Genomic DNA, 144,179 nt, shown 5'->3' on the forward strand with positions numbered 1-144,179 from the left:
AAGTCAGGCAAAAGGAGTAAGACCTGCAGAACGAGTAGAGAAGGAAGTGTATGTGAAAACCCTAGGATTTTACAATGAATGTGTTTAGAAGAACTAGATCTTCAAGGTCCAGACAACCAGATGACGAGCTCATAAATGATTTAAATATTAATACTGATAATACTAAAACTATATTATCAAGAGAAAGTAATTGGAATAATCAACAATTAACAAATTGGAAACCACCTAAAACACCAATATCTAGTATATATAAGAAAGGAATAATAGATTTTAAAGCAGCTAGAGCTATTAAAACCAAAGAAAAAGTAGTACCATTATACTCTGAAAATCAATCAATGAGTCTATTAAGTAAGAAGACAATATTAAAATACATCAATCAAGGATATAGATTTATGCATATAGGATTAGTACAAATTGCTATTAAACCATTAACTGTAGAAGGATTAAATACAAGTATGCATGTAGCTTTACGAGATTGTAGACATATTAAATATAAAGACTCTTTATTAGGGTTATTTGAAACTAGTTTAACGAATGGACCAATTTATTCAAACTGTTTTCCTAATTTTACAATTTCATTAACTGATCCCCATATAATGAAAATATTGACATTAGACATTTTAACTCATAATTACAATATGCTCAAGGGATCACATATTTATGAAGTATTTTATAGACTGAATTATAAAATAATGAACACAGGATTATGTCCAAATGCTATTGATCATAATAGACAAATAGGAGAAACAATTTTCTGGGAAATTGACCAAACTAAAGCAAACATAAATATACCAAAAACTATACAATGGAAAGATATTAGTTTACCAGACAGCTGGAAATACCCAGTTAATACAATACCAAAATTACCTGCAAAAGAAAACAAGGAACTAGATTATATTATACAAAATGATGATGGTTCAATAGAATTGAAAATATAAAAGATCAAACTCTTTTAGACAAACCAGTTCAACCATTTATCAACCATCTAGACATTCATTAGGATCTTCCCAAAGAAGACCCAATATTGAGATCAATACAGATACTAGTATTTCTGACGAAACTACTATCCCACCATATACAGGACCTTTTGTTGGAGAAACCTCTGGAACCAAACCTGTAGAAGAAACATTTAATCACCAAACTATCCCACAACCTACTACCAAAGGTATCAAAATACAAGAAGGTGTCTTTAGACAAGGCCAATTTAGTCAACCATATGAAGATAGTGATTTTTCTATTAATACCTTAACCCAGACTTTTACACTAGACAGAGACCAAATTCAAGCTGACTATATGTCAGATAAAAACCGGGGGAAAAGAGACATATTTTTACAAACCTATTCCAGAAAAGAACAAAGTTTAATTAAAAGACAATTTTTTTCATTTTGTGAACAAGTAGAAAAAACTATTCCATTTTTTACATACTTAAAATATTTTCATGAAAATAAGTTAAATGTATTAGAAAAGAAAATACATAAATGGCACAAAGTTAATGATATTGGTGAACCAAGTGATATATGTCATGAATGTGAAAAACCACCAATGGACATAGTATTCTTCAAAAAGAACCAAATTGCTTATGGTATGCAACCAATTGTAAATACTAAAAATATCCAGAATAATGACATCAGAGAAATAAATTTACAAAATAATTGGACAAATGTATCATTACATATCTTAGGAACTCAATTAGATAGAATAGAAGAAAAAATAGATAGAAACCATGAAGATATAATAAATATAGAACATATAGAAACACCTCAGGCACCATCCCCCATAAAGCCCAAACCAAACACAACATATTTATCTCAAAAATATAGCAATCCAAAACCATATGATATAGATCCAGCTCGAAAACAAGTAAATAAACCATTTAAAAAAATGATACCACCATCTCAGAATCCAATAAATACAGTAACAATAAATCCAAAGACAGAATTGAGTGATATGTCAAAATTATTCACAAAATAATAAATGAACAGAATATGTCTCCAAAAACTAGCACCTCAGGAGGAATAAAGATAGAAGAACCAAGTACTAATAAAGATAAAGGAAAAATAACCATTCTAACTGAATATAATGAAACTTCTTCTTCTTCAGATGATGAAACCATATACAATCCCTTAGACATATCAGACTTTGACCAAGAAATTAATGTTCCTATAAATACTATAGAAAGGCAAAATAATAGACCAGATGATTTAAAAATCTTAGATAGAAAACAAAAACAATATAATGCGAAGAATATTTATGAATGGAATATAGATGAGTTATCAGAAATAGAAATAATACAAATAACTAAAGAAATGGTCATCGTAGGAAATATTTATAAACAAAGGGTTGGTATTACTGAAAGAGATGCAGCCGAAAATATAATATTAGGATTTACCGGAGAACTAAGAACTTGGTGGGACAAATTACTAAGTAATGAAATAAAAACCAATATACTAACAGCAAGAAGAATTAATAGTACTACAGGAGAACCCGTTATTGACCCAACAACAGGACAACCACAATCTTTTACTTTAGCATACTTAGTTTATAATATTATATCACATTTTATAGGAGACTTAGATTTATACACAGAAAGGAATAGCGAAATATTGCAAAATCTTAAATGTAGAAAACTAGAAAATTTCAGATGGTATAAGGACAATTTTTTAAAACGTGTTTATGCTTTAGCAGACCCTAATGCATACCATTGGAAAAAAAAATTTTTAACAGGATTACCTAGATTATTTTCAGCTAAAGTCAAAGAAACAATTGAACAAAAATTTGGACACATTTCTTATGATGATTTAACATATGGAGATTTAATAACATGTGTAAATCTAACAGGATTCAGATTATGTAGAGATATGAAATTACAACAAAAATTAAAAATGAAAAATTAAATTTAACCATAGTAACATTAAAATATTAAATTTTATATTTCAATCTAAATTTATCTTTAAATTATTATTAAAAGACTAAGATTCATCACTTTTTTTTTTCTCAATTTATTTAATTTTATTTGATTTTGTAATAATAGTTTATAGATAAATTTAGACTGAAAAATAAAATTTGATATTTTTAACTCGCTATAAGGACAAATTTGACTTTTTTACCCTATAAAATTACCAATTAAACTTTTATTAATTTTAATAATTATTTCATAAATATAAATATTATATACCTATAAATATCTCACAGTTTAGTATAATTAAAAAAAATATTTAAAAATGTATGATTAAATTAGTTATTTTTAAAATTTAAAGTAAAATTAAAAGAAATTATAATATATATATTTTATAATTATTTTATTTTATATTAGGATGATGCGATGACAATATGATAAGGGTGTTTTAATTGGCACTTGACTTGAACCGCTTGCCATATCTAAACTAGCTACAGGCAAACAGAGAATTGATTCAAGAATTAAGTTTTAATGGTTAGGTGTAAATTTTGAAAAGTTAAAAGTATAGATTTAAATTAATTATTTTTTAATAAAATTATAAAAAAATTATAAAATATATATCATTTTTAATACTTTAATATTTTAAAACATTTATTAATTAATTATTTTATTAATTTTAATTATTATATATTTTGTTATTTAATTTATGCAATATAAAAATATGTATTAATTGATCTTTAATTTTATAAAAATATTTCTCATGAAATAAAAATTCTCATATTTAATTTATATTTTCAAATTAATTTTTTTAAAAATATGATATTTTATTTCTCTCGTCTGCAGAACATAATTCATCTAAGTAGAATTTAATAAGTTACTCTCTGTCAATTAACTTTCATTAATTTTATCAATTTATTCTTTAATTTATTATACTTTAAATTATAGCATTATTATTCATAAATAATTTTATTTTTTATTAATAATTTATATATTAAATATATTTAAATCATATTTTTTTATAACTAAACTTTTTAAAAATATACGGACATTTTGGATAAAATAAAATGTTTGTTACTTCTTAACTTATTTTTTTAAAATCGAAACACTTTTCTCATAAGTTTTTTTTTTTAATAAAAATGTAACTTTTTAGAAAATGAAAAAACTCCATAAATTATTTTTGTCGACAAGTATTTTATCGCCACGTACAGCAGATATTATACTTGATAACTGTACCTAAATTTATCCGACTGATACTAAAAATAAAAGAAAATAAGGATAATGAGAGTGATCGCAGCGAATCCGAGTTTTGGTCCCACCAGAGAAAAACGAGAGGCAACGAGCAGCCGAGTATCTTAAGCTAACGCCATCGGCAAGCCACACGATTCCCCTCTTACATATCTTATATGGATTCCTCTAATTGGACAGATGCCCATACACCTGTGATTTTTTACCCTCTCGTAAGAAACGGATTCACAGCCATTATATGTTATCTTTGTTATGTTTATGATTCTTCGGTTGCAGTAGTGATTGAATTTCAAGAATTATCCACATGAAGGATTGGTTTTTAGCTTACGAGCTTGAACTGGGTTTCCTTTAGTTTGGCTCAGTTTTTAATGTTGTTCTGCAGTTAGATCAGTGCTACTTGCTTTCTCACATTTTTGTTTTTTGAAAAACCAATTGGATCACTGACTTCATCATCTTTAATTCCCTCGGTCTGGTTTAATTTAGATTGTGTTGTTCTATATGCATTAATTTCTTTCAGTTTTCCATTTAACACTGGTCGTAGAGTTCCAAATTTTCAGAACAAACTAATGAATTTTTAGTGGCTTTGGTTGAGTTGTGCTTATTGTGATCATTCTTTTCTTTCAAGTTTTTGAACTGACCCACAATGACCTAAAAGGAGCAATGACTTAGGGGGCGGTAATTTTTCTTTTTTTTTAAAAAATTGATTTCTTTGGTTGAAATCCATATATATATTTTTTTCTTCTTTTTTGAGTAGTTTTATCACATCCTTTCGTCTTTCGGGCTGTAAAATTGTATCTCATGAAGTCCATTTGTGAATTGATTATATTGTTGTAAATTCAGATAGTTCCTTTTCGGTATAGCTTAGCTTTTTCCAAATCGATTTTCCTTTTCCCTTTCCTTTTTAGCTATTTGTTAGATTTCACTTTGTTAAACTTTGGTTACTTGACTTGTTTTCCAGCAGAAAATGGGAGTTTGGTGAGGTATTCATTTGGGTTTCATATTGAGTTGCACAAAGATGATGCCTGTTTGCTCTGCCACCCCATGTTCTTCTTCTCATCCTCAGGTAAGATTTCACTTTCTATATAGCTACCTATGTAATTATTATGTTAACTGTCACTGTTACTTGGTTTATGGTTTTTTTATATTACGTTTACTTGAATTGCTGCTTCTAAATAAGCTAAGCATTTGTGGGTACTTGACCTAAAGCTGAGTAAATCGTCAAAATGTTGTTAGTCTAATATTTTCAGAAAGTGTAACTGGGTGCTTTCTTTATGGGAATCTAGATAAAGTAATAGTGCTTATAGTTCACTGTTGTTCTTCAAATTCTGTTCAACAACCACTGGGGAAATTCTCTAAATGTATGTTGTAACATATCGATTTGTGTTCTATGAACATGAAAATTTATTGGCACCTTTCTTTGGTCTTGATTTTTTTTTTTTGTTTATGCACATCATCTTTATTAAGACTCATTCACTAAGGGTTTATCTTGAGTAATACACCGTGATGATTACTAGTCTTTCCAAACTGTGCTCCAGTTTCACGTGTATTATTGACATTTTATTCACACAATTTGAATTAAATGCTGCAGATTTCATTCCATGGAGGACCGCGGCTCTTTTGTCCACACCGGAATGATTCTGAATCCAGATGTATTATAGATGACAGAACTGTTTTAGGCTTTCTTAATGGAACTCATCAACAAAGAATTTCCTTTAAAACTCAAGCTGCAAAATCATCTTCCCTCATTTTCCTTGAAAGAAATGAACATTCAATACCCATGGAAGTCACTGAGAATCCTTCCTGCATAAATGACTTGAATGACATTAAATGCAAGTTATACAATGAACTGGACCTTCTGGGAGGGGAGAAAGTGGCATATGTAGAAAGTTATAGCACGTATGATGTAGAAGGACTAACGGACTTCACTGGCCAGTCAACAGAAAATGCAAATGGTTTAACAGGACCAATGGAACCTGATATCACATCAACTAGTACTATAACGCCAGATAATCCCAGCATAGAACCTGACTCCTTGAATATGGATAATGACTCGTTATCTAGTGTGAAGACTAGTTTTGATGACCTTCTTGATGGGGTCAGGGGCTCCATCAATACTTCTGTAAATAAGGGTGAAAATGTTATGAAAATCTCACTAGATACGATTACTTCACCAATAACATCCATTACAAAAAGTGCTTCTGAAGCAGTGGATAATGCCTTGAGTGGGGTGGTTTCCGCTGTAGATCAAACAAGGGGATTGGCTGGAAATAGATTGGATAACTTTTCAAGTGACTTGAAGGAAGCCACAAGTAAAGCAACAGCCAATTCTGTTGATTTGTTGAGAGGCACAGTTGTTGCAGTGGAGGACTTGATAGTGAAAGGGGCTTCTTTTGTTGTTTATTCTTATGGATCTGCCAAGGGACTACTTCCTCCGGAGATCAGGGATGCACTAATTTTATCTGAAGACAAAGCAGTACAAATATTGAAGCCTGTTGGTACATCTTTTCAGCAGGTATTCTTAGCACACATATTTCTTTAATAGGAAGATTTTGCCAGATGATTCAATGGCAGCTGTCCGCAATGATTTCCTTTTTCTCTTTGGCACATTCATCCAATGGCAGTTTTCCATCATGATATGCTTGTGCCATCTGTCACATTGAATGAAGATAAAACAATCTTTCTGTTTCTCCCTAGGATACTCTTGGTAGATTTGGCCATCAGTCAAATGTTTTAGCTATGCAGAAAATATTAGTTGAAAAATCATTGAAAAAAAAAACAGTATTATTGTCTGTAATACTATATTTACTAATTTGTGAACATGCTGAACTTGTCTTCCACTAATGGTACTAAATTTCATACACCACAAGCAGGTTTACGTTGCTATTGTGGAATTGGAGAAAATTCTTGGCTTGGATCCTCATGATCCAATTGTTCCTTTCTTTCTTCTTGTTGGAACCTCAGCCACCCTTTGGTATGGACGTCCTTTTGTGTATGAAATAATCTCTTCATTTAATCTGTATTAAAATGAAACTTCAATTATTATGAGATTTGTGCAGGGTTTTTTACAGGGTATGGGTATATGGTGGTTACTCTGGAGATTTATCTCCTCAATTAACTTTAGAGCTTTTGAATGGGAAGGAGAATTCCGTACTCGTTGATGTTCGGCCCGAGGCAAGAGATTGTAAAATTTTCTGGCCATTTATTATGTTCAGTTGTTCACATAGAAGTTTGAATTCTCCATGATAGAACATTCTCCTACTGTTTTAATTTGGTTCTACTTAAGGGTTTTTCCTTTTTTCAAACTCTGTCCTATAGTAGCTTATGTTTAAGGTTATGGCTGATATCATATTTTATTTTAGTTTTTTACTTGCCCTGAAAATTTGGTTCTGGGCATTCCCTTTGTCCAGCTTCTGAGAGAAAAAGATGGTGTTCCTGATATTCGACGAGCAGCTCGGTTTCGCTATGCAAGTGTAACTCTACCAAAGGTTTGTTTACGTTTACAATCCTGTATGAGGAAGGATGAAGTTATAGAAAAATAATTTACTTCTCAGTTTCAAATAAATTTTGGACTAAATAAGGCAACAAAGATGCATTGGATTTTGGTGTTTTCTTTTTGTAAACCTTACATTTGATCCAGGTTGATGAACCCCTGCGGAAATTGTTAAAGGGTGGCAATGACATTGACAACACCTTAATCGCTGCAGTTATTCGAAACTTGAAAGCTGTTCAGGTACATAGCTTTGGGGTTCGCACTTCACTGTTCTTTTTACATATCTTATTGTTTTGAAGCTTCTGCCAAAAGCATTTTCCCTCCCTTCTCTTGGGTTTGTGGTTCGGGGGTAAGGGTGTGTATGGAAGTGGAAGCCTTAGGGCTTCATCTCACCAACCTGTGTGCTGTGACGAAGGGCATGGGAAAATATTTTCAATAACTCTCATCTTATGGTCTTGTCTGAAGAGAAGGGATAACTAGACACTTACTGCAACAGTCAAAATGAAATATGATGATAACTTTCCTTTTTTATTTTGAATGATGGTTAAAAATTATGCAGCTAGTACCCTAGTGAACTAGAAGATTTTGATAGGTAAAATATTTGGGACAACTCAACAATCTTAGAAAATGAATACAGTAGGGTCCTGCTTTTTGCTTTGTTTTTCCATGTTTGAATGTGGCTCTTAGAATGTTTTCTCAGATTTTTTTCGTAAAACTTGTAGGACAGGTCCAAGGTCATAGTTATGGATGCTGATGGTACATCTTCCAAAGGCATTGCAAGGTCCTTGAGAAAACTTGGAGTCAAGGCAAGTATTTCCAAATCTCTACTTTCTTTTTATAAGCATTTGGGGAGTCTCAAACAAGAAAAGGAGAAATGAATTACAGTCATTCTGTATGTTTTCTGATCTGGACATGATTGAAACTTTGTTGAAGTAGTTAAAATGGTTAAGCTAGATGTTTATTAGACCTGGGAATGAATGACATAAAAAATTCTAACATACCTTATTTTTCTAGCAGGTATTTCTTTTTGGCCAAATCTAGTGCACACGACGCATACAAGGGTCACTCAAAATAATTACACTAGAAATATGAAGCAACTGAAATACAAAGAAAGGAAAACATAACATTGAATGCTAGGGAAAGCCATAGATTTTATTCTCAGTTGCAGATAACTGAAATTGGCTTGTGACTGTTGTAATATAGAGGTGGCTTATTGCCACAAATTTTCCAGAAAAAAAATTTCAAAGTTCAGGAAATAAATAGATATTTAAAGATATGGATAAAATTAAAATATACAACCAAATAATGAGCATAAATACATAAACAGAAAAGACATCAAATCCATCTTTTAGATATCATTAGCACTAATTAATTTAAAATTCAAATGACTATATAGTATATAGATGGTAAAGACATTACTATAAATTATACAAAAAAAAAATCTAGTATCAAATATAATTTTCTTTAGCAAATAAAAACAAAACAATAAAAAAAAGGAAATAAACAACTCAAATTTTGCAAGATATAAAATGTATAAGACTAGAAAGATAATTGATGATCTTAGCTCAAGAGAGAATTGAAAAATTTACCAAAAAACAATAAACTTCATAAAAAAATTGATTTATACTTACAAATAATAATGCATTTTAAAAAAATAAGTTTATTGTTTTTAATATATTAATTACTTAATTTAAGAGTTAATGACAAAAAAAACCTGTATTTTTTATTTTATTGCAATTACACCCTATAAATTTTTTTTGTCAATTAAAATATGACATTTTAAAGATGGTTTAGTTGTACCTATCATTATTTATGCTGTTAAAATCTAACAGAATTGCCACGTCAATACCACGTTAGCAAATTTCAAGATAAAATTGATAATAATTTAAAAATTTAGGATAGAATTACAACAAAACTAAAAATATAGTGTTTTTTTGGTAATTATTTATTTTATTAATATTTTTTTAGGAGATGGAGGAATGGAAATTAAATTTATAATTTTAGATAAATTACATATTTTTTTAGCCACTTAACCAAGTTAGACTAGAAAATCAATTACTTAATCTATACATTATTAATTTTTTTTATATTAACTCTAAATATTAGTATAATTTAGAAAAAAAAATGGTGGATTAGTATTATATTTGAGAGGTAAAAAATAATTAAAAAGTATATCCCAAAAAATTATTTTATTATTTTTAATATTTTCAAACTGAATGATGCTAAATATTATTTTAAATTATTTTTTAATAATTTATATTTAATAAAATTATTTTTTTAACGATAGTTTTAAAAGTAATACTAAATAGTAAATAGTAAATATATTAAACAGGTTCAAGAAAAATCGATTGATAATTATTTTAGTTATAGTAATATCAAGATAAATTTTTATTATTATAAAATTATTAATAAAAATTAAAAAATTGAATAATAATAATAATAGTAATTTTTAAATATATTTAATAGTAAAAAATAGTAAGTGGATAATTTTATAAGTTTTCAACTATATAAGTAACAGTAGGGTGTATTTGGTCAGTAGAGTTTAATTGGCAAAAAATAAAAGTATAGGGTGGAATTGCAACAAAAATAAAGTACGGATTTTTTGTAATTAATTTTAAACTTTGATGATGTAGCGTGGTGGTATGGTGTTGATGTGGACGTGATAATTTTGTTATTTTTTTAATAGTAACGATTGATATAATTAAAACAATTTTAAAAGGTTAGATTTTAATTAAAAAAAAGTGTAAATACAACAAAATAAAAAATACAGTTTTTTTTCTATTAACTCTTAATTTAACTAAAATAAAAATATTTTTATTCTCACTCTGGTATCAATGAGCTAATTTTCTTGATTAATATATAAATTAAATTTTTATTTTTTTTTCTTGATTAATATGTAAATTAATTTTTTATTTTTATTTATATAAAAGAAATTTTAATATACATTAATCATAAATTTGAAATAATATAAAACTTCAAATCACAAAATAAAATTTATTGAATATTTTGACCATAAGTATTTTAATTTAAATCAATAATATATTAAAAATATCAAAAGCAGTATGTATAATGTAATTTATATAGAATTTAACACATTAAAACAAATAAAAACAAGAAAGTAATAATAAATATATAAGTAAAAAAAAAGAGTGAGAAAATAATTCGTGTCCCAGTTGTATAAGTTAAGCGAATGAATTTAGGATAAAATTAGTATACAAAAGCACTAAAAGGATATTTCAATCATATATGGAAACTACTTATTATAGGATAATGATTAAATTAATAAAAAAAAATCAAATTTAATGGTTAATTGAGGTTTTTACTTAAGAAAAACCATAAAAATTATTATAAATCAAACTACTTATTTTCTAATTATTATTAATAAAACTAAAAAGAAACCATAAAAATTTTAAAGGGAAAACTTTGGGGCCACGACCCCTTTTTGATCCTCTTAGCATTCCCTCTTTCATTTAAATAGCAGGTGTCGTGATAATGGGAGGACTAGAAAAACCTCTGAATAATGATCATTAGATTATTTAAACCCATGGAAACACCCTTTTTTTTTTTTAACTTCTTAGATAGGTTCAGCATGGTGCTGTATTCAGGATCTACAGAGGAATACTTCACAAAATATATTATTAGTTCATCTAGCTTACGTCTTGGCCTGCTTGGGTAAATAGCAATAAATTAATGTTAAATATCTTGTATTTCAGATCACTGATCTCAGTTGCCTTGTTGGGTGAACATGGGGTGATAATGCAGCTCTGGATGGTTGTATGTGTTGTGTGGCCTATGGCCTATAAAGGGAAACTCCACATACTTTAATACAAGATATAACAGTAGAATGATATTCTGGCTAGAGAAGTTGGTATTTTGAAAACTGAATACCCTAGAAAATTGCACGCTTACTGTTGTTAAGCAGGGTCTGCAGGAAAAAGAAGCACATCACTAATTCTTTGGTTAATATTGTCCATGACAGAGACCTTACTTGGTCGAAGGTGGCTTCCAGTCTTGGGTGAATCAGGGTCTCCGTGTCAAGGAACTTAAAGCTGAGACAGCACTAACTGTACTAAATGAGGTATTTATTGCGTTGCTACCGGATATCCTATTTGTGTACACTTCCTTTTACCGATCATTTGTCTATTTTCAAAGGATTATTATACATGTTATATATGACATCACATGCACACTTCATCAGACTGGATAGCTGATCTCATGTTGACATGGATAATGTGTAAATATTGAACAGAATGCAAGTATTGTGCTCATTCAGAATGCTCAATGAATTTGAAATTTGTTCAAGCATATCGAAAACAGGCTTACTTCTTGGATCAGGAAGTAATCTGGGAGAAAAGGGTTGTTTTCTTGGAAATAGAATGGGATGGCTATAGGGTTAAACTTACTCGTGATCAAAAACTCCGTCACACAACTTGACAAAAAACAGGGTAAAAATATCTTTCAGAAGGTTGTTCTACGATACCCCTAACCAACGAATGTGATTAGAAACATAGATAATGGAGCGAAGGTTACTCTACTACAGCCCTTACCAACCAATGTGATTAGAAATATAGATAATTAAGCAAAGGTTGGTCTACTATACTCTTAACCAACCAATGCGATTATAAACATAGATAATCAAACGATTCCAATTTCGAGAACGCCACAAGAAATTCTTGATAAGTTAAGAGGAGATCTATATTAGAACGCCATAAAATTAAACCTTGATAAGTTGTTAAATAACGGAGAAAAACTAAATATTGTTTATAAAATCATCTTTATTAATTGGTTTCTTGTGGTTGCCACCTTAAGGGTGTTTTTATAACTTCTAAACCCTAATTTTATTGTAGAAAGGTGTAATTACGATATAAAAAAGGTATCTAGTCAAATAGTCAAACCTAGATTACATTAAATATCATTTTCCTAAATTGTCTTGGAGTAATCTCCTTTCTAAATGGACTACACGAATTTAGCTTCTAATATAAACAAAATTAATTTAAAATAAATCTCACGAAATATTAAAATACTAAAAAAACAAAATTGGCTTTAATGCAGTTTGGCCATACATGCATTACGCGATTTGAAATTGTGTTGCACGTCCACTGTGTTGAAGAGTATGTTGCTTATTTCCTTATTCTCCCATACTTCTCAAATATAGTTCTCATCTCGTAAGTTTTGAATTAAGCGATAATAGTTTGATTTGTCGTGATTTGGAGCTTCCTATATTAAATTCGTGTCATTCTCTCCTTGAAAATCTTTATCCTCAAATCTTCAATCATAATGACAAGAAAATGATCAACATACATGGAATTCTCTTTGAATTCAATTTGAAATTTCGCGATTGAAGCACTAAACTTTGACATCTCTCCTTTTTTTTTTTAAAACAAATAATTGATACGATTTTTAATCACTTTTTCTTTTTCCTTTTTTTTAAATCTCACAACTAAAATGAAAATCCGTTTTCTTTTTTTTTTTTCCCCTCTTTTTCTTTTTTTTTTTCTTTTGTAAGAGAAACTGTAAAATAAACTGAAATGATAAAATAATAAGATAATTACAAAAAATTATAAAATAAATAAAAATAGATAAATAAGAATTTATCTATCACCGTGTTCTGATACCAACTAATGCAGAATTCAAGATCAACTCGTAATTAAAAATTTCGTCACACAATTTGACAAAGAATAAGGTAAAAATATCTTCAGAAGGCTGCTTTACGACACTCCTACCCTACAAATGTGATTAGAAACATAGATAATGGAGCGAAAGTTGCTCTACTACACCTGACGCGGAACCTTATGGTACAAGCCTCAAACCCACACGCACAAGTAGATATGGAATCCAAAGATTTGATAAACCCACCTCCTATGGCACCCCAAACTTAGAGAAACTGAAACACCAATGATCGAAGGATTTAGATGAGAATCTAACAAACGCCACAACGAATAGTTGATAAGTAAGCCAAGATTCCTGGTGCAATTGATGAAAGCAAATCCTCACTCTCACTCAAAGCAATACACGCCAAAGGCATGAGAAGAATTCTGAAATTTTGATTAAAAGCTGCCTCTTACAATTGTTTCTTATCCTTATATAGTAAGGAGAAAAACAAATAAAACCCTAAGACACTCTTCTTGGACCTGACTTAAACACATAAGAACCAACACATCCGAATCATCACAGTCATTATTGCAATTAAGAGTTCTTTGAGGTATTCTTGTAGAAGTGGAGTCTTGTGAGACATTCAAACTCTCCATAGTTTCAGTTAACCTCTCAAGAGTCTTATTGAGCCTTTGTAACTCACCACTGACTGACTTTTTAAAGAGCTTGGAATCGTTACCCATATTCGATTCACTTCCATCAGTACGATCCACCACATTCTTGTCTTTACTCATCCTACCTTAAATCAACAAAGAACAAAAAGGACTAGCAAATATTGTGTTAAAAAAGAAAGTACTCAAGTGTTTGCACTCTTACCATTCTTTTGCTGATTCTTCAATTGCACTTCAGAAACTAAGGTCAACCAACTAACCACAAGGTGCGTTTAATGAAACAAAGAAGAAATCCTAAAGAAAGAAGGAAGCGCGCAAAAACTAGAAAGAAGACACTGACAATTTAGAAAGTAACACATGAACTAGGTTTTGTGCTACTTGAAAAATATCACCTAGAGTATAGACACAAGCAAACAATACTCCAGCAATGTAAAGGAAGTAAAAGCAAGTTTAAACCAAAAAAGAAACTTAGAAATCAAATAAAAACGAACCTGGACAAAAAAGTATTGCATTTAATTCACTTCAACGCAAATTAAATATGGATCTACTTAAATCTTCCCAAAAAGGAAAGTATCAAAACCCCACAAATAGAATCAGAAAAGAAAAATGTAAATTTCTCTCAGATCAGAAACATGGACGAAAATTCTGGTGTTAAAAGAAGGATTTGACATCAAATCAATTTAGATGCAATTGCCCTAAATGTGCACTTTAGGAAATAGGCAGAATTTCTTTTATCTCCTAATCTGGATTCGACCAAATTCAAAATTCAAAATTCAAATTGATTCCCATAAATTACTGCAATTAATTGAGATAGGTAAGGCAATATAGATGAAAAAGGAAGCATATCACAATTTCGGCCAGATCAAGATTAATATGGCAAAGGCGATTTTTTTTTTCGTTTTTTTTTTTTTTTTTTGGATGTCGAATTTTCTTCCAAAAGAGATTATGTGATAATTTATCAAGAAGGTGCAGCCATGAATACAAAAGCTTTCACCGAAATCAATAACGAAGAAAAGAAAACTCAAAAAAATAACTCTAGATCTTGAGATAAATAAGAATTTACCTCACTTTGGCTCTGATACCAACTGACGCGGAACCCTATGGCACAAGCCTCAAACCCACACGCACAAGTAGATATGGAATCCAAAGATTTGATAAACCCACCTCCTATGGCACCCCACACTTAGAGAAGCTGAAACACCAATGATCGAAGGATTTAGATGAGAATCTGACAAACGCCACAACGAATAGTTGATAAGTAAGCCAAGATTCCTGGTGCAATTAATGAAAGCAAATCATCACTCTCACTCAAAGCAATACACGCTAAAGGCATGAGAAGAATTCTGAAATTTTGATTAAAAGCTGTCTCTTACAATTGTTTCTTATCCTTATATAGTAAGGAGAAAAACAAATAAAACCCTAAAACACTCTTCTTGGACCTGACTTAAACACATAAGGCCCAAGCCCAATCACACACTAAAATAACACATAAGTATTAAAACATAAGCCCAAAACATGGCCCAACACTCTAAAACTTAAAAGATAAAGTATGGCCAAAATACAAGCCCAAACAATGCTAAAATAAAACAAGTGTTAAATAATAAAAATATAGCAAGCCCATCATAACAAAGCTGAATCTTCACAAAAGCCTTACTTGATCTTCACTTTAGGCTTCCCTTTGTGTAGTTTTAGCCCATAGATTTGATTAGGCTCCCTAAGCCTATGATTGCAAGTGTTGCACCAAATCTGTCCCATATGAGTTGAAGCACGCCCCAAATATATATGGATCATATGAATATGATTTTGAACTCCTTTTAGATCCATTTGAATGATATAAGTTTGCTCCACACCATTGTTAAAAATTTGCCCAATTGGATCCGTATCACATATTAGAATGGCACAAGGTTAAACCTTGATAAGTTGCTAAATAAGAGAAAAAAACTAAATATTCTTTATAACGTCATCTTTATTCATTGGCTTCTTGTGGCTGCCACCTTGATGTGGAACCCATGATCAACATATGATTAAAAACTCCGTCACACAACTTGATAAAGAACGAGACAAAGATATCTTCCAGAAGGTTACTCTACCTCGCTCCTAACCAATCAATGTGATAAGAAACATAGATAATGGAGCGACGGTTGCTCTACCACACCCCTAACCAACCAATATGATTAGAAACATAGATAATCAAGCAAAGGTTGCTCTACCACACTCCTAACCAACCAATTTGATTAGAAACATAGATAATCAAGCTATTCTAGTTTCGAGAACGCCACAAGAAATTCTCGATAAGTTAACTAAGCATGGAGGAGATCCATATTAGAACGCCACAATGTTAAACTTTAATAAGTTGCTAAATAATGCAGAAGAATCAAATATTATTCATAGTATCATCTTTATTCCTTGGCTCCTTATGGCTGCCACCTTAAGGGTGTTGTTATAGCTTTCAAACCCTAATTCTATTGTAGGAAGGTGTAATTACAATATAAGAAGGGTATCTAATCAAATAGTCAAACTTGGATTACATTAAAGATCATTTTCCTAAATTATCTTGGAGAAATCTCCTTCCTAAATAGGTTTTAAAACAAATCCCACAAAATACCAAAATAACAAAATTAGCCTAAATGTAATTTGGCCATACATGTATAATTGTGTTGCATGTTCACATGTATTGAAGAGACTGTGATTTGTTTTTTTATTCTCCCATACTTTCCAAATATAGTTCTCATCTCGTAAGCCTTGAATTGAACGATTGTAACTTGATTTGTCATGATTTGGAGTTTGTAGAAGGATAATATTTGTTGTTGTATTTCACAACTGATATTACAATCTATTTATACATGAGAGACGGTATCTAAATAAAAAGAAAAATCAAGTATATGATTATACAATCCTAAGATTAAGTAACTGATCCATCTATCAATATTTACTTCCTATAACCTATAACACTCCCCCTAAAGTTGGAGCATAAATGTTAATCATGCCCAACTTGTTACATATATAATCAACTCGAGTTCCATTTAGAGCTTTAGTGAAGATATTTCCTAATTGTTCTCCAGTTCAGATATGTCCTGTTGATATTATCTTTTGTTGGACCTTTTCACGAACAAAATGACAATCAATCTCAATGTGTTCAGTCCTCTCGTGAAATACTGGATTGGAGGCAATGTGGATAGCTGCTTGATTATCACACAACAACTTAGCAGGCACCGAATTTGTGAACCCAACTTCTTCTAATAGTTGACGTACCCACAAGACTTCACAGACAGCTTGTGCCATGGCTTGATATTCAGATTTAGCACTAGAACGCGAGATCACATTTTGCTTCTTACTTTTCCATGAAACCAAGTTACCTCCCATAAAAACACAATACCCAGTAGTTGACCTCCTATCAATCTTCGAGCCTACCCAATCAGCATCAGAAAAGCATTCAATATGTGAGTGCCTATGGTTATCATAGAATAGGCCTCGCCCTGGGGCCCCTTTAAGGTAACAAAGAATCTGTCCCAAAGCATCCCACTGGGCAACAGTAGGAGAGGACATAAACTGACTTACCATACTCACTGAATATGCAATATCAAGACGAGTCACCGTCAAATAATTTAGCTTCCCAACTAATCTTCTATACCTTTCAGGATCTGCAAATGGCTCACTATCTTCTGTGGTACGTTGAAGGTTAGGGATCATTGGGGCACTACAAGGCTTAGCACCCAATTTTTCTGTTTCTGCTAACAAATCAAGAACATATTTTCTTTGAGACAAGAAGACGCCTTTTTTACACCGCATAACTTTGATTCCTAAGAAATATTTCAATGAACCCAAATCCTTTGTATGAAACTGTGTTTTAAGAAATTCTTTTAGGGATGTGATACCAGCAATGTCACTTCCTGTGATAACGATATCATCCACATATACTACAAGCAGAATTACTCCACTATCAGAATTTCTATAAAACACTAAGTGATCACACTTACTCATCTTCATTCCAAACTGTTGGACCACCTCACTAAACTTGCCAAACCATGCCCGAGGACTCTGTTTCAAGCCATAAAGGGATTTTCGAAGTCTACAAGCCTTGTCTAACTCCCCCTGAGCAACAAAACCAGGTGGTTGCTCAATATAAACATCCTCCTGAAGATCACCATGAAGAAAAGTATTTTTAATATCCAGTTGATGCAAAGGCCAATTATGTGTAGCTGCCAAGGAAATAAACAATCGAACAGATGTGAGCTTGGCAACTGGGGAAAATGTATTAGAATAGTCAACTCCATAAGTTTGTGCAAAACCTTTGGCCACTAAACGGGTCTTGAGGCGAGCAACAGATCCATCAGAATTTAATTTTACTGCAAATACCCATTTGCACCCAATAGCCCGCTTTCCTGGGGGCAAGGACATCAACTCTCAAGTACCATTAGTGTCAAAGGCCATCATTTCCTCTTCCATTGCAGCATACCAACCAAAATGGGACAAAGCCTCAATAACAGTTTTGGAAACTGAAATAGAATCTAAAGCAGTGGAAAAACAACGAGAAGAAGAGGATAATTGATCATAAGAGACACAAGCTGAAATAGGACAAGTGCAAGTACATTTACCTTTGCGAAGAGCAATGGGCAAATCCAAATCAGACAGTGAAGGATCAGTGGGAGCAAGATCTGTCGACGAAGAAGTGGGTAGTGGAGCGGAGTCAGAGTCCTCTAAGCATCTGGAATACACATAAAAGATGGGAGGGCGACCTGGCACATGAGCGAAAGGTCACAGAGAGCAAACAGTGTATAACAAGAGGTCATCTTCCTCCCCTTGGGTGTTATAAATAGATGATGGCGGAAAAAATATAGTGGACTCAAAGAATGTTACATCTGCAGACACAAGATACCAATTCAGATCAGGAGAAAACAATGATACCCTTTCTGACGTCGAGAGTAACCAAGGAAGACACATTTGAGTGATTTGGGATCCAATTTAATAACCCGTGAACGAACATCACAAACAAAACAAGTACACCCAAAGATACGTGACTAAATAGGAAACAAAGATTTAGTGGGAAATAAAATATTATAAGGGATATCACCATGAAGGATGGAGGAAGGTATGCGATTGATCAAAAAACAAGTCGTGGATACAGCATCAGCCCAAAAACATTTAGGTACTTTCATTTGGAATAAGAGAGCTCTGGCTACTTTAAGAAGATGTCGATTTTTTCTTTCGGCAACTCTATTTTGTGAAGGAGTGTCAACACAAGAGGACTGATGAAGAATCCCTTTTTGTAACAAATAAGATTGAAATTCCCCAGAGAAATACTCTTTAGTATTATCACTTTGCAATATACGAATGGGAATATTGAATTGGGTTTGGATTTCAGCATAAAACGCACAAAAGATATAAAATAATTATGAACAACTCTTCATTAAAAATAACCAAGCAGTACGAGAGAAGTCATCAACAAAAGTGACAAAGTATTTAAAGCCAGACTTAGACACAGTAGGACAAGGATCCCAAACATCTGAATGTACTAACTCAAAGGGGGACGAAGCCCGTTTATTGACTCGAGACACTGAAGGTAAATGATGATATTTGGCAAATTGACAAGACTCAGTCTAAAACAGTCAAAGAATGAAACTGTGGATATAACTTTTTCAAAGCCAAGAGAGAAGGATGCCCCAAACGACAATGAATATCAAAAGGCGTTAAACGCGTGGAACATGCAAGAGATCTAGGTAGTTGCTAATCCAAGACGTAGAGACCCTTGACTCACGCCCTCTACCAATAATCTGCTTCGTTGAAAGATCCTGAAGAATACAGTGATCAGGAAAGAATGAGACACAACAATTCAATGTACGAGTGAGTTTACTAACAGAAAGCAAATTAAATGCGAACTTAGGGAGACATAACACAGAGGATACAGAAAGAGAAGGGGTTAAGTTGACATGACCAGAACCCATGACAAAAGATTTAGTACCATCAGCAAGAGTAACATAAGAAGGCGATGCATGAGACTCAAGATTGGACAAAAGGGTAGAATTACCTGACATATGCGCCATTTGTGTACGCTGATTCTCATTCTGTAGAATAGTGCCGTGAACAGTACCGATGAACAGCTCCTGAACAGTGCTGATGAACAGTACCCGAATATGAATGGTACCAAAAAAACACCACCCAACACCCGAACGGCAAACAAACCTCAGATTTGATAAAGGGGCGGTGTGGCGACTCCAATGACGATGAGATCCAAATGTTACCCTTTATGGGTAACCCAAATAAACAGAGACCTAAGCCTCCAAAAAAAAAATTTTAAACTTGACGAGAGAAAAAATTAAATCTCTACAAGAATAGCTCTGATACTATGTAGAAGGATAATATTTGTTGTTGTATTTCACAACAGATATTACAATCTATTTATACATGAGAGACGGTATCTAAATAGGAAGAAAAATCAAGTATATGATTATACAATCCTAAGATTAAGCAACTGATCCATCTATCAATATTTACTTCCTATATTAATATATTTACTTCCTATAACTTATAAAAGAGTTTTCCATTCTAAATTTTTGAAGTATTGTATAATTTTTTTTGCTCGTATCACACCTTAAAGGATGTTTTTATAGCCTCCAAAGCCTAATTCCATTGTAGGTGTTGAATCCCACATCGGTTGTGGAAAGGGATAATGTGCCCCTTATATGGGCCATAGGCACTCCCCCCTCTTGAGCTAGCTTTTGGGGTGAGTTAGGTCTAACCCAAATTTAACATGGTATCAAAGCTTCCTCATCCGATGTTGGGCTTTGTATAAATATATCACACACCAGTAAAATTCTGGGCGTAAGGGGGGTGTGTTGAATCCCATATCGATTGTGGAAAGGGGTAATGTGCCCCTTATATGGGCTATAGGCACTCCTCCCTCTTCAGCTAGCTTTTGGGGTGAGTTAGGCCTGACTCAAATTTAACAGTAGGAATGTGTAATTATAATATAGGAAGGGTATCTAGTCAAATAGGCAAATCTAGATTATATTAAATATCATTTTCTTAAATTATCTTGGTAATCTCTTTGCTAAATGGGCTGCACGAATTTGGTTTCTAATAGAGGCAAAATTAATTTTAAATAAATCTCACAAAATACTAAAATACCAAAATAACAAAATTGGCCTAAATGCAATTTGGCCATACATGCATTACGCGATCTGAAATTGTGTTGCGCGTCCACATGTATTGAAGAGTGTGTTGCTTATTTTTTTATTCTCTCATGCTTCCCAAATATAGTTCTCATCTCATAAGTCTTGAATTAAGAGTGATGGTAGCTTGATTTATCATGATTTGGTACTTTCCATATTAAATTCGTATCATTTTCTCCTTCCTTGAAAAGATTCGTTCTCGAATTTTCAACCATAATGACAAGAAAATGACATATATGGGATCCTCTTTGAATTCAATTTGAAATTTCGCGAATGAAGCATTAAATTTTGATATCTCTTCATTTTTTTAAAAAAAGCAAACAACCGAAACGATTTTTTTTTCACTCTTCTTTGTCTTTTTTACTTTTTTTTTTTTTAAATCTCACACAACTAAAATGAAACTCCATTTTCTTTTTTTTTTTCCTCTTTTTCTTTTTTTTTTTATGAAAAACTGAAAAATTAACTGAAATGACAAAATAATAAGATAATTTAAAAAAATAAAAAAATTATGAAATAAATAAAAATAGATAAATAAGAATTTATCTATCACCGTATTCTGATACTAACTGATGCAAAATCCAGGATCAACTCGTGATCAAAAATTCCGTCACACAACTTGACACAGAATAAGGTAAAAATATCTTCATAAGGCTACTCTAAACACTCCTAACCAACGAATGCGATTAGAAACTTAGATAATGGAGCAAAGGTTGTTCTACTACACCCCTAACCAATCAATGTGATTAGAAACATAGATAATCAAACAAAGATTGCTCTACTACACTCCTAACCAACTATTGTGATTAGAAACATAAATAATCAAGCGATTCCAGTTTCGAGAACGCCACAAGAAATTCTTGATAAGTTAACTATGCATGGAAGTGATCCATATTAGAATGCCCCAAGGTTAAACCTTGATAAGTTGCTAAATAAGGAAAAAAAAACCTAATATTCTTTATAAAGTCATCTTTATTCATTGGCTTCTTGTGGCCGCTACCTTACGGATGTTTTTATAGCTTCCAAACCCTAATTCTATTATAATAGGAAGGGTATCTAGTCAAATAGTCAAATCTAAATTGTATTAAAGATCATTTTCTTAAATTGTCTTGGAAACCTCCTTTCTAAATGAACTGCACCAATTTGGTTTCTAATATAGATAAAATTAATTTAAAACAAATTCCACAAAATACTAAAATACCAAAATAATAAAATTGTCCTAAATGCAATTTGGCCATACATACATTACGCGATCTGATATTGTGTTGCGCGTCTACATGTGTTAAATGCAATTTGGCCATACATGCATTATGCGATCTGATATTGTGTTGCGCGTCCACATGTGTTGAAGAGTGTGTTGCTTATTTTCTTATTTTTCCATGCTTCCCAAATATAATTTTCATCTCGTAAGCTTTGAATTAAAAGTGATAGTAGCTTGATTTATCATGATTTGGTACTTTCCATATTAAATCCGTATCATTCTCTCCTTCCTCGCAAAGATTCGTCTTCGAATCTTCAACTATAATGACAAGAAAATGATCAACATACATGAGATTCTATTTGAATTCAATTTGAACATTCGCGAATGAAGTGCGAAATGAAATTATTTTTACTTTTTCTTTTTGTTTTAAATCTCACAACAAAAATGAAACTCCATTTTCATTTTTTTTTCCTCTTTTTCTTTGTTTTTTGTAAGAGACACTGTAAAATAAATTGAAATGATAAAATAATAAGATAATTTTAAAAAAAATTAAAAAATATGAAATAAATAAAAATAGATAAATAAGAATTTACCTATTACCGTGCTCACGTGTTCTGATACCAACTGATACGGAATCCAGGATAAAAAAATCTTATCACACAACTTGACAAAGAAATTACAAAAATATCTTGAGAAGTTCCAATTCTATTTCTTCATCTATTTGATTTGTGTTGATTCCAATTAATCTAAAAGAGTATCTTGTCACACGACACTCTTAACCAATGAATGTGATTAGAAGTATAGATAATGAAGCGAAGGTTACTCTACTACACCTCTAACCAACCAATATGATTAGAAATATAGATAATTAAATAAATGTTGCTCTACTACACCCCTAACCAACCAATGTGATTAGAAACATAGATAATCAAGTGATTCCAGCATCGAGAAAGCCACAAGAAATTTTTGATAAGTTAACTATTCATGGAAGAGATCCATATTAGAATGCCACAAAGTTAAACCTTGATAAGTTGCTAAATAAAGAGAAAAAACCAAATATTATTTATAACGTCATCTTTATTCATTGGCTTTTTGTGGCTGCCACCTTACAGGTGTTTTTATAGCCTTCAAACCCTAATTCTATTATAGGAATGTGTAATTATAATATAAGAAGGGTATCTAATCAAATAGTCAAATCTAGATTATATTAAAGATCATTTTCTTAAATTGTCTTAGAAATCTCCTTTCTAAATGGGCTGCACGAATTTGGCTTCTAATATAAGCAAAATTAATTTAAAACAAATCCCACAAAATACTAAAATACCATAATAACAAAATTGGTCTAAATGCAATTTGGTCATACATGCATTATGCGATCTGAAATTGTGTTGCGCGTCCACATGTGTTGAACATTGTATTGCTTATTTTTTTATTCTCCCATGCTTTCCAAATATAGTTCTAATTTCATAAGCCTTGAATTAAGAGCAATGGTAGCTTGATTTGTCATGATTTGGTACTTTTCATATTAAATCTGTATCATTCTCTCCTTCCTTAAAAAGATTCGTCCTTGAAAAGATTCGTCCTTGAAAAGATTCGTCCTCGAACCTTCAATAATGACAAAAAAATGATCGATATATATGAGATCCTATTTGAATTCAATTTGAAATTTCGAGAATGAAGTGCGAAATGAAACGATTTTTTCTTTTTTTAAATCTCACACAATAAAAATGAAACTCTATTTTCTTTTTTTTTTCCCTCTTTTTCTTTTTGTAAGAGAAACTGTAAAATAAATTGAAATGACAAAATAATAAGACAATTTTAAAAAGATAAAAAAATTATGAAATAAATAAAAATAGATAAATAAGAATTTATCTATCACCGTGCTCTGATACTAACTGATACAGAATCCAGAATTAACTCGTGATCAAAAATCTTGTCACACAACTTAGACAAAAAACAAAGCAAAAATATCTTCAAAAGGTTGTTTTACGACACTCCTAACCAACGAATGTGGTTAGAAACACAGATAGTGAAGTGAAGGTTGCTCTACTATGCCCCCTAACCAACCAATGTGATTAGAAATATAGATAATTAAGTAAATGTTATTCTACTACACCCCTAACCAACCAATGTGATTAGAAACATAAATAATCAAGTGATTTCAGCTTCGAGAACGTCACATGAAATTCTTGATAAGTTAACTAAGCATAGAGGAGATCCATATTATAATACCACAAGATTAAATCTCGATAAGTAGCTAAATAATGGAGAATTTATTAGTTTCTTGTGGCTGCAACTTTAAGGGTGTTTTTATAGTCTCCAAATCCTAATTCTATTGCATGAAGGTGTAATTACAATATAAGAAGGGTATATAGTCAGATAGTCAAATCTAAATTATATTAAAAATTATTTTCCTAAATTGTCTTAGAGATCTTCTTCTTAAATGGACTGTACGAATTTGTCTTCTAATATAAGCAAAATTAATTTAAAACAAATCTCACAAAATACTAAAATACCAAAATAACAAAATTGGTCTAAATATAATTTGTTCATACATGCATTACACGATTGTGTTGCGTGTCCACATGTGTTGAATAGTGTGTTGCTTATTTCCTTGTTCTCCTATACTTCCTAAATATAGTTCTCATTTCGTAAGTTTTTAATCAAGCGATGGTAGTTTTTATTTGTCATGATTTGAGGATTTCCATATTAAATCTGTATCACAGAGGCTACTCTTTATTCAATACAACATCATTACCGAAGCAAAAATTTTGAAGGATAAAAATTTAATTATAAATGCACTGTTAAAGATTTCGCAGACTAAAATTGTAAGTGCAATATCAATGTAGGAAAAGGCCAAAAGACCTCAAAAGGCTCAGACTTTGATGCAACTGAAGGGCAAACTGTAGAAAAAACATCAATTGGGATTGTACTGTTGGAAGGGAACTGAGCGTTATATTATAGATGCTTAAATTCTTTGCTATGCCATTCTTTTCATGCTTTTGATACAGTTTGGTTCTTGCCTTTTTTAGAGCTGAATCTGAATTTTGCTCTATACTTACAAGAACTTGTGATAATTTTCAGGAAGCTGAGGCAATTCTAGAAGATCTTAGTCCTTCTCCAGTTCAAGTCTTTGGGTACGGTGTGGTAAGACAGGATTAACTTTAGCACTATAATTAGTAATCTTCTGTGATGCATACAAGCTTGCAAGAAGTTCTATTCATGTGATAGAGAAAAAAGAAGGATATGGGAAGTTCTTGTTATTTGCAATTAATTCTTCTGTATGGTCTAGATATGTGCTTGTATCAATTTTATATTTTTCTCCTGGTAGACCTGCTCTTTAAGTAACTAAAAGCAGACCTGATGTACATATTGTTTATTTCATTAATCCATATTTCGGAACAGTTACTTGTTCATCATGCAAATCTCTAGTGCAAGCGTCACTAATAAATGTACTTATTTTATGGACAGGGTTTTGTTGCAGCACTGTATGCATTACTAGGTGTGTATTTTCTTCCTTCATATATTCCAAATTATAATTGGAATTAAAAAGAGGAATAAGCGGCCAAATTGCACTTTGATATCTAAAATCTAACTGCATGCCAAACTTCCTTGCTAACTTTGGTGCAGTAATATGTTTAGTAATTGATGATCATTTACATACAGTTCGTATTAGTCACTAAGCTTGGCTTATGTTTATGGGATATATATATATATATATATATATGTCTTCTTGGTGAGGCTAAAAAATTATATGTTATGGAGATATATGTCTTCTTGGTGAGGCTAAAAAATTATAAAAAGTATTAATATTATCGTGTGTCTTTTGACTTTCCCTCTCTCTACAAAATAATTTCCCAAAATCAAACTTTTCAAATAGACTTGTTCCTCCAAATATTTTTTGGCTCTTGCACAGCCTACTTGTCAACTAAGTGTTTATTTTATTTCAGAGTGGGAGAAGACACTGCAACTCATTGGTGTTGTTGGCGTCGCTCAGGTATTTATTCTTCTCCTGTTGTAGTTGTCTGTTCAAAGTTTAAAATGTTCTTTTATATTGGTTTGATCTCTCTCTGGTGGGCTTGATATCTCTAAATTATTAAATATTAAGGATCATGAGTTTTCATGTGATGAACAATTGGGCTTAGATGCTCTGTCTAATTTCCTCCCCTTCTTTCTAAATGAAAGCTCTAATTTTCATGCATAACATGTTGGGAGAAATAATCTGTGATATACTTAATTTCTTTTTAGTGATCCCTATGTTTCCTAATTCTATGCTCTTCACACGCCACCAGAGTATTTATCGACGAGCTGCTTCATACGAGGGCCCTGAGGATATTAGAAGAGATGTGAGGTAAAACCTACTCTACAAGTCTTTTGTATTCATGTTACAATAAGTAAACCAAGTTATTGGGTTGCTCAAATATCAATTAAGATATCTATTTTATGCTTATTGATTTATTCGTTTATTGTTGGAAGGTTGTTACTTGCTCCAGTAAGAATTGGAGCTCAGGCATTTTCATGGGTAACTGGAAAACTAGAAACCAACAGCATTGGACTCCCCACGTCACCTTCATCGTTAGATGTTCAAACCCGGGTGTTGCAAGCTGCTGCAAAGCATGAATCTCAACCATCAGAAACTGAAGAAGTTCAGAACTCATCCTCTGAATCAGTGGCTCCCATAAGTGACAATGTAGATTTTTCTGAAGCATAAGCATTTTGAATTTACCTTGAATGATCTTTACAATGTATAAAGAGAAATAACCATCTCACAGTTTGAGGACTTCTTTGAGACAATGAGTTCTGTACATTAAAGTTCTATGTGATATCTATCACTTGTGAGATTACCAGTTAGCACCATCCTGACTTGCCAACTTATTTATACAAAATGACACTAATATTTTAGTCTTCGGTTGGCCTTAAATGACATGATCAATCTTCACCTCAGGTTTGCCAAGGGCATTGATGCCACACATCCAGAAACTTGCTGAGTTTATTTCAATCCTCAAGTATACTCACCATTCCTTTTTGAAAGAGACAACAAAATCACTTCCAGAGTGTGATGCATGGCAGAATGTAGGCATAAAAGAAAACTTTAGATTGTCCTTGAAATAATACATAGCCCTTAACAAGAACTCCGAAATCAAGCATAACAATGCACGCAAATATGAACAAAAGCAAGATAACTCTTAATTTCATTCATAGCATTCAGCTAACTTCGTGAGCAATTCATCACAGGAGCTCAGGTCCATATGTTCATCTTCTGGTAAACAACCCTAACCCTAAAAGTCCAAACACTAAGAGAAATGCCCACATAGGAGAAAACCAAGAGTGTTGTTCTCTGAATTCTACGCATCACCTGTCATTGGATCAATAGGACCTGTTTTACGTGGTCCACTTTTGTGTCCCATTACCACCATCGGTGGTGGGGATAGTAGTCCTGCTTGGAAAAGAATGTTCCGTACAGGGTCTGAAGGCTGAGCACCAACAGATAGCCAATACCTACAGTGCAAAGAAGAAAGAAAAGAATAACTAATAGAACTAGTACATACTGTCCATTTGATCAATTAGAGTATTGGCAGTCATCAAAAAACTTTGCACAAAGAGAAAAATGGATTTGTCAATTTCTTGCCTCTTTAATCTAAAACTTGCAACTAGTTTATTTAAATTTTCTACCAAGCTAGCAATGGTAAACCATTACAATTCCATTTAGCCGCTCAACTATACATGTCAGCAAAAGCAAATCTATTGAATCTCACATCGGTTTGGAATAGAAGTAATGTGCCTCATATAAATAAGTGCCTTAGTCTTAGGCAAACCTCCCCTTGAGCTAACTATTGGGTAAGTTAAGCCAGCTCCAAATTTAACATGGTATCAAAATCTTTTCACCGATATTGGGCCACCCATAAATATTTTACATTTCAGGGCCACCCATTAATGTTTTACATTTCAGGTGTGAGAGGGTGTTTTGAATCTCACATCGGTTTGAGACAGAGGCAATGTGCACCTTATAAGTGCCTTAGACACTCCTCTTCCTTAAACTAGCTTTTGGAGAGTGAAACTTGACCCAAATTTAACAAAATCAAAAGAATTTTGGTAAATAATCAAATTGGTAATCTATTATTAACTAGACCTGAGTAGTATTGAATTGATCCATTTTTAAACAATAACAACTGGAGCATCACAAGCCAGGTGGATGAGATTATGCCAAAAAGATTTAAAAAAGAGAAGGACCTAAATTATAGCATTCATAAGGCTCAAGAAATAGAAGACAAATTACATTTTGAAATGAGAAAACCACCAAGGTATCATTTATCCTTATTTCACCAAATTACATTAGGATAATCAGTTAAAAAATAAATAAATAAAAGGGTTATTGTAAAAGCACTTCATTTTGCTTCCAATATTTATAAAGGAGAGGTAGAAAAACCTCTCCTCAAGTCAGAAATATAATTAGCAAGTAAACCACTGAATTGAGAAGAAAACTAAAGGGAAATGAAAGCTTACTTCACACTGTCAAATTTGAGGCGCACTTTCTTATTGTCCTCTTTACCTGTTAAAAGATGAAGAAAAAAAAAATCAAAGATCAATTCTCTAGGTTTAAGCACCCACCTCTTATTTGGGATCGAGAATTCTGCAAGAATACAATTCAATGAATTTCTTTCCTATTAATTTTTTTTATCAAGATTTCAATTCTTTTTAATTAAAAACATTCATTTGAAAAGTAACACCTGGAAGGGTAGCCAACAAATGTTATAAATAAAAGAAAAATCTTGCACAACCAATTAGAACATTTCCAGCTTTTCCGTTTCTTCGCTTGTAATTTTTGAGATGGGAATTGAGCATAATTTTGTTATCGATTTCGATTACTTGATTCTATAAAAATGAAATACTTAATTCTTAACAAATTCAAAGTATCACATAAATCTTAAAAGGAGGGGAAATTTCTCTAGCATCATAAAGAATTCAAAGAAACAAAATCAAAATTAAGATTCAAAAGCTTGTTTCATAGCAAGCAACCAATCACTTCACTCCTTATCTAATAAAACTGAAAATGAAGAACGGCGAGAGAATACTATCATCTGTGGAAGAAACAAAACACAGCTTCATGATCAACATCCCCATCAATAATAAGGTGAACCCATGAACCTTAAAATCTCATAATTTTCCATTTTCATTTTATTGGAAACAGAAAGGAAGGATAATGGGCAAAACAGAGTGTACCAGCCAAGGGATCATAGAAACCAAGAACTTGAAGAAGCTTGCCATCTCTTGGGGATTTGCTGTCAGCAGCAATGATCCTGTAAAATGGCCTGTTTCTGCATCCGCACCTCTCTAATCGGATCTTCACCGCCATTTGCTAGGTTGATTGAAGTAAGAAACTTTGGAAGGTAGAGCAGAAAACGAAATTGGTCGAGGCTTTTAGCGTCATGGGTTTTTGTATTAGAGCCCTTTGCCTCCTTTTATTAAAAACTACATCGTTTTGTGCTGGACAAAAACAAAATAACGGGCAAATTAAAACTAAAGAATAGTGAATATCAGAGGCTTATCATGGAAAACTGACTCAGTTTTGCCGAAAAATTACAAAAAGAACATTAAAAAAGTTCTGTATTTTGTCAGCTTTTGAAATTTTAATTAACAGGTTTTAATTTTTTTTACTATTTTTATAATAAAAATTATATTTTCAAATGAAAGTCATTGATTTTTCTATAAACAAAATTATAACTTATTATAATTAAAATTAAATAATAATTTATAAATTTTTATTTACGATAATAAAAAAAAAAGTGAATCATGTTATTATAAAATAAAAAATTATTAAAAATAAATAAATTCGTTCAAAAAAACTAATGAGTTATCACTGTAAAATAAGGGTCACACGATAGAGATCTGATAAGTGGGCGTTCCACTATGGAAAATGAGACCCAAACACTTTAAAACTCAAACTATTATCAAGACTCACCCTCCCTTGATAGGTTAAGTCTTGGCATAGGATGATATAGATCCTATTAAATTTCTAATAATAGTGTGGAGTAAATTTATATCATTCAAATGAATCTAAAAGGAGTTCAAAATCATATTTATATGATCCATATACATTTGGGGCATACTTCAACTCATATGGAGCAGATTTGGTGCAACACTTGCAATCATAGGCTTAGAGAGTCTAATCAAACCTATGGGCCAAAATTACATAAAGAGAAGCCTAAAGTCAAGATCAAGAAAGGTTTTTGTGAAGATTCAGCTTTGTCATGATGGGTTTGCTATGTTTTATTATTTAAACACTTGCTTTATTTTGGTTTTGTTTGGCCTTATATTCTGACCATATTTTATCTTGTAAGTTTTAAAGTGTTAGGTCATATCTTGGACTTATATTTTAATACTTATGAGTTTGATATGTTATTTTAATATGTGTTTACGCTTGGGCCTTATGTGTGGTTCGGTCAGGTCTAATAAAAGTATCTTACATTTTTGTTTGTTTTGTCCTTACTATATAAGTATAAGAAACAATTGTAAGAGGCAGTTTTAAATCTAAATTTTTAGAATTCATTTCATGCCTTTGGTGTGTATTACTTTGAGTAAGAGTGAGTATTTGGTTTCATTAATTGCACCAAGAATCTTCTAATTCATAAACTATTCATTATGGCATTTGTTAGATTCTCATTTAAAATTTTCAATCATTGATGTTTGAGCTTGTCTAAATATAGGGTATCATAGGAGGTGGGTTTATCAAATCTTTAGATTTCATATCTACTTGTGCGTGTGGGTTTGAGACTTGTGCTATAGGTATTTAAATCTATCCAAAAAGACAAGTATCAAAACCCCATAAATAAATTCAGAAAAAAAAATAAAAATTTCACTCAATTTAGCATCATGGATGAAAATTCTAGTGTTTTAAAGAAGTATTTTGACATCAAATCAATTTAGATGCAATTGCCTTAAATGTGCATTTTAGGAAATAGGCAGAATTTCTTTTGTCTCCTAATCTGGATTCAACCCAATTCAAAATTTAAAATTGATTTTCATAAATTACAGCCATCAATTGAGATAATTAAGACAATATAGATGAAATAGAAAACATATCATAATATTCGCCAGATCAAGATAAATAAGGCAAAGGCGATTTTTTTTTATGGATTTCAAATTTTTCTTCCAAAAGAGATTATGTGATGATTAATAATCAAGAAGGTGCAGTCATGGACATACAAGCTTTCACTGAAATCAACAAGAAAGAAAAGAAAAACTCAAAAACTCTATAACCTAAGATAAGTCAGAATTTACCTAAATTTGGCTCTGATACCAACTGATGCGGAACCCAGAATCAACATGTGATCAAAAATCCCGTCACACAACTTGATAAAAAATAAAGCAAAGATATCTTACAGAATATTACTCTATCTTACAGAATATTACTCTACTACACCTCTAACCAACCAATGTAATTAGAAATATAGATAATCAAGCGAATGTTGCTCTACTACACCCCCAACCAACCAATGTGATTAGAAACATAGATAATCAAGCGATTCCGGCTTTGAGAACACCACAAGAAATTCTTGATAAACTAGTTAACTAAGCATGGAGGAGATCCATATTAGAATGCCACAGGGTTAAACCTTAATAAGTTGCTAAATAATGGAGAAGAACCAAATATTGTACATAATAATCTGTTATTCATTGGCTTGAGCCAAATTCGTGCAGCCCATTTTGGAAGGAGATTTCTCCAAGATAATTTAGGAAAATGATATTTAATGTGATTCAAGTTTGACTATTTGACTAGATAACCTTTTTATATTGTAATTACACCTTCCTACAATAGAATTAGGGTTTAAAGGTTATAAAAATACCTTTAAGGTTGCAGCCACAAGAAGCCAAGAAATAAAAGATAATGTCATGAACAATATTTAGTTTTTCTCCATTATTTAAACTTTTCAAGATTTAACCTTATGACATTCTAATATGGATCTCCTTCATACTTAGTTAACTTATCAAGAATTTCTTGTAGTGTTCTCGAAGCTGGAATCGCTCCATTATCTATATTTCTAATCACATTGGTTGGTTAGGGGTGTGGTATAGCAACCTTCGCTCCATTATCTATGTTTGCAATCACATTCGTTAGTTAGGGGAATAGTTGAGCACATATTTTGGGTGTATGTTTTGTTAGTTATAAGTTTGATGTGTTATTTTAGCGTGCGATTGGACTTAAGTGATGCGGAATCCAGGATCAACATGTGATCAAAAACTCCATCACACAATTTGATAAATAACAAAGCAAAGATATCTTCCAGAAGGTTGCTCTACTATACCCCTAACCGACCAATGTGATTAGAAACGAAGATTATGGAGCAAAGGTTGTTCTACCACACCCCTAACCAACCAATGTAATTAGAAACAAAGATTCAATTTTTTTTCTTGTAATTATAGTTGAAGATTCAAGGATGAATCTTTTCAAAGAATGAGAGAATGATATGAGTAAGAAAATGACACGATACTTCAAAGATTTAAAATGAGAACTCCAAATCATGACAAATCAAGTTATCATCGCTTAATTCAAGGTTTACGAGATGAGAGAATAAGGAAATAAGAAACACACTCTTCAACACATGTGGACGCAAACACAATTTCAGATCGCGTAATGCATATATAGCCAAATTGTAGTTAGGCCAATTTTATTATTTTAGTATTTTAGTATTTTGTGGGATTTATTTTAAATTAATTTGGCGTATATTGAAAGCTAAATTTGTGCAGCTCATTTAGAAAGGAGATTTCTCCACGATAATTTAGGAAAATAATCTTTAATATAATCTAAGTTTGACTATTTGACTAGAATACCCTTCTTATATTGTAATTACACTTTTCTGCAATAGAATTAGGATTTGGAGGCTATAAAAACACCCTTAAGGTGACAACCACAATTAGCCAATGAATAAAGATGATGTTTTGAACAATATTTTCTTCTCCATTTTTAACAACTTATCAAGTTTCAACCTTGTGGCATTCTAATATGGATCTCCTTCATACTTAGTTAACTTATCAAGAATTAATTTTGACATTATCGAGGCTGGAATCACTTGATTATATATATTTCTAATCACATTGATTGGTTAAGGGTGTAGTAGAGCAAACTTTACTCTATAATTTTCATTTCTAAGCACAATGGTTGGTTAGAGGTGTGATAGAGCAGCATTCTGGAAGATATTTTTGTCTCGTTCTTTATCAAGAGTATGTTCGATCACATATTAATCTTAGATTCTGCATCATTAGGCCTTGTGTGTGGTTCGGCCAAGCCTAAGAAGAGTGTCTTAGGGTTTTTTTTTTTTACTCCTTACTATATAAGGATAAGAAATGCTTGTAAGAGGAAACTTTCTAATCAAAATTTTCAGAATTCTTCTTCATACCTTTGACGTGTATTATTTTGAGTGAGAGTGAGGATTTAATTTCATCAATTACATCAACAATCTTGGCTAACTTATCAACTATTTATTGTGGCATTTGTCGGATTCTCATCTAAATTCTTCGATCATTGGTGTTTCAGCTTCTCTAAGTGTGGAGTGCCATAGGAGGTGGGTTTATCAAATCTTTGGATTTCATATCTACTTGTGTGTGTGGGTTTGAGACTTGTGCCATATAGTTCTACGTCAGAATGTGTAATTACAATATAGGAAGAGTATCTAGTCAAACCTAGATTAAATTAAAGCTCATTTTCCTAAACTGTTTTGGAAAAATCTCATTCCTAAATGGGTTGCACGAATTTGGCTTATAATGTAGGATAAATTAATTTAAAACATATCTCATAAAATACTAAAATACCAAAATAACAAAATTGGCCTAAGTGCAATTTAGCCATACATGTATTACACGATCTGAAATTATATTGCGCGTCCATATGTATTGAAGAGAGTATGACTTGTTTTCTCATTTTTCATATTTCCCCTATTGAATTTTTTGAAGAGTGTAAAGATTTTAATGCACAACTTATTGAAGAATCGTGTCATTTTCATGCTCGTATCAAAACCTCCATAATAGTTTAAGTTTTAGTGGTTGGTTTTATGTTATATGATAATTTATTCTACTACTATTGATTAAGTACACCCACTTAATTTGACAAGCTAGTACTCTTGGAGCATAAAATAATTTTCCTAAATCTCTTGTCTTGCACAGCATGAGGCAACACCAGCTTATATTGCATGCAGGTGCTTGTGTTGTAAAAATGTGTAGTTTAGCCCTACATCTGGAAACTATAAGATTGTTATTCTATATCACCGGATTATAAGTCTATAAGAAATTAACATGTAATGAAATATAGTTATTAAGAAAGAAAACTACTTAGTTTTTTTTTACAAGTTCAATATTTTTTTTCTATTTTTAGAGTATATTTTTGTATAGTCATTTAAATCTTACTGGATCGTCATTTTACATAGGACTTTTATATGGAATTACAAAAATACTGTAAACTTTCTCCTACATTTGAATTGAAAATCATAACACATACTATATCTCAATTTTTACACCTTGATATTTGGCCGATATCAACTGATGGAGCTACTGAAATGCAAAACAATTAGGATTATAAAAAAATAAAAATATAACTATAATATTTTAACATAAATAATTGATAAACGATTGATAATTTTATTTTAGCGATTATTTTTTAGCTATTATTTTTTTTTGTAATTTAATCAATAAATTTCATTATAATTTTATTTTTTGGTTGTGAAGATTTATTGATTCAAGCTAGAAATATTAGTGAAATTGTTATCTTCATTATTGGGGTTCGAAGAAATTATAGATCACTTTGCTTTTACCATCCAAATTGAGCAATTAACAATAATTGTGCTCTAATTATTAATTTAACATCTACCAACTGAATGTGGGATAATTATATCTCAGAGAGACTAAATCTGAATGATATCTCTCTTTCTAATTTTATATTTACTGCATAGTCACTCTTTTGTCATGATATTCTTGAAGAATTTGCATACCAGGTGGCACACCTTCTGGGGTTGGTGCAGCTGCTGTGATGAAGATTGGAAGGAGATCAGAAAATGCAGCAAAGCTAATTGCAGTAAGTACTTCCAACTATGTTCAATCCAACCGCGAATTATTAGCGTTTATATTTCTTTGCTTTACAAGCGGTAACTTAATTGCCAAGTTTTCCTCTGTGATCCCTCTATGGCTCACATTTTCCTTTTCCATAAACCTAACTTTTTCTTTTCTCTTCCCCATGGAAGACAATCTGTGTCAATTAAATATCGAAACGGCTCATCCCATCAAAGATCAGGATAGCCGAAAGCAATGATCGTCCTGTATTGGAACTATCCAGGACTCAGCAATCCTCGGACAGTTAATGCATTGAAGGATTTGGTTACTAGTTACAAGCTGGATATTTTATTTTTGATGGAAACAAATGCTCTTAATTCTCGTATGAAATTTTTTCGTAATATTTTACATTTTGATGGTTGCTTCTCAGTCAATAGATAAGGATAGGGAGGAGATCTTTCGTTAATGTGGAAGAGTCACGTGTCTATTTTTAGGGTTGGCTTTTCTTCAAATTTTATTAATTCGGTTGTTTCGGAAAGTAATGTTCAATGGAGGTTTGCTGATTATTATGGGTTTCCGGAATTGCAACGATGACGTCAGTCTTGAAACCTTATTCGAGTTTTATCTCGTAGAAGCTCTCTTCCGTGGTTTTGTTCGGGAGATTTTAATGATTTATACTCGAGAGATGAGAAAGAAGGAGTGATACGGAACCCAGGATCAACATGTGATCAAAAACCCCGTCACACAACTTGATAAAGAACAAGACAAAGATATCTTCCAGAAGGTTGCTCTACCACACCCCTAACCAACGAATGTGATTAGAAACATGGATAATCAAGCGAAGGTTGCTCTACCACACCCCTAACCAACCATGTGATTAGAAACATAGATAATCAAGCGATTCCAGCTTCGAGAACGCCACAAGAAATTCTTGATAAGTTAACTAAGTGTGGAGGAAATCCATATCAGAACGCCACAAGGTTAAACCTTGATAAGTTACCAAATAATGGAGAAGAACCAAATATTGTTCATAAAATCATTTTTATTCACTGCCTTCTCGTGGCTGCCACCTTAAGGGTGTTTTTATAGCCTTCAAACCCTAATTCTATTGTAGGATGGTGTAATTACAATATAGGAAGGGTATCTAGTCAAATAGTCAAATCTGGATTACATTAAAGATCATTTTCCTAAATTATCTTGGAGAAATCTCCTTCCTAAATGGGCTGCACGAATTTGGCTTCTAATATAGGCCAAATTAATTTAAAACAAATCCCACAAAATACTAAAATACCAAAATAATAAAACTGGCCTAAATGCAATTTGGCCATACATGCATTACGCGATCTGAAATTGTGTTGTGCGTCCACATGTGTTGAAGAGAGTCTGATTTGTTTCCTTATTCTCCCATACTTCCCAAATATAGTTCTCATCTCGTAAGCAATTAAGCGATGGTAACTTGATTTTTCATGATTTGGAGTTTTCCTTTTTAAATCTTTGAAGTATCGTATTATTTCCTTATCCGTATCAAGGAGGAGCATTTTTACCAAATTATCTTATGCAGGGGTTTCGATGAGAAGTATATTTGCCAAATTATCTTATACTGGGGTTTAATTTTGAATAATTATAAATTTTTATTAAACTCTAAAACTGATATTTCTGTTAGATAGGTTCATCGTAATACTACTCTAACTGCTCATACTTTGACTAGAGAATTTATCTGATATAATCATCTCTATTTGAAATGATATTTCTCTTTATTTGATAAAATTTTATTAATATAATAAGTAGTTTTGCTTTCAAAAAAAATATTTCTTTACTTTTAACAATAATTACTTTTATCGATTCATTAATTTTAACAGTTAAATATTATTAAAAAATTTAAATATTAAAAAAATAATTATTAAATTTTTTATAAAATTAAAAAAAATTAATTAATAATTTTTTTAAATTACATAAAATATTTAATAACTAAAATTAACATAAATACTAATTAATATATTTTTTTAAAACATCAAAATATTTTATTTTATATTTTAAAATAAATTATTAAATTTTTTCATAATATAAAAAACTAAATAATAAAATTCTCGGTGTATATTTTATTTCTTATTCTTTCCCGAGCTTGTGAAAGATGATGGTACATTGAGAATATTCTTTCTATTTCTTGGATTCATATTTTCCAAAAAAGTGGACCCCAGTTCTTTAATAGCTTTGAATAAATCAAACACACTAGAGATTCCTCTTTTCAACTCTTTCAAATACTAGAGATTCCATTTGTAAGCAGATGTGGTCCACAGGCTCAATATTTCATATATTTGATGTGGTAGGTAAAACTTGTGTAAGTACATCCTCTCATGGGTTTTTGGCCTTCTTCATTGTGAGCGACTGTTTTCAGCCTTTTGATCAAACGAGTAATTAAGGAGCGAATACGTAGCTTATAGGCTATTGTATATAAATTAAATAACCCTTATATTTTATAATGTGTTAAAATTAAAATATGCATTTACACTCTTTTTAAATTTATCCGAACACTACAATCCCACGTTAAAATAACACATTAAATTTATAAGTATTAAAATATATCAAACACTTTAAAATAAAATATGACTAACATACAAATTGATATAAATCTTCACTTTAATTTTTTTTTATATAGTTTTAATCTATATGTTTAATTAATCTTTCCAATCTCATAATTATAAGTGTTGCATTAAAATTGTTTTATATATTTAAATTATATGAATATAATTTTAAATTTTCATTTGAATGATATAAAGTTATTCACACTAATATTAAAAATTTATCTTATTGAATCCGTACAAAAAATTCTGTTACGGTTCTATATATTTTTTTTCCCTATTATATAAGATTTATATTCTCAATTTTGCAAGCCATGAAATAATTTGGCTAGCCGATATCATTTAAAATCCATTGATCTAAATTCAACAATATTCCTGCTTTAATTAATACAGCATCGTACTATAGATTAAAATCAAAAGCTGTTGATTTCGAAAAAAATATATATTATTATTATTTAAAATATTTGTTTTATGGATTGTTGTGTAGAAATATAGTTTAAAATTATATGAAAAAAAAATGATCAAAACAATAGCAGTGACAATTTTGCAAAGTAATACTAAACAATCACTATAAAGATAAGCTTTTGCAAAGCAAATATTTTATTAATTACTGCTATCTGTAAAGTTTCTGACGTTAAACAATTGAGAATGTAGTTTGTCCAAAGCAAAAAAGCTGCTCCTTTTTTTTTATTGCAATCTTTCGTATGCATTTAGGGATATTCATTAATATTTGATGCAACCTAGTATGAAATTTAAGTAATATATAATTGAATTTAGATTTAGTCATTAATAAGTTTGAATTTCGACTTATTATTTAGACTTCTATGAATAATTTTGTTTAATTAATTTTTCAATATTTTTTAATTTTTATGTTAATTAAAATATTAAATTTTGATATTTTAAATTAAAAAAATAATATTTTATTATTAAAAAAAATATAATAATACTACATCAGAACTTATTTAATTATTAAATAAAAATATAAGAGTTTAATTAATAAAAAAAATAAATTAAATTTATTTGACCTTGAATAAAAATATATATACTTAATTTGAGTTGTTTCTATTAAATAATAACAATAATCCTTCCTTAACCTAGAAATTCAATCATTTAACCAAAATCCAGAATACTGCAACGAACGTAGGTTCATATTGTTTATTATTATTATTATTATTATTATTATTTTATTTTCTTGTTTTAATAACGATTTTAAATAATTTTTTAATTTTATCCATAAAAAAATATTTCTTAATTCAAGACTAACATAAATTAAAGAAAATGTTGGAAGTTAATTGGGTCCAAAAAGTCAAAATCAACTACTTATTTAGACACCATGGAAATTTGAGGGTTGATTTGAGCTTGTTTTCAAATATAATTATGAATATATTGAGAAAGAAGTTAATTTTGGTTCACATAAATTGATTGGAAGATACTTTTTATATATATTAAGATCCAAATTATTAGAATTTTATAACATCCAAATTTCAATTAAATTGTAGACTTGTTTTATTAGGTTGAAAATGGAGAGGTAAGATATATGGAAATTTTGAATTTAAACTTTAAAATGAATATTTTGCCCTTTTAATAAACTTTCTCAACATAAATTACAGTGAAGAATTTCAGATATTGAAATGATATAAATAAAAAAATTATACCAGCATTTAATAATTAGATTATATAAATTCCTTTACTATTTTCTTTTCAATCGGTGTGGAATATAATATCAAATTTATCTCTGTGGGCACAAATATAATAACATAATAATGCATATGTATTTTATAATATCAAATTCTAAACTTATGGCCAAGGCGTACTTTGCCTTTAACAATATTTTAAATATCTAATTTTTTTAAATAAATTAATTATCTCCATTTCAAAATCAATTAATTAAAATCTCCACAATTCAGCTCTTTAATTCTTTTATTAAAAAAATTATTCTCTATAATTTTAATTATATGTATTATCACTACTTATATTTTAATTATTTTATCAGCTTATATACTTAAATAATAATTATAACTCAATAATAACAGTTTGAAATCTACTATATTTCTGCTATTATAAACTAAAGCTGTAATTAAAATTATAATTTTATTAAATATAAATAAATTATTTATTAAAATATATTATTCTATATATAGTGAAAATTTTAATTGTCTTAACAATAGTAATATAATAATTTTATAACAAATATTACAATATTATTGTAAAAATCTTAAAATATAGTAGTGTATTTAATTTTAGTAATTTAAAATATTTATACTATTTAGTCCATTTAATCAAGAGTAAAATAGATTGTTTAACAATATCTTTAATAAAAATATTAGAAAGTTAAAGATTTTTTTTAGTGTATATTATCCTATTCAAATGGAATCACACTAGACAGATCCATTAAGGAGATAAAGAGTTGTTTTTTAGGATTTGAAAGTATTTTATATTTAAAGTTTGAATATGATATTTCTAATTAAAATATAAGAGACATGCAAGTAAAAAAATTAAGATGTTTTAATTGAGTGATTAAAATAGTAAATTTTATAATAATAAAAAAAACTGCTAATAATTATTCCTTTTAAATACAGCATGCATGGTAAAAAAAAAAAAAAAAAAAAAAAATCTAAAGCAAAGGTTTGATAGCAGAATGTTCAGAGAAGGAAATGATAAAGAAACACAAAGTGAGGTAGAGGTCCCCCTATGCTATGGTGAAGGAGGCATATGAAGCCTGAAAAGAGTGGACAACAACAAGGTAACCTTAGTTTTAAGTAATAAATTATTGAACAATTGATAAATGTTTTGGTTCAAAAACTGACTACCTCATCTTTTGAAGCATGACACTTTACTGTATTGTGGATTCCAAGCATGCAAACTTGAAATTTTTTAGTAGGGGTAGAAATTAAAGTGTCAAACTTGAAAATTTTTTAAATTCAATTATGGCCAATGCCTTCTTTTTCAAAGTTTTTATATTTCCTTCAAATAAAAATTGATGTGACTAGCTATTTGGATGGATTCGAATATGAAAATCAGTGGTGTGGATAATGAGATAGATGTGTATAACATAACTGTTGAAAGTTCAATCCTAATAAGGTTTTGATATTGTAATATCTTATTAATAGTATTTGTTTTAAATGGTGAAAAATAAGTAATTTTTTTTAAAAAATATTTTTTTACATATAAATTATTTAAAGAAAAATAAAATTTTCCACTCTTTTTGCTAACAAACAAAACATAACATATATGTTTACTTATATTGAAACAAAAAGTAAGGACAAGGAATGTTAAGTTCAATTAATTATCATCAATTTGATATTATAATACTCTCATGTTAAAAAAATTTCGGTTACACAAACTTTTTTTAATTAGACGATTTTTCATTCATTTTTGAACAAAATTGATATGTACTAAAATCATCCACTTGACAAGAAAGAAATTTAAATAAAATTTTCAAAATTAAGCATAATTTTTATTTCTTTTTTAAAATTGTTTCTTTTAAATTAAAAAAATGCATGATAAATAATTACACGATAAGATTTTTTTAAATTATTAACAAATTTTTTTATTGATAATCTAATAAATCTATTGATAAATAAATTATGATCCACTAATAAAAAGTTTATTATTAATAAATTGAGAGAAATTTTTTCTTTTTAAAAAAACATATATTAATATTCATTAGAAAATTTATTAATAAAAGTAAAATCTATTGATAAATTTATTAGTAACTTATTAATCTATTGTAATCCGTTATTAAATGGTAATTTAGAAAATGTAAAAAATATTATTTTAATTAAAATAATAAATTTTTTGTTATTAATATTTTTATTAATTCAGTAATATTTAAAATTATATTATTATTATTATTATTATTATTATTATTATTATTATTATTATTGAAGATAAATTTTTAATTTATGTCCATTATTTATTAAAAGTATAATTTTTTTGAATTGAAATATATACATATATATATATTTATATGATAAAATAAAGTGAAGAAAATAGAAAACAAGAAAAAATGGAAATGAGAGAGAATATGATATAAGTAAGGAAATAATACGATATTTTAAAATTTTGAAATGGGAAATACTAAATCATGACAAATCAAATTATTATCGTTTAATTCAAAACTTACGAGATGAGAACTATATTTGAAAAGTATGGGAGAATAAGAAAACAAGACACATTTTTTTCAATATATGTGAAAGTGCAACACAATTTCAGAATGCATTGTGTTCGCATAATGCATGCATGTCAATTGTATTTAGGCCAATTTTATTATTTTGATATTTTAGTATTTTATGAGATTTGTTTTAAATTAATTTAGTTTATATTAGAAACCAAATTCGTGCAGCCCATTTAGGAAATAGATTTGTTCAAGAAAAATAATTTCTAGATTTGATTATTTGACTAAATATATTTTCTATATTGTAATTACACCATCTTACAATAGAATTAGGGTTTGAAGGCAAACATTTTTAAGGTGGTAGTCACAAGAAGCCAATGAATAAATATGATGTTATGAACAATATTTGGTTTTTCTCCATTATTTAGCAACTTATCAAGATTTAATCTTGTGGCGTTCTAATATGTATATTCTTCATACTTAGTTAACTTATCAGAAATTTCTTATGACGTTTTCGAAACTGAAATCGCTTGATTATCTATATTTCTAATCATATTGGTTGATTAGGGGTATGGTAACTTAATTATCTATGTTTCTAATCATATTGGTTGGTTAGGAGTGTAGTAGAGTAACATTTTAGAAGATATTTTTATCTTGTTTTTTGTCAAGGTGTGTGACGGGATTTTTTATCACATGTTAATCCTGCTTCTGTATTAGTTTGTGGTTTTTGATCATAGGTTGATCCTGCTTCCACATCAGTTAGTATCAGAGTATGGTGATATTAAATTCCTATTTATCTATATTTATTTGTTTTGTAACTTTTTTTATTTTTTTTATCTTATTAATTTTTTATTTCGCTTTATACTATAGTTTCTCTTTAAAAAAAGGAAATAGAGAATTTTTTTTATTTTAATCGTGTGAGATTTTTTTTTTTTAAAAATGAGAGATAAAAAAATTAAAGAAAAAAATCATTTTAATTGTTTAATTAAAAAAAGGGGAGAGATGTATTTACAATGAATATAATAAGAAAATTAATAAAAAAATTATATTTTTTAATATATGTGAAAAAATAAAATAAATAAAATTATTGGACGAGAGAATAATAAAAAAAAAGAGAAAAATATTTTTATTAGAGTGATTAATAATTAGTTTTGTGGTTTGAAAGAATTTATTAATTAGTTTTTTAATTTTATAAAAATTTTATTAATTTGTTTTTCTACATCTAAAATATTTTAAATATTTTATAATATTTAATAATTAAAATTAATATAATGACTAATCAATAAATTTTTTAAAATCAATTAATAAATTTTTTCACAAACCAAATAGTAATTTTTTCTTAATTATACCCTTTCCTCTTACTGGCTCCAAGAATTTGGTGATTAAATATTCCCTTTCCTCTTTTCTTTCCACATTGAAAAGTGTTTGCCAATTTATAAACCAATGATCGTTATTTAACTGTTGCACAAGGATTTCAATGAACATAAACTAAACACTATTTTTTTTTAACTATAAGTCTGAACAAAAATTCAAATTTAAAAGCGATTTCAGTATTAATAAATTAAAATTTATTTATTTATATTTTCATTATTTAAATTAAATAAAATTTGTAAGAAAAAAAAACTTGGTAAAGAAATATATTATAATTAGTAAGGTAAAATATGAAAGATAATGAATTAAAACCTCTCAAATTTATTAGGTTAAAAAAATGACATTTCATATATTTTTTAAAATTGGTAAGGAAATAAAAAAATGAAAACTTTATCATACCTGAATCTACAAGGTACTAAATCAAGTTAGAAAAATAAATTTTAAAGTTTTTAAAACATTAAAAACTTGCATCCTTTTAAAAAAATTCGTTTCCTTAAACAAATCCGATACTTTATTTTCATAATTTACCTCCAAAAATCCATTTCAAAAATTAACCCAATAAATATTCACCTCAGCATATATTATAATAATAATAATATATAATAGAGTATACAGGACGGCTGTGCTTTGTCAAGATCTCAACTTTGAAAATTTACCACTAAATCAACCTTTGATCGAAGACAAGTTTCAACAATTGTTAAATGGAAAATTCAAATCAACCCAATGCCAACAGAAAAAGAAGGAAGTTTCATTGTTTGAACAGGAATTGGGAAGAGTAGGCCAATTTTGCCAATAGCCATCCTTTTCCGTTTCACACAGCCCACTCTGCGTCTGGTGGCCTTAATTTAGTCCAAAATATTGACACCTCGCGTTCCTTATTCCATCTCATCATTGCTTTATATATACCCACACTAACACCTTCCTTCTCATTCCTTGCATACCCAAAAAGAAAAACAACCGCCATTGCTCTCTTCTCCTCAATTCTCATCACCTTCTGCGACAATGGAAGTTAAAGAATATGACCCTTTTCTCCCTTGTCCCCTCTCCTCCGCCAGGTTTCAAAATTCTGAACTTGTCTCATTTTTTCTTCTTTTTATTTTCTTGGGTGTAACAATTTTTCAAACAGATGGTGGACGAAGGATACTGTAGCGGTAGTAACCGGAGGAAACAAGGGGATTGGGTTCTCGTTGGTGAGACAACTAGCAGAGAAGGGAGTCACTGTGATCTTAACTGCTAGAGATGTAGAGAGAGGGTACAATGCCATTAAAGAGCTAAGAAATAGCCCAGGCGATGTTCGTGTACATTTCTATCGGCTTGACGTTTCGGATCCTGCTTCCATTAAAAGCTTCGCGTCACAGTTTGAAAAGGATTTTGGAGTCTTGGATATTCTTGTAAGTTTCCTTGGCTTGCTATTCTAGGATTATTCTACTGCGTCATCCAACCGCAAAGTCAATTCTTTGACCCGTATCCACGTATATGATAATGTGTATAATACTCACACACACACATATATATATATATATTAGTAAATCAAATATTAGATGTAATAATAAGAGTAATTACACGAAAAGTCTATCTTACGTTTTTTACTTTTTTTTTTTTAAATTAAAAAGTCATCGCACGCATAATGTTTAAATTTATAATAATAGTAAAACAAATATTATTGGAAGGATAAGACATAAATTTAAATAATTAATTATTTTTTTATAAACTGTAAACATCCAATTAATGGTAAGCTGGAAAATATATTATTAATATAAGTCTCACATGCGATGGATGTGTTGATCATTTTCTTTAATCATTTGAAATTTTGAATTCATTATAATTATTTTTATATATTAAAAATTAATAACAGTAATATTAATAATGCATGACATTTCAGTCAATACGTAGGACATCCATGACCATTTGAACAAGCTAAGTCAAAATGAAAGGACTTGAATGATGGCCACCTAATAAATAAAAATTTAGAAGAATTCTTTACGGGCGGTGCCTATTTATAGTGAGTAGAGTTTATATTTAACTTAAAAATTTTTTAAACAAACTTTTTAATTTTTAATAAATAATTAAGTTTAATCTTTTTATTATTTAATTTATTTAGATTAACAAGCTAGTTTCTTAAAAAGCTTGAAAAATTAATTTATATAATTATAAATCATGAGCCTAACTCATTTAATATGTCTTTTATTATTATTATTATTATTATTCCTTTTATTTTATAATTTTTTATATATTTTTTTAAAAGTTATTGTTCAGTTTAATTTTTTTTACATTATATTAATATATAAATTAATTATTATAATTTTATTTTATTTTTAAAATAATTTTTCATGTTAATCGTTATTTTTTAAAATAGGTATGTAAAATATTTTTTAATATTTAATAAAATTTAATATTTTTAATTTATATATAATTAGAAAGGTGATAAAAAATTATTTTTAATTAATATATATGTGAAAAAGTAAAATGAAGAAAATTATAAGGTAGAGAGAGTATAAAATAATATAATTATATAATCGTAATAATTTAATTAATATTGTGATAATTATTAACTTAATTATTATTAAGTAGTCTAACCACATTAAATGAATTTTAAATAATAATTGATAAAATATATTTTTTTTTATAATTTAATCGATTAAATTTGATGAGTCAAGCTTAAGTTCATGAAATTAATAAAAAAAATTAGATAAACTTGAATCTAATAAATCCAAACAAGTCAAAATTCAAACTCTGAATATGAACTCAAATGCAAAATCTTCATCTCATGATCCACTGTCCACACCTAAAGAATCAGTTAGTTATGTAATTTATATATTTCATATCCATGACGCTGAATGTATATTATTTTCAATTATTGTTGAAAATAGACGTACCACTTGTTAGAAAGCAACGATTTTGATTTTTTTTTTTTTTTTAAATTTTGATTTTAGTTGCAAATTGTTTAATTATTTTTTTTAAGAGAAAAATTATCAGGTGAACAATGCTGCAGTATCATTCAATGAGATCAATGAGAACTCTGTGGAGCATGCAGAGACTGTAATAAAAACCAATTACTATGGTCCCAAGTTGCTGATACAGGCACTCTTGCCAATGTTTCGTCGATCAAATTCTGCCAGCCGCATCCTTAACGTTAGCTCTAGACTCGGCTCCATTAATGTAAGTCTCCATTATTTATTTACTACTCTCCCGTAATATATGGCTTAAAATTTAAAAAATACTAATGATAATCACTTTTTAATTAAATAATTATTTAACATTTTTCATCCTATTAATTTAATAAATATTTTTTATTTAATAGAATGTAGAATGTTAAATAATCACTTAAAAAACAACTATTACTAACATTTCTTTTCAGGTTTATTTACCTAAATTAGTAACAACAATTAATGATTTTAATTTTTTTAAAAAATTATAATAGTTTATTTAAAATATTCTTCAGATAACTATACTTTTTTATATATTATTATTAAATAATTTAAAAATTAATAATATTATATATGAAAAATAAAATTAATATTACTTTGAAATTATAAAAGTGACAGAAATAGAGAGAAAAAAAAAATCTTTAGAATGAAAGTTATCGTGGGACGGATACGCTATTATATACCTTTAATTAATTTTACATATTTATTAATGCAGAAGATGAAAAACCCTAGAATTAAAAAGATGTTGCTAAGCGAAAACTTATCTGAAGAGCATATTGAAGAGATGGTAAATATGTTTCTTGAAAGTGTGAAGAAAGGGACGTGGAAGAGCCAGGGCTGGCCGGAGATATGGACGGATTACGCAGTGTCAAAGCTGGCAATCAATGCATACTCTAGGGTTTTGGCTAGACGATATAAAGATCGTGGACTATGTGTAAATTGTTTCTGCCCTGGCTTCACTCAGACGTCTATGACTCGAGGTAAAGGCACCCACACCGCCGCTGAAGCAGCAGAAGTTGGTGCTAGGCTAGCCTTGCTTCCGCCGCATGAGCTACCGACTGGCAAATTTTATATGGGGTTTAGGCCTGGCATTGTTTCTAAATTGTAAGAATTAATAAGACTAGTTATTTATTTTAAATGAGATAGGTATGTAATATATTATTGCCATGATTCGTTAATGGTAATTAATTTTAATAAGCACTTACGGTTTTATCTCATTTAATATTTTAAATTTATTAACTCGATTAAAATTCAAATTTGCATTGAACAAGCTCATTAGCGAATTAAAGGGTTCTCTCAATTTCTAAAATTACTTAATACTTTTAGTTTAAATTCAAAATTTCTAAATAAAGGAGAAAAGACTTGATTTTCTATTTAACTTTTTTAAAATTTTTTTTAAAAAAATTTAATTGCTTTTTGTTTTGACATGTGAGTGCTGGGAATGAATATCAATTTTACAAGTCATTAGCGACCCAGTGAGGGAGATACCTTTCACATTGGTTGCATCTTTTCAAAAAATATCGGATTTTGACAACACACATCACAGTAATTAGAGGAAATTGCCCTTCGTTGATAAAAATATTTCGGAGCTCTGTGATCCATTTTTATAAACGTAAATATTTATTGTCATTTCGGATACTTTCACAAATGATTTATATGTAAAAACTTGCGTGTGATCATTTTAGGTTAGGAAACATCGATATTATTCTTAGTTGACAAATTTATTTTGGAACTCTAAAACCCACTTTTGTAAAGGTAGATATTTATTATCACTTCAGACACTTTCACAAATCAGCGCGTAAAAACTTATAAGTAACTATTTTGGAGTTGAAAAATATCAAATTTGTCATTCATTGGCAAATTTGTTTTGAAATATTAGAACCCACTTTTGTAAATGTAAACATTTATTGTCATTTCAAACACTTTGATAAATATTTTACGTGTATAATCTTGTGAGTGACTATTTTGAGGTTGAGGATATCAAATGTCCTTAGTTGGCAAACTTTTTTTGGAGATCCGGAACCCACTTTTATAAAAACAAATATTTATGTCATTTCAAGTACTTAAACAAATTATTTGCACATAGAAAGTAGCGAGAAACCATTTTTGAGTTGGGAAATAGTAAATATATCCTTAGTTAGTTAACTTGTTCGAAGCTCGGAACCCACATTTGTATAAATAAATATTTATCGGTCATTTTGAAGCAATTTCATAAAATATTTGCGCGTAAAATCTTTCAAATGACCACTTTAGGGTTAAGAAAAATCAAATATGTCCTTAGTCGACAAAGTTCTTCCCAAGGCTGCACAATCTACTTTTATAAAAGTAAATAATTATCGTCATTTTGCACACTTAAACAAATGATTTACGCGTAAAAACTTGCAATTTTGAAATTGAAAAATATCAAATATGTCCTTAATTGATAAACTTGTTCCAAAGCTCCGTGACCGACTTTTATAAAGGTAAACATTTATTGTCATTTTACGCACTTGCACAAATGTTTTGCGTGTAAAACTTACGAGTAACCATTTTGGGTTGAAAAATATTAAATATGTCCTTAGTAGACAAACTTATTGACATAAAACCTTATGAGACAAGTTGCAAACCCACACATACGAGTAGATATGGAATCCAAAGATTTGATAAGGAATCCAAAGATTTGATAAATGCGGAACCCAGGACTAACATATGATAAAAAATCCCGTCACACAACTTGATAAAAAAACAAAGCAAAGATATCTTCCAAAGGTTGTTCTACTACACCCCTAACCAACCAATATGATTAAAAACATAGATAATCAAGCGAAAGTTGCTCTACTACACCCCTAACTAACCAATGTGATTAGAAACATAGATACTCAAATTATTCCAGTTTCGAGAATGCCACAAGAAATTCTTGATAAATTAACTAAGTATGAAGGAGATCCATATTAGAACATCACAAGGTTAAACCTTGATAAGTTGCAAAATAATGTAGAAGAATCAAAACATTATCTTTATTCATTGGCTTCTGTGGCTGTCACCTTAAGGGTATTTTTATAGCCTTCAAAACCATAATTCTATTGTAGGAAGGTGTAATTATAATATAGGAAGAGTATCTAGTCAAATCTAGATTACATTAAAGATTATTTTCCTAAATTATCTTGGAGAAATCTCCTTCCTAAATGGGATGCACGAATTTGGCTTCTAATATAGGTTAAATTAATTTAAAACAAATTTCACAAAATACTAAAATACCAAAATAATAAAACTGGCCTAAATGCAATTTGGCCATATATGCATTACGCGATCTGAAATTGTGTTTAAAATAAATCCCACAAAATACTAAAATACCAAATTAATAAAACTGACCTAAATGCAATTTGGCCATACACGCATTACACGATCTGAAATTGTGTTGTGCGTCCACATGTGTTGAAGAAAGTAACTTATTTCTTTATTCTCCTATACTTCCCAAATATAATTCTCATCTCGTAACCCTTACATTAGCGATGGTAACTTGATTTGTCATGATTTAGAGTTTCACATTTTAAATCTTTGAAGTATTGTATTATTTCCTTGCTCATATCATTACTGATGCAGAACCTAAGAGTAACATGTGATAAAAAATCTCATCACACAACTTGATAAAAAAAACAAAGTAAAGATATCTTCCAAAAGGTTGCTCTACTATACCCCTAACCAGCGAATGTGATTAGAAGCATAGATAATGGAGCGAAAGTTGCTCTACCACACCCCTAACCAACCAATGTGATTAGAAACATAGATAATCAAGTAAATGTTGCGTAAATGTTGCTCTACTACACCCCTAACCAACCAATATGATTAGAAATATAGATAATTAAGTAAATGTTGCTCTACTACACTCCTAACAAACTAATGTGATTCGAAACATAGGTAATCAAGCTATTCTAGCTTCAAGAATGCCACAAAAAATTCTTAATAAGTTAATTAAGCATGAAGGAGATCCATATGAGAACGTCACAAGGTTAAACCTTGATTATTTGATAAATAATAGAGAAGAACCAAAATATTATTCAAAATATCATATTTATTCATTGGCTTTTGTGGCTGCCACCTTAAGGGTGTTTTTATAGCCTTCAAAACCCTAATTCTATTATAGGAAGATGTAATTACAATATAGGAAAAGTATCTAGTGAAATAATCAAACCTGAAATATATTAAAGATTATTTTCTTAAATTTTCTTGGAGAAATCTGCTTTTTAAATGGGCTGCACGAATTTGGCTTTTAATATAGGCCAAATTAATTTAAAATAAATTTCACAAAATACTAAAATACCAAAGTAATAAAACTGGCCTAAATGCAATTTGGCCATACATGCATTACGCAATCTGAAATTGTGTTGTGCGTCCACATGTGGTGAAGAGAGTGACTTGTTTTCTTAGTCTCCTATGCTTCCCAAATATAATTCTCATCTCGTAACCCTTGAATTAAGTGATGGTAACTTGATTTGTCATGATTTGGAATTTCCCATTTTAAATCTTTGAACCATCGTATTATTTCCTTGCTCATATCACCACCTGCTATGGTACTCTACACTTAGAGAAGCTGAAACACCAATGATCGAAGGATTTGAATGAGAATCTAATAAATGCCACAACAAATAGTTGATAAGTTAGTCAAGATTCTTGATGTAATTGATGAAAGCAAATCCTCAGCCTCACTCAAAGCAGTACATGCCAAAGGCATGAAGATGATTCTGAAAATTTTGATTCAAAAGTTTACTCTTACAAGTGTTCCTTATCCTTATATAGTAAGGAGAAAATTAAAACCCTAATACACTTTTCTTAACCTTGGCCAAACTACACATAAGGTTTAAACCCAATTACACACCAAAATAACACATTAAACTCATAAGTATTAAAACATAAGCCTAAAACATGGTCCAACACTCTAAAACTTAAAAATAAAATATGGACATAATACAAGCCTAAACAAAGTCAAAATAAAACAAGTGTTTAAATAATAAAATATAGCAAGTCAATCAAGATAATTGCAAGTGTTGCACCAAATCTGTCCCATACCCTTAATTAACATGCAGTTAAAAACACTTATAACTGATTGATTTTAAGAGCAGCAAGAATAAGAATTATAGAAGTTAGTATCAAACCTTATTCATGATGCAATGTCAAGAACCAAAATCTCTTCTAAACTCTCAAAAAAGAATTGCGTAAAGCAATTGTATTGAATAATTAATAAATCTATCTAAAATATGGAAAAAGTAATGTTTTATATACCCTAGGGCAGCCTCGCCTAATTAAAAATAAATAAATAAATAAGTAAAAAATTAAATAAAGACCCATGATCTAATAAAAACCCATGATTTTTGCCACTTCCCACTACTATGTATGAACCCATGATCTATACCACTATCCACTACTATGCATGGATCCATGATCTATGCCACTATCCATTACTGGATAACTACCCACTACTGAATTAGTGATAGAGAATCTGTTAATGCTAATACAAAATTTAAACCATCAATAAGGACACATTCAGTATAATTGACTTCAAATGGTCAGATTGTTCTTCAACTTCGAAATAAACTTGCAAAGCTTCAACATATCCCTTCATGAATCCTTGAAGTGCTTCCTTCAACCTCTTGGATCTCAACCTTGTAATTAGTCCTTAAGGCAATGCTAGCTCATCATTTTTGGTGTTTTTGGTTGTACTTATATCATCCCCTCCCTCTTGAAAAAGATTCATCCTCGAATCTGTACAAAAATAAAATAGGAGAAATAAAAAACATTAAAGGTAGCACTTACACCAAATTCACCAGGCATATCAATTATGTATATATTATCATTGATCCGTTTCAGCACTTGATATAGTCCATCCTCTCGTGCATTAAGTTTTAATTTTCTTTGATTCAGAAACCTTTCCATTCGCATATGGATCCAAACCTAATCACCTGATCTGAATACAACTTTCTTGTGACCCTTATTGGCCTGTTTCTCATACATCCTGTTACGCTTCTCAATATGCTCACGTGCTTTCACGTGTATTAATTTAACCATTTCAGCCTTCGTTTTTCCATCTAAATTGGACAACTCGTTCAAAGGTAAAGGCATTAAATTTAATACAGTTAATTGATTAAAACCATACACAATCTCAAAAGGTGAATAACTAGTAGAAGAATGGACAGCGCGATTATAAGCAAATTCAACATATGGCAAATATTCTTTCCAAGTTTTCAAGTTCCTACCCACAATAGCACGAAGCATAGTTCCTAAAGTCCTATTAACAACTTCAATTTGGCCATCTGTTTGTGGTTGACAAGTAATAAAAAATAAAAATTTAGTACCCAATTTCCTCTACAAATCACGTCAGAAATGACTAAGGAACTTAGAATCTCTATCAGAAACAATAGGCAAAGGTATACCATGCAAACGTACTACTTCCCTGAAAAACAAATCAGCTATGTTTGTTGCATCATCAGTTTTATGACATGGAATAAAATCTGTCATCTTACTAAAGCAATCTACAACAACAAACACTAAATCTCTACCTCTTTTTGATCTATGTAAACCTATCACAAAATCCATAGATATTTCAGTCCAAGGTTCAGTAGGTACAGGCAAAGGAGTATACAATCCATGTGGCAAGGACTTAGAATTAGCCTGTTTACATGCAAAGCATTGAGCACAAATTGTCTCTACATATTTTCGCATATTAGGCCAATAAAAGTATTCATTCAACATGTCTAAAGTCTTTTGGACACCAAAATGTCCCATTAACTCTCTTGAATGTGATTCTCTAACAAGCAACTCATGCAATGAACAGTCGGGTATGCATATTTGTTTCCCCCTAAAAAGAAAACCATCATACAAATAAAACTTGTTAAATGCCCCATGTTTATATGCTTTAAATACATCAGAAAAATCAGTATCATTCTCATACATATCTTTCAAATGCTCAAACCCTAACAACTTATAATTAAGTACGGAAGTCAATGCATAATGTCTAGACTATGCATCAGCAACCATATTCTCTTTACCTTGCTTGTATTTAATCACATAAGAAAAGATTTCGAGATACTCAACCCACGTACCATGCCGCTTGTTCAACTTATCTTGTCGCTTCAGGTGTTTGAGAGACTGATTGTCGGTATGAATCACGAACTCATTAGGCAACAAGTAGTGTTCCCAAACTTCAAGAGCCCTAATCAGTGCATAGAACTCTTTGTCATAGGTGGAATAGTTCAAATGTGCGCCACCTAGCTTCTCACTGAAATATGCTATGGATATAAGAACAACACCAATACCAATCTTAAAAACATCACATTCGATTTCAAAAGTTTTAGAAAAATCAGGTAACCTTAAAACAGGAGCAGCAATAAGTTTTTCTTTTAATGTGTTAAATGCAAGTTCCTGTTCTTTACCTCATTTAAACCCAACAGTCTTTTTAATAATCTCATTTAGAGGTGCAACAATAGTGCAAAAATCTCTAACAAACCTCCTATAGAAGCTTGCTAATCCATAAAAGGATCTCACCTCATTACCATTCCTAGGTGTAGGGCATTCTTGGATAGCCTTAACCTTTTCAGTATCTATCTCAACTCCACGTGAACTAACAACAAATGCTAGGAATATGACACTATCAGTATAAAATGTGCATTTTCTAAGATTAGCATACAATTCGTGTTCACGCAACTTTTGTAGAACAAGTTCAACATGCCTAATATGATCATCTAAGTTTTAGCTATAAATCAATATATTATCAAAATACACAACCACAAACTTACCTAGGTAATCACGCAAACACATGGTTCATTAATCTCATAAATGTGCTAGGTGCATTAGTTAAGCTAAAAAGCATCACTAACCATTCATATAAACCATACTTAGTCTTAAAGGCAGTTTTCCACTCATCTCCTAGCTTCATCCTAATTTGATGATAACCGCTTTTCAAATCAATTTTGGTAAAGAAAATAGTACCACATAATTCTTTAAGCATATCATCTAATCTAGGAATAGGATGTCGATACTTTACAGTGATTTTGTTGATTGCACGACAATCAACACACATGCGCATTGTTCCATCTTTTTTTGGAACCAACAAATTAGGTACAACACATGGACTGAAGCTCTCCCTGATATGTCTTTTAGCTATCAACTCATCAACTTGCTTTTGCGATTCCTTCGTCTCCTCAGGATTACTTCGATAAGCTGGACGGTTTGGAATCTGAGCTCTAGGAACAAAATCGATATGATGTTCTATTCCCCTCATGGGCGGCAACCCAGATGGCACCTCCTCAGGAAATATCTCCGCAAAATCCTGCAACAATTTAGAAAAAGAACTAGGCAATTCATCAGTACGGTTAGTCTCAATCATAACATTGGAACCAAAACGTAACATAATCACAGCTCTTTTTCCTAAGTATACTTTCTTGAACTCTCTCTCTCTTTATAATAAAAGGAAGACTTATTGAAATTTTCACTCTTCTCACTCAGCTCTCCTTTTACCACTACTATGCATGGATCCATGATCTATGTCACTATCAATTACTGGATAACTACCCACTACTAAATAACTATCCACTACTGAATTAGTGATAAGGAATCTGTTAATGCAAATACAAAATTTGAACCGTCAATAAGGACATATTCGGCCTAATTGACTTCGAATGGTCAGATTGTTCTTCAACTTTAAAATAAACTTGCAAAGCTTCAACATATCTCTTTATGAATCCTTGAAGTGCTTCCTTCAACCTCTTGGATCTCAACCTTGTAATTGATCCTTGAGGTAATGCTAGTTCATCATTTTTGGTGTTGTTGGTTGTGCTTATATCATCCCCTCCCTCTAGGAAATGATTCGTCCTCGAATCTGTACCAAAATCAAAAAGAGAATAATCAGAAACATTAAAGGTAACACTTACACAAAAATCACCGGGCAGATCAATTAGGTATGCATTGTCATTGATTCGTTCCAGCAATTGATATGGTCCATCCCCTCGTGCATCAAGTTTTGAATTCCTTTGATTCGAAAACCTTTCTATTCGCATATGGATCCAAATCCAATCACCTGGTCTGAATATAACTTTCTTGCGACCCTTATTGGCCTGTTTCTCATACATCCTGTATATGCGCATGCGCTGATACGGATCTAATAGGGCAAATTTCTAATAATGGTGTGTAGCAAACTTATGTCATTCAAATGGATCTAAAAGGAGTTCAAAATCATATTCATATGATCCATATATATTTGGGGCGTGCTTCAACTCATATGGGACAGATTTGGTGCAACACTTGCAATCATAGGCTTAGGGAGCCTAATCAAACCTATGGGTTAAAACTACACTAAGGGAAGCCTAAGGTGAAGATCAAGTAAGGCTTTTGAGAAGATTCAGCTTTGTTATGATGGGCTTGCTATATTTTTATTATTTAACACTTGTTTTATTTTAGCTTTGTTTGGGCTTGTATTCTGGCCATACTTTATCTTTTATGTTTTAGAGTGTTGGGCCATATTTTGGGCTTATATTTTAATACTTATGTGTTATTTTAGTGTGTGATTGGGCTTGGGCCTTATGTGTTTAAGTCAGGTCCAAGAACAGTGTCTTAGGGTTTTATTTATTTTTCTCCTTACTATATAAGGATAAGAAACAATTGTAAGAGGTAGCTTTTAATCAAAATTTCAGAATTCTTTTCATGCCTTTGGCGTGTATTGCTTTGAGTGAGAGTGAGGATTTGCTTTCATGAATTGCACCAGGAATCTTGGCTAACTTATAAACTATTCGTTGTGGTGTTTGTCAGATTCTCATCTAAATACTTCGATCATTGGTGTTTCAGCTTCTCTAAGTTTGGGGTGCCATAGGAGGTGGCCTAATCAAACCTATCAGCTTTGTTATGATGGGCTTGCTAGTTTTATTATTTAAACACTTGTTTTATTTTAGTTTTGTTTGGGCTTGTATTCTGGCCATATTTTATCTTTTAAGTTTTAGAGTGTTGGGCCATGTTGTGGGCTTATATTTTAATACCTATGTGTTATTTTAGTGTGTGATTAAACTTGGGTCTTATGTGTTTAAGTCAGGCCCAAGAAGAGTGTCTTAGGGTTTTATTTGTTTTTCTCCTTACTATATAAGGATAAGAAACAATTGTAAGAGGGAGCTTTTAATCAAACTTTTCAGAATTTCTTTCATGCCTTTGGCGTGTATTGCTTTGAGTGAGAGTGAGGATTTGCTTTCATCAATTGCACCAGGAATCTTGGATAACTTATCAACTATTCGTTGTGGCGTTTGTCGGATTCTCATCTAAATCCTTCGATCATTGGTGTTTCAGCTTCTCTAAGTTTGGGGTGCCATAGGAGGTGGGTTTATCAGATCTTTGGATTCCGTATCTACTTGTGCGTGTGGGTTTGAGGCTTGTGCCATAGGGTTCCGCGTCAGTTGCTATCAGAGCCAAAAGTGAGGTAAATTCTTATTTATCTTAGGATCTAGGGTTTTTGAGTTTTCCTTTGTCTTTCTTGTTGATTTCGGTGAAAGCTTTTGTATCCATGGCTGCACCTTCTTGATTATTAATCTAAAAAAAAAAAATGAAATCCAAAAAAAAAAAAAAAAAATCGCCTTTGCCTTATTTATCTTGATCTGGCCGAAATTGTGATATACTTCTTTTTTCGTCCATATTGCCTTACCTATTTCAATTGATTGCAGTAAATTATAGGAATTAATTTTGAATTTTGAATTTTGAATTGGGTTGAATCCAGATTATCAGATAAAAGAAATTCTGCCTATTGCCTAAAGTGCACATTTAAGGCAATTGCATCTACATTGATTTGATGTCAATCCCTTCTTTTAACACCAGAATTTTCGTCCATGTCTCTGATCTGACAGAAATTTACATTTGTTTTTTTCTGATTCTATTTGCAGTGTTTTGATACTTTCCTTTTTGGGTAGATTTAATTAGATCCATATTTAATTTGCTTTGAAGTGAATTAAATTCAAAATTTTCCAGATTCGTTTTTATTTGAATTCTAAGTTTCCTTTTTTGGTTTAAGCTTGCTTTTATTTCCTTGACATTGCTGGAGTATTATTTGCTTGTGTCTATACTCTAGGTGATATTTTCAAGTAGCACACCACCTAGTTCTGGTGTTACTTTCCAAATTGTCAGTGTCTTCTTTCTAGTTTTTGTGCGCTTCCTTCTTTCCTTAGGTTTTTTTCTTTGTTTCATTAAACGCACCTTGTGGTTAGTTTGTTGACCTTATTTCTGAAGTGCAATTGAAGAATCAGCAAAAGAGTGGTAAGTGTGCAGACACTTGAGTGCTTTCTTTTCTAACACAACATTTGCTAGTTTCTTTGTTCTTTGTTGATTTAAGGTAGGATGAGTAAAGACAAAAATGTGGTGGATAGTACTGGTGAAAGTGAATCGGACATGGGTAACGATTATGAGATCTTTAAGAAGTCAGTCAGTGGTGAGTTACAAAGGCTCAGTAGGGCTCTTGAGAGGATGACCGTAAGTATGGAGAGTTTGAAAGTCTCACAGGCTTCTACTTCTACGAGAATGGCTCATCGAATTCTTAACCCCGATAGACCACAAGTCCGAGAACCTCAAGTTCGAGGTGAAGTTGATGATACAGAAGATAATGTCGGACAAGGGAGGGGGAGAGGAGAAGTTCATGGAGGTAATAGAACAGGCGTAGGGTGGAATAGAGGTGGAGATGCTAGGCTTGGCAGAAATGATGATGACACTGAGACATACCAAACCAACACAATTGACGGTGACTTGAGCTCCATAAAGATGAAAGTTCCTGAATTTAAAGGGAATAACAATGCTGAAGAATACATTGAATGGGAGAGAAAAACTGAGCAAATCTTTGAGTGTCATAACTATACCGAGGAGAAGAAGTCTCATATTGCCGCCGTTGAGTTCACGGGTTATGCCTCTTTCTGGTGGGATCAATTGAAATCCACTAGGAGGAATAAGGGCTTAAGGGCAGTTCCACCATGGGACTACTTGAAGGAGTTGATGCGCCAAAGATTTATTCCTTCGCACTATTATAGGGATTTGTACAACAGGTTGGCAAGACTGGTGCAAGGAGGAAAGAGTGTGGAAGAATACCACAAGGAGATGGAGATGATGATGGCTAGGGCTCATATTGAGGAGGATGAGCAAATGTTGATGTCCAGGTTTCTAGGTGGCCTTAACCACTACATTGCTGAAGAACTTGACATGTACCAATACAATACCATGGAGGATATGGTTGATAAAGCAATGAAAATAGAAAGGCGACACAAGGGCAGAAATAATCTTAAACTCACATACAAGTCCTCAAACAGTGGTGGTGGATTTCCAGGCTATAGAAGTGGAGAAAAGAAAGATTATAAAAGCCCAATCCAAGGGGGCAAAGATTCGGTGGCCACTAACAAAGGACCTTCTCAAGGGAATAACAAGGAACAGTCAGGTACTTCTAACTCTTCTAACCCTACTAGAGAGATAAAATGTTTTAAATGTTTGGGAAAAGGACATATTGCATCTCAATGTCCTAATAAAAGAGTTATGATAGCAACTGCTGATGGGGGTGTAGTGTCTGATTCTGATCATAGTGATGATGAGATAGATGCTAATATGACTGAATTGATTGATGCTCATAATGACTGTGATGATTCGGATGTGTTTGTTGATAATGTGTTGCTTGCTGAACGTGGTGAGATGCTTGTTGCTAGGCGTGCTTTGAATATCCAGGTTAAGGAAGAAAGTCTAGAACAACGGGAAAACATATTTCACACTAGGTGTTTGGTTAATGGGAAAGTGTGTACTCTCATTATTGATGGGGGTAGTTGCACACATGTGGCTAGTGTATATATGGTGGAGAAATTGGGCTTGGCTTCTATTAAACATCCTAAGCCATACAGATTGCAATGGTTGAATGATTGTGGTGAGGTTAAGGTTACACGCCAGGTGGTTATACCATTTTCCATTGGTAGGTACAAGGATGAGATTTTGTGTGATGTGGTACCTATGCAGGCAAGCCATATGTTGTTAGGTAGACCGTGGCAATATAATAGAAAGGTGCAACATGATGGGTTCAATAACAAATACTCCTTCACTCATGAAGGACAGAAGGTTATACTCGCTCCTTTATCACCTCAAGAGGTATATGCTGATCAAATAAAGATGCTGGAGAGGGCGAGGGAGGCTTCGGCCTTGGCTACAAAGGTGAGTGAGAGCTTGAGTTCTGTGGAAAAAATGAGAGAAAAGAGTGAGTTTGAGGGTAACGAGGCTGGAAAAGAATCAAGACTAGTTCAAGGAGGGAAGATGGAGAAAGAAAAGGAGAAAGAAGAGGCTAAAGTTCCAATGCCAACTTCCATAGAGATTCAAATTGAAGAGGAAGTTGTAATGCATGCATCTAATGTAGTTGTTCTTGAAGATTCCATTAATGAGCTTATAGAAGAGGTTGTGAATGATGGTGGACATGGGGAGCACATGATTGATGAGGTGGAGGAGATGAATAAGACTGTTTTGGAAGTTGTAGAGGAGAATGGGTCACATCCACATGATCTTTCTATGACTAATATTTTTATGTCTAGTTCATTTGTTCTTGATGTGCAGGTTGTTGATGAAAACATCCATGATGAAAGTTTTATACTATTTCCACCTATTCAAAAGGAGGTCTTTGAAGATACATGGGTGCCTAAAGCTTTCCTTCTTGACATAAATATCAGCAAGATTCGAGGACGAATCTTTTCTAAAGAAAGAGGGAATGATACGGATCCAATAGGACAAATTTCTAACAATGGTGTGGAGCAAACTTATATCATTCCAATGGATCCAAGAGTAGTTCAAAATCATATTCATATAATCCATATATATTTGGGGCGTGCTTTAATTCATATGGGTCAGATTTGGTGCAACACTTGCAATCATAGGCTGAGGGAGCCTAATCAAACCTATGGGCTAAAACTACATAAAGGAAAGCCTAAAGTGAAGATCAAGTAAGGCTTTTGTGAAGATTCAACTTTGTTATGATGGGCTTGCTAGTTTTATTATTTAAACACTTGTTTTATTTTAGTTTTGTTTGGACTTGTATTCTGGCCATATTTTATCTTTTAAGTTTTAGAGTGTTGGGCCATGTTGTGGGCTTATATTTTAATACCTATGTGTTATTTTAGTGTGTGATTAAACTTGGGTCTTATGTGTTTAAGTCAGGCCCAAGAAGAGTGTCTTAGGGTTTTATTTGTTTTTCTCCTTACTATATAAGGATAAGAAACAATTGTAAGAGGGAGCTTTTAATCAAACTTTTCAGAATTTCTTTCATGCCTTTGGCGTGTATTGCTTTGAGTGAGAGTGAGGATTTGCTTTCATCAATTGCACCAGGAATCTTGGATAACTTATCAACTATTCGTTGTGGCGTTTGTCGGATTCTCATCTAAATCCTTCGATCATTGGTGTTTCAGCTTCTCTAAGTTTGGGGTGCCATAGGAGGTGGGTTTATCAGATCTTTGGATTCCGTATCTACTTGTGCGTGTGGGTTTGAGGCTTGTGCCATAGGGTTCCGCGTCAGTGGGTTTATCAAATCTTTGGATTTCATATCTACTTGTGCGTGTGGGTTTGAGGCTTGTGCCATAGGGTTCCGCGTCATGCGCTTTCATGTGTATTGATTTAACCATTTCAACCTTCGCTTTTCCATCTAAATTAGACAACTCGTTCGAAGGCAAAGGCATTAAATCTAATACAATTAATGGATTAAAACCATACACAATCTCAAAAGGTGAATAACTAGTAGAAGAATGGACAGCGCGATTATAAGCAAATTCAACATATGGCAAATATTCTTTCCAAGTTTTCAAATTCCTACCCATAATAGCACGAAACATAGTTCCTAAAATCCTATTAACAACTTCAGTTTGGCCATCTGTTTATGGATGACAAGTAATAAAAAATAAAAGCTTAGTACCCAATTTCCCCCACAAAACATGTCAAAAATGACTAAGGAACTTAGAATATCTATCAGAAACAATAGTCATAGGTATACCATGCAAACGTACTACTTGCCTGAAAAACAAATCAGCTATTTTCATTGGATCATCAGTTTTATGACATTGAATAAAATGTGCCATCTTACTAAAGCGATCTACAACAACAAACACTGAATCTCTACCTCTTTTTGTCCTATGTAAACCTATCACAAAATCCATAGATATTTCAGTTCAAGGTTCAGTAGGTACAGGCAAAGGAGTATACAATTCATGTGGCAAGGACTTAGAATTAGCCTGTTTACATGCAAAGCATTGAGCACAAATTTTATGTACATATTTTCGCATATTAGGCCAACAAAAGTGTTCATTCAACATGTCTATAAGTCTTTTGCACACCAAAATGTCCCATTAACTCTCCTGAATGCGATTCTCTAACAAGCAACTCACGCAATGAACAATTGGATATGCATATTTGTTTTCCTCTAAAAAGAAACCCATCATGCAAATAAAACTTTTTAAACGCCCTATGTTCACATGCTTTAAATACATCAGAAAAATCAATATCATTCTTATACATATCTTTCAAATGCTCAAACCCTAGCAATTTAGAACTAAGCATGAAAGTCAATGCATAACGTCTAGATAATGCTTTAGCAACCACATTCTCGTTACCTTGCTTGTATTTAATCACATAAGAAAAGATTTCGAGATACTCAACACACTTACCATGCCGCTTGTTCAACTTACCTTGTCCTTTCAGGTGTTTGAGAGACTGATGGTCAGTATGAATTCATGAACTCATTAGGCAGCAATTAGTATTCTCAAACTTCAAGAGCCCTATATAGTGCATAGATATCTTTGTTATAGGTGGAATAGTTTAAATGTGTGCCACCTAGCTTCTCACTGAAATATGCTATGGGTCGGCCTTTCTGCAAAAGAACAGCACCAATGTCAATCCCAAAAGCATCAAATTCGATTCCAAAGGTTTTAGAAAAATCAGGTAACCTTAAAACAGGAGCAACAGTAAATTTTTCTTTTAACATGTTAAATGCAAGTTCATATTCTTTACGCCATTTAAACCCAGCAACCTTTTTAATAATCTCATTTGGAGGTGCAACAATAGTGCAAAAATCTCTAACAAACCTCCTATAGAAGCTTGTTAATCCATGAAAGGATCTTAGATGTAGGCCATTCTTGGATAGCCTTAACCTTTTCAGTATCTATCTCAACTCCACGAGAACTAACATCAAATCCTAGGAAAATGACATTATCAGTACAAAATGTGCATTTTCTAAGATTAGCATACAATTCATGTTCATGCAACTTTTGTAGAACAAGTTCAACATGCCTAATATGATCATCCATGTTTCGGCTATAAATCAATATATCATCAAAACACACAACCACAAACTTAATTAGATAATCATGCTAAAAATAACTGTTAATCTCATAAATGTGCTAGGTGCACTAGTTAAGCCAAAAGGCATCACTAACTATTCATATAAACCATATTTAGTCTTAAAGGTAGTTTTCCACTCTTCACCTAGAATGGCGATACTTTACAGTGATTTTGTTGATCGCACGACAATCAACACACATACGCGCATTGTTCTATCTTTCTTTGGAATCAACAAAATAGGTACTGCGCATGGACTGAGGCTCTCTCTAATATGTCCTTTAGCTAGCAACTCATCAACTTTATTTTTCAATTCCTTTGTCTCCTCAGGATTACTCTGGTAAGCTAGACGGTTTGGAATCTGAGCTCTAGGAACAAAATCAATCTGATGTTCTATTCCCCTAATGGGTGGCAACCCAGATGGCACCTCCTCATGAAATACATCCGCAAAATCCTGCAATAACTTAGAAAAAGAGTTAGGCAATAAAACTTGAACTAAAACGCAATATAATCAAAAATTTCTTCCCTAAGTATGCTTTCTTGAACTCTCTCTCTTTACAATAAAATGAAGATTTGCTGAATTCTTCACTCTTCTCACTCAGCTCTGCTTTTACCTCCACACTCACTAACGTTTTCTCTCCTGCACATCTCCCATTTTTGTCATTTCATGTGCAGTCACTCTCCTTTGGGCCATTCAAAACCTCCTTTTTACTATTGACCTCTTTTCCCTAATTCTTTTAACTTGTCAAACTTTCCTTACCCAATTTAGCAAATTGTTGTAATTTCACTTGATCTGCATATATATCTTTAGAAGATAATGGTACAGGTATATGTTTTACACCAAGGAACACAAAAGAAATCCTATTACTATACCCATCATGAATGACACGCTTAAGAAATTGCCATGATATACCATCATATATGTTTTCTTTACAAAAATTGATTTGAAAAGCGGTAATTATCAAATTAGGATGAAGTTAGGTGATGAGTGGAAAACTGCCTTTAAGACAAAATATGGTTTATATGAATGGTTAGTGATGCCTTTTGGCTTAACTAATGCACCTAGCACATTTATGAGATTGATGAACCATGTTTTGCGTGATTACCTAGGTAAGTTTGTGGTTGTGTATTTTGATGATATATTGATTTATAGCTGAAACATGTATGATCACATTAGGCATGTTGAACTTGTTTTACAGAAGTTGCGTGAACATGAATTGTATGCTAATATTAAGAAATGCACATTTTGTACTGATAGTGTCATATTCCTATGATTTATTATTAGTTCACGTGGAGTTGAGGTAGATATTGAAAAGGTTAAGGCTATCCAAGAATGGCCTACACCTAAGAATGCTAATGAGGTGAGATCCTTTCATGGATTAGCAAGCTTCTATAGGAGGTTTGTTAGAGATTTCAGCACTATTGCTGCACCTCTAAATGAGATCATTAAAAAGGCTGTAGGATTTAAATGGGCTAAAGAACAGGAACTTGCATTTAACACATTCAAGGAAAAACTTACTACTGCTCCTGTTTTAAGGTTACCCGATTTCTCTAAAACCTTTGAAATTGAATGTGATGCTTCTGGGATTGGTATTGGTGCTGTTCTTATGCAGGAAGGCCGACCCATAGCATACTTCAGTGAGAAGCTAGGTGGCGCACATTTGAACTATTCCACCTATGACAAAGAGTTCTACGCACTGATTAGGGCTCTTGAAGTTTGGGAACACTACTTGCTGCCTAATGAGTTTGTGATTCATACCGACCATCAGTCTCTCAAACACTTGAAGGGACAAGGGAAGTTGAAGAAGCGGCACGGTAAGTGGGTTGAATATCTCGAAATCTTTCCTTATGTGATTAAATACAAGCAAGGTAAAGAGAACGTGGTTGCTGATGAATATCTAGACGTTATGCATTGACTTCCATGCTTAGTTCTAAGTTGTTAGGGTTTGAGTATTTGAAAGATATGTATGAGAATGATACTGATTTTTCTGATGTATTTAAGGCATGTGAACATGGGGCGTTTAACAAGTTTTATTTGCATGATGGGTTTCTTTTTAGGGGGAAACAAATATGCATACCCAAGTGTTCAGTACGTGAGTTGCTTGTTAGAGAATCGCATTCAGGAGGGTTAATGGGACATTTTGGTGTGCAAAAGACTTTAGACATGTTGAATGAACACTTTTATTGGCCTAATATGCGAAAATATGGAGAGAAAGTTTGTGCTCAATGCTTTGCATGTAAACAGGCTAAATCTAAGTCCTTGCCACATGGGTTGTACACCCCTTTGCCTGTACCTACTGAACCTTGGACTGAAATATGTATGGATTTTGTGATAGGTTTACCTAGGACAAAAAGAGGTAGAGATTCAGTGATACGGATCCAATAGGACAAATTTCTAACAATGGTGTGGAGCAAACTTATATCATTCAAATGGATCCAGAAGTAGTTCAAAATCATATTCATATAATCCATATATATTTGGGGCGTGCTTTAACTCATATGGGACAGATTTGGTGCAACACTTGCAATCATAGGCTGAGGGAGTCTAATCAAACCTATGGGCTAAAACTACATAAAGGAAAGCCTAAAGTGAAGATCAAGCAAGGCTTTTGTGAAGATTCAACTTTGTTATGATGGGCTTGCTAGTTTTATTATTTAAACACTTGTTTTATTTTAGATTTGTTTGGGCTTGTATTCTGGCCATATTTTATCTTTTAAGTTTTAGAGTGTTGGGCCATGTTGTGGGCTTATATTTTAATACTTATGTGTTATTTTAGTGTGTGATTGGGCTTGGGTCTTATGTGTTTAAGTCAGGCCCAAGAAGAGTGTCTTAGGGTTTTATTTGTTTTTCTCCTTACTATATAAGGATAAGAAACAATTGTAAGAGGGAGCTTTTGAATCAAATTTCAGAATTCTTTTCATGCCTTTGGCGTGTATTGCTTTGAGTGAGAGTGAGGATTTGCTTTCATCAATTGCACCAGGAATCTTGGCTAACTTATCAACTATTCGTTGTGGCGTTTGTCAGATTCTCATCTAAATCCTTCGATCATTGGTGTTTCAGCTTCTCTAAGTTTGGGGTGCCATAGGAGGTGGGTTTATCAAATCTTTGGATTCCATATCTACTTGTGCGTGTGGGTTTGAGGCTTGTGCCATAGGGTTCCGCGTCATTCAGTGTTTGTTGTTGTAGATCGCTTTAGTAAGATGTCACATTTTATTCCATGTCATAAAACTGATGAGGCAACGAACATAGCTGCTTTGTTTTTCAAGGAAGTAGTCCGTTTGCATGGTATACCTAGGATTATTGTTTCTGATAGAGATTCTAAGTTTCTTAGTCATTTCTGGCGTGTTTTGTGGGGGAAATTGGGTACTAAACTTTTATTTTCTACTACTTGTCATCCACAAATAGATGGCCAAACTGAAGTTGTTAATAGGACTTTAGGAACTATGCTTCGTGCTATTGTGGGTAGGAACTTGAAAACTTGGGAAGAATGTTTGCCATATGTTGAATTTGCTTATAATCGCGCTGTCCATTCTACTACTGGTTATTCACCTTTTGAGATTGTGTATGGTTTTAATCCATCAACTGTATTAGATTTAATGCCTTTACCTTTGAACGAGCTGTCTAATTTAGATGGAAAAGCGAAGTCTGAAATGGTTAAATCAATACATATGAAAGCGCGTGAGCATATTGAGAAGCGCAACAAAATGTATGAGAAACAGGCCAATAAGGGTCGCAAGAAAGTTGTATTCAGACCAAGTGATTGGGTTTGGATCCATATGCGAAAGGAGAGGTTTCCGAATCAAAGGAAATCAAAACTTGATGCACGAGGGGATGGACGATATCAAGTGCTGAAACGGATCAATGATAACGCTTACATAATTGATCTGCCAGGTGAGTTTGGTGTAAGTGCTACCTTTAATGTTTCTGATTTGTCTCCTTTTGATTTTGGTACAGATTCGAGGACGAATCCTTTTCAAGAGGGAGGTGACGCGGAACCCTATGGCACAAGCCTCAAACCCACACGCACAAGTAGATATGGAATCCAAAGATCTGATAAACTCACCTCCTATGGCACCCCAAACTTAGAGAAGCTGAAACACCAATGATCGAAGGATTTTAGATGAGAATCCGACAAACGCCACAACGAATAGTTGATAAGTTAGCCAAGATTCCTGGTGCAATTGATGAAAGCAAATCCTCACTCTCACTCAAAGCAATACACGCCAAAGGCATGAAAGAAATTCTGAAAAGTTTGATTAAAAGCTCCCTCTTACAATTGTTTCTTATCCTTATATAGTAAGGAGAAAAACAAATAAAACCCTAAGACACTCTTCTTGGGCCTGACTTAAACACATAAGACCCAAGCCCAATCACACACTAAAATAACACATAAGTATTAAAATATAAGCCCACAACATGGCCCAACACTCTAAAACTTAAAAGATAAAATATGGCCAGAATACAAGCCCAAACAAAACTAAAATAAAACAAGTGTTTAAATAATAAAACTAGCAAGCCCATCATAACAAAGTTGAATCTTCACAAAAGCCTTGCTTGATCTTCACTTTAGGCTTTCCTTTATGTAGTTTTAGCCCATAGGTTTGATTAGACTCCCTCAGCCTATGATTGCAAGTGTTGCACCAAATCTGTCCCATATGAGTTAAAGCACGCCCCAAATATATATGGATTATATGAATATGATTTTGAACTACTTCTGGATCCATTTGAATGATATAAGTTTGCTCCACACCATTGTTAGAAATTTGTCCTATTGGATCCGTATCATTCCCTCTTTCTTTAGAAAAGATTCGTCCTCGAATCTTGTTGATATTTATGTCAAGAAGGAAAGCTTTAGGCACCCATGTATCTTCAAAGACCTCCTTTTGAATAGGTGGAAATAGTATAAAACTTTCATCATGAATGTTTTCACCAACAACCTGCACATCATGAACAAATGAACTAGACATAAAAATATTAGTCATAGAAAGATCATGTGGATGTGACCCATTCTCCTCTACAACTTGCAAAACAGTCTTATTCACCTCCTCCACCTCATCAATCATGTGCTCCCCATGTCCACCATCATTCACAACCTCTTCTATAAGTTCATTAATGGAATTTTCAATTTCAATCTCTATGGAAGTTGACATTGGAACTTTAGCCTCTTCTTTCTCCTTTTCTTTCTCCATCTTCCCTCCTTGAAGTAGTCTTGATTCTTTTCCAGCCTCGTTACCCTCAAACTCACTCTTTTCTCTCATTTTTTCCACAGAACTCAAGCTCTCACTCTCCTTTGTAGCCAAGGCCGAAGCCTCCCTCTCCCTCTCCAGCATTTTTATGTGATCGGCATATACCTCTTGAGGTGATAAAGGAGCGAGTATAAGCTTCTGTCCTTCATGAGTGAAGGAGTACTTGTTATTGAGCCCATCATGTTGCACCTTTCTATCATATTGCCACGGCCTACCCAACAATATATGGCTTGCCTGCATAGGTACCACATCGCACAAGATCTCATCCTTATACCTACCAATAGAAAATGGTATAACCACCTGGCGTGTAACTCTGACCTCACCACAATCGTTCAACCATTGCAATCTGTATGGCTTAGGGTGTTTAATAGAAGCCAAGCCCAATTTCTCCACCATATACACACTAGCCACATTTGCACAACTACCTCCATCAATAATGACAGTACACACTTTTCCATTAACCAAACACCTAGTGTGAAATATGTTTTCCCGCTGTTTCAGGCTTTCTTCCTTAACCTGCATATTCAGAGCACGCCTAGCAACAAGCATCTCACAATGTGCAGCAAGCAACACATTATTAACAAACACATCCGAATCATCACAGTCATTATTGCAATTATGAGTTCTTTGAGGTATTCTTGTAGAAGTGGACGCTGGTGAGACATTCTGATATGTACTCATCCTACCTTTAATCAACAAAGAACAAAGAGAACTAGCAAATATTGTGTTAGAAAAGAAAGAACTCAAGTGTTTGCACACTTACCACTCTTTTGCTGATTCTTCAATTGCACTTCAGAAACTAAGGTCAACCAACTAACCACAAGGTGCGTTTAATGAAACAAAGAAAAAAACCTAAGGAAAGAAGGAAGCGCACAAAAACTAGAAAGAAGACACTGACAATTTGGAAAGTAACACCAGAACTAGGTGGTGTGCTACTTGAAAATATCACCTAGAGTATAGACACAAGCAAATAATACTCCAGCAATGTCAAGGAAATAAAAACAAGCTTAAACCAAAAAGGAAACTTAGAATTCAAATAAAAACGAATCTGGAAAATTTTGAATTTAATTCACTTCAAACTAAATTAAATATGGATCTATTAAAATCTACCCAAAAACGCAAGTATCAAGACCCACAAATAGAGACAGAAAAAAAAATCAAATAAAATTCAATAGGCAGATTTCTTTTGTCTCTAATCTGGATTCAACCCAATTCAAATTTCAAATTTCCAAATTGATTCCCACAAACTACAGCAATCAATTGAGATAGGTACGGAAATATAGATACAATCACAATTTCTGCCAGAACAAGATAAGGCAAAGGGAATTTTTTTTTTTTCATTTTTTTTTTTTTTTTTGTATTGCGATTTTTTTTTTTGTGATGCACGAAGAAAAGGAAAACTCAGAAAAAAAAAACTCAGAAAAAAAAGGAAAACTCAATAACGAAGAAAAGGAAAACTCAGAAAAAAAAACTCTAGATCCTGAGATAAATAAGAATTTACCTCACTTTGGCTCTGATACCAACTGACGCGGAACCCTATGGCACAAGCCTCAAACCCACACGCACAAGTAGATATGGAATCCAAAGATCTGATAAACTCACCTCCTATGGCACCCCAAACTTAGAGAAGCTGAAACACCAATGATCGAAGGATTTTAGATGAGAATCCGACAAACGCCACAACGAATAGTTGATAAGTTAGCCAAGATTCCTGGTGCAATTGATGAAAGCAAATCCTCACTCTCACTCAAAGCAATACACGCCAAAGGCATGAAAGAAATTCTGAAAAGTTTGATTAAAAGCTCCCTCTTACAATTGTTTCTTATCCTTATATAGTAAGGAGAAAAACAAATAAAACCCTAAGACACTCTTCTTGGGCCTGACTTAAACACATAAGACCCAAGCCCAATCACACACTAAAATAACACATAAGTATTAAAATATAAGCCCACAACATGGCCCAACACTCTAAAACTTAAAAGATAAAATATGGCCAGAATACAAGCCCAAACAAAACTAAAATAAAACAAGTGTTTAAATAATAAAACTAGCAAGCCCATCATAACAAAGTTGAATCTTCACAAAAGCCTTGCTTGATCTTCACTTTAGGCTTTCCTTTATATAGTTTTAGCCCATAGGTTTGATTAGACTCCCTCAGCCTATGATTGCAAGTGTTGCACCAAATCTGTCCCATATGAGTTAAAGCACGCCCCAAATATATATGGATTATATGAATATGATTTTGAACTACTTCTGGATCCATTTGAATGATATAAGTTTGCTCCACACCATTGTTAGAAATTTGTCCTATTGGATCCGTATCAGGAGGGGATGATGTAAGCACGACCAACAACACCAAAAATGATGAGCTAGCATTGCCTCAAGGACCAATTACAAGGCTGAGATCCAAGAGGTTGAAGGAAGCACTTCAAGGATTCATGAAGGAATATGTTGAAGCTTTGCAAGTTCATTTTGAAGTTGAAGAACAATCTGGCCATTCCAAGTCAATTAGGCCAAATGTGTCGTTATTGACAATTCAAATTTTGTATTTATGGTGGGTAGTTATTTAGTAGTTGGTAGTTAACCAGTAGTGGGTAGTTATTTGGTAGTGGGTCCATGTATAGTAGTGGGAAGTGGCAAAGATCATGGGTCCATGCATAGTTGTGGGAAGTGGCAAAGATCATGGGTCCATGTATAGTAGTGGGAAGTGGCAAAGATCATGGCTCTTAATTTAGGCTATATAAAGCATCTCTTTTTCTATATTGTACACACAGATTATCAATTATTCAATACAATTGCTTTATGCGATTCTTTTTTGAGAGCTTAAGAGAGATCTTGATTCTTGACATTGCATCACGAATAAGGTATGATACTAACTTGTATGTTTCTTATTCTTGCTGCTCTTAAAATCAATCCATTATAAGTGTTCTTAATTGCATGTTAATTAAGGGTGCTTTAGATTGGGGAATTATTTTATGAATTAAGTTCTTTTTACTAGGGTATGTATCGTTTCAGTCTCTAATAGGTTGGGGTTCCGCATCACTTGCGACCCTTATTAGCCTGTTTTTCATACATTTTGTTACGCTTCTCAATATTCTCACGCTTTTTCACGTGTATTGATTTAACAATTTCAGGCTTTACTTTTCCATCGAAATTATACAGCTCGTTCAAACGTAAAGGCATTAAATCTAACACAACTAATGGATTAAAACCATACAGAAGCTCAAAAGGTGAACAACCAGTCAAAGAATTGACAGCGCGATTATAAGCAAATTCAACATATGACAAACATTCTTCCCAAGTTTTTAAGTTCCTACCCACAATAGCACGAAACATAGTTCTTAAAGTCCTATTAACAACTTCAGTTTGATCATCTGTTTGTGGATGACAAGTAGTAGAAAATAAAAGTTTAGAATCTCTATTAGAAACATATAAAATGTGCCATCTTCCTAAAGCACTGAATCCATAGATATTTCAGTCCAAGGTTCAGTAGGTACAGGCAAAGGAGTATACAACCTATGTGGCAAGAACTTAGATTTAGCCTGTTTACATGCAAAGTATTGAGCACAATTTTTCTCTACATATTTTCGCATATTAGGCCAATAAAAGTGTTCATTCAACATGTCTAAAGTCTTTTGCACACCAAAATGTCCCATTAACTCTCCTGAATGTGATTCTCTAACAAGAAACTCACGCAATGAACAATTGGGTATGCATATTTGTTTCCCCCTAAAAAGAAACCCATCATGCAAATAAAATTTGTTAAACGCCCCATGTTCACATGCTTTAAATACATAAGAAAAATCAATATCATTCTCATACATATCTTTCAAATGCTCAAACCCTAACAACTTATAACTAAGCATGGAAGTCGATGCATAACGTCTAGACAATACATCAACAACCACATTTTCTTTACCTTGCTTGTATTTAATCACATAAGAAAAGATTTCGAGATACTCAACCCACTTACCATGCCGCTTGTTCAACTTACCTTGTTCCTTAACGTATGAATCACAAACTCATTAGGCAGCAGTAGAGTTCCCAAACTTCAAGAGCCCTAATCAGTGCGTATAATTCTTTATCATAGGTGGAATAGTTCAAATGTGCGCCACCTAACTTCTCACTGAAATATGCTATGGGTCGGCCTTCCTGCATAAGAACAGCACCAATACTAATCCCAGAAGCATCACATTCGATTTCAAAAGTTTTAGAAAAATCAGGTAATCCTAAAATAGGAGCAGTAGTAAGTTTTTCTTTTAATGTGTTAAATGGAAGTTCCTATTCTTTACCCCAATTAAATCCTACAGCCTTTTTAATGATCTCATTTAGAGGTGAAGCAATAGTGCTGAAATCTCTAACAAACCTCTTATAGAAGCTTGCTAATCCATGAAAGGATCTCACCTCATTAGCATTCTTAGGTGTAGGCCTTTCTTGGATAGCCTTAAACTTTTTTGTTTCTATCTCAACTCCACGTGAACTAATAATAAATCCTAGGAATATAACACTATCAGTACAAAATATGCATTTCGTAAGATTAGCATACAATTCATGTTCACGCAACTTCTGTAGAACAAGTTCAACATGCCTAATATGATTGTCCAAGTTTCGAATATAAATCAATATATCATCAAAATACACAACCACAAACTTACCTAGATAATCACGCAAAACATGGTTCATTAATCTCATAAATGTGCTAGGTGCATTAGTTAATGATAACCGCTTCATCCTAATTTAATAATAACTGCTTTTCAAATCAATTTTGGTAAAGAAAACAGCACCACATAATTCTTCAAGTATATCATCTAACCTAGGAATAGGATGGCGATACTTTACAGTGATTTTCTTGATTGCACGACAATCAACACACATGCACATTGTTCCATCTTTCTTTGGAACCAACAAAACAGGTACTGCGCATGGACTGAGACTCTCCCTGATATGTCCCTTAGCTAGCAAATCATCAACTTGCTTTTGCAATTCCTTCGTCTCCTCAAGATTACTCCGGTAAACTGGATGTTTGGAATTTGAGCTCTATGAACAAAATCGATATGATGTTCTATTCCTCTAATGGGCGGCAACTCAAATGACACTTCCTCAGAAAATACATTCACAAAATCATGCAACAACTTAGAAAAAGAATCAGGCAATTCATCCGTATGGTTAGCCTCAATCATAAATTTGGAACTAAAACACAACATAATCAAAACTCTCTTCCCTGAGTATGCTTTCTTCAACTCTCTCTTTTCAGTAAAAGGGAGACTTGCTGAATTCTTCAATCTTCTTACTCAGCTCTTCTTTTACCTCCACACTCACTAACGTTTTCTCTCCTCCACGTCTCTCATTTTTATCTTTTCTTATGCAGTCATGATGCGGAACCCCAGCCTATTAGAGACTGAAACGACACATACCCTAGTAAAAAGAACTTAATTCAGAAAATAATTCCCCAATCTAAAGCATCCTTAATTAACATGCAATTAAGAACACTTATAATGGATTGATTTTAAGAGCAGCAAGAATAAGAAACATACAAGTTAGTATCAAACCTTATTTGTGATGCAATGTCAAGAACCAAGATCTCTCTTAAGCTCTCAAAGAAGAATCGCATAAAGCAATTGTATAGAATAATTGATAATCTGTGTGTACAATAGAAAAAGAGATGCTTTATATAGCCTAAATTAAGACCCATGATCTTTGCCACTTCCCACTACTATACATGGACCCATGATCTTTGCCACTTCCCACAACTATGCATGGACCCATGATCTATGCCACTATCCACTACTAGATAACTACCCACTACTGTTTAACTACCCACTACTGGTTAACTACCAACTACTAAATGACTACCCACTATAAATACAAAATTTGAATTGTCAATAAGGACACATTTGGCCTAATTGACTTGGAATGGCCAGATTGTTCTTCAGCTTCAAAATGAACTTGCAAAGCTTCAACATATTCCTTCATGAATCCTTGAAGTGCTTCCTTCAACCTCTTGGATCTCAGCCTTGTAATTGGTCCTTGAGGCAATGCTAGCTCATCATTTTTGGTGTTGTTGGTCGTGCTTACATCAAGTCACTCTCCTTTGGGCCATTCGAAACCTTTTTTTTTTACTACTGGCCTCTTTTCCCTCATTCTTTTTTCTTAACTCACCTCCCTTACCCAATTTAGCAGATTGTTGTAATTTTACTTGATCTGTATATACATATTTAGGAGATAATGGTACAAGTATATGTTTTACACCAAGGAACATAAAAGAAAGCCTATTACTGTACCCATCATGAATGACATGCCTATCAAATTCCCATGGTCTACCCAGCAAAATATGTCCAGCCTGCATGGGTACAATGTCACAAGTAACCTCATCTACATACTTGCTAATAGAAAATGAAACTTTACATTGCTTGGTTACCTTTGCCTCGCCACTATCATTCAACCACTGAAATCTGTAAGAATTAGAGTGTTTAATAGTTTATAATCCTAATTTATCAACTAAAATAGTACTAGCACAATTGAGTTGAATACCCGAATCTATTATCATGCAACAAACTTTACCACCTATCAAACAATGAGTGTGAAGGATGTTTTCACGCTGTTCAAGTCTCTCTTCCTTAATAGAAACATTTAAATTATGAAATATCACTAAGGACTCTCCCTGAACAGGATATCTCTACATCAGAATAATCTTTTGAAGGTGGTATCATTAGAATCAGAATCAGTTTCGGAGACTATCTCATCTCGCCTCACTATCATGGCACGTTTATTAACACTCATGCATAATGCCCACGCCCTTTACATTTAAAGCACTGAATATCTCTAGCCCTATTAGATTTAGGGGATAGTTCGTTTCTACCATGAGAGTTAGATGTTTCTTTGGAAGGTAACGTACCTTTTTGAGTTGAAAACTTATCAAACCTTTTAAGATCAAACTTGGTGTTCCATTTGAAACCCCATTTGCTGTTGGAGTTTTGAGCAGCCCTGTTACTCCCCCATCTATTTCGGCCTCATTGTCTTTCCACCATAATGGCAATGTTCACAAAATCTTCTAAATCAACATATGTTGGAAATAAACCACATCAGCAATCTCCTTGTTTAGACCACCAGAGAAACGAGCCATAGTCAGGTCTTCCTTCTCCACTATGTTTGCTTTGATCAGGAGTAACTCTATCTCCTTATGATACTCATCAACAGATTTTGATCCTTGGGTTAATCTTTGCAACTGATGATGGAACACGTATAACTTATTGATTTTAAGAGCAGCAATAATAAAAATCATACAAGTTGGTATCAAACCTTATTCATGATACAATGTCAAGAACTAAGATCTCTTTTGAACTCTAAATGAAAAATCGCGTAAAACAATTATATTGAATAATTGATAATCTGTGTACAATGGAAAAAAAAAGATACTTTATATACCTAGGGCAACCTAGCCTAATTAAAATAAATAAATAAATAAAAACCTAAATAAAGACCCATAATCTTTGCCACTTCCCACTACTATGCATGAACCAAAGATTTATGCCACTATCCAGTACTGGATAATTACCCACTACTGGTTGACTATCAACTGCTAAATAACTACCCACTACTGAATTAGTGATGAAAAATCTGTTAATGCAAATGCAAAATTTTAAATCGTCAATAAGGACGCATTCGGCCTAATTGACTTGGAATGGTCAGATTGTTCTTCAACTCCAAAATGAACTTGCAAAGTTTCAACATATCCCTTCATGAATCCTTGAAGTGCTTCCTTCAACTTCTTGAATTTCAACCTTGTAATTAGTCTTCAAGGCAATGCTAGCTCATCATTTTTAGTGTTGTTAGTTGTGCTTACATCAGGAAGTGTGTTATTACTTCCCAAAAATGTATATTTCAAATGAGCTGGATGCATTTTTAACTCAATTTCTAGTGCCTTATGGATCAAAGTGTTCAATGAACGGATTGTTTCTATGATTTCCTAATCAAGTTCAATGTGCTATTGTCAGGGTAGTAGATTATCAAAGTTTTTATTTGATAATGTCTATATTGCAAAGAGAGGATTAATTCAAATGCTTTTTGAGCAAGAGGATTAATAATGTCTATATTGCAAAGAGAAAAATTATCATCAGAATACTTCATTACATTGTAAACATTAAATTTTACATTTTCTCCATCAAACTCCATTGAAAGCATGCCTTCGTGCACGTCAATCATCATTCTAGCTGTGCTAAGGAATGGTCTTCCTAGCAACAAATCTGTAGATTTGAATGAACTGTCATCTTCAGTATCCAAAATAGAGAATTCTGCTGGAAAAATTAATTTCTCTACTTGGACCAAAACATCCTCCAACACGCATTTAGAATAAACTATTGATCTATCGATGAATTGGAGTGTGATTGTTGTTTATTTTAAAGGACCTGTATCTAAAGAAAAAATAAACTGACAGAAGCATAGCATTTATGGAAGCTCCTAAATCACACACATTGCATAAACTAACAGAGGCATAACATTTATGTGGCATCATATATTCAAAAGAAGAGAGTATTTAGGACAGTCAATTACATCTCATCTCCCGATATTGGTTTCTTAAAGGCAATGAAAGGAAAAACGAACAATCCCAAGACAAAGCTCATCCTTGTTTTCCTGGACAAATGTAACAGCCCGGAAACCGGTACCCCTCTAGTAACGGCCCGACCTGCTCGGCACTAGGATCCAGATCGGCTTAAGGCCGCCGGGACCCGTAGTAAGCCTCCTACACATCCTGAAACTCTAGGTATAATCCCATACATGATCAAACTTGCCTGAAAACTTAAACTTTGATCTCATAAAACCTTTAAAACTTATTTTTCTTACATCAGCTTGACCTATGCATGCAAACATAGAACCTCATACCAAATGGGTCATCAAGCTTGCTTTAAAACATATCCGCTTTGGGTCAAGGGATTGGAACCCTTTCTTCCCTCACGGCCATTCAAAACTCATAACATTTAAAACATTTTCTCAAGATCATGCAACAAAAAGGGATTTACCAACACTCTAGGCAAAGCACAATTCTATACATCTCATGCTACAACACATGGCATATCTATACGTTTCTTAACTTGGCTCTATCTCTTTATAACATTTCTCTTTCTATTCTTTCATATCTCCTACATACATAAGGACCATACATCAAGTCCATCTATCATGTCCATATATCATCATGTCCATAACTAAGCTATACAAGCAAAATAAACATACATAGCATTACATAACATATCATCTCTTTACAACTTACATTACATACTATCTCCATAAACATATACAATAAGCATCTCTCCTTATACATAAACATAAACATAACTAAGCTATTACAACCAAACATGGCAACCCATGCTTGAACCTCTTCTATCCCATAGCTTACTCTGACTGAACTCAGGCTACTTACTCTGGCTTGACATACTCTGGCCCTGCAAAACTGGGGTTAAGGAATGGGGTGAGCTACAAGAGCCCAGTGAGTAGAAACAGAGAAAAACATTTGATTTAGTTCCTCCATTTTTAGGTATATTATTATGCCTTTTATTGTTCCACCCTTTTTATGTATTTTATTATAAAGACATTTTATCAATTCAAAATTCTTCTTATTCATGCATTCATGAAATGCGTCATATCACAATTATATCACAACAAACATCTCACCCCCGCTTGAGTTCATGCTAGCAAATCTCTTCCTCTTGCGGGTGATTTTAGAGGGTTCACGTAACGTCCTTCCCCTCAGGGTTAGACATGACCCCAACGTTCCCTCTGTCAAAACTTGGCCCCGAAGGAGCTCTCATGGGGCTTTCCTACATGTACTCGCCCGATTGACAAAGACTCATTGACAGACTTGCGGGCTATTGAGGTCGCCTTGGTCCACCCATCACATCATATACATAGCACATTATGCAATGCGTCACCTTCGTGAAACTAGTGCAATCATCCTATAACATATAAACATGGTGCATGAGCATGGTGAAGCTAATGCAAACATCCTATTACATAACATGATGTATGAGTATGCTTTAGGCATTAGATTTTCTTAAAGGAAAAGATTAAGGTTAGTTCTACTCACCTGAAGCCTCTGCTCAACAAACTCAGGGTCAACTAGCACTGAAGCTAGACACCTCTCCTCAGGTCCACTCCTACACAGATGGACTCACATGAGGTACTAAACACATGCTAACAACTCATAAGCAACTCCCCAAAAACCCCTCTAAACATCACTGAAACATGCATAGAAAACAGCCATGAAAAGGCTGGACAGGCACTTTCGGCGGCACCTTCGGCGGCCGAAAGTCTCCTCCAGAGACGAAACTCGGGTAGGTTCGGCGGCACCTTCGGCGGCCGAACCCTCTCTCCAGAGACGAAAGTCAGGCACTTTCGGCGGCCGAACATTGCCTTCGGCGGCCGAAAGTCTGCTTTCAAGCCACAACCCCACTTTCGGGGGCAAGGTTAGGCGGCCAAACCTATGCATCCTCAGGCACGTTCGGCGGCCGAAACCACCTTCGGCGGCCGAACCTGAGTTCATCAGAACTCAGCCTTCGTGCATACCAGCCTCCTAAACCTCACAAAACAACCCCAAACCTCACATACTCTCTCCCAAGCATGCATACACACTCCCACAAGCAAAGAGAGCAAAGAAACTAACTTAAACTCCTCAACACATCATCACATAACATACATTGGGCATAAAACCCACAAAAGCCTAAACATGCATATCTACCCATCATCAACATAAAACCTTCATAAAACTTACTTAAAACTTCATGAAAACACTAGGGAAACCAAGATCTACACTTACCTCTTGAAGATCGAGGGTTGGTGCGATCCCTAACTCGGAGGTGTGGAGAATCCAAGCTCCAAAAGCTCCAAGCTCCCAAAACTTCTACTTTAGCTTCAAAACTTCAAACCAAGGGTAGATCTTATGAAAACTTGAAGGATTTTGAAGAGAAGACACACAAGCAACCAAGGGAGGGCAGAAACTCACCTGAGTTCGAGAATGGGGAGAAAACTCGCCCATTTCCGATCTGAGGGCCTTATATAGGTGGCCTGGTCATCAACCTTCGGCAGCCTAACGTGCCCCCTAAACTCATGCATGTTCGGCGGCCGAACCTCACTTTCGGCGGCCGAACCTTGGCTTGCTCCCACAAGACTTTCGGAGGCCAAAGGCGCTCCCGAAGCCTTCACATGTTCGGCGGCCGAACTTCACTTTCGGCGGCCGAACCTGGCAAACGCCTCCTTGGTCTTTCTCTTCAAAAACTCAACTCTTTTCTATTTAAAACCATAAAACACTTAAAAACATTTTAGAAAACCTTTCCTTTACCCTTGCTCTACCCCCCAAAGAGGATCCGACACCCGAGATTCCACCGGACGGTAGGAATTCCGATGTCTGAACGAGCGGGGTCTTACATTCTTCCCCCCTTACAGAACATTCGTCCCCGAATGTTCAAACAAAAACACAAACAAACAATCAAAACCTCAAACTTGCGCTTGAACGCCACAAGCTTCTGCTGCGCTACTCTGATCCTTCTCTTCTTCTTCCTTCACTGATCTTTACTAACTGGCTCCTTCTCACTGTTAACCCAAAACTAATTCTAACTCTCACAGGTAGTACCCGGATTTCAGATCTATCCTGGAAAACAAACAGCCTCTGCTAGCTGTCCCAATAGATCATCCATCCTGCATGGGAATACCTGCTCTTGGTAGTGACCTTGTTTAACTGCTGACAGTCGCTACAAGGGTTCAAGGATCCATCCTTCCTTTCTCTCACAACTCTGGAGCGTTCCAGGGTGAGGTACTGAGTCAGATAAAACCCCTGTCTACCAAGCACTCTACTACTCCTACACTCCTCCTACAACTCTGCAGGTGCCATCCTGAGAGGAAAGAGAGAAATGGTTATGGGTACCAAGCACCACCTCTGAACCAAACTCTACCTCCCTGATTGATGGCCAACCTGACACTAGCCTGAACCTCTGAACACTCGCTCTATCTATGGCACCAGGGCTGGTTCCTAGACCTGCCTGCTGCCCTCTCAAACTCAACTAAAACTCTCTACTAACCATTCCTATACACTCTACGAGCCTGACAGCTGACATCAAACTTCTAGGCATCCTACACGGTCCTCTCTGAAGCCTACCTCAGACCCACTCTGCATTTCGATCCCGACCACCTTGCGCTGCAGACGCAAGTATTACCAGCTCCACAAGTAGAAAACCAATCCATCCCCCGGCTGACATCCAGACAATCAAGTCTAGGACCTCATGCACGGGTGGAAGGCATCTACCCTCATCGGACACTGGCTTGAATCTCAGCCACAGATGGATCCTGCCCGGGTCTACTAACCCAAAGAGAACACTCTACACCCAGAAGCTATCAATTCAACCTCTCAAAGGCTCCTAGAGCAACTAACAAGAACATACCAGAGGTACCAAACACACACATCGGAACATGAACAAGTGAGTGTACCTGGCACCACTGTGTCCGAGGTGTCTGCTCCTCTTCCTGGAACACTGGCTTGAACCACATCACCTGCAGCTCGCTGCTGGGACCACATTCTCCTGGGCGCAGTAGGACATTCACGTGCGAAGTGTCCTTCCTGTCCGCACCTGAAGCATGCCGTTGTCCCAACTCGACAAGGCCCTCTATGCAACCTTCCGCACCTCAAACATCTTGTAGGACCTTGGCCAGAACTCGAGCCATCTTCAGCATCTAGCCTAAACCTCTTCCACAATCTACCCTTTCTAGTCTTGCCCCATTGCTTAGGGGCTCTGGCTCTTCCCCACTTTCTACCTCTCTTGGTAGCTGTACTCAGCATGGAGGGATCAACTTCTCCTGAACTTGAACTCTTAGAATCCTTAGACTTTTCCATACTTTCCTCATCCATGTTCACTTGCAAATTAACATCCCTCCTCTGCACCATAACTTCTCTGCAGACTTCTACAGACCTTTCAGGGTCTCTTGCTCTGTCATCTCCACCTGACCTTGCAAGGGGAAAAGACTCACTTTCCCACTCAGATGGATCTGACTCCATAGAGCTCCTAGCACCTTGCATCTCAGCTTGTCTGAAACACAACAGGCACACAAGCACACATAAGCATCACATCACATCATGTGGTCCATGACAAACACATGAACTCACAACACATAGCATAGCATCATATCATATGGTCCATGTGATACACACATGACCCCTCAAGCAACATATATCATGGATGAACCTGTCACCTACAGCCTACAACATAGCAGAACATGCCATGACCAACTGTGCCAAGGGCCACTCTTGGTCGCTCAGCTCATCTCATATCAGTACATATCATGCCATCTCGCAGCTAAGGGACTAACAACATCCATAATACAACATAAATGCACATGCATCACACATGGCATTACACATCATCATACAAGACAGGACTCCTCATCCTATCCTAGTGGACATGATCTTACTCTTAATCTTTCTTAATGTGCTTGCCCTCCTAACATCTAGCACAACCTCTTTCCGATGTCTGAGCATCTTCGCATCAAAACACCGTACTCTCGAGGAACCTATGCTCTGATACCATCTGTAACAGCCCGGAAACCGGTACCCCTCTAGTAACGGCCCGACCTGCTCGGCACTAGGATCCAGATCGGCTTAAGGCCGCCGGGACCCGTAGTAAGCCTCCTACACATCCTGAAACTCTAGGTATAATCCCATACATGATCAAACTTGCCTGAAAACTTAAACTTTGATCTCATAAAACCTTTAAAACTTATTTTTCTTACATCAGCTTGACCTATGCATGCAAACATAGAACCTCATACCAAATGGGTCATCAAGCTTGCTTTAAAACATATCCGCTTTGGGTCAAGGGATTGGAACCCTTTCTTCCCTCACGGCCATTCAAAACTCATAACATTTAAAACATTTTCTCAAGATCATGCAACAAAAAGGGATTTACCAACACTCTAGGCAAAGCACAATTCTATACATCTCATGCTACAACACATGGCATATCTATACGTTTCTTAACTTGGCTCTATCTCTTTATAACATTTCTCTTTCTATTCTTTCATATCTCCTACATACATAAGGACCATACATCAAGTCCATCTATCATGTCCATATATCATCATGTCCATAACTAAGCTATACAAGCAAAATAAACATACATAGCATTACATAACATATCATCTCTTTACAACTTACATTACATACTATCTCCATAAACATATACAATAAGCATCTCTCCTTATACATAAACATAAACATAACTAAGCTATTACAACCAAACATGGCAACCCATGCTTGAACCTCTTCTATCCCATAGCTTACTCTGACTGAACTCAGGCTACTTACTCTGGCTTGACATACTCTGGCCCTGCAAAACTGGGGTTAAGGAATGGGGTGAGCTACAAGAGCCCAGTGAGTAGAAACAGAGAAAAACATTTGATTTAGTTCCTCCATTTTTAGGTATATTATTATGCCTTTTATTGTTCCACCCTTTTTATGTATTTTATTATAAAGACATTTTATCAATTCAAAAATTCTTCTTATTCATGCATTCATGAAATGCGTCATATCACAATTATATCACAACAAACATCTCACCCCCGCTTGAGTTCATGCTAGCAAATCTCTTCCTCTTGCGGGTGATTTTAGAGGGTTCACGTAACGTCCTTCCCCTCAGGGTTAGACATGACCCCAACGTTCCCTCTGTCAAAACTTGGCCCCGAAGGAGCTCTCATGGGCCTTTCCTACATGTACTCGCCCGATTGACAAAGACTCATTGACAGACTTGCGGGCTATTGAGGTCGCCTTGGTCCACCCATCACATCATATACATAGCACATTATGCAATGCGTCACCTTCGTGAAACTAGTGCAATCATCCTATAACATATAAACATGGTGCATGAGCATGGTGAAGCTAATGCAAACATCCTATTACATAACATGATGTATGAGTATGCTTTAGGCATTAGATTTTCTTAAAGGAAAAGATTAAGGTTAGTTCTACTCACCTGAAGCCTCTGCTCAACAAACTCAGGGTCAACTAGCACTGAAGCTAGACACCTCTCCTCAGGTCCACTCCTACACAGATGGACTCACATGAGGTACTAAACACATGCTAACAACTCATAAGCAACTCCCCAAAAACCCCTCTAAACATCACTGAAACATGCATAGAAAACAGCCATGAAAAGGCTGGACAGGCACTTTCGGCGGCACCTTCGGCGGCCGAAAGTCTCCTCCAGAGACGAAACTCGGGTAGGTTCGGCGGCACCTTCGGCGGCCGAACCCTCTCTCCAGAGACGAAAGTCAGGCACTTTCGGCGGCCGAACATTGCCTTCGGCGGCCGAAAGTCTGCTTTCAAGCCACAACCCCACTTTCGGGGGCAAGGTTAGGCGGCCAAACCTATGCATCCTCAGGCACGTTCGGCGGCCGAAACCACCTTCGGCGGCCGAACCTGAGTTCATCAGAACTCAGCCTTCGTGCATACCAGCCTCCTAAACCTCACAAAACAACCCCAAACCTCACATACTCTCTCCCAAGCATGCATACACACTCCCACAAGCAAAGAGAGCAAAGAAACTAACTTAAACTCCTCAACACATCATCACATAACATACATTGGGCATAAAACCCACAAAAGCCTAAACATGCATATCTACCCATCATCAACATAAAACCTTCATAAAACTTACTTAAAACTTCATGAAAACACTAGGGAAACCAAGATCTACACTTACCTCTTGAAGATCGAGGGTTGGTGCGATCCCTAACTCGGAGGTGTGGAGAATCCAAGCTCCAAAAGCTCCAAGCTCCCAAAACTTCTACTTTAGCTTCAAAACTTCAAACCAAGGGTAGATCTTATGAAAACTTGAAGGATTTTGAAGAGAAGACACACAAGCAACCAAGGGAGGGCAGAAACTCACCTGAGTTCGAGAATGGGGAGAAAACTCGCCCATTTCCGATCTGAGGGCCTTATATAGGTGGCCTGGTCATCAACCTTCGGCAGCCTAACGTGCCCCCTAAACTCATGCATGTTCGGCGGCCGAACCTCACTTTCGGCGGCCGAACCTTGGCTTGCTCCCACAAGACTTTCGGAGGCCAAAGGCGCTCCCGAAGCCTTCACATGTTCGGCGGCCGAACTTCACTTTCGGCGGCCGAACCTGGCAAACGCCTCCTTGGTCTTTCTCTTCAAAAACTCAACTCTTTTCTATTTAAAACCATAAAACACTTAAAAACATTTTAGAAAACCTTTCCTTTACCCTTGCTCTACCCCCCAAAGAGGATCCGACACTCGAGATTCCACCGGACGGTAGGAATTCCGATGTCTGAACGAGCGGGGTCTTACAACAAAGATGCAATTGAACCCACGACCAAACAATCATATGGTTCAATATTGGCAATTCTTGCCACAGTCAAGAAATTCGCATCTGGGATTGCTGTAGCAAAAGCTTACATATCGCCTGTAAACAAAGACAACTACTTGGACAGCTCCACTACTCTTGTCCTCCAATGCTCATAAAATGGGTCTTGAAGTACATGCCACTGGCTTTGCAAATGACTTGGCTACAGTCTATAATTATACTTATGGCCCCATATCCGACTACTTGCAGTTTATCAATAATTCACAGTTTTCTGTTGATGGGCTGGTTTCACATTTTCCTCACACAGCATCATCAGCTCTTGGTAATATTATAAATTCTCTGTATTCATCTGTCATTTTCTCACCAATGTGAATCTAACCAAAAGGGCTGTAAAATAACAACCCAAATTGCTGATCCAGATAACTCGGTTTTGCTAAAATGCATCCAACTTCTGATCTAACCATTCTTATGTTCCCGTGATGTAGCATGCTTTGCACTTTACAGTGATCTAAACTTCACTAAGAAGGGTAAACCATTGATCATGTCTCACAATGGAGCAAGTGGAGTTTATTCTAACAGCACAGATCTTGCTTATGACAAGCATTAAATGATGGGGCTGACATAATAGATTGCTCAGTTCAAATGACAAAGGATGGGATAGCATACTGTTTGGGTTCTGCAGATCATACAGGAGATACTACCGCAGAGACTTGATACGGATCCAATAGAGCAGATTTCTAACAATAGTGTGGTGCAAACTTATATCATTCAAATGGATGTAAAAGGAGTTTAAAATCATGACGCGGAACCCTATGGCACAAGCCTCAAACCCACACGCACAAGTAGATACGGAATCCAAAGATCTGATAAACCCACCTCCTATGGCACCCCAAACTTAGAGAAGCTGAAACACCAATGATCGAAGGATTTAGATGAGAATCCGACAAACGCCACAACGAATAGTTGATAAGTTAGCCAAGATTCCTGGTGCAATTGATGAAAGCAAATCCTCACTCTCACTCAAAGCAATACACGCCAAAGGCATGAAAGAAATTCTGAAAAGTTTGATTAAAAGCTGCCTCTTACAATTGTTTCTTATCCTTATATAGTAAGGAGAAAAACAAATAAAACCCTAAACACTCTTCTTGGGTCTGACTTAAACACTTAAGGCCCAAGCCCAATCACACACTAAAATAACACATAAGTATTAAAATATAAGCCCACAACATGGCCCAACACTCTAAAACTTAAAAGATAAAATATGGCCAGAATACAAGCCCAAACAAAACTAAAATAAAACAAGTGTTTAAATAATAAAACTAGCAAACCCATCATAACAAAGTTGAATCTTCACAAAAGCCTTACTTGATCTTCACTTTAGGCTTTCCTTTATGTAGTTTTAGCCCATAGGTTTGAATAGGCTCCCTCAGCCTATGATTGCAAGTGTTGCACCAAATCTGTCCCATATGAATTGAAGCACGCCCCAAATATATATGGATTATATGAATATGATTTTGAACTACTCTTGGATCCATTGGAATGATATAAGTTTGCTCCACACCATTGTTAGAAATTTGTCCTATTGGATCCGTATCATTCCCTCTTTCTTTAGAAAAGATTCGTCCTCGAATCTTGCTGATATTTATGTCAAGAAGGAAAGCTTTAGGCACCCATGTATCTTCAAAGACCTCCGTTTGAATAGGTGGAAATAGTATAAAACTTTCATCATGGATGTTTTCATCAACAACCTGCACATCAAGAACAAATGAACTAGACATAAAAATATTAGTCATAGAGAGATCATGTGGATGTGACCCATTCTCCTCTACAACTTCCAAAACAGTCTTATTCACCTCCTCCACCTCATCAATCATGTGCTCCCCATGTCCACCATCATTCACAACCTCTTCTATAAGCTCATTAATGGAATTTTCAAGAACAACTACATTAGATGCATGCATTACAACTTCCTCTTCAATTTCAATCTCTATGGAAGTTGACATTGGAACGTTAGCCTCTTCTTTCTCCTTTTCTTTCTCCATCTTTCCTCCTTGAACTAGTCTTGATTCTTTTCCAGCCTCGTTACCCTCAAACTCACTCTTTTCTCTCATTTTTTCCACAGAACTCAAGCTCTCACTCTCCTTTGTAGCCAAGGCCAAAGCCTCCCTCTCCCTCTCCAGCATTTTTATGTGATCGGCATATACCTCTTGAGGTGATAAAGGAGCGAGTATAAGCTTCTGTCCTTCATGAGTGAATGAGTACTTATTATTGAGCCCATCATGTTGCACCTTTCTATCATATTGCCACGGCCTACCCAACAATATATGGCTTGCCTGCATAGGTACCACATCGCACAAGATCTCATCCTTATACCTACCAATAGAAAATGGTATAACCACCTGGCGTGTAACTCTGACCTCACCACATTCGTTCAACCATTGCAATCTGTATGGCTTAGGGTGTTTAATAGAAGCCAAGCCCAATTTCTCCACCATATACACACTAGCCACATTTGCACAACTACCTCCATCAATAATGACAGTACACACTTTTCCATTAACCAAACACCTAGTGTGAAATATGTTTTCCCGTTGTTCCAGGCTTTCTTCCTTAACCTGCATATTCAGAGCACGCCTAGCAACAAGCATCTCACAATGTGCAGCAAGCAACACATTATTAACAGACACATCCGAATCATCACAGTCATTATCGCAATTATGAGTTCTTTGAGGTATTCTTGTAGAAGTGGACGCTGGTGAGACATTCTGATCTTTACTCATCCTACCTTTAATCAACAAAGAACAAAGAGAACTAGCAAATATTGTGTTAGAAAAGAAAGAACTCAAGTGTTTGCACACTTACCACTCTTTTGCTGATTCTTCAATTGCACTTCAGAAACTAAGGTCAACCAACTAACCACAAGGTGCGTTTAATGAAACAAAAAAAAAAAAAAGAAAACCTAAAGAAAGAACGAAGAGCGCAAAAACTAGAAAGAAGACACTGACAATTTGGAAAGTAACACACGAACTAGGTTTTGTGCTACTTGAAAATATCACCTAGAGTATAGACCCAAGCAAACAATACTCCAGCAATGTCAAGGAAGCAAAAGCAAGTTTAAATAAAAAAAAAGAAACTTTGAATTGAAATAAAGACGAATCTGGACAAAAGTTTGAATTTAATTCACTTCAATGCAAATTAAATATGGATCTATTTAAATCTACCCAAAAAAGGCAAGTATCAAAACACCACAAATAGAATAAAAATATGTATATATAAATTTCTCTCAGATCATAAATATGGACGAAAATGGGCATTAAAAAAAAGGATTTGACACCAAATCGATTTAGATCCAATTGCCTTAAATGTGCACTTTAGGAAATAGGCAGAAATTCTTTTATCTCCTAATCTGGATTCAACCCAATTCAAAATTCAAAATTGATTTCCATAAACTACAGCAATCAATTGAGATAGGTAAGGAAATATGGATGAAAAGGAAGCATATCACAATTTCGGCCAGATAAAGATAAATATGGCAAAGGCGATTTTTTTTTTGTTTTTCTTTTCGATTTTTTTTTTTTTTGGATTTCGAATTTTTTTTTTCCAAAAGAGATTATGTGATAATTTATCAAGAAGACGCAATCATGGATACAGAAGTTTTCACCGAAATCAACAAGAAAGACAAGGAAAACTCAAAAACCCTAGATCCTAAGATAAATCAGAATTTACCTCACTTTGGCTTTGATACCAACTGACGCGGAACCCTATGGCACAAGCCTCAAACCCACACGCACAAGTAGATACGGAATCCAAAGATCTGATAAACCCACCTCCTATGGCACCCCAAACTTAGAGAAGCTGAAACACCAATGATCGAAGGATTTAGATGAGAATCCGACAAACGCCACAACGAATAGTTGATAAGTTAGCCAAACAAAACTAAAATAAAACAAGTGTTTAAATAATAAAACTAGCAAACCCATCATAACAAAGTTGAATCTTCACAAAAGCCTTACTTGATCTTCACTTTAGGCTTTCCTTTATGTAGTTTTAGCCCATAGGTTTGATTAGGCTCCCTCAGCCTATGATTGCAAGTGTTGCACCAAATCTGTCCCATATGAATTGAAGCACGCCCCAAATATATATGGATTATATGAATATGATTTTGAACTACTCTTGGATCCATTGGAATGATATAAGTTTGCTCCACACCATTGTTAGAAATTTGTCCTATTGGATCCGTATCAAATCATATCCATATCATCCATATGCATTTGAGGCGTGTTTCAACTCATATGGGGCAGATTTGGTGCAACACTTGCAATCATAGGCTTAGAGAGCCTAATGAAACCTATGGGCCAAAACTACACAAAGGGAAGCCTAAAGTAATGATCAAGAAAGGTTTTTGTGAAGATTCAGCTTTGTTATGATGGGCTTGCTGAATCATAACAAAGCTGAATCTTCACAAAAGTCTTTCTTGATATTCACTTTAGGCTTCCCTTTGTGTAGTTTTAGCCCATAGATTTGATTAGGCTCTCTAAACCTATGATTGCAAGTGTTACAACAAATCTGCCCCATATGAGTTGAAGCACGCCCCAGATATATATGGATCATATGAATATGATTTTGAACTCCTTTTAGATCCATTTGAATGACATAAGTTTGCTCCACACCATTGTTAGAAATTTGCCCTATTGGATCCGTATCATTCCCTCTTTCTTTAGAAAAGATTCTCCTCTCCAACTTCCAAAATAGGCTCATTCACCTCCTCCACCTCATCAATCACGTGCTCCCCATGTCCACCATCATTCACAACCTCCCCATGTCTTCCACATTAACTTCATGCATTACAACTTCCTCCATTTGAATGACATAAGTTTGCTCCACACCATTGTTAGAAATTTGCCTTATTGGATCCGTATCACTGCTTCCCCTGCATACATTTGTATAATGTTTTTGGCACTCCCTCTTATATAGTGAATCTTTCTTATCTCAGCTCAATTAGGAAGCCCTTTTGCAAAGGGTGACAAATATCCAAGAAACCCTGCATACAAGAAGACAGGTAAATTTATAACTCTGACTGATTTTCTGGATTTTGCCAAAGCCAAGGCAGCATCTGGATTTCTAATCAACATAGAGGTAAGCACTTATTGTTTGTAGATCTTTACTCAGCAAATGTACCTCTGTTTTGAATGTTTATCCTCATTACAAAATCTATGCTTACAGAATGCTGCCTACCTAGCTTCAAAGAAGGGTCTTGACATAGTAGGCACCATTAGCACTGCCTTGAGCAATGCCTCTTTTGATAAGCAATCAGCACAAAAAGGTCCCAATCCAATTGGATGACACTTCAGTGTTGTCCAAATTTCACAATGTGACTGCATACCAAAGAGTATTTTACCTTAGAAAGGAAATAGATGATGCCCCTGCATACCAAACAATCTATCGTTCCAATACACCTAGGCCTTGCAAAATGATGCGGAACCCCAGCCTATTAGAGACTGAAACGACACATACCCTAGTAAAAAGAACTTAATTCAGAAAATAATTCCCCAATCTAAAGCACCCTTAATTAACATGCAATTAAGAACACTTATAATGGATTGATTTCAAGAGCAGCAAGAATAAGAAACATACAAGTTAGTATCAAACCTTATAATGGATTGCTTTATATAGCCTAAATTAAGACCCATGATCTTTGCCACTTGCCACTACTATACATGGACCCATGATCTTTGCCACTTCCCACAACTATGCATGGACCCATGATCTATGCCACTATCCACTACTAGATAACTACCCACTACTGTTTAACTACCCACCACCAAATAACTACCCACTACTGGTTAACTACCAACTACTAAATGACTACCCACTATAAATACAAAATTTGAATTGTCAATAAGGACACATTTGGTCCTTGACGCAATGCTAGCTCATCATTTTTGGTGTTGTTGGTCATGCTTACATCATCCCCTCCCTCTTGAAAAAGATTCGTCCTCGAATCTGTACCAAAATCAAAAGGAGACAAATCAAAAACATTAAAGGTAGCACTTACACCAAACTCACCTGGCAGATCAATTATGTATGCATTGTCATTGATCCGTTTCAGCACTTGATATGGTCCATCCCCTCGTGCATCGAGTTTTGATTTCCTTTGAGTTGGAAACCTTTCCTTTCGCATATGGATCCAAACCCAATCACCTGGTTTGAATACAACTTTCTTGCGACCCTTATTGGCCTGTTTCACATATATGCTGTTACGCTTCTCAATATGCTCACGCGCTTTCACGTGTATTGATTTAACCATTTCAGCCTTCGCTTTTCCATCTAAATTAGACAACTCGTTCAAAGGTAAAGGCATTAAATCTAGTACAGTTAATGGATTAAAACCATACACAACCTCAAAAGGTGAATAACCAGTAGAAGAATGGACTGCTCAATTATAAGCAAATTCAACATATGGCAAACATTCTTCCCAAGTTTTCAAGTTCCTACCCACAATAGCACGAAGCATAGTTCCTAAAGTCCTATTAACAACTTTAGTTAGGCCATTTGTTTGTGGATGACAAGTAGTAGAAAATAAAAGTTTAGTAACCAATTTCCCCCACAAAACACGCCAGAAATGACTAAGGGACTTAGAATCTCTATCAGAAACAATAGTCCTAGGTATAACATGCAAACGGACTACTTCCCTAAAAAACAAATCAGCTATGTTCGTTGCATCATCAGTTTTATGACATGGAATAAAATGTGCCATCTTGCTAAAGCGATCTACAACAACAAACACTGAATCTCTACCTCTTTTTGTCCTAGGTAAACCTATCACAAAATCCATAGATATATCAGTCCAAGGTTCAGTAGGTACAGGCAAAGGAGTATACAACCCATGTGGCAAGGACTTAGATTTAGCCTGTTTACATGCAAAGCATTGAGCACAAATTTTCTCTACATATGATAGAAAGGTGCAACATGATGGGCTCAATAACAAGTACTCCTTCACTCATGAAGGACAGAAGCTTATATTCGCTCCTTTATCACCTCAAGAGGTATATGCCGATCACATAAAAATGCTGGAGAGGGAGAGGGAGGCTTCGACCTTGGCTACAAAGGAGAGTGAGAGCTTGAGTTCTGTGGAAAAAATGAGAGAAAAGAGTGAGTTTGATGGTAACGAGGCTGGAAAAGAATCAAGACTACTTCAAGGAGGGAAGATGGAGAAAGAAAAGGAGAAAGAAGAGGCTAAAGTTCCAATGTCAACTTCCATAGAGATTGAAATTGAAAATTCCATTAATGAACTTATAGAAGAGGTTGTGAATGATGGTGGACATAGGGAGCACATGATTGATGAGGTGGAGGAGGTGAATAAGACTGTTTTGCAAGTTGTAGAGGAGAATGGGTCACATCCACATGATCTTTCTATGACTAATATTTTTATGTCTAGTTCATTTGTTCTTGATGTGCAGGTTGTTGATGAAAACATCCATGATGAAAGTTTTATACTATTTCCACCTATTCAAAATGAGGTCTTTGAAGATACATGGGTGCCTAAAGCTTTCCTTCTTGACAAAAATATCAGCAAGATTCGAGGACGAATCTTTTCTAAAGAAAGAGGGAATGATACGGATCCAATAGGACAAATTTCTAACAATGGTGTGGAGCAAACTTATATCATTACAATGGATCCAAGAGTAGTTCAAAATCATATTCATATAATCCATATATATTTAGGGCGTGCTTTAACTCATATGGGACAGATTTGGTGCAACATTTGCAATCATAGGCTGAGGGAGCCTAATCAAACCTATGGGCTAAAACTACATAAAGGAAAGCCTAAAGTGAAGATCAAGAATGGCTTTTGTGAAGATTCAACTTTGTTATGATGGGCTTGCTAGTTTTATTATTTAAACACTTGTTTTATTTTAGTTTTGTTTGGGCTTGTATTCTGGCCATATTTTATCTTTTAAGTTTTAGAGTGTTGGGCCATATTTTGGGCTTATGTTTTAATACTTATGTGTTATTTTAGTATGTGATTGGGCATGGGCCTTATGTGTTTAAGTCAGGCCCAAGAAGAGTGTCCTAGGGTTTTAATTGTTTTTTCTCCTTACTATATAAGGATAAGAAACAATTGTAAGAGACAGCTTTGAAATCAAATTATCAGAATTATTTTCATGCCTTTGGCGTGTATTGCTTTGAGTGAGAGTGAGGATTTGCTTTCATCAATTGCACCAGGAATCTCGATTAACTTATCAACAATTTGTTGTGGCGTTTGTCAGATTCTCATCTAAATCCTTCAATCATTGGTGTTTCAGCTTCTCTAAGTGTGGGGTGCCATAGGAGGTGGGTTTATCAGATCTTTGGATTCCATATCTACTTGTGCGTGTGGGTTTGAGGCTTGTGCCATAGGGTTCCGCGTCAGATAGTGTCATATTCCTAGGATTTATTATTAGTTCACGTGGAGTTGAGGTAGATACTGAAAAGGTTAAGGCTATCCAAGAATGGCCTACACCTAAGAATGCTAATGAGGTGAGATCCTTTCATGGATTGGCAAGCTTCTATAGGAGGTTTGTTAGAGATTTCAGCACTATTGCTGCACCTCTAAATGAGATTATTAAAAAGGCTGTTGGGTTTAAGTGGGGTAAAGAACAGGAACTTGCATTTAACACATTGAAAGAAAAACTTACTACCGCTCCTGTTTTAAGGTTACCTGATTTTTCTAAAACCTTTGAAATTGAATGTGATGCTTCTGGGATTGGTATTGGTGCTGTTCTTATCCATAGCATATTTTAGTGAGAAGTTAGGTGGCGCACAATTGAACTATTCCACCTATGACAAAGAGTTCTATGCACTGATTAGGGCTCTTGAAGTTTGGGAACACTACTTGCTGCCTAATGAGTTTGTGATTCATACCGACCATCAGTCTCTCAAACACTTGAAGGGACAAGGGAAGTTGAACAAGCGGCATGGTAAGTGGGTTGAATATCTCGAAATCTTTCCTTATGTGATTAAATACAAGCAAGGTAAAGAGAATGTGATTGCCGATGCATTATCTAGACGTTATGCATTGACTTCCATGCTTAGTTCTAAGTTGTTAGGATTTGAGCATTTGAAAGATATGTATGAGAATGATGCTGATTTTTCTGATGTATTTAAGGCATGTGAACATGGGGCATTTAAAACGTTTTATTTGCATGATGGGTTTCTTTTTAGGGGGAAACAAATATGCATACCTAATTATTCAGTGCGTGAGTTGCTTGTTAGAGAATCACATTCAGGAGGATTAATGGGACATTTTGGTGTGCAAAAGAGTTTAGACATGTTGAATGAACACTTTTATTGGCCTAACATGCGAAAATATGTAGAGAAAATTTGTGCTCAATGCTTTGCATGTAAACAGGCTAAATCTAAGTCCTTGCCACATGGGTTGTATACCCCTTTGCCTGTACCTACTGAACCTTGGACTGATATATCTATGGATTTTGTGATAGGTTTACCTAGGACAAAAAGAGGTAGAGATTCAGTGTTTGTTGTTGTAGATCGCTTTAGCAAGATGGCACATTTTATTCCATGTCATAAAACTGATGTTGCAACGAACATAGCTGATTTGTTTTTCAGGGAAGTAGTCCGTTTGCATGGTATACCTAGGACTATTGTTTCTGATAGAGATTCTAAGTTCCTTAGTCATTTCTGGCGTGTTTTGTGGGGGAAATTGGGTACTAAACTTTTATTTTCTACTACTTGTCATCCACAAACAGATGGCCAAACTGAAGTTGTTAATAGGACTTTAGGAACTATGCTTCGTGCTATTGTGGGTAGGAACTTGAAAACTTGGGAAGAATGTTTGCCATATGTTGAATTTGCTTATAATCGAGCAGTCCATTCTTCTACTGGTTATTCAACTTTTGAGGTTGTGTATGGTTTTAATCCATTAACTGTACTAGATTTAATGCCTTTACCTTTGAATGAGTTGTCTAATTTAGATGGAAAAGCGAAGGCTGAAATGGTTAAATCAATACACGTGAAAGCGCGTGAGCATATTGAGAAGCGTAACAGCATATATGAGAAACAGGCCAATAAGGGTCGCAAGAAAGTTGTATTCAAACCAGGTGATTGGGTTTGGATCCATATGCGAAAGGAAAGGTTTCCAACTCAAAGGAAATCAAAACTCGATGCACGAGGGGATGGACCATATCAAGTGCTGAAACGGATCAATGACAATGCATACATAATTGATCTGCCAGGTGAGTTTGGTGGAAGTGCTACCTTTAATGTTTCTGATTTGTCTCCTTTTGATTTTGGTACAGATTCGAGGACGAATCCTTTTCAAGAGGGAGGGGATGATGTAAGCACGACCAACAACACCAAAAATGATGAGCTAGCATTGCCTCAAGGACCAATTACAAGGCTGAGATCCAAGAGGTTGAAGGAAGCACTTCAAGGATTCATGAAGGAATATGTTGAAGCTTTGCAAGTTCATTTTGAAGTTGAAGAACAATCTGGCCATTCCAAGTCAATTAGGCCAAATGTGTCCTTATTGACAATTCAAATTCTGTATTTATAGTGGGTAGTCATTTAGTAGTTGGTAGTTAACCAGTAGTGGGTAGTTATTTGGTAGTGGGTAGTTAAACAGTAGTGGGTGGTTACCTAGTAGTGGATAGTGGCATAGATCATGGGTCCATGCATAGTTGTGGGTAGTGGCAAAGATCATGGGTCCATGTATAGTAGTGTGAAGTGGCAAAGATCATGGGTCTTAATTTAGGCTATATAAAGCATCCATTTTTCTATTGTAGAGGGAGATTATCAATTATTCAATACAATTGCTTTATGCGATTCTTCTTTGAGAGCTTAAGAGAGATCTTGGTTCTTGACATTGCATCACGAATAAGGTTTGATACTAACTTGTATGTTTCTTATTCTTGCTGCTCTTGAAATCAATCCATTATAAGTGTTCTTAATTGCATGTTAATTAAGGGTGCTTTAGATTGGGGAATTATTTTCTGAATTAAGTTCTTTTTACTAGGGTATGTGTCGTTTCAGTCTCTAATAGGCTGGGGTTCCGCATCATAGGCCGTGGCAACATGATAGAAAGGTGCAACATGATGGGTTCAATAACAAGTACTCCTTCACTCATGAAGGACAGAAGGTTATAGTCGCTCCTTTATCACCTCATGAGGTATATGTTGATCAAATAAAGATGCTGGAGAGGGAGAGGGAGGCTTCGTCCTTGGCTACAAAGGAGAGTGAGAGCTTGAGTTCTGTGGAAAAAATGAGAGAAAAGAGTGAGTTTGAGGGTAACGAGGCTGGAAAAGAATCAAGACTACTTCAAGGAGGGAAGATGGAGAAAGAAGAGGCTAAAGTTCCAATGTCAACTTCCTTAGAGATTGAAATTGAAAATTCCATTAATGAACTTATAGAAGAGGTCGTGAATGATGGTGGACATGGGGAGCACATGATTGATGAGGTGGAGGAGGTGAATAAGACTGTTTTGGAAGTTGTAGAGGAGAATGGGTCACATCCACATGATCTTTCTATGACTAATATTTTTATGTCTAGTTCATTTGTTCTTGATGTGCAGTTTGTTGATGAAAACATCCATGATGAAAGTTTTATACTATTTCCACCTATTCAAAAGGAGGTCTTTGAAGATACATGGTGCCTAAAGCTTTCCTTCTTGACATAAATATCAGCAAGATTCGAGGACGAATCTTTTCTAAAGAAAGAGGGAATGATACGGATCCAATAGGACAAATTTCTAACAATGGTGTGGAGCAAACTTATATCATTCCAATGGATCCAAGAGTAGTTCAAAATCATATTCATATAATCCATATATATTTAGGGCGTGCTTTAACTCATATGGGACAGATTTGGTGCAACATTTGCAATCATAGGCTGAGGGAGCCTAATCAAACCTATGGGCTAAAACTACATAAAGGAAAGCCTAAAGTGAAGATCAAGTAAGGCTTTTGTGAAGATTCAACTTTGTTATGATGGGCTTGCTAGTTTTATTATTTAAACACTTGTTTTATTTTAGTTTTGTTTGGGCTTGTATTCTGGCCATATTTTATCTTTTAAGTTTTAGAGTGTTGGGCCATGTTGTGGGCTTATATTTTAATACTTATATGTTATTTTAGTGTGTGATTGGGCTTGGGTCTTATGTGTTTAAGTCAGGCCCAAGAAGAGTGTCTTAGGGTTTTATTTCTTTTTCTCCTTACTATATAAGGATAAGAAACAATTGTAAGAGGTAGCTTTTAATCAAACTTTTCAGAATTTCTTTCATGCCTTTGGCGTGTATTGCTTTGAGTGAGAGTGAGGATTTGCTTTCATCAATTGCACCAGGAATCTTGGCTAACTTATCAACTATTCGTTGTGGCGTTTGTCGGATTCTCATCTAAATCCTTCGATCATTGGTGTTTCAGCTTCTCTAAGTTTGGGGTGCCATAGGAGGTGGGTTTATCAGATCTTTGGATTCCGTATCTACTTGTGCGTGTGAGTTTGAGGCTTGTGCCATAGGGTTCCGCGTCACCATTTGCTGTTGGAGTTTTGAGCAGCCCTGTTACTCCCTTATCTATTTCGGCCTCTTTGTCTTTCCACCTTAATGGCAATGTTCAACGAGTCTTCCAAATCAATATATGGTTGCAAATCAACCACATCAGCAATCTCCTTGTTTGGATCACCAAAGAAACGAGCCATAGTCCTCTCTTCCTCCTCCACTATGTTTGGTTTGATCAGGAGCAACTTCATCTCCTTATGATACTCATCAACAGATTTTGATCCCTAGGTTAATCTTTGCAACTGATGATGGAGATCTCTATGGTAATAAGTAGGCACATATTTCTTCCTCCTAATTCGCTTCATCTCTTCCCAACTAGCAATAGGTAGCTCTCCATTCCTTCACCTAGATTTCACAAGCTCATCCCACTATATTAGTGCATAGTTTTACCTTTGACAGTTAAAAACTATCTCCACTTTATGCCCCCACTCTAAATAAGCATCAACATCACAGCCTTACCATTGAAGATTGGAATCTTCATCTTTATTGTTATCCACATAGGGTACACGATCATTGAACCTTCTGGCTCGGAAAGCTGCTGATTGTGCCACATTTTCCTCTTCATAGGATGGATCGTGTGTATCATCATCCCACTGATTGGACTTGCTCTTTGAAGATCTAAGGTTGTCCTCAAGGTTATCCATTCTCAAATTTAGCTTCTGAAAGCTATCCATGAAAGCTTTGTACATATATTTAAGATCAAATGTAGGGTCAGAAGTATCACCAGTATTATGGCCAGACATTATAGAAAAATTCACAATTCTCTCAACTCACGTGTTTAACTTTCAAGCACTCACTTAGTATCTCAAAAGTACACTTTAGAATAAAGACTCAATAAGCCAAGCTTGTTTGATTCAAATAATAAGAAAAGCAAGGAAAGACCTAACAAGAAAAGATAGGAAACAACACTAGATGCAAACTGACCAAAATGAACTTATGATTGATTTAGCACACAAAAGTGAAATTTCATGTATTAAGTCAGGTCAAATAGTCAAACCTGGATTACGTTAAAGATCATTTTCCTAAATTATCTTCGAGAAATCTCCTTCCTAAATTGCTGCACGAATTTGACTTCTAATATAAGCCAAATTAATAAGATACCAAAATAACAAAATTGGCATAAGTTCAATTTGGCCATACATGCATTTCGCGGTCTTAAATTGTGTTGTGTGTTCACATGTATTGAAGAGAGTGTGGCTTGTTTCCTTATTCTGCCATGTTTTCCATTTTAAAATTTTGAAGCATCGTACTATTTCTAATAGTACAGATTTGGTGCAACACTTGCAATCATAGGCTTAGGGAGCCTAATCAAACCTATGAGCTAAAATGATGTGAACCAGCATGGGAAGCAAGGCAAGGATCCCTTGGAGCTACAACAAGGACCATTGACAAGGAATAAAGCAAGGAAGTACGGCGTTACTCTTGGATTGCATATTCAAGAATTTATTACAAGAGAGATGACTGAAATTGCTAGGGATAAGTGCGAGAAGGAACTTGAAGGTCATTCGAAGCTGATTACGTTGCTGGGTGTATGCATGGATGAAGCAGAAGCAAATTGAAGATTTGTAGCGCTCGCTACCATTATCAAAGTCGCGCTCGCGACATTCAGTTAGCCGAAGATACTTTTGTGTTTTGTGGAAGTTAATTTTGGAGCACATCATGGAGGAAGATAGTGGAGAATCAGCCCGAACCATAAGCAGGTTGTGGTTTCGTCCCTGAGGTTGTGGTTTCTGCTGGAACTATTGAGGCATACGAGAATGTGGTTGGTTTTTAAAGACTTGGCAGTTATTTTTGTTATTTTAGCTTGTTTCCCTGTTGGGATAGGATTTCTGACTTAGTATTTGTTTTCCTTTTCCAACTAGGTTTAGGTTTTTGCCTTACACTATAAATAAGGCCTTAAATTCTTATATCAGACACTTTATTTTGTTTTTTTGACAAATTTAATTCAGATTTGCTTTATGCAAATTTCGGCCTTCTTTGAGAGAGTGAGAGTTTGCTTCTTTCATTGATTGCATCACGAATCAGACCAACTTATCAATTTCGATTGTGGCGTTCTTCTGATCCGTTCTACAAAATCCTTCCGTTATTAGTGTTCTAGCTTCGCTAAGCTTAGGGTGCTATAGAGGGTGGTTTATCCACGTTCTTGGAATCTATATCAGAGGTGCGACGGGGTTTGAGGACTAAGTGCCATAGGGTTCCGCGTCATTTGGTATCAGAGCCAACAACAGGTAAATCTTTATCTATCTGTCTTTCTAGGGCTGTGTTATATTTTCGTTTTTTTGGTATCTTAGTTTCGAATTTCGTTAGGGTTCATTATCTTCAATTCGTTTCTGTTCAATTCGATTCCAATTGTTAGGTCCTGGATTGTCCATCCAAAATCATTGTGTTGCTTGCTATTTTGTTATTTGGCAATTCGGTTTCTTTTAGCAGCCATTATTTCCCTTCGAACTGAATCTGTTAGTGAATTTTTTTTTTTTGATACACACTCAAGAATTTCGTGTGGTGTTGTTTGAGACCCAAGCAAGGGGATAGTGAGAGCAAAAAAAAAAAAAAAAAAAAAAAAAAAAATTTTGCTCCAACAAAAAAAAAAAAAAAAAAAAAAATTTCTTTTTAGTCTTGCTATTTAAGTATTAAGGATCAGTTCTAGGTGGGTTACAATTAAGTGAAAATTTTGCTTCAGATTTTTTTTCCACCATTGAAGGGCTGCTGTTCTTTTATTTCAAATTGCATAGTATAGTAGCATTCTTGGGGTGTCTTCAAACCAGCGTTTGGGGTAGAAGATTTAGGTCCATAAATCAGCTTACCAAGAGCGAGTTGGTTTTGATACATTCTGACCAGAATTGTCTATTTTATTGCCCTCTTGTTTCTATTTTGTTTTTGAGCTAGCGTTGAAATTCCATTACATTGCTGAGTATCATTTGCTTGTTTCGATACTTAGTTTTCAATCGTGTAGTGCAAACGTTCTTGTGCTGCCTCCGGATACTTGTCAAGTTGTCTTCTAGGTGTCTAGGGATTAGGATCCTACCTTTTTGAACGTACTTGGCAGATTGGTGAGTGAACCTTGGTTCTGAAGTGCAATCGAAGAATCGGCAATAGTGAGGTAAGAGCGAAACACTTGTGAATTCTTTCTTTCAGTTACTAATTGTTTCTTGTGAGTTTCTCTGTTGTGGTCATGACTAGTGGGAATGGTAAAGATGTTGCTTCAAATTCTAGCAATTTTGAGACATATATGCAGCAAAGTAATGAGAAGATGGAAGAGATGGCAAGAATGATGGCCACCCTACAAGAGAACATGAATCTAATGATGAGGGAGAGGGTACAACAGCCCGCACCTCCAGTGAGATTACCACAACGAATCTTACCAAGGGGAGGCGAAGAGGAGGTCATTAGGAGAGCAGCAAGAGGAGGTCGAGGTGATCAGGAAGAGGTGGCTGAAAACTACCAAATTGTGACTGACAATGACCTTAGTTCCATCAAGATGAAGGTACCCGAATTTAAAGGGAATAACAATGCGGAAGAATACATTGAATGGGAGCGAAAGGTGGAACAAATTTTTGAGTGTCATAATTACTCAGAAGAAAAGAAGTCCCATATCGCAGCCGTGGAATTTAGGGGATATGCTACATTCTGGTGGGATCAACTCAAGTCTAGTAGAAGAGGAAAAGGATTGCGACCCGTGCCGGAGTGGGAGGCCTTGAAAGACTTAATGAGAACAAGGTTTGTTCCTTCTCATTACTATAGGGATTTGTATAATAGGTTGGCAAGACTGGTCCAAGGTGGTAAGAGTGTTGAAGAATACCACAAGGAGATGGAGATGACCATGGCCAGGGCTGACATTGAGGAGGATGAACAAAGGCTAATGTCCAGATTTCTGGGAGGTCTAAATTCCAACATTGCAAGTGAGCTGGAAATGTATGATTACAATTCCATGGAAGAGTTAGTTGAGAAGGCCATGAAGATTGAAAGGAAAATCAAGAACAAGAGCTCCACCAAATATGGGAAGTTCCAGAATGTGGGAGGAAGTAGTTCAACCTTTAAGGGGTCTTCAAATGATTTGCCCTCAAAAGGTGGAGATTTCAAGAATTCCTTCCAAAGGAGCAATCCTCCACCTACAAGTGGAAAAGGGATGAATGGAGGTTCAAATAAGCAGCAGTCAGGTATTCCTAATACTACTCCTAGTAGAAATATTAAGTGTTTCAAATGTTTAGGAAATGGGCATATTGCATCTCAATGTCCAAATAGGAGAGTTATGATTGCTACTGATGATGGGGGTTTAGTTTCTGATTCTGACCATAGTGATGGTGATAATAATGATATGAATGATATGCATGATGATGTTGATGAGTGTGAAGAAGAGGTTGAGAATGCGTTGGTTGCTGAACGTGGTGATATGTTAGTTGCTAGGCGTGCTTTGAATATGCAAGTGAAAGAAGAAGGTCTAGAGCAACGAGATAACATATTTTATACTAGATGTTTAGTTGAGGGTAAAGTTTGTATGCTCATCATTGACAGTGGTAGCTGCACCAATGCTGCAAGTGAGACAATGGTGGAGAAGCTGAAATTGACTTGTTTAAAACATCCACATCCATATAGACTACAATGGTTTAATGATAGTGGAGAGGTGAAGGTTACTAAACAAGTGAAGATACCATTCTCTATAGGCTGGTATAAAGATGGAGTGTTGTGTGATGTAGTTCCTATGCAAGCTGGCCATATGTTGTTAGGAAGACCATGGCAATTTGATAGGAAGGCGCAGCATGATGGGTATTCAAATAGGTACACATTTACCTATGAAGGAAAGCTGGTTACTCTTGTACCATTATCACCGTTGGAGGTGTATGAAGATCATCGGAAGATGCATGAAAAAGCAAAGCAAGATTCGACCAAAAGGGGTGCTACTTTAAAAATTAAGGGAAGTGCGAGAGAACATGATAAGGAGAGTGAATGTGAGAAGAAATTGGGAAAGGAGGCCAGAAAAGAAAATAATCAAATAAATGGCCCATTGGTGAGAGAGAACCAGGGAAAGGTGAAACAAACTTTTTATGCGAAACCAAGAGAGCTTAAATTTGCAATATCTAACGAGCAGCCGTTATTGCTCATTAGATATAAAGAAACTTTGTTTACTAATGTTGATGTTTCACTTGACCATTTGCCTTCTAGTTTTGTGTCTATGTTGCAGGATTTTCAAGATGTGTTTCCAGAGGAGCTGCCTAGTGGTTTACCGCCATTAAGGGGAGTTGAACACCAAATCGACTTCATACCTGGTTCGACGATTCCAAATAGACCAGCATATCGAAGTAACCCAATGGAGACCAAGGAGATGCAACGACAAGTGGAGGAGCTGTTGGAGAAAGGCTTGATTAGAGAGAACTTAAGCCCTTGTGCCGTTCCTGTTTTGCTGGTACCAAAGAAAGATGGCACGTGGAGGATGTGTGTCGATTGTAGGGCTGTAAATAAGATCACGGTGAAGTATCGACATCCCATTCCACGACTTGACGACATGTTGGACGAGTTACATGGTGCAAGGTATTTTACTAAAATTGATCTTATGAGTGGATATCATCAAATTCGTATGAAACCTGGGGATGAGTGGAAAACAGCTTTTAAAACAAAATATGGCCTATATGAGTGGTTAGTAATGCCTTTTGGGTTGTCTAATGCACCGAGTACATTTATGAGATTAATGAACCATGTTTTGAGAGCTTATTTGGGCAGATTTGTTGTTGTTTATTTTGATGACATTCTGATCTATAGTAAGACATTAGATGAGCATTTAGAGCATGTTAGGATAGTGTTGGAAGCTTTGAGAACAGAAAACTTATATGCCAAGCTTAAGAAATGCACATTTTGCATGGATAGGCTTGTTTTTCTTGGCTTTGTTGTGAGTGCACAGGGATTAGAAGTTGATGAAGAGAAAGTGAAAGCTATAAAGGAATGGCCTGTTCCTAAGAACGTGACTGAAGTGAGGAGCTTCCATGGGCTAGCAAGTTTCTATAGAAGATTCGTGAAGGATTTTTCTACCATTGCAGCACCACTCACTAGCATTATCAAAAAGGAGGTTGGATTTCAGTGGGGAGAAGAGCAGCAAAAGGCGTTTGAGAATTTGAAAGGGAAGTTGACATCTGCACCTGTCTTAGCTTTGCCTAATTTTGATTCAATTTTTGAGATTGAATGTGATGCTTCTGGTGTAGGTATTGGGGCTGTGCTGATGCAAGAGAAGAAGCCAATAGCATATTTTAGTGAAAAACTCAATGGTGCACAACTGAGTTATTCTACATATGACAAGGAGTTACATGCTTTGGTGAGGGCGTTGGACGTGTGGGAGCATTACTTGCTGCCAAAGGAGTTCGTGATTTATACTGACCATGAATCCCTCAAGCATTTGAAGGGCCAAGGTAAGTTGAACAAACGGCATGGTAAGTGGATCGAACGAATTGAGAGATTTCCATATGTGATTAAGTACAAGCAAGGTAAAGATAACGTTGTTGCTGATGCGTTGTCTAGGAGATATACATTACTTTCTGTTTTGAGTTCTAAGTTGCTTGGATTTGAGTATATTAAGAACTTGTATGTTGGTGATGTTGATTTTGGCAATGTTTATGTTGCATGTGAACAAGGAGCTTTTAATTCATTTTATAGGCATGAGGGATATTTATTTAAGGGAAATAAATTATGTGTGCCCAGATGTTCCATGCGTGAATTGCTTGTTTTGGAATCTCATTGTGGTGGTTTAATGGGGCATTTTGGTGTGTCTAAGACTTATGATATTATGCTTGAGCATTTTTATTGGCCATCTATGCGTAAGGATGTTGGGAAGTTATGTTCTGCTTGTATTGCATGTAGACAGGCGAAATCTAAGTCTATGCCTCATGGTCTTTATATGCCATTGCCTGTACCTAGTTCTCCTTGGATTGATATTAGCATGGATTTTGTGCTTGGTTTGCCTAGAACTAAGAGAGGTAGAGATAGTATTTTTGTGGTGGTTGATAGGTTTAGTAAGATGGCACATTTCATTGCATGTCATAAAGCTGATGATGCGAAAGTTGTTGCTGATTTGTTCTTTCGCAATGTTGTGCGCTTACATGGAGTGCCTCGGACTATTGTTTCTGATAGGGATACAAAGTTCTTGTCCCATTTTTGGCGTGTTTTGTGGAGTAGACTAGGAACTAAGCTTTTATTCTCTACTACTTGTCATCCACAAACAGATGGGCAAACTGAAGTTGTGAATCGTACTCTTGGTACGTTATTGCGATCTATAGTGGGTAAGAATTTGGCTACTTGGGAAGATTGTTTACCTTTTATTGAATTTGCTTATAATCGTTCTATTCATTCTTCTACAGGTTATTCGCCATTTGAGCTAGTTTATGGCTTTAATCCACTAACTGTTCTTGATCTTTTGCCATTACCTTCTAATGAACTTGTAAGTTTAGATGGAGAGAAGAAAGCTGACTTGGTGAAAGCTTTGCATGAGAAAGCACAAGCTAACATGGAGAAAAAGAACAAGACGTATGCTGATATTGCGAATAGGGGTCGCAAGAAGATGGTGTTTGCTCCTGGAGAGTGGGTTTGGGTGCATTTTCGCAAGGAGAGGTTTCCAAATCAAAGGAAGAATAAGCTGGATGCGCGTGGTGATGGTCCATTTCAAGTCTTGGAGAAGATCAATGACAATGCTTATAAGATTGACTTGCCTGGTGAGTATGGTGTTAGTGCCACTTTTAATGTTTCTGATTTGTCTCCTTATGACGATGCAGATTTGAGGACAAATCTTTTTAAAGAAGGGGAGAATGATGTGAACCAGCATGGGAAGCAAGGCAAGGATCCCTTGGAGCTACAACAAGGACCATTGACAAGGAATAAAGCAAGGAAGTACGGCGTTACTCTTGGATTGCATATTCAAGAATTTATTACAAGAGAGATGACTGAAATTGCTAGGGATAAGTGCGAGAAGGAACTTGAAGGTCATTCGAAGCTGATTACGTTGCTGGGTGTATGCATGGATGAAGCAGAAGCAAATTGAAGATTTGTAGCGCTCGCTACCATTATCAAAGTCGCGCTCGCGACATTCAGTTAGCCGAAGATACTTTTGTGTTTTGTGGAAGTTAATTTTGGAGCACATCATGGAGGAAGATAGTGGAGAATCAGCCCGAACCATAAGCAGGTTGTGGTTTCGTCCCTGAGGTTGTGGTTTCTGCTGGAACTATTGAGGCATACGAGAATGTGGTTGGTTTTTAAAGACTTGGCAGTTATTTTTGTTATTTTAGCTTGTTTCCCTGTTGGGATAGGATTTCTGACTTAGTATTTGTTTTCCTTTTCCAACTAGGTTTAGGTTTTTGCCTTACACTATAAATAAGGCCTTAAATTCTTATATCAGACACTTTATTTTGTTTTTTTGACAAATTTAATTCAGATTTGCTTTATGCAAATTTCGGCCTTCTTTGAGAGAGTGAGAGTTTGCTTCTTTCATTGATTGCATCACGAATCAGACCAACTTATCAATTTCGATTGTGGCGTTCTTCTGATCCGTTCTACAAAATCCTTCCGTTATTAGTGTTCTAGCTTCGCTAAGCTTAGGGTGCTATAGAGGGTGGTTTATCCACGTTCTTGGAATCTATATCAGAGGTGCGACGGGGTTTGAGGACTAAGTGCCATAGGGTTCCGCGTCATAAAACTACACAAAGGGAAGCCTAGAGTGAAGATTAAGAAAGGCTTTTGTGAACATTCAGCTTTATTATGATGGGATTGCTATGGTTGAATGATTGTGGTGAGGTTAGGGTTACACACCAGGTGGTTATACCATTTTCTATTGGTAGGTACAAGGATGAGATATTGTGTGATGTGGTACCTATGCAGGCAAGTCATATGTTGTTGGGTAGGCTGATGTAAGCACGACCAACAACACCAAAAATGATGAGCTAGCATTGCCTCAAGGACCAATTACAAGGCTGAGATCCAAGAGGTTGAAGGAAGCACTTCAAGGATTCATGAAGGAATATGTTGAAGCTTTGCAAGTTCATTTTGAAGTTGAAGAACAATCTGGCCATTCCAAGTCAATTAGGCCAAATGTGTCCTTATTGACAATTCAAATTCTGTATTTATAGTGGGTAGTCATTTAGTAGTTGGTAGTTAACCAGTAATGGGTAGTTATTTGGTAGTGGGTAGTTAAACAGTAGTGGGTGGTTACCTAGTAGTGGATAGTGGCATAGATCATGGGTCCATGCATAGTTGTGGGTAGTGGCAAAGATCATGGGTCCATGTATAGTAGTGGGAAGTGGCAAAGATCATGGGTCTTAATTTAGGCTATATAAAGCATCCATTTTTCTATTGTAGAGGGAGATTATCAATTATTCAATACAATTGCTTTATGCGATTCTTCTTTGAGAGCTTAAGAGAGATCTTGGTTCTTGACATTGCATCACGAATAAGGTTTGATACTAACTTGTATGTTTCTTATTCTTGCTGCTCTTGAAATCAATCCATTATAAGTGTTCTTAATTGCATGTTAATTAAGGGTGCTTTAGATTGGGGAATTATTTTCTGAATTAAGTTCTTTTTACTAGGGTATGTGTCGTTTCAGTCTCTAATAGGCTGGGGTTCCGCATCAATTGGTATCAGAGCCTGGCTTAGTAATAATTTCTTAACTATCCTTTGCGTCTTTGCATTCAATTTTGTCCATTATTGGCTGAATATATCACTTTGGAAATCTGGTTTGGGATACCTATTAGAGCCGAATACATTGCTTGGTTGTTGTTCAAATCAAATTTTACCCTAAATTCTTGTTTAGGCTGAATTACTATCTTTAGTGATTTGGTTTATGCTTTCTGCCCTAATTCATATGCTGTCATTCTAATACTCTTAGAATAGTATTTCCAGTGTTTTACTTCTGTCCATAAAAAAAAAAATCAAAACAAGAAGAAAAAAAAAAGGGAAAAAAAAAAAGAATTTCTGTCACTTTGGTTCATTTGTTCAAACTTCATCCTGATTGATATCTACTGATATAAATCATATTTCATATACCTTGAACATATTTCTGGGCTTGGAATTCAAAATACATGTTTGGGGTAGGTTTAGGACAAATTTGGGTAGTATTTTTCACAAAACAGTTGTACTTAATACTTGCTGTTTTAAGTGTCTATTTTGTTTGCTTGCTTTGAATTAATTTTGTTGAGTCAATATTAATATCAGTTAACCTAGGATTGCATGCTTAGGGAAAACTTCGTGTTAAGCACATCCGTCTTGTCAATTTTTGATTCTTAGTTTGTCAATTTGGTGTCTTCCTGTCTGTTGGTTCCTTACATTTAGTTTGACAAATTGCACATTGTTGAACATCTAATTACACTTAGTACACGAAATTTAACTTTTGTGTGCTAAATCAATCTATTTGTTCATTTTGGTCAGTTTGCATCTAGTGTTGTTTCCTATCTTTTCTTCTTAGGTCTTTCCTTGCTTTCCTTATTATTTGAATCATACAAGCTTGGCTTATTGAGTCCTTATTCTGAAGTGCACTTTTGAGATACCAAGTGAGTGCTTGAAAATTAAACACGTGAGTTGAGAGAATTGTGAATTTTTTTCTATAATGTCTGGGCATAATACTGGTGATACTTCTGACCCTACATTTGATCTTAAAGATATATATAAAGCTTTCATGGATAGCTTTCAGAAGCTAAATTCGAGAATGGATAACCTTGAGGACAACCTTAGATCTTCAAAGGGCAAGTCCATTCAGAGGGATGATGATACACACGATCCATCCTATGATGAGGAAAATGAGGCACAATCAGCCCCTGTCCGAGCCAGAAGGTTCAATGATCGTGTACCATATGTAGATAACAGTATGAACTCCATAAAGATGAAGATTCCAAGCTTCAATGGTAAGGCTGATGTTGATGCCTATTTAGAGTGGGAGCGTAAAGTGGAGATGGTTTTTAACTGTCAAAACTATTCCGATGATAAAAAGGTAAAACTTGCTGCCCTTGAGTTTTCAGATTATGCACTAATATGGTGGGATGAGCTTGTGAAATCTAGGAGAAGGAATGGAGAGTTACCCATTGCTAGTTGGGATGAGATGAAGCGAATCATGAGGAAGAAATATGTGCCTACTTATTACCATAGAGATCTCCATCATCAATTGCAAAGATTAACTCAGGGATCAAAGTCTGTTGATGAGTATCATAAGGAGATGGAGTTGCTCCTGATCAAAGCAAACATAGTGGAGGAGGAAGACCAGACTATGGCTCGTTTCTTTGGTGGTCTAAACAAGGAGATTGCTGATGTGGTTGATTTGCAACCATATGTTGATTTGGAAGACTTGGTGAACATTGCAATTAAGGTGGAAAGACAAAGAGGCCGAAATAGATGGGGGAGCAACAAGGCTGCTCAAAACTCCAACAGCAAATGGGGTTCCAAATGGAACACCAAGCCTGATCCTAAAAGGTTTGAAAAGTCTTCAACTCAAAAAGGCATGTTACCTTCCAAAGAAACATCCAACTCTCATGGTAAAAATGAATCAGCCCCTAAATCAAATAGAACTAGAGATATTCAGTGCTTTAAATGTAAAGGGCGTGGGCATTATGCCAATGAGTGTGCTAATAAACGTGCTATGGTAGTGAGGGGAGATGAGATAGTCTCCGAAAGTGATTCTGATTCTGATGAAGTACCACCTTTAGAAGATTGTTCTGATGTAGAGATAGAAGAGTATCCTGTTCAAGGAGAGTCCTTAGTGATATTGCGTACTTTAAATGTTTCTATTAAAGAAGAGGGACTTGAACAGCGTGAAAACATCTTTCACACTCGTTGTTTGGTTGGTGGTAAAGTCTGTAGCATGATAATAGATTCGGGTAGTCAAGTTAATTGTGCTAGTACTATTTTAGTTGATAAATTAGGACTAGAAACTATTAAACACCCTAATCCTTACAGACTTCAGTGGTTGAATGATAGCGGCGAGGCAAAGGTAACCAAGCAATGTAAAGTGTCATTTTCTATTGGCAAATATGTAGATGAGGTTACTTGTGATATTGTACCCATGCAGGCTGGACACATTTTGTTAGGTAGACCATGGCAATTTGATAGGCGTGTCATTCATGATGGGTATAGTAATAGGTTTTCTTTTACGTTCCTCGGTGTAAAACATATACTTGTACCATTATCTCCTAAAGATGTATATGCAGATCAAGTGAAATTACAACAATCTGCTAAATTGGGTAAGGGAGGTGAGACAAGTAAAAAGAATGAGGGAAAAGAGGCCAGCAGTAAAATGAAAGTTTCGAATGGCCCAAAGGAGAGTGACTGCACGGGAAAGGATAAAAATGAGAGATGTGCAGGAGAGAAAACGTTAGTGAGTGTGGAGGTAAAAGGAGAGCTGAGTGAGAAGAGTGAATAATTCAGCAAGTCTTCCTTTTATTGTAAAGAGAGAGAGCTGAAGAAAGCATACTTAGGGAAGAGAGCTTTGATTATATTGCGTTTTAGTTCCAATTTTATGATTGAGACTAACCCTACTGTTGAATTGCCTAGTTCTTTTTCTAAGTTATTGCAGGAGTTTGCGGATGTATTTCCTGAGGAGGTGCCATCTGGGTTGCCACCCATTAGGGGAATAGAACATCAAATCGATTTTGTTCCTGGAGCTCAGATTCCAAACCGTCCAGCTTACCGTAGCAATCCTGAGGAGACGAAGGAATTGCAAAAGCAAGTTGATGAGTTGCTGGCTAAGGGACATATCAGGGAGAGCCTTAGTCCATGCGCAGTACCTGTTTTGTTGGTTCCAAAGAAAGATGGAACAATGCGCATGTGTGTTGATTGTCGTGCGATCAACAAAATCACTGTAAAGTATCGCCATCCTATTCCTAGATTAGATGATATGCTTGAAGAATTATGTGGTTCTGTTTTCTTTACAAAAATTGATTTGAAAAGCGGTTATCATCAAATTAGGATGAAGTTAGGTGATGAGTGGAAAACTGCCTTTAAGACAAAATATGGTTTATATGAATGGTTAGTCATGCCTTTTGGCTTAACTAATGCACCTAGCACATTTATGAGATTGATGAACCATGTTTTGCGTGATTACCTAGGTAAGTTTGTGGTTGTGTATTTTGATGATATATTGATTTATAGCCGAAACATGGATGACCACATTAGGCATGTTGAACTTGTTTTACAGAAGTTGCGTGAACATGAACTGTATGCTAATCTTAAGAAATGCACATTTTGTACTGATAGTGTCATATTCCTAGGATTTATTATTAGTTCACGTGGAGTTGAGGTAGATACTGAAAAGGTTAAGGCTATCCAAGAATGGCCTACACCTAAGAATGCTAATGAGGTGAGATCCTTTCATGGATTGGCAAGCTTCTATAGGAGGTTTGTTAGAGATTTCAGCACTATTGCTGCACCTCTAAATGAGATTATTAAAAAGGCTGTTGGGTTTAAGTGGGGTAAAGAACAGGAACTTGCATTTAACACATTGAAAGAAAAACTTACTACCGCTCCTGTTTTAAGGTTACCTGATTTTTCTAAAACCTTTGAAATTGAATGTGATGCTTCTGGGATTGGTATTGGTGCTGTTCTTATCCATAGCATATTTTAGTGAGAAGTTAGGTGGCGCACAATTGAACTATTCCACCTATGACAAAGAGTTCTATGCACTGATTAGGGCTCTTGAAGTTTGGGAACACTACTTGCTGCCTAATGAGTTTGTGATTCATACCGACCATCAGTCTCTCAAACACTTGAAGGGACAAGGGAAGTTGAACAAGCGGCATGGTAAGTGGGTTGAATATCTCGAAATCTTTCCTTATGTGATTCAATACAAGCAAGGTAAAGAGAATGTGATTGCCGATGCATTATCTAGACGTTATGCATTGACTTCCATGCTTAGTTCTAAGTTGTTAGGATTTGAGCATTTGAAAGATATGTATGAGAATGATGCTGATTTTTCTGATGTATTTAAGGCATGTGAACATGGGGCATTTAAAACGTTTTATTTGCATGATGGGTTTCTTTTTAGGGGGAAACAAATATGCATACCTAATTGTTCAGTGCGTGAGTTGCTTGTTAGAGAATCACATTCAGGAGGATTAATGGGACATTTTGGTGTGCAAAAGACTTTAGACATGTTGAATGAACACTTTTATTGGCCTAACATGCGAAAATATGTAGAGAAAATTTGTGCTCAATGCTTTGCATGTAAACAGGCTAAATCTAAGTCCTTGCCACATGGGTTGTATACCCCTTTGCCTGTACCTACTGAACCTTGGACTGATATATCTATGGATTTTGTGATAGGTTTACCTAGGACAAAAAGAGGTAGAGATTCAGTGTTTGTTGTTGTAGATCGCTTTAGCAAGATGGCACATTTTATTCCATGTCATAAAACTGATGTTGCAACGAACATAGCTGATTTGTTTTTCAGGGAAGTAGTCCGTTTGCATGGTATACCTAGGACTATTGTTTCTGATAGAGATTCTAAGTTCCTTAGTCATTTCTGGCGTGTTTTGTGGGGGAAATTGGGTACTAAACTTTTATTTTCTACTACTTGTCATCCACAAACAGATGGCCAAACTGAAGTTGTTAATAGGACTTTAGGAACTATGCTTCGTGCTATTGTGGGTAGGAACTTGAAAACTTGGGAAGAATGTTTGCCATATGTTGAATTTGCTTATAATCGAGCAGTCCATTCTTCTACTGGTTATTCACCTTTTGAGGTTGTGTATGGTTTTAATCCATTAACTGTACTAGATTTAATGCCTTTACCTTTGAATGAGTTGTCTAATTTAGATGGAAAAGCGAAGGCTGAAATGGTTAAATCAATACACGTGAAAGCGCGTGAGCATATTGAGAAGCGTAACAGCATATATGAGAAACAGGCCAATAAGGGTCGTAAGAAAGTTGTATTCAAACCAGGTGATTGGGTTTGGATCCATATGCGAAAGGAAAGGTTTCCAACTCAAAGGAAATCAAAACTCGATGCACGAGGGGATGGACCATATCAAGTGCTGAAACGGATCAATGACAATGCATACATAATTGATCTGCCAGGTGAGTTTGGTGGAAGTGCTACCTTTAATGTTTCTGATTTGTCTCCTTTTGATTTTGGTACAGATTCGAGGACGAATCCTTTTCAAGAGGGAGGGGATGATGTAAGCACGACCAACAACACCAAACACATCCCTCACATAGGTCGGCTCTGGCATCTTCAATATAGCTTCCACCTTCTTTGGGTTTGGCTCAATGCCCTTTCCACTAACCATGTAGGCCAGGAATTTTCCTCCTCTGATGAAGAAAGCACACTTCGCCGAATTCAGACTCATTTTGTATTGTTCCACACCCCGAATACTTCTTTCAGGTCGGCCAAGTGCTGCTATACTTCTATGTTTCTCCCTATCTGTCGCTTGAAGATTTTATTCATTAGTCACTGATATGTCGCCCCTGCATTTTTCAATCCGAAAGGCATGGCCTTATAGCGATAAGCCCTATCTTTAGTTATGAACGTGGTCGTCTCTTCATCCCACCTATCCATAGGAATTTGATAATAACCAAACATAGCATCAAAGGATGACATGTAAGCAAAAGCAGCCGTGATATCGACCATTTTATTAATGTCAGGAAGGGGATAACAATCTTTGGGGCAGGCCTGGTTTAGATCAGTAAAGTCTATACATATTCGATATTTGTCATTAGTGTTTTTTACTAACACAGGGTTAGCTAACCACTGTGGGTATATAACTTCCCTAATGAACCCTGCCTCTTCCAGCTTCTGAACTTCTTCTCGAGTGGCTTGTTGCTTCTCCGTCCCAAACACCCTCTTCTTCTGCTTTATCGGTTTTGCTTCGGGGAGGACATTGAGCTTGTGGGTCATCATCTCTAGGTTTATTCCCGACGTGTCAAAAGGCTTCCAGGCGAAGTTTGAGGCATGTCCTTTGATAATGGCCATTGCTATCGCTTTCTGGTCTTTGTCCAAGCTCGTGTTAAGGCTGAAGACTTTGTCCGCTTCTTCTTTGGATAGTGGAAATGTCTTAGCTCATCAACGGGCTCTATCCTAGCCTCCTTCTTTTCATCTCGGACCTCCATGACCTCCGAGTTCACCTCTTTGGACGTCGTGCCTAGTTCTGCGACTGTTGCCAGATACACTGCCCGAGCTTCTTCCTACCTTCCCCGGACTACCCCCACCCTTGCCTCGGTGGATACTTCATGGTCAGGCACTTGATGCTGGTTACCACTTCAAAATCGTACAGCACCAGCCTTTCCAAAATTGTGTTGTAGCTTAGTGGGTACGAAACAGGGGCGGTTCTCCCAACATTAGGGCCACCTTTGACTGGGGCTTTATCTCTCACCAGTTGCTCTTCTGGTATGTTCATCTGGTGGAAGACTCTGTAAGGCTGCCAAGTTCACCTTACTCTCATTGTCTACCAGGATCTTGCAAACCCTGAAGTTGTGAATGATGGCCTCGATGACTAAGGCATCGTCATGGGGCATCTGGATCCGGTGAGCATCTTTAGGGGGAAAAGAGAAAGTTATTGGAGAGTGCTCTACTATCTGCAGGACTTCATTGCTGCTCCCCTCCATTCCGGCTTCTCTTCCTCCCTCTTCTGCTCATCTGACCTCCAGTCCCTCCCACGATCATGTTGATAGTTCCACTAGAATCGTCATTCACCGGCCTTGCTCCCTGTCTACGGGGTCTCTCCGCCATCGCGTTTTGCTGGGGCCTCTCTCCCTCTGGCTTTTTTACGAAGTTTCGGAGATGCCCCTTCTTGATTAGCCTTTCTATTTCATTGATTAACTGGTAGCAGCTGTTGGTATCATAGCCATGAGTCCGGTGGTATTGGCAGTATTTATCTGGATCTCTTTGGCTAGCCTCAGCTCTCATGGGTTTAGGCCATTGGACGAAGTCTTTATCTTGTACCGCCATGAGCACTTCGGCTCTAGATGTGTTCAAGGGAGTAATTACATCGGGGATCTGAGGCTGATATGCCCTCTCTTCTCTCCTATCCCAGGGCTGCCTGTTCACCTTAGGCCCCCTATTCTGCCTCCTCTCTTGTCGCTCAGGCCTCCTCTCCTCCACAGCTTTACCCTTGTCTGCAGCCTCCTCGACGAACCTGTTGGTGGTTAAAGCGTCATCTTGCCTTATTGATACAAACTAGCAATCACATGAGAATCAAGGAAGCAAGGATCCATTGGTGCTCCCTAGTGGACCAGTGACAAGGAGCAAAGCTAAGAAGCTTGAAGCAGCTATGAACTTACACATTCAAGGATATGTAACACAAGAATTAACTGAGCTTGCCACTAGTAAATGTCTCGCGAAGCTTGAAGACACACCCAAGCTACTCACCTTGCTTAAGATGTGTAATGGAGATAATATGTCTAATTTATTCGGCATTGTTCTGATGGGCTTACTATATTTTATTATTTAAACACTTGTTTTATTTTAGTTTTCTTTGGACTTGTATTCTGGCCAGATTTTATCTTTTTATGTTTTAGAGTGTTGGGCCATGTTTTGGGCTTATGTTTTGATACTTATGTGTTTGATGTGTTATTTTAGTGTGTGATTAGGCTTGGGTCTTGTGTGTGGTTCGGCCAGCCTAAAAAGATTGTCTTAGGGTTTTATTTTCTCTCCTTACTATATAAGGATAAGAAACACTTGTAAGAGGCAGCTTTTAATCAAAATTTTTAGAATTCTTTTCATGCCTTTCGCATGTATTGCTTTGAGTGACAGTGAGGATTTGCTTTCATCAATTGCACCAGGAATCTTGGCTAACTTATCAACTATTCATTGTGGTGTTTGTCGGATTCCCATCTAAATCCTTCGATCATTGGTGTTTTAGCTTCTCTAAGTGTGGGGTGCCATAGGAGGTGGGTTTATCAAACCTTTGGATTCCATATCTACTTGTGCGTGTGGGTTTGAGGCTTGTGCCATAGGGTTTCACGTCAGTTGGTATCAAAGACAAAGTGAGGTAAATTCTAATTTATCTTAGGATCTAGGGTTTTTGAGTTTTTCTTTTCTTTCTTGCTGATTCGGTGAAAGCTTGTGCATCCATGGCTGCACCTTTCTGATTATGAATCATCACATAATCTCTTTTGCAAAAAAAATTTGATATCCAAAAAAAAAATGCCTTAAATGTGCACTATTCGAAATAGACAATTTTTTTTGTCTCCTAAGCTGGATTCAATCCAATTCAAAATTCAAAATTCAAAATTCAAAATTAATTCCCATAAATTACAGCCATCAATTAAGATAGTTAAGGCAATATAGATGAAATAGGAAGTATATTACAGTTTCGGCCAGATAAAGATAAATAAGGCAAAGGCGATTTTTTTTTTTGCAAAAGAGATTATGTGATGATTCATAATCAGAAAGGTGCAGCCATGGATGCACAAGCTTTCATCGAAATCAGCAAGAAAGAAAAGGAAAACTCAAAAACCCTAGATCCTAAGATAAATCAGAATTTACCTCACTTTGTCTTTGATACCAACTGACGTGGAATCCTATGGTACAATCCTCAAACCCACACACACAAGTAGATATGAAATCGAGAGATTTGATAAACTCACCTCCTATGGCACCCCACACTTAGAGAAGCTGAAACACCAATGATCGAATGATTTCGATGAGAATCTGACAAACGCCACAACGAATAGTTGATAAGTTAGCCAAGATTATTGGTGCAATTGATGAAAGCAAATCATCACTCTCACTCAAAGCAATACATGCCAAAGGCATGAAAAGGAATTCTGAAAATTTAGATTCAAAGTTACCTCTTACAAGAGTTTCTTATCCTTATATAGTAAGGGGAAAACAAATGAAACCCTAAGACACTCTTCTTAGGCCTAGCCAAACCACACATAAAGCCCAAGTCCAATCACATACTAAAATAATACATCAAACTCATAAGTATTAAAACATAAGCCTAAGACATGGCCCAATACACTAAAACTTAAAAGATAAAATATGGCCTGAATACAAGCCCAAATAAATCCAAAATAAAGCAAGTTTTTAAAAAACAAAATATAACAAGTCTATCATGGCAAAGCTGAATTTTCACAAAAACCTTTTTTGATCTTCACTTTAGGCTTCCCTTTGTGTAGATTTGGCCCATAGGTTTGATTAGGCTCCATTAGACTATGATTGCATCTTTTGCACCAAATTTGCCCCATATGAGTTGAAGCACGCCCGAAATGTATATGGATCATACGAATATGATTTTGAAGTCTTTTTAAATCCATTTGAATAATATAAGTTTTTTCCGCACCATTGTTAAAAATTTACCCTAATGGATCCGTATCAAATCGGGCTTGCTTAAGTCACAGGTTGGATAGTGTGATATTGGGCCGGTCTACTCAAAGGGGTCTTGATACGTATCCAATGGGGCAAATTTCTAACAATGGTGTGGAGCAAACTTATGTCATTCAAATGGATCTAAAAGGGGTACAAAATTATTTTCATATGATCCATATATATTTGGGGCGTGCTTCAACTCATATGGGACAGATTTGGTGCAACACTTGCAATCATAGGCTTAGGGAGCCTAATCAAACCTATGGGCTAAAACTACACAAAGGGAAGCCTAAAGTGAAGATCAAGTAAGACTTTTGTGAAGATTCAGCTTTGTCATGGTGGGCTTGCTATATTGTTATTATTGAAACACTTGTTTTATTTTAGCTTTGTTTGGGGTTGTATTCTGGCCATATTTTATCTTTTAAGTTTTAGAGTGTTGGGCCATGTTTTGGGCTTATGTTTTAAAACTTATGTGTTATTTTGTATGTGATTGGGCTTGGGCCTCATGTGTTTAAGTCAGACCCAAGAAGAGTGTCTTAGGGTTTTATTTGTTTTTCTCCTTACTATATAAGGATAAGAAACAATTGCAAGAGGAGCTTTTAATCAAACTTTTCAGAATTTCTTTCATGCCTTTGGCGTGTATTGCTTTGAGTGAGAGTGAGGATTTGCTTTCATCAATTGCACCAGAAATCTTGGCTAACTTATCAACTATTTGTTGTGGCGTTTGTCGGATTCTTATCTAAATCCTTCGATCATTGGTGTTTCAGCTTCTCTAAGTTTGGGGTGCCATAGGAGGTGGGTTTATCAAATCTTTGGATTCTGTATCTACTTGTGCGTGTGGGTTTAAGGCTTGTACAATAGGGTTCCGCGTCAGTTGGTATCAGAGCCAAAGTGAGGTAAATTCTTATTTATCTCAGGATCTAGAGTTTTTTTTTCTGAGTTTTCCTTTTCTTCGTTATTGATTTCGGTGAAAGCTTTTGTGTCCATGGCTGCACCTTCTTGATTATTAATCTTCAAAAAAAGAAAAATTCGAAATCCAAAAAAAAAAAACAAAAAAAAAATCGCCTTTGCCATAATTATCTTCATCTGGCTGAAATTGTGATATGCTTCATTTTTCATCCATATTTCCTTACCTATCTCAATTGATTGCTGTAGTTTATGGAAATCAATTTTGAATTTTGAATTGGATTGAATTCAGATTAGGAGACAAAAGAAATCTGCCTATTTCTTAAGGTGCACATTTAAGGCAACTGCATCTAAATCGATTTGATGTCAAATCCATCTTTTAATGCCCATTTTCGTCCATGATGCTGCACTGAGTGAGATATATATTTTTTACTCTATTTGTGGGGTTTTGATACTTGCCTTTTTGGATAGATTTAAATAGATCCGTATTTAATTTGCGTTGAAGCGAATTAAATTCAAACTTTTGTCCAGATTCGTTTTTATTTGAATTCAAAGTTTCTTTTTTTGGTTTAAGCTTGCTTTTGCTTCCTTTACATTGCGAGTATTGTTACTTTCCGAATTGTCAGTGTCTTCTTTCTAGTTTTTCGCGCGCTTCCTTCTTTCTTTATGTTTTCTTCTTGGTTTCATTAAACGCACCTTGTGGTTGGTTGGTTGACCTTAGTTTCTGAAGTGCAATTGAAGAATCAGCAAAAGAATGGTAAGAGTGTAAACACTTGAGTACTTTTTTTTTAACACAATATTTGCTAGTTCTTTTTGTTCTTTGTTGATTTAAGGTAGGATGAGTAAAGAGAAGAATGTGGTGGATCGTACTGATGGAACTGAATCGAATATGGGTAACGATTATAAGCTCTTTAGGAAGTCAGTCAGTGGTGAGTTACAAAGGCTCAATAAGACTCTTGAGAGGTTGACTGAAACTATGGAGAGTTTGAATGTCTCACAAGCTTCCACTTCTACAAGAATACCTCAAAAAACTCCTAATCGCAATAATGACTGTGATGATTCGGATGTGTTGGTTAATAATGTGTTACTTGCTGCACATTGTGAGATGCTTGTTGCTAGGCGTGCTCTGAATATGCAGGTTAAGGCAGAAAGCCTAGACCAACGGGAAAACATATTTCACACTAGGTGTTTGGTTAATGGAAAAGTGTGTACTCTCATTATTGATGGAGGTAGTTGCACAAATGTGGCTAGTGCGTATATGGTGGAAAAATTGGGCTTGGCTTCTATTAAACACCCTAAGCCATATAGATTGCAATGGTTGAATGATTGTGGAGAGGTTAGGGTTACATGCTAGGTGGTTATACCATTTTCTATTGGTAGGTACAAGGATGAGATCTTATGTGATGTGGTATCTATCCAGGAAAGCCATATGTTGTTGGGTAGACCGTGGCAACATGATAAAAAGGTGCAACATAATGGGCTCAATAACAAGTACTCCTTCACTCATGAAGGACAGAAGGTTATACTCGCTCCTTTATCACCTCAAGAGGGATATGTTGATCAAATAAAGATGCTAGAGAGGGAGAGGGAGGCTTCGGCCTTGGCCACAAAGGGGAGTGAGAGCTTGAATTCTGCGGAAAAGATGAGAGAAAAGAGTGAGTTTGAGGGTAAAGAGGCTGGAAAAGAATCAAGACTAGTTCAAGGAGGGAAGGTGGAGAAAGAAAAGGAGAAAGAAGAGGCTAAAGTTCCAATCTCAACTTCCATAGAGATTGAAATTGAAGAGGAAGTTGTAATGCATGAATCTAATGTAGTTGTTGTTGAGAATTCCATCAATGAACTTATAGAAGAGGTTGTGAATGATGAGGGACATGGGCAGCACATGATTGATGAGGTGGAGGAGGTGAATGAGACTGTTTTGGAAGTTGTAGAGGAGAATGGGTCACATCCACAAGATCTTTCTATGACTAATATTTTTATGCCTAGTTCATTTGTTCTTGATGTGCAGGTTGTTGATGAAAACATTCATGACGAAAGTTTTATCCTATTTCCACCTATTCAAAAGGAGGTCCTTGAAGAGACATGGGTTCCTAAAGCTTCCCTTTTTGACATAAATATCAGCAAAATTCGAGTACGAATCTTTTCTAAAGAAGGAGAGAATGATACGGATTCAATAGGGGAAATTTCTAATAATGGTGTGGAGCAAACTTATGTCATTCAAATTGATCTAAAAGGAGTTCAAAATCATATTCATATGATCCATATATATTTGGGGCATGCTTCAACTCATATGGGACAGATTTGGTGCAACACTTGCAATCATAGGCTTAGGGAGCCTAATCAAACCTATGGGCTAAAACTACACAAAGGGAAGCCTAAAGTGAAGATCAAGTAAGACTTTTGTGAAGACTTAGCTTTGTTATGATGGGCTTGCTATATTTTTATTATTTAACACTTGTTTTATTTTAGCTTTGTTTGGGCTTGTATTTTGGCCATACTTTATCTTTTAAGTTTTAGAGTGTTGGGCCATGTTTTGGGCTTGTGTTTTAATACTTATGTGTTATTTTAGTATGTGATTGGGTTTGGACTTTATGTGTTTAAGTCAGGTCCAAGAAGAGTGTCTTCGGATTTTATTTGTTTTTCTCCTTACTATATAAGGATAAGAAACAATTGTGAGAGGCAGCTTTTAATCAAAATTTCAGAATTATTTTCATGCCTTTGGCGTGTATTGCTTTGAGTGAGAGTGAGGATTTGCTTTCATCAATTGCACCAGGAATCTTGGCTTACTTATCAACTATTCGTTGTGGCGTTTGTCAGATTCTCATCTAAATCCTTCGATCACTGGTGTTTCAGCTTCTCTAAGTTTGGGGTGCCATAGGAGGTGGGTTTATCAAATCTTTGGATTCCGTATCTACTTGTGCGTGTGGGTTTGAGGTTTGTGCCATAGGGTTCCGCGTCAGTTGGTATCAGAGCCAAAGTGAGGTAAATTCTGATTTATCTTAGGATCTAGGGTTTTTGAGTTTTCCTTGTCTTTCTTGTTGATTTCGGTGAAAACTTCTGTATCCATGACTGCGTCTTCTTGATAAATTATCACATAATCTCTTTTGGAAAAAAAAAATTCGAAATCCAAAAAAAAAAATCGAAAAGAAAAACAAAACATCGCCTTTGCCTTATTTACCTTGATCTAGCCGAAATTGTCATATGCTTCCTTTTTCTTCTATATTGCCTTACCTATCTTAATTAATTGCAGTAATTTATGGGAATCAATTTGAATTTTGAATTTTGAATTTGGTCGAATCTAGATTAGGAGATAAAAGAAATTCAGCCTATTTCCTAAAGTGTACATTTAGGGCAATTGCATCTAAATTGATTTGATGTCAAATCCTTCTTTTAACACCAGAATTTTCGTCCATGTTTCTGATCTGAGAGAAATTTACATTTTTCTTTTCTGATTCTATTTGTGGGGTTTGGATACTTTCCTTTTTGGGTAGATTTAAGTAGATCCATATTTAATTTGCGTTGAAGTGAATTAAATGCAATATTTTTTGTCCAGGTTCGTTTTTATTTGATTTTTAAGTTTCATTTTTGGTTTAAGCTTGCTTTTGCTTCCTTTACATTGCTGGAGTATTGTTTGCTTGTGTCTATACTCTAGGTGATATTTTTCAAGTAGCACAAAACCAAGTTCATGTGTTACTTTCCAAATTGTCAGTGTCTTCTTTCTAGTTTTTGCGTGCTTCCTTCTTTCTTTAGGTTTTCTTTTTTACTTCATTAAACGCACCTTGTGGTTAGTTGGTTGACCTTAGTTTCTGAAGTGCAATTGAAGAATCAGCAAAAGAATGGTAAGAGTGCAAACACTTGAGACTTTCTTTTTTTAACACAATATTTGCTAGTTCTTTTTGTTATTTGTTGATTTAAGGTAGGATGAGTAAAGACAAGAATGTGGTGGATCGTACTGATGGAAGTGAATCGAATATGGATAACGATTATAAGATCTTTAAGAAGTCAGTCAGTGGTGAGTTACAAAGGCTCAATAAGACTCTTGAGAGGTTAACTGAAACTATGGAGAGTTTGAATGTCTCACAAGCTTCCACTTCTACAAGAATACCTCAAAGAACTCTTAATTGCAATAATAACTGTGATGATTCGGATGTGTTGGTTAATAATGTGTTGCTTGCTGAAGACACATGGGTTCCTAAAGCTTCCCTTTTTGACATAAATATCAGCAAGATTCGAGGACGAATCTTTTCTAAATAAGGAGAGAATAATACGGATTCAATAGGGGAAATTTCTAATAATGGTGTGGAGCAAACTTATGTCATTCAAATTGATCTAAAAGGAGTTCAAAATCATATTCATATGATCCATATATATTTAGGGCGTGCTTCAACTCATATGGGACAGATTTGGTGCAACACTTGCAATCATAGGCTTAGGGAGCCTAATCAAACCTATGGGCTAAAACTACACAAAGGGAAGCCTAAAGTGAAGATCAAGTAAGAGTTTTGTGAAGACTTAGCTTTGTTATGATGGGCTTGCTATATTTTTATTATTTAACACTTGTTTTATTTTAGCTTTGTTTGGGTTTGTATTTTGGCCATACTTTATCTTTTAAGTTTTAGAGTGTTGGGCCATGTTTTGGGCTTATGTTTTAATACTTATGTGTTATTTTAGTATGTGATTGGGTTTGGACTTTATGTGTTTAAGTCAGGTCCAAGAAGAGTGTCTTAGGATTTTATTTGTTTTTCTCCTTACTATATAAGGATAAGAAACAATTGTAAGAGGCAGTTTTTAATCAAAATTTCAGAATTATTTTCATGCCTTTGGCGTGTATTGCTTTGAGTGAGAGTGAGGATTTGCTTTCATCAATTGCAACAGGAATCTTGGCTTACTTATCAACTATTCGTTGTGGCGTTTGTCAGATTCTCATCTAAATCCTTCGATCATTGGTGTTTCAGCTTCTCTAAGTTTGGGGTGCCATAGGAGGTGGGTTTATCAAATCTTTGGATTCCGTATCTACTTGTGCGTGTGGGTTTGAGACTTGTGCCATAGGGTTCCGCGTGTGGCCATCATTAACTAACTAAAATAGTAAGCGTACGTGGTTTTATTTGTGATGCTCAAGCTTTCCTTTACTAAAGCGTAACCCTTTCTGATGCTCAATGAAATACGCGAATTCTTTTTAAAATTATGAGTAATTAACTAATAAGTTTTTTAAAATTTTAAAAATTAAATAATAAAATATATAATAATAAAATTAATAAAAAAATAATTAATAGACTTTTTTAAATATTATAAAAATTTTAATAAATTTTCTCACATTATAAAAACTAAATAATTCATTCCTTTTCTAAATAGCATATATATATATATATATATGCAGCTTGGACAAATCTCATGTATATTTTAAAATTTTTTAAATTATCTTTTTTTTTATTTAATCAAATTGAGGTTTATTTTATACACTTTAAAATAATATAAAAATATAGATATTTTTTAATTTTGTTTTAATTAAATGATTATTAAATTTTAAATTTAAATTAAATACTTATAATGAATTTTAATAATTTAGTTTATAAATAAAGTTACTTTTATTTATCATCCTAAAAATTAATTTATTCAAAATTATATATCCTTTCAATTCAAAATTAATTTTAATAGTTAAATAAATTTATACGTACTATATCTATTCTTTTTTTTATCATTTTTAATTAGTCAATGTATTTATTTTTACTTTTGGTCCATAAACCTTTTTTTTTCTCAATTTTTGTTGTGCTTTTATTATTTTTTTGAAGTAAAATAATTATTAAATTGGCTGAACCTATATAAAACTATACTTACAAAAATTTTCAATTGTCTTATAATTAATACCTTAAAGGATTGAGCGTGAAAATTATAAAATAAAAAAAATAAAACAGTAGAAATGTAGCTCAATTAAACTACTGTTTTCAATTGTTTTAGCATTTAAGCCATTTTCAGTTTTTTTTTTAATTAAAAATTAAAACAGGCTAATTTAATAGAAAAAAATTTTAAAAAATTAAAATGATCATGTAAATATTTATTTCTAAATTTAACAAAATTTACTCATGTTTTTAAATCCCTAGTTTTACCATTTTTTTCCATAAATATATAATTTTTTACTATTAATTTTTTGTATTTCATCTTTATTTTATTTTTATAAGAAATTTATTTTTGTTATTTATTATTTAATTATACAAATTAATTCTTAAATTAAAACACCGGTTTCAGCGTTCTTCTGATGGCAATTCAAGAAAGAAGAAAGATTAGTTTCAGTGAAGGCCTTTCTGATGCTCAAGGCCTTTCATTATCTTTCAAGAAAGAAAAGAATTCTTTCTTTGACAACCCTCAACGAAATACATGAACAACTCACCTCCTTTTACTCTTTCTGATATCAATTCAAGAAAGAAAAAGAATAGCTTTAGTCAGTGAAGGAGACTGATTGTTTCTTAGGATCTTTGATAGAGTGATTTATATATCTTTAGATGTTTATATCGTATTGTTAGTGGAAAAAATATAAATCTATTGGATCAATTCATTTCAATTAATATCTTTTATTAATTAGTTTTTTAGTATCAAAAATATTTTAGATTTTCTTGCAATATTTAACAAGTAAAACTAATATAAAATTTTAACTTTAAATTATTTTTTTAATAAAATAATTAAGCAAGCAAATCAAGCTACATTATCATTTGCAATACTGCCATTAATTGGCTGTCTTGATATTTATTTGATTTTCTTGATATTTATTTGAGTCAATCTCGCACTTATTTGACAGACATTCCAGTAATAAATAATATTATAAAAAATCTCTACATTTTCTCATTAAAGATTGAATTTATTTCTACTATAGTTGATAAAAAATAAAATAATTGCTAGTACTTGATTCTTCAATATTTAAATTGTACTCTATTAAATTTCAATAGAGATTTTTGTTCAATTTTAATAGATTTTTATAATTGAATAATTTTTTTAAGTTTGAAAAATAAACGATTGACTCATTATGTATATTTTGCGATTAATTCTATAATAGAGTTTTCTTGTTTAGTGTTGAGGAGAAAAAAATATACTCGCATTCAAATCACCATTTGATTACTCTATATTTTTAAGGGATTAATTTAATAATATTTTTAAACCAAAATAAAATATCGGGCTATTTATTATATGTGGGTTAAAATTTTAAGTTTGAAAAATATTTCATTCTAATTTTTACATCTCATATAAAAAAATAATTATTCAGCACATATTATCATAGTAAAGTAATTAAAATAAATTAAAATAGAGTGATTTAAATAAAATAACATCAAAATTACATTAAAAAATGAAATAAACTAATGAAAAATGATACTTACTAGGAAAATTAAATCTGAAGAAAAGAGAAGTAAATATTAGTTTACGTTAAGGAATCAGTAGATTTGATTTAAATAAAACGCATGTTTTTATTGAAAAAACTTGAATTATTCTCTCTTAATGCAGTTGACTAATTAAATCTACACACGTGTTGATGTTATTAGTTAACTAGGAATTAAATCTACACGCGTGTTGATGTCATTAGGTAACCAAACAATAAATAATAAAATAAATTAATTTTTTTTAATTAATGATCAAGGGCAAAATATCTCAATTTGATTATTTTCGGCTGAAATTTTTAATTATTTATTTATTTTTCAATTTTCAATTGCATTATTTATTAATTTTATTTTAAGTTTATTTTTAATTTTGGCATGACAAGCAAAAAATCAATTTTATCAAAAACTCTCTTCTAGTCACTTTTTGTATGATACCACTTTTCTATTTCAACTAGTCATCTAAATTAAACAAAGTTAAGATCCTATCTGAAAAAAAGAGAAGTAAATCTTAAATTGATGGATTTAACATCCGTCATGTTTATATATTAATTTTCATAAGCCAAATAATCTATAAGGATAAGATAGATACTATATTTTTCTCTTCCTACTCCCATTCTAATTTATTATCAAAAGAATATGAAAATAAGAGATAATAAATTTTAATAAAAGAGAAATAAACTTTTTTAGATTTGATCTGAATCCATAAATATCAGTTTGATAAAATTCAAATTCTCAATCCAACCAACAAAAGACAATTTACAATGTGCTAATATTGTTTTTTGATCTGTAAATAAGAAATGCACAAAAAATATATAATAACATAAATAGAATAAAGATAATTTATTATCTATACAAATAGAATAAAGAAAACTAAAATAAAAAACCTATTAGTATCAATTATCAACATAGAAACCCAACAACGATGATCTGGACTTAAATCCAAAGTCAAAGGTAATTCTACCACATGCATTATGGGCAAAATACCCAAAAGTAATAAACTTATATTACTTATACTGTGGACTTGAAATTGATATTCTTCTATAGAGATGAATTAGTAATAAGCAAATTTTCAAAATAAAAAATGAGATGACGATGAGTTTTAGATTTTATAATCGACCATGTTTAATATCTTGCTTAGCAAAGTTTCAACGAGGAGGGGTAATTTTGCTTCAAGAACCTGTAATGAGAAAAGAGCAATTTTGTTTCTGTTTCAAGTAATCAAATTAAATTGATTTATTTGAAATTTAAAAGTAATCAAATTAAATTGATTTATTACGGTCGATTTGATTATATTTTGATTTTTATTAAAAGTAATCAAATTAAATTGATTTATTTGAAATTTTTTAAAACTTTTAATTAAACTATATCTATTATCTAAATTATTATACATAATTTTTTAATTAGATTAAATTATTATTTATTTTATTTAATTATTTTAGATTTAATAATTCTCTTTATATTAATATGCTAATAAAAATAGAATAACTAAAAATAAATAAAAGTAAATAATAAAATATTTTTTAAAAAAATTTAAAGTGTCATGTAATTTTAAATAAATTAATCTATCAAATAACATATAAAAGTAAGGGATAAAATAGGTTTAAATTAATTTATATGTTGCTTTACATAAATGTGCACAAATACTTTCTTATTTTAATATATATATATATATAGAAAGTTGAAAATAAAATATATAATATAAAAGAAATGAAAAATATATTACACTAATAAAAAATAAAATAATAAAAATGAATAAAAGGATAAAAATATAAGAAGACAATGAAGAATGAGCTGCAATCATTATTCTTAGAATTTACTAAAATAATGTAGAGTTTTTAATAAATAAAATTAAATAATATAATATTTTTTAAAAAATAAATAATAAAATTTTTCACTATTTTGTATGGTGGTTAAAAACCAATCCCTGTAATTACACTTTGTTGCAATAAATTAAATTAGACAGATGTAAATAAAATAAATTTTAAAATGATAAAAAAAAATAGATATAGTACGTATAAATTTATTTAACTATTAAAATTAATTTTGAATTAAAAGGATATATAATTTTAAATAAATTAATTTTTAGGATGATAAATAAATGTAACTTTATTTATAAACTAAATTATTAAAATTCATTATAAGTATTTAATTTAAATTTAAAATTTAATAATCATTTAATTAAAACAAAACTAAAAAATATCTATATTTTTATATTATTTTAAAGTGTATAAAATAAACCTCAATTTGATTAAATAAAAAAAAGATAATTTAAAAAAAAATTTAAAATATACATGAATTATTTATATATATATATATATATATACTATTTAGAAAAGGAATGAATTATTTAGTTTTTATAATGTGAGAAAATTTATTAGTTAATTTTTAAAAATGTATTAAAATTTTTATAATATTTAAAAAAGTTTAGTAATTAATTTTTTTATTAATTTTATTATTATATATTTTATTATTTAATTTTTATAATTTTAAAAAATTTATTAGTTAATTACTCATAATTTTAAAAGTTTATTAATTAATTTTTTGGTATAAAAAATATTTTAGATTTTCTTCCAATATTTAACAAGTAAAACTAATAAAAAATTTTAACTTTAAATTATTTTTTTAATAAAATAATTAAGCAAGCAAATCAAGCTACATTATCATTTGCAATACTGCCATTAATTGGCTTTCTTGATATTTATTTGATTTTCTTGATATTTATTTGAGTCAATCTCGCACTTATTTGACAGACATTCCAGTAATAAATAATATTATAAAAAACCTCTACATTTTCTCATTAAAGATTAAATTATTTGATTACTCTATATTTTTAAGGGATTAATTTAATAATATTTTTAAACCAAAATAATATATCGGGCTATTTATTATTTGATTACTCTATATTTTTAAGGGATTATAATTTGTATTGGCAATTTATAATTTGTCAACTATTATGATCCAATTATATATTTATTTAGTAAAAAATAAAATTTAAAGTTAAAAAAAAATAAAAAATAATATTTATTTGATTAGATAATATGCAAGCAAATTAGTATCTATCTTAGATTAATTTCTAAAAATTATCTTGCATCTTTAAAGTAATTTAAAGGCCGTAATCATTGCATGCACCCTATCATTGTTTTGGAGACGTTGGTGTTTTACCTTCTATATTAATTCAACTCACCGTTTTTTCAACGCATTAGGAATTATAAGGAACAAAAAATATTATTATGACCATCTCAAGAAGTTAATGGTAAAGCCATTTTCAGATTAAGACATTTTCACCTCAAAATATTATTAAGTCATTTTAATGTAAATGATTTCCAGTTTTAAAAAAGAAAAAGTCAATTTTTACACTTTATGATACTTTATGATTTTTATTAAAATTTCTGTATATAAATTTATTAACCTATTTTATTTTTCAAATTAAAATTAAATAATAAAAAAAATTATTTTTCCACAAATAAATGAAATGAGGAAAATATATTGCAGACAACTATCTTGAATATTTTGAAACTAAATCTTATCCTCCTTTGTTTACAAATACCTGATCATCCTAAGAAATTAAATTTGAGTTTTTCTTTGATTCTGATCCTTATTTCAGGAACAGGATATTGCCATGAAGTCAATTCACCGCTGATCCTTCGGAGGAGATAATGACCCGTCAGCTCTTTGTCAGTGGACAAAATTTTAAGCCGGGAAAATCCTCCGTTCTAATTTTTGCATGTCCATAGGAAAAAAAACCAACAATTCAGCACAAATAATCTTTTTAAAGGTTTAAAAATAAATTAAAATTAATAGAGTGATTTAAATAAACTTCATGAACTAAAAATAAACTAATAAAAAATAGTACCTAGTGGGATATGAATGTGCCTGTAGCGTAGACTTAGATTCAAGAAAAAAGAAAGAACCTTTCAAAAAAGAAAAGAAATAAATACAATACCTACGAGTTATGAATTTTGCTTGGCAATAGAGGGAAGTAAATGAAAAAACAAAATTCAAAATGACATAAAGAACAATAAATAAATACAGCATATGCCAGCTATAAATTTTATTTAGCAAGCCTGTGTTTTTAGTTGTAATAGATATTTCCTGGCATTGCGAATTCTTTCACTGGTTTGAGTGCCCTGATGCCTTCCCCTTCAATCTTTCTGATGTCAATTCAAGAAAGAAGAAAGGATAGCTTTAGTCATTGCAGTGGAGGAGACTGATCGTTTCTTGGGATCTTTGACAGAGATACAAGGATATTCATTAATTTTTTTTATGGCAATTCAAGAAAGAATAAAGATTAGCTTCAGTCATTTACAGTGGAGGAGATCGATTGTTTCTTGGGATCTTTGACAGAAACATTCAAGGCCTTTCATTATCTTTTATGGCTGTTCGAAAAGGGAAAAAAAAAACCTTTCAAGAAAAGAATTCTTTCTTTGACAACCCTCAATGAAATATATGAACAACTCACCTCTGCTGCAGCGTATTTGGAATGCGAATTCTTTCGGTGGTTTGAGCACCCTGATACCTTCTCCTTTAACTCTTTCTGATATCAATTCAAGAAAGGAGAAAGAATAGCTTGAGACTGATTGTTTCTTGAGACTAAGTAAAAATAATTATTAATTAATAGCAGCTAACTGTATAAACGCTAAATATGAGAAATATTAAATTTTGTTTTATAAAAAGATAAAAGAAAAACACCACATGTAAATTTAATCTCTATAAGTCAATATTCAAGAGAAATAAACAATTTTGAGAGGTGAAACCTATCAATTATTGGAAGTGTTTAGCTTGTTTGATTAGATTAATTTGGTATTGTATCTAGAATTAATTATATTTTAGATAAAATTATAATTTTATTTTAATTTTAATTTTAAAATTTAAAATAATGAGGACTATATCAAATAAATTATATATCTTTTAACTATTGAATTAATTAATGCTTACCGAAATTTTAAAATGGTTGTATTGCGTTGTTAGTGAAAAAAAAAATTACACCTTATCTTTGTTATTTGTTGTGTTCATTTCAATAATTAAGTTGATAACTGCAATTTTTTTATTAAAAAAAATCAAAGAAGATTAAATTAAATTTATATATTTATCAATAATTAAGTTGATGACTGCAATTTTTTGATTAAAAAATAAAAAAAAATTAAAATGACAACGATTGAAATATTAAAAACAACAGTCTAGTTATATTTCAATAGTTAATTTTAAATCCATCTCTTCACGATCTATTTAGGGTAAAACAATTAAAATTTATTGATAAATAAATAATTCTACTCAAATTAAACCGATCTCACTCATATTATACTTCTCCAAACACATACCAAAATTAATATTGATACGAGTAAGGAAATAATACGATACTTCAAAGATTTAAAATGGAAAACTCCAAATCATGACAAATCAAGTTACAATCGCTTAATTCAAGACTTACGAGATGTGAACTATATTTGGGAAGTATGGGAGAATAAGGAAATAAGTCACACTCTCTTCAACACATGTGGACGCACAACACAATTTCAGATCGCGTAATGCATGTATGGCCAAATTGCATTTAGACCAGTTTTATTATTTTGATAGTTTAGTATTTGTTAGGATTTGTTTTAAATTAATTTGACCTATATTAGAAGCTAAATTCGTGCAGCCTATTTATGAAGGAGATTTCTCCAAGATAATTTAGGAAAATGATCTTTAATGTAATTTAGGTTTGATTATTTGACAAGATACTCTTCCTATATTATAATTACACATTCCTATAATAGAATTAGGGTTTGAAGGCTATAAAAATACCCTTAAAGTAACGGACACAATTAGCCAATGAATAAAGATGATTTTATGAACAAAATTTAGTTCTTCTCCATTATTTAGCAACTTATCAAGGTTTAACTTTGTGGCGTTCTAATATGGATCTCCTCCGTGCTTAGCTAACTTATCAAGAATTTCTTGTGGCGTTCTCGAAGCTGGAATCACTTTATTATCTATGTTTCTAATCACAATTGTTGGTTAGGGGTATAGTAGAGCAACCTTCTAGAAGATATCTTTGTCATGTTGTTTGTTAAGTTGTGTGATGGGGCTTTTGATCACTGTTGGTCCTGGGTTCCGCATCAGTTGGTATCAGTGCATGGTAATAGATAAATTCCTATTTATCTATATTTATTTATTTTGTAAGTTTTTTTTATTATTTTTTTACTCTATCTTATTCTTTTTATTTCAGTTTATCTTATAATTTCTCTAAAAAAAACAAAGAAAAAAATTCAGCTATATTTATATAAAAAAAAAGAAGGAAATTTTTTTATTTTGGTAGTGTGAGTTTTTTTTAAAAAAAGTGAGATAAAAAAAGAGTGAAAAAAATCGTTTGAGTTGTTTGATTTAGAAAGAAAAAAAGAAAAAAAAAAGAGGAGAGATGTCAATATTTAGTGTTTTATTCGCAAAATGTCATACTAAATTTAAAGAGGATCACATGTCTGTTGATTCTTTTCTTGTCATTATGGTTGAAGATTCGAGGATGAATTTTTTCGAAGAAGAAGAGAATGATACGTAGCAAAGAAATAATACGATGCTTCAAAGATTTAAAATGGAAAACTCCAAATCATGACAAATCAAGTTACCTTTGCTTAATTCAAGGCTTACGATATTAGAACTATATTTGGGAAGTATGGGAGAATAAGGAAACAAGTCACACTCTCTTCAACACATGTGGACGCAAAACACAATTTCAGATCGCGTAATGCATGTATGACCAAATTGCATTTAAGCCGGTTTTATTATTTTTATATTTTAGTATTTTGTAGGATTTGTTTTAAATTAATTTGGCCTATATTACAAGTCAAATTCGTGCAGCCCATTTAGGAAAGAGATTTCTCCAAGATAATTTAGGAAAATGATCTTTAAAGTAATCTAGGGTTGACTATTTGACTAGATACCCTTCCTATACTGTAATTACACCTTCTTACAATAGAATTAGGGTTTTAAAGGCTATAAAAATACCCTTAAGGTAACAGCCACAATTAGCCAATGAATAAAGATGATTTTATGAATAATATTTAGTTCTTCTCCATTATTTAGCAACTTATCAAGGTTTAACTTTGTGGCGTTCTAATATGAATCTCCTCCATGCTTAGCTAACTTATCAAGAATTTCTTGTGGCGTTCTCGAAGCTGGAATCGCTTGATTATCTATGTTTCCAATCACAATTGTTGGTTAGGGATGTGGTAGAGCAACCTTTGCTTGATTATTTATATTTCTAATCACACTGGTTGATTAGGGTGTGGTAGAGCAACTTTTGCTCCATTATCTATGTTTCTAATCACAATTGTTGGTTAGGGGTATGGTAGAGCAACCTTCTAGAAGATATCTTTGTCATGTTCTTTGTCAAGTTGTGTGACGGGGCTTTGATCACATGTTGGTCCTGGATTCCGCATCAAATATAGTTGAGTTTACATTTAACTCTCTTAAAAAACAACGAAAGCAAAACTAAAAAAAAAATAAATGAACAAAGGAAAGAGTTCAGAAAGTCTCCATTGTTCAAAGCCCATCTGTCATTTTCATCCCATGAGTCTAACTAAAAATAATTTTAATAATTAATTGCAGCTAACAATATAAATATTAATCAGCTATTCTGCTGAACATGAACGGATCCGATTTACTAAAGTATACTACACCATATTTTGAGAGGTTTTAAATTTAATAAAAGTAAATAATATTGACTAAATTCCATGTAGTTAATAATATTGACTTGTAAATAGACATTAAAATTAAAATTTTTATCTCTCCATGCTATGATTATTTTGAAGAAAAGAATTTAAATAAATTTTTATAAAATTATGCATAATTTTAATTTTTTAAATGAAAATTTTATAAATTATAAAATTATAAAAAACATTTATTTAAGTTTGATGTGAGTTAAAATATTCAATATATTAAATAGAGCAAAAATTTTGCCGCATTAATGATTCTCTGTCTACAAGTATAAGAGTTCAGGGGATTCAGAATAATTTTAGAAATGATGGATCCATGTAATATTGATTTAACTAAAATAAGAAGTATAAAATCAGAATAATTTTAGAAAATGATGGATCCATGTAATATTGATTTAACTAAAATAAGAAGTATAAAATGGAGGAGATTGCACTGCTACCGTCGTGGCGAATGGAAAGACGTAATATCTTTTTTTTTTATAAAATATTTAAGGTTTCATTTATTTTGTTTTATTTCTTACATTTTAATTAAGCCTTTTTAAATACTTTATATTATTTAAAGTATTATATATATATATATAGAGATTTACTATTTAATTTCTGAATATTACCATTATTAACAAGTCAGTTTTTACATTTTAAAAAATCTATTAAAACGTTTTTATTTTTTCTCAACGTCAACGAAATAGTAATTTTATTCTCTTTTCCATTAAAAATAGATAAAAAATAATAGAGAAAAATTTTAAAACTCAATTTTGCTCTAAAATAAAACACTTTATTTAATTACTGTGTATTACCATTATTAACAAGATAATTTTTATTTTTTTCTCAACGTCAACGAAATAGTCATTCTATTCTCTTTTCCATTAAAAATAGATAAAAAATGATAAAGAAAAATTTTTAAAACTCAATTTTGCTCTCAAATAAAACACTTTATTTAGTTATTGTGTACCTGTTGTCCCTTAAAGTAACCTAAGAGGGGTGAATTGAGTTTATAAAAAAGGTTTAAAGGTAAAAACACAAATAATATAAAACAGCATTTTGGAAACCCAATACCTTATAATAAATTAACATATGGACAATTAGTAAGTATAATTCAAAAGGAAGGTTTGCAGATTTGTCATGATTTAAAACTACAGGGAACTTTAAAATATGAGATGCATAAGACTAAACAGGAATTAGGATCTTTTTTGTAAGCAGTTTGATTATGGAATAGCCTAGGATAAAAATTGTAATGGTCAGGGCTCTAAATCTAAACCAAAAAAATATTATAAAAAAGATCAGAATTACAAGAAAAAATATATAGCAAAACCCAGTAAAGAAGAATATTATAGAAAGAAAAGTTATAAACCTTATAAAAAATATAGGAAGAAAGCCCCAATGAATAAAGTTTAGAATAAAAAATTGTTTCAAGATTTAACTTGTTATAATTGTGGAAAGAAAGGACATACATCTAAATTTTGTAGGTTTAATAAAAAATTAAATGAATTAGGTTTAGAAGAAGAAGTGATAAATAAAATTCAAGAAATATATATAGATTCAGAATCTTCAGATAACAGAGAGTGATAATCAGATAGATGAGTTAGGAACTAGTTCGTCAGAAAAATCAGAAAATATTTTGACAAAGGAACAAAGTTCATTATTAGAATTAATAAATAATATAGAGGATAGTACTACTAAAGAGAAATTTCTTAAAAAATTAATCAAAAGTTTTGATGAAGCAGAAGAAGTTAAAAATACTATTCCTAAAATAGAGAAACAAACTTATGATTTAACTAAAATATTAGATAAAAATAAAAAACCTAAAGAGACAGTATCTATAGAAGATTTGCAAAAAGAAATCAGGATAATAAAGACTGAAGTAAAAGACTTAAAGCATCGGCTTTAGAAGGATTAAAAAAGGATAAAATTTTTAGAAGAACAATTAATTTCTGAATCATCCTCCTCATCAGAAGAAGTAGAAGAGGAAGGAAATGAACATAATAAAATAAGTGAATTAGAAAGTGAATAAGTAGATAATAATTTTATACTATTACTACAAGAAATGACTTTTAGAAAATATTTAGTAAAATTAACAATTAAGTTATCAGAAGATTTTACTATAGATACTATAGCATTGTTTGATACAGGAGCATATTTAAATTGCATAAAGTCAAGTTTGGTAGCTAAGAGATTTTGGCAGGAAACTAAAGAAAAATTAAAAACGGCGAATAAGACTAATTTAAATATTCTAAGAAAGACAGAGACAATAATAGTAAATCAAGATTTAGAAATAAGGACTGTATTTTTATTATCTCAATAGATAAATCACATGGTAATATTTGGAACCCCGTTTATAAACCTAACAACACCTTATTCAATAAAAGATGACTGTATAGAAATTAAAATGAAAAATAAAAATGTTAAAATGGATTTTACATAGAAACCTAAAATAAAAAACCTGAATTTAATAAAAGCACATTCCATTAGGACGATGAAAATAAATTCAATAATAAAATCTATAACAGAGGATTTAAAAGATTTAAAGAATAATGTACATTTAACTAGGATTAAAAATCAATTAGGAAGTGAAATTATAAAGGCTAGAATAGAAAAATTAAAAAATTATATGGAAAAAGAATTATGCGCTGAGCACCCCAATGCTTTTTGAAATAGGAAACAGCATATAGTAGACCTACCTTATGAAGAAAATTTTGATGGAAAAACAATTTCTACTTAGACAAGACCAATTCAAATGAGTCCGAAATTAATTGAATATTGTAAAAAAGAAATCAAAGATTTAGAAGACAAGAAGTTAATAAGTAAATCTTGGAGCCCTTGGTCCTGTGCAGCCTTCTATGTTAATAAAAATGTAGAAATAGAAAGAGGGACACCTAGGTTAGTTATAAATTATAAACCATTAAATACAGCATTAAAATGGATTAGGTATCCTATACCTAATAAAAGAGATCTTTTGAATAGATTATTTAATGCAAATATTTTTAGTAAGTTTGATATGAAGTCAGGATATTAGCAAATTTAAATTCATCCTAAAGATAGATATAAAACGGCATTTACAGCTCACTTTGGGCAGTATGAGTGGAATATAATGCCTTTTGGATTAAAAAATGCACCCTCAGAATGTCAAAGAATAGTGAATGATATTTTTAACCCTTATTCAAAATTTTATATTGTTTATATAGATGATGTTTTAATATTTAGTCAAAATATTGAAGAGCATTTTAAACACCTAAAAACTTTTTGTATGGTCATAAAAAAGAATGGTCTAGCATTAAGTAAAACTAAAATGAATTTATTTGAAATTAAAGTTAGATTTTTAGGACATTATATAGAGTAAGGAATTATTCAGCCTATAGAAAGAACAATGGTTTTTGGAGATAATTTTCCAAATGAGATAACTAATAAAATCCAGTTATAGAAATTTTTAGGATGTTTAAATTATGTTATTGATTTCTATCCAAATCTAAATAGAATAATAATGCCTCTCCATGATAGGTTAAAGAAAAATGCAAGTCCATGGACTACTGAGCATACAAATATTATAAAACATATAAAATCATTTATAAAAGAAATCCCATGTTTATATCTCCCTAATCCAACAGCTTTTAAAATTGTAGAAACAGATGCTTCAGACGTAGGATATGGAGGAGTCTTAAAACAAATAATAGATGATAAAGAGAGGATAATTCAGTTTACTTCAGGTCATTGGAATTCAGCCCAGTCAAATTATTCGACTATTAAAAAAGAAATTTTAAGTATTGTTATATGCATAAATAAATTCCAGTATGATTTATTAAAATCGACTGTAAATCAGCAAAAGATGTTTTGAAAAAAGATGTTAAAAACCTTGTCTCTAAACAAATCTTTGCTAGATGGCAAGCACTTTTAAGTATTTTTTATTTTGATATTAAGTATATTAAAGGTAATAGTAATAATATACCAGATTTTTTGACAAGAGAATTCTTACAGATAAATGGGGAGAAAGGAGAATAAGCAGAAAGAAGTAAAATCCAGTTCAAGTTTCATCCCTAAAGCGCTTTCAGACCACTCAGAAGACCTCAGTAAAACCCTCAAAACCCAATATAAAAGCCCATTAGACTTAAAGAAATGGATCGAAGAATTAAGCCAATCACCGGAGATCATTAAAGCAATACAAAATATGGCGCCTTCCTCGGGAGACTCAGGTATGATTTCTAAAACTAAAGCGATCGTACCCGTTCATGGTACAACTAGTCTGTCTCAAACGGTAGACAGTAAAGACTCATCAAATCCATTGAAGGCTGTGGGTTTGCCAAAAATCCAATCTTCCTATGGATATAGTACTGGTATTTATAAATGGTTTTTAAAGCATAATTCAGAATTTGAAATTTAAGTTGAAAACGGTTTTATAGATATAAATCCATGGGAAATAATCAGAAAATATTATCCTGAGAACTGGTATTTCGCGTCAAAAGATCTTTTAAAACCTCAGGATTATTATAATAGTATTTTGGAAGAAACTGATTCAGTTAAAATAAAACATAATTTTGATAAAAATCATAAAGAGATTATATCATATTCTTCTATTCAAATAAAAAGGGTTATCCATCCAAAAGATTGGCCAACCTCAAATCTATATACTGCATTGACATTTAAAAATTTTAAAAAGTATTTACTTCATATAATTATTTTGATTATATTGATGCATGGACAAATATTTTCAGTATTCAAAATCCGACCACAACTCATTCGTGGTTAATATATTTTGACCAACATAGCATTAAAACAACCACCAGATTTACAAATTGGTTTTTAAAATGGTGGCAGTATAGAGGTATTACTGAAGATATTTTATCTCAGGAAGTACTTCATGTATATCAGTATTTTAAAAATAATTATAAGCTAGCCCAAAATGAAAAATATATCCCTCCTTTAATGTATTTTTGTATAAACTTTTTTATTCCTTTGGTATACCAGTGGTATTTCAATTTTCAATATATAATAGAATTAAATATTCCAGTGATAGTAAAAAAGCACAAAATAAAATGGTGGGGATCATTCAGAAACTCTAACACGGAAGAAGTTATAAAAAATTGGATAATCAAGAGAGCCCAGTTTCCAACTGTCTCTAATGCTAGTAAATTAACATTGCAAGGAGAACCTTCATTTAGTGCCCAGAAAGCCCAATGTCAGGCCTTGTTAGCAGCAGCTACAACTCTCGAAAAATATAAAATGATTTGTCAGCAAATTTTCAATCATCTTGCTTCAGGAGAATCAGTAAAAAAGGAAGAGATAAAGCAAACTTCTAGTAAAGAATCTTCAAAGAAATCCTCTGGTAAAAAAGCATCAAAGAAGGCACTTAGTAGAAGAAAGAAACAGTCCAGTTCAAAAACGGAGTCGACAACCTCATCCAGCAGGTCATCCTCCAGTAAAAATCTGACATCTTCATACTGCGATAGCAATGAAGACGACTGCTATGGTGTTCTTCTACCGGTAAAAATCAAAAGTAAAACAGGCAAAAGAAAAGATAAATAGAAAGCAAAAGTAAAAAAGGAAAAGAAAGAAAAGCTGAAGAAGAAAGTCAAGAAAAAGAAGGATACCTCATCTTCGTCCTTATCATCAGAGTCAGAGTAAAGACAGAAATAGTAAAAAGGAGTAGAAGTGGCAGACAAACTATTCATCAATAGTAAAAAGGAGCAGAAGTGGCAGATAAACTATTCATCAATAGTAAAAAGGAGCAGAAGTGGCAGACAAACTATTCATCTACAGTAAAAAGAAGCAGACAGATTACTATTCATGAACAGTAAAAGACGCGTGAAGAAACAGTAAATCCGTGAAGAAATAGTTTGAATTTTTTCTATAAAATGGAGCCTCTCCCCTTGTGAAGGCACAGATCTATATTCACTCCAATAAACTCTCTCTCTGTATTTTCTCTATCTTCACACTTCCTCTGTAAATCAATTCTCTTCCACTTATATTTTCTCAGAGCTTCTGTAAAAGGTTTCAAGTTTTGTATAAAGTAAGTTATTTCATTAAATCATTTATTTTGTTTATATTTTGTTACTTTGTAAGTCCGTGTTAACGGCACCTTTCTCTTCTTCCTCCACACTCTGACTTAATTCTGGGGATCCCAGGTTAAGGTTGCAGGAACCCTAACCATATAAATTAAAACTTGTTGTTTGCTTAAGGATGCTCTGTGGATGCAGCTTAGCCTGATCTTCCACATCAAAAAGACTGTTTGTTTTTTATTTGTTGAATTTATTGTTTATTAGTTAAATTTATTATATAGCATAAAGGCCAATGACCCTGAGAGGCCAGAAATATTACTCATTCCATTAAGGCCAATGACATGTTGAGGCCAGAATATTATTTCTCATGTTAAATTTATTTTATTTCCTTACATTATAGCTTGAATCTCTATTGTTGTATGATCCTGTGTGTTTGTTGGTAGCGCCTCTACTAACAACTTAAGCTTTTGGTAGAATGGTGTGCGCCTTAAGAAAGAATCCATATTTGAAATTTTTAAAAAAAGTATGTTTTGGATATGCCAACTGAACCCGTTTTAGCCATTGTGGTAGGCGTCACAGGGTATAATAGGCAGTGACCGCGACATAATTCAAGATTTTTAAAATAGATCATTTTTTGTGTAAATCGGCAAGTACAGTTAAATCAGATGATTTAGAGTCCTCAGAAATTAAAAGAGTAATAAATAAAAATGAATTAATATTAAAAGATTTTGTTAAAGCCATAGATGAATGGGAAATTCCTAAGGTAGATAAGGAGCAGATTTATAAAATTTCAAAGTTAAATATTTTTAAAACAGATTATGTCATAAAAACAGAATAAAGAGATTTTCAGTTAAGTAAACCTTTTGAGAAAGTAACTCTTTTATCATAAAAAACATTAAGTCATCATAGAAGTAAAAAGTATAAGTATATTCATATAGGATTAATTCAGGTAGGAATAAAACCTTTTAACTCGAGAAGGATTAAATACTAGTATTTTAGCAGTAGTTAGAGATGCAGGATTTTTAAATTTTAATGATTCTTTATTAGGATCTATTGAGACTAGTTTAAGTGAAGGACCAATATCTTTTGAAATTTATCCAAATATGACAATCTCTTTAAATGATTTAAATATTTTAGATAGTATAGTTTTAGAAATATAAACCCATAATTATAAAATGAAGCAAGGATCTATCTCGATAGCATTAATATATAAAATTCATTATAAAGCTATGAATTCAGCATTTGGGACTAAATATAAATTACAGCCTAAGAAGGGAGAAACAAGATTTTTACAGACAGATTTGACTAAAACAAATACAGTGATTCCTAAGACCATTTAGTGGAAGGATATAGCATTACCAGATGAGTGGATTTTAGAAGGTATAGTACCTCCATCAAAACAAGAAGAAGTAAGACCAAATACAAATTTGAGTAAGATAGAGCAGTTTGAAGATGGTAAAGTCTCATTAAAGTTTAATAGAAGTGCAAGTAGTAGAGATACAGGGTCATCATCTTCAGTAGTAACAGAAGATATTGGAAGAGTATCAAATATACCATCAGCAATATATGCAACCTATAGAGAGATGAACCTAAACCTGTAATCCAAACTATAGTAAAACCCAGGTTTTCAACATCAGATATTCCTGATAGACACCTTAAAATGAAAGGAGTAGATTATAGTTCATCAGTCCCCCAAGCAGTATATAATCTGGTAGAAAATTATTTAAATCAGCAGGTTGAGATAGGCCCTTCATCACCATCATCACCATCAGCATTTGCTAGAATAGAAAATATAAATAATATAAATAGGGAATTAAATGTTCTTAGTAAAGAAAAGATTGAAAAGAAATTTCTAAAAGAATTAACTAAGACGAAAAATTTAAGAAAATTAAATAAAATTGTTAAATAAAATAATTTTGAAAAACTAAAAGAGGAATATTTTGAATATGTTAGTAAAATAGGAAAAATAAAATTTTTTGAGTGGTTTGAGTTAAGAAAGACAAAAAGTATAAATCCAATAACTATAAGAGATAAAATACCAGAATGGATTATAAATGATAAAGTAATTCAGAGTGATTTTCCACCTAAAATGATTAGTAAAATAATGCATGGAGATAACGAAATAATTTGTGCACCATATAAGATAGCTAAAGAAAATGATACAAATAAGAAGGTTATAGAGCAGAATAATTTTAGTAATGCAAGTTTAATATGTATAGGTACTCAGTTAAAAAAGATAGAAAAATTTTAAAAAAGGAGATAGAAATAGAAGAGAAAAGGGAAATAAAACTACATATTTTAAAGCCTTATCAGATATCTAGCTCGAGTCAGAAAAAATTAAAAAATAATAAAAATGAATTTTTACAAAGTTTAAAGGATCACTTAAGTAAAATAGAATCTTCAGAGTCTACTAAAAATGTAGCTCCAGAAACACCCCAGTCTAGAAATATAAATGTAATAGAAGAGGAATCAGAATCTGAAACTGAGTAAAGTCAGCCAGAATCAAAAGATATAAAGCAATTTGAAATAAATATTGTATCACATAGAGAAATAGTAAGTAGAGCATCAGATTTAGGATTATTAGATAAACCAAATAATACTTCTCCGTTTAAGTATAATGCTTCAACAGTTTATGAATGGAATATAGATGGATTGTCTGAATATAATATTTTAAGTTTATTAACACAGATGACTATGACAGCTAATGCGTATAAAACCCAGTCTTTTGCTTCAGATAGAGCGATAGCTGAAATAATTATAGCAGGTTTTACAGGACAGTTAAAATAATGATGGGATTACCACTTAATGGATATGCAGCAATTATAAATTTCAAACTTAGTCCAAGTAAATAGTGAAAGTGAATCTATATATAATGAATTGGGAGAAACTATCCAGGATGCGGTATCCACATTAATTTTAACAATTTCTTTACATTTTATAGGAGACCCATCGCACTTAATGGATAAAAATCCTGAACTATTAAGTATTTTAAAATGTAAAAAATTAAGTGATTTTCAGTATTATAAGACTACATTTTTAACTAGATTAATATTAAGAGAAGACTTAAATCAAGATTTTTGGAAAGAAAAGTTTCTAGCAGGACTTCTTTATTTCTGAGGAGAGAAAGTTAGGAATAATATAAAACAACATTTTGGAAACCCAATACCTTATAATAAATTAATATATGGACAATTAGTAAATATAATTCAAAAGGAAGGTTTGCAGATTTGTCACGATTTAAAATTACAGAGAACTTTAAAATATGAGATGCATAAGACTAAACAGGAATTAAGATATTTTTGTAAGCAGTTTGATTATGGAATAGCCCAGGATAAAAATTGTAATGGTCAGTACTCTAAATCTAAACCAAGAAAATATTATAAGAGAGATCAGGATTACAAGAAAAAATATATAGCAAAACCCAGTAAAGAAGAATATTATAGAAAGAAAAGTTATAAACCTTATAAAAAATATAGGAAGAAAGCCCCAATGAATAAAGTTCAGAATAAAAAATCATTTCAAGATTTAACTTGTTATAATTGTAGAAAGAAAGAATATACATCTAAATTTTGTAGGTTTAATAAAAAATTAAATGAATTAGGTTTAGAAGAAGATGTGGTAAATAAAATTCAAGAATTATATATAGATTCAGAATCTTCAGAATTAGAAATAACAGAGAGTGAGAATCAGATAGATGAGTTAGGAACTAGTTCGTCAGAAAAATTAGTAAATGTTTTGACAAAGGAACAAAGTTCATTATTAGAATTAATAAATAATATAGAGGATAGTACTACTAAAAAGAAATTGTAAATGTCGTTTTATATCTATTTTTAGGATGAATTTGAATTTGCCAATATCCTGACTTCATATCAAACTTACTAAAAATATTTGCATTAAATAATCTATTCAAAAGATCTCTTTTATTAGGGATATGATACCTAATCACTTTTAATGTTGTATTTAATGGTTTATAATTTATAACTAACCTAGGTGTCCCTCTTTCTTTTTCTGCATTTTTATTAACATAGAAGGCTGCACATGACCAAGGGGTCCTAGATTTACTTATTAACTTCTTGTCTTCTAATTCTTTGATTTCTTTTTTACAATGTTCAATTAATTTCGGACTCATTTGAATTAGTCTTGCCTTAGTAGAAATTGTTTTTTCATCAAAATTTTCTTTATAAGGTAGGTATACTATATGTTGTTTCCTATTCCAAAAAGCATTGGGGTGCTCAGCACATAATTCTTTTTTCATATAATTTTTTAATTTTTCTATTCTAGCCTTTATAATTTCACTTCCTAATTGATTTCTAATCCTAGTTAAATGTACATTATTCTTTAAACCTTTTAAATCCTCTGTTATAGATTTTATTATTGAATTTATTTCCATCGTCCAAATGGAATGTGCTTTTATTAAATTCAGATTTTTTATTTTAGGTTTCTCTGTAAAATCTATTTTAACCTTTTTATTTTTCATTTTAATTTCTATACAGTCAACTTTTACTGAATAAGGTGTTATTAGGTTTATAAATGGGGTTTCTAATATTACCATGTGATTTATCTATTGAGATAATAAAAATACAATCCTTATTTCTAAATCTTGATTTACTATTACTGCCTGTCTTTCCTAGAATATTTAAATTAGTCCTATTCGCCGTTTTTAATTTTTCTTTAGTTTCCTGCCAAAATATCTTAGGTACCAAACTTGACTTTATGCAATTTAAATCTGCTCCTGTATCAAACAATACTATAGTATCTATTTTAAAATCTTCTGATAACTTAATTGTTAATTTTACTAAATATTTTCTAGAAGTTATTTCTTGCAGTAATAGTATAAAATTATTATCTACTTCTTCACTTTCTAATTGACTTATTTTACTATGTTCATTTCCTTCCTCTTCTGCTTCTTCTAATGAGGAGGATGATTCAGAAATTAATTGTTCTTCTAAAAATTTATCCTTTTTGAATCTTTCTGAAGCTGATGCTTTAAGTCTTTTACGTCAGTCTTTATTATCCTGATTTCTTTTTGCAAATCTTCTATAGATACTGTCTTTTTAGGTTTTTTATTTTTACCTAATATTTTAGTTAAATCATAAGTTTGTTTCTCTATTTTAGGTATAGTATTTTTAACTTCTTCTGCTTCATCAAAACTTTTGATTATTTTTTTAAGAAATTTCTCTTTTGTAGTACTATCCTCTATATTATTTATTAGTTCTAATAATGAACTTTGTTCCTTTGTCAAAACATTTACTGATTTTTCTGACGAACTAGTTGCTAACTCATCTATTATATTCTCACTCTCTGTTATTTCTGATTCTGAAGATTCTGAATCTATATATAATTCTTGAATTTTATTTACCACTTCTTCTTCTAAACCTAATTCATTAAATTTTTTATTAAACCTACAAAATTTAGATGTATGTCCTTTTTTTCCACAATTATTACAAGTTAAATCTTGAAATGATTTTTTATTCTGAATTTTATTCATTGGGGCTTTCTTCCTATATTTTTTATAAGGTTTATAACTTTTCTTTCTATAATATTCTTCTTTACTGGGTTTTGCTATATATTTTTTCTTGTAATTCTAATCTCTCTTATAATATTTTCTTGGTTTAGATTTAGAGCACTGACCATTACAATTTTTATCCTGGGCTATTCCATAATCAAACTGTTTACAAAAAGATCCTAATTTTTGTTTAGTCTTATGCATCTCATATTTTAAAGTTCTCTGTTGTTTTAAATCATGACAAATCTGCAAACCTTCCTTTTGAATTATACTTACTAATTGTCTATATGTTAATTTATTATAAGGCATTAGTTTTGCAAAATGCTGTTTTATATTATTCGTAACTTTCTCTCCTAAGAAATAAGGAAGTCCTGCTAGAAACTTTTCTTTCCAAAAATCCTGATTTGAGTCCTCTCTTAACATTAATCTTGTTAAAAATGTAGTCTTATAATACTGAAAATCACTTAATTTTTTATATCTTAAATTACTTAATAGTTCAGCATTTTTATCCTTTAAGTGCGATGGGTCTCCTATAAAACGTAAAGAAATTGTTAAAATTAATGTGGATACCGTATCCTGGATAGTTTCTCCCAATTCATTATATGTGGGTTCACCTTCACTATTTACTTGGACTGAGTTTAAAATTTCTAATTGCTGCATATCTATTAAGTGGTAATCTCACCATCCTTTTAA

The 144,179-nt window shown here is 33.3% G+C and overlaps 3 protein-coding genes and 1 pseudogene across 10 annotated transcripts; 3 read left to right on the forward strand and 1 right to left on the reverse strand.

Moving 5' to 3' along the window:
- Window positions 1-4,215: 4,215 nt before the first annotated feature.
- LOC110616357 lies at window positions 4,216-27,166 on the forward strand. 8 transcript variants are annotated; one of them, XM_021758755.2, is made up of 14 exons: window positions 4,216-4,353; window positions 5,100-5,204; window positions 5,730-6,653; window positions 7,012-7,112; window positions 7,198-7,312; window positions 7,501-7,626; window positions 7,779-7,871; window positions 8,354-8,437; window positions 11,611-11,709; window positions 25,346-25,408; window positions 25,733-25,763; window positions 26,212-26,258; window positions 26,554-26,612; window positions 26,738-27,166. In XM_021758755.2, the coding sequence occupies exons 2-14, from the start codon at window positions 5,157-5,159 to the stop codon at window positions 26,970-26,972; spliced, it is 2,025 nt and encodes a 674-aa protein (XP_021614447.1). In that variant the 5' UTR covers window positions 4,216-4,353; window positions 5,100-5,156; the 3' UTR covers window positions 26,973-27,166. The 8 variants fall into 8 exon arrangements, 7 of the variants coding, with proteins under 7 accessions (XP_021614447.1, XP_021614449.1, XP_043812978.1 ...); XM_021758757.2 differs by having other exon boundaries at window positions 4,305-4,353; window positions 5,103-5,204; XM_043957043.1 differs by lacking the exon at window positions 4,216-4,353 and adding an exon at window positions 4,360-4,816.
- A 260-nt stretch (window positions 27,167-27,426) lies between these two features.
- LOC110616358 (30S ribosomal protein S16-2, chloroplastic/mitochondrial) lies at window positions 27,427-29,686 on the reverse strand. The gene is made up of 3 exons (XM_021758761.2): window positions 29,483-29,686; window positions 28,766-28,811; window positions 27,427-27,760 (listed from the first exon to the last, which is right to left on the reverse strand). The coding sequence occupies exons 1-3, from the start codon at window positions 29,613-29,615 to the stop codon at window positions 27,607-27,609; spliced, it is 333 nt and encodes a 110-aa protein (XP_021614453.1). The 5' UTR covers window positions 29,616-29,686; the 3' UTR covers window positions 27,427-27,606.
- A 14,564-nt stretch (window positions 29,687-44,250) lies between these two features.
- Window positions 44,251-47,502, forward strand: LOC110615156 ((+)-neomenthol dehydrogenase). The gene is made up of 4 exons (XM_021756879.2): window positions 44,251-44,421; window positions 44,493-44,757; window positions 46,343-46,525; window positions 47,009-47,502. The coding sequence occupies exons 1-4, from the start codon at window positions 44,369-44,371 to the stop codon at window positions 47,399-47,401; spliced, it is 894 nt and encodes a 297-aa protein (XP_021612571.1). The 5' UTR covers window positions 44,251-44,368; the 3' UTR covers window positions 47,402-47,502.
- A 10,269-nt stretch (window positions 47,503-57,771) lies between these two features.
- LOC122723693 lies at window positions 57,772-112,161 on the forward strand (annotated as a pseudogene).
- The last annotated feature ends 32,018 nt before the right edge of the window (window positions 112,162-144,179 follow it).

Source organism: Manihot esculenta, chromosome 5 (genome assembly GCF_001659605.2).
Source record: "Manihot esculenta cultivar AM560-2 chromosome 5, M.esculenta_v8, whole genome shotgun sequence".
Lineage (NCBI taxonomy): Eukaryota > Viridiplantae > Streptophyta > Magnoliopsida > Malpighiales > Euphorbiaceae > Manihot > Manihot esculenta.

Excerpts from the sequence above, each read along its gene's own strand:
- LOC110616357 (XM_021758755.2), top strand. The coding sequence starts at position 5,157 with ATGATGCCTGTTTGCTCTGCCACCCCATGTTCTTCTTCTCATCCTCAG. Across the intron at positions 6,654-7,011 it reads TTGGTACATCTTTTCAGCAG|GTTTACGTTGCTATTGTGGA; the intron begins GTATTCTTAGCA and ends CACCACAAGCAG. Across the intron at positions 7,113-7,197 it reads GGAACCTCAGCCACCCTTTG|GGTTTTTTACAGGGTATGGG; the intron begins GTATGGACGTCC and ends AGATTTGTGCAG.
- LOC110616358 (XM_021758761.2), bottom strand. The coding sequence starts at position 29,615 with ATGGCGGTGAAGATCCGATTAGAGAGGTGCGGATGCAGAAACAGGCCA. Across the intron at positions 28,812-29,482 it reads TTTCTATGATCCCTTGGCTG|GTAAAGAGGACAATAAGAAA; the intron begins GTACACTCTGTT and ends ATCTTTTAACAG. Across the intron at positions 27,761-28,765 it reads CTCAAATTTGACAGTGTGAA|GTATTGGCTATCTGTTGGTG; the intron begins GTAAGCTTTCAT and ends TTTGCACTGTAG.
- LOC110615156 (XM_021756879.2), top strand. The coding sequence starts at position 44,369 with ATGGAAGTTAAAGAATATGACCCTTTTCTCCCTTGTCCCCTCTCCTCC. Across the intron at positions 44,422-44,492 it reads TGTCCCCTCTCCTCCGCCAG|ATGGTGGACGAAGGATACTG; the intron begins GTTTCAAAATTC and ends TTTTTCAAACAG. Across the intron at positions 44,758-46,342 it reads TTGGAGTCTTGGATATTCTT|GTGAACAATGCTGCAGTATC; the intron begins GTAAGTTTCCTT and ends AAAAATTATCAG.